Here is a 144,179-nt window from a genome sequence, read left to right as displayed (position 1 = left end):
GGATTTTTTGTGATAAAAAAAACAGCAATACTACTAACTATAGATAATAAAAGTTGGCACAATAAGCTCCAGTCTTCGTTTAGAGGTTTTTTTCTTCGAGTTTCCTGAAATGATTTTACTCAACCGCCAAATTATTACTTTCACCATTTGTTACTCATTTTCGGAGCAAAATATTGGCCAGAAATACATATAGGGGAAAGGGGTCCCGGTCAAAATCCCTTACGCCAAAATCCCGAAAGCCAAAATCCCGAACGCCAAAATCCCGAAAGCCAAAATCTCGAATTCTTAAAAGTGTCATAGCTAATCACACGATTGCATCCGCAGTAGCTGAAGGCAAAGGGAAATCTTCTGAGTCTTAGGAAATTATTCTAAACATTTTCCTCCATATAATTTCATCAATTTCAGGATTTTTAAAATTCGGGATTTTGGCTTTTTCGGGATTTTGGCATTCGGGATTTTGGCTTTCGGGATTTTGGCTGCCACCGAGGGGAAAGTACTCTCCCTTCGAATGTTCATGCCTTCGAATAATGTGAATTTATTTTAATTTTCCTAAGAGATTTACACAAAATTACCACATACTTATCAATATTTGATAAAAAGCTGACTAATATTTGATAAAAATGTGCAAAACTCTTAGAAAAAATAAAAGAAAATCCGCATTATTCGATGGCATGAACGTTCGCAGGCAGAGTACTTTCCCCTACTCTAAATTGGAATTTTAAAATATGAGTTATATTTCGGATTACAGTAAAGAATATGAATTTTTCCGGAGTCTGATAGACCTAGAAAAAGTTTTCTGAAACTCTATAGAAATTAAAAAGATAATAATCAAAAAACCCTAGTTTTGCAATCAGTCTTAATACGGATTTAAGATCTACAATTTTGCCATCATACATGGCTTAATTTCTTTTTTTATCAAGCAATATTTTAGCGGATAATTTTAACTTAGGATTGGGTATTAAGGACAAATCATCTATTCAATTTTGAAAAGATAATAATACTCCTTGTTACATTCAGGAAATGGGCTGCACCCCCATGTCTGAAGCTTATGATAAGGCCCATAAAGAAGCACTTTCCCTTCTATCCATTTAATAAAATCTTACAAATGACCAATAAGATATTTATTTTTTTAACAACATGTTACATTACTCCATGAACTTATTTAATTTTCGTTTACGATATTTTATAAATATGTTTCATTTTTTATCTCTCTTTTTGAAACACGTACTACTACTTTAATTTACACGTTTCGTCGGTTGCATCGACCATTATCTTATCTGCATTGCTTATGTATTAGGGGGAGGTGGGGCTACTTTGAGCTGTGAGGCAATATTATTATAAGATTTTTTTCACTTATTTCTAAATGAAGCTTAGGCCGTACAATTATTTTATTTAGATCCACCATTGTTTTGTCTATCCAAATTACATAATTTTAAAACCCTGTTTCATTTAGAAATATGAGAAAGAATCGTATAACAATGTAGTTGAAACAATGATTTACCGGAATATCGACTTTTCATTTATTGAAAACTCAAAAATAAATGGTGACGATTTACTTTTAATTTTAAACATTCAAGTATAAGAAATGAAATTTAATTTAAAATCTGAAGATTAATTAATTACTCAAGAAGAGAAATCTTGTTAAACCGATACTCTCATTTTATGGAAGGATAAGAAGGGATATTTTACATACGAAGTGATAAGAGTAGGGAGTGCAGATTTTGTCCGAGGTCTCTGACTATTTCCATCTGGGTGAATCCGTGGAAGAACTGAAGATTTCCTTTCTCCCCGTCAGCCGATCGAATCCCCGAAGTTGATGTCCACCAGTCGCTCGGTAACTCCCCCGACGATTCCCCCTTAGGGGCAGCTAGCCTCCCGCGACGGCGACGATTAGAATACCGGTGGGGCCCTTGGTGCGATTTCTCCATCCATTGACTCCAGGTCATCTTGGAAAGCCAATATTTAGCTTTGCGTACGGGCTGGATTCCTAATTCGTAGGATGGCTCCTCCAATAGTCCTAAATGGCTGGGATTTCCTCCAGGAAAGTCCATTATTTCGACGATAGGCCTTCCTCCACATGGAGGAGAACTTTTGACTCTCCACCACTCACTCTCACTGCTTTCTCCTCGGGGATCTGATGCAAACTGATCCGGTTGGGAAAAAGAGGACGGGAGGAAGGTGGATTGACACCACACATTCACAGAAATGGGATTTATTCCGATTTTCGCCGTAATTTAAATAATTTTTATAGCACCGAATTTGATTTAAAAAAGTGCACGTTATATAGTCCCACAGCTCAAAGTAGCCCCACATCCCCCTAGCTATTTTCTGGAAGAAACGACTTTTTTGTGTATCATCGTTTGCATGAAATGCAGATATAACAACGGTAGACGCAAACGACGTTTTATTAACAATAAAAACGGTTATAGAGTGTGAAAACCTTCCTGGCTGTTCGAGCTTCTAAAATATAAGTGCTACATCTCTAGTAAAACTTTATAAAACACTGACAACAAGGTTGAGGACTATGAATATAATTTTTAAATATTTTGGAAATACTTGCATTCAAATTCTTTAATACAAACAATCCCCTTGGGAATTTTTAAATTTTATATGGCACATACAAAATTTAGATTCGAGGTTTAGACAAAAAGCAAGAGTAATTTTATTCAAACTCAGAATTTTCCTTCCAATATGATTACCGCTGACTTATCATTGTTGACCAACTCACGAAATATATCCGCAGAAAGTTTATTTTAGTTTTGCACTGTTAGATGTACTTAAATAATAAAGGAACAATCATTTTAAATGTTTAATTAGATCTTTAAAATTTAAACCTAAGACCTAAATATGGAGACTTAAAAATGCTATTTTTTCTTCTTCCCAAAGAATTTATTTAAACGTAGAATGAAATAAATAGAATATTATATTAAAAAATTCATAATATATTTTTTTGTTGTGGAATTATGATATTCCAAGGCAAGCGAGTTCGGAAGGTATAGCATTTTCCTGCTAAAAAATTATTTAATCTTATTCAGACTAATAAAGCATACAACGTTTTTGGGAAAAACAAATCAAAATGTCCGGAATAGGTTTCTTATTTCAAATGGTTCTCAGACCGTTTTATTGAAAATTTTAGTTTTTTTTTACAATTATTATTGTAGTTTATAATTACGGGAAAATGATCTAGCATATTAAGTAATTTAAGTCTTTTGGGAATTCGACTGAACCTAGGTCTGAAGGCTGCTTTACCCTATGGTTATTAGTGTAACCTCGCTAGTAAAGCTTTCCGACTTTACTGCTCGAACTCCAAAGAGAAAGCAGTATATCGTAGATGCGGATGATTTTGCGCCTTTCCTGTTCGTAAGCTTTTCTTTAATTCTAATAATTAAAAATGGTCTTTACTGATCCGATCTTCTACGTCTAATCGATGAGAACTATTCTTAAATAATAGAATTAAAGAAAAGCTTACGAACAGTAGGGGGTCAAAGTCACCCACGGAAGATAAAGTAACCCGCATCAACGGTATATAATTCCCTAAGGAGTCATAGTTTGGTAGAATTTTGGAAATCAGAAGTTTCGAGTTTGTTGACGTCAAGCTGTTTGTTCGTCTGAGCGTCTGCCCGTCCGACCGTTTCCACGACTAAGGCCTAAACCCCCATAAGTCGACTCTGTGATGATTAACATGCCCCTTATTATCCCCTTATCTCTGCCCTTCCCTACCAGAACCATTTTTTTGGGATTGATCGAAAACGGGTTTTTAAGGTCAAAGTTTTAAAAACCTCTAGATTGCATATTTCTCAACCGATTGGTATCCTGTTTGGGCTCGTTGGAGAGGTCTTAGAATTCTTGACAAGCCTGAACCGTTTCCATAACTAATTGTTAGAGCAGAATCACATTGACAATATAATGCTCGCCGTAGCCTCACCGTATTTCGCTAATTCACGGATTTTTATTTTTATTGCAATTCTTATGCAAATTTTCCATTACCGTATTACCTTATCTCATACTCGGTAGTACTAGCTGAAAATAGTATCAGAAAATTGAAGAAATAAAACAAAAATACGATAAACCGTTAGTAAAAAAAACTGTAAGAGAAATTAATCATACAGTTTTTCTCGCTCATCGTTTATCGCATTTTCGTTTTATTTCTTCAATTTTCATTTATTATTTTCACCTAGTGCCACGGAATATGAGATAAGGTAATATGATAATCGAGAATTTGCGTAAGAATTGCAAAGAAAATGCGTAAATTAACGAAATACGGTGAACCTTTTACTGTCAATGTGATTCTGCCCTAATCGGAAATTCAATTATATTACTCTTTGGGTATTTTGGGACGTAGGATAACTTATTAGATAATTAAATACTAAAGGAATCATTGCTCTCATTCTTCAGTCCCAGGCAAATTTTTTGAAGTATTTTTCCTGTTATGAAATTATTAAAGTTAAACTTTAGAAGTCAGTTCTTCTACTACAACGGTCGTTATTTGAAAGATTTCCTGTTACTTATCACTATTACTAAATACGTATTCCTCCTAAACTGTTTTCAGAATTTTAGTTTTCAATACTAAATATAATTCATGAATGATAAAATAATTCAATTTGCTCCAAATTTTCTCATATTTTGTTTATTCTGTGATTTTCCCCTTCATTTGAGTAACTCTCATATATATTGGTTTTGAGAACAGCAAAAGGATCCAAAAAGAAATTTATGTTCAAATTCCGAAATAATCGTTTCAGCTGGAGGGTAAAAATATTCGCATTGATTAAACCGTTGAAAAAGAACTGGAAAGAACAACATTTTTTTTGTACCATTTCCCGTGTGGTATATTTTGACTTTGAAGTGAAAGTTGCGATACATGTGAGAAAAATGGGAAAATATGAGAAGAATTAATGCCACCGTTGATGGAGAAAGTGAATGGAATTCTATTTGAGAAATCTGAGCTGAACTTGAGGATGAGGGTGACCGTATTTCGGTGCTTAAAGTGACTGCTTGCGAAGTGCTGAGCAATTTTTCATGAATTCGTCGACTTCATCTCCATCACAATCAATCCAATTCTGTGATAATCGATCAATCATCGAACTGTGCTACAATTTTACCAAAGTCTTTAGTTTAAGCTTGTAAAGTCTCACTTTGAAAATCTTATTCACCTTTCTGTGTAATAATTTTCATCCCTGGAAATCTCATGAGACATTGTACCATCCCTAATTTTTGCTCATCGCACTAATTGATATTAATTTTCATCTCATCTCGGCAGACAGAGTATTTTAATAGAATTTCATAGCTAATTGAATGAAAAAGTTGTCATCAGATAGTTTGGAGGTTGGGGAACCAAATTTAATTATTCTCCGAAGCAAAAGTTCTCTCGAGACGTTAGAGTTCTGTACTCTATTTACCCTATTTCCCCAAATATGGGATTAATGAGATGAAATAAAAAAGATGGAAAAGTTGCTAAATCAGTTTTTGTGTTAGCTGCTAGGTGATAAATATAAAAGTCTGCATGTGACGGAATTTCTTAGCACTTCCTTCCTTTTCTGAGTGCCTCCAAGAATCACTGCGACATTTTTTTCTCACAGAGGTAATGGGAAATGGAAACGTTTATGAATGCACAGAAAACAAATAGTACAAATTGACTGGAAGATTGATGATCAATTTACTGATAAACTGCAGCTTTATGGAGAAATTTCTCTAAAATGTTTATAGAAATTCTTCAATAGAATTCAAAAATAACCCTTAGGACATCCCTTGGTTGTCTCAAAATTATTCGAAACAATTGATTGATTAGAATTATGTAAAAGAAATTTATGCAAAGACTCTTAAATCGATTATTCTTAGCCTTCATTTCATGACAGTTTGGGATAAATGCTTACAAATAAATTTTACAAGTTAAATATTCTTGATGATTAGCCTGAGTCTATTTAGGCTCTCTTAATTTCCTATGGGCTTTCTTGAACACTTTTCTTAAAACATCGAAAAGAAAAATGTTCATATTATGGGTTTAGCACATGAAACAACTAAATGGTCAAATGATCAGTAAAATAACTATTTTTATATTTAAAGTATAGGAAGTTATTTGCGAAACATTATTCCTGATTATTGATCTTTGGTTGTAGAAGAGAAAAAATTAAGGTCATGTTGCTCAGATCGAGTTATTTTAAGATCCTGAAAAACCCAAGCCCTTTTATTTTTTACTGGTTACCTTTAAACAGTGATAGTCCATCCGTCATGTTGTCGGAGCTGTGGTCAAATAGTTACAGATAGAGACTTCGGATTTTAGGGGACCCCTCCCACCTCTAAGTCGGTACACCGATCATTAATATGATAATTATTTCATCTCACTCCTCATCCTCCCCATCAAACCCTTGGTATTTTTCAAGGGTAACTCATTTCGGGAAACTCGAACCATCTGGCCAGGAAACTCACGGGGAACCCGGGGAACTCATAAAAATCCGAGGAACTCATAGGAAATCCGGGGAATCCATACACTTTTTGAGGGAACCCGGGGAACTTATATATTTTTTTGGGAACCCATATATTTTTCAGGGAAGCCGAAGAACCCGTACATTTTTGCAGGATTCTGGAGAACCTATAAATTTTTTTGAGGAACCGGGAACTCAAGCCACTCTAATTGTTTACGAATAGTTCCTTGGTATTTTTTTCACGTCGTGCAATTTTTTCAAATTTTAATATGTTTTTAGAAGTTGTTTAGGTGGACAGGGCATATCTTTCATATACGAAAATATCGTTAAATCATACACTGGTAAAAATAAAAGGATCAAATTGATCCAAATTTGATGCTTTTGCAAAGGATGGATCAAATTTCGAACTCTGACTGCACATTTGTCGTAATAGAACATGTCAATTTGATCCATCCTTTGCAAAAGGATCAATTTGATCCTTTTATTTTTACCAGTGTACCTAATCTCGGTTTTCACGGTCAAAGTTTATAAGAAAGCTCTTGAGAGCCGATATCTCGACTAAATACAGTCATGTTCCAGCTTTTTGTAAGGGTCTTGGAATTTCTGACGAGTCTAAACTGATTGCATTCGGTTATGGATTGGTAATGTACTGATTATGAACAAATGAATAAATTTTGACGGAAAATAAATTGTATTACTCATTAGCTATAGGGGAATGTAGGCAGGCTATGCACGTGTGAGCTTTCAAACGATGCGAATTTTCTCTTTATTTCCAAAGGGTTGGTTCCGCATTTCTTAGCCATAAGTTAAGTATTTATGAACCTTATCTTCATTGTAAAAATAGGCAGCCATAAGCCCTTCTTTCCTAGGTGCTAGGATCACAAATAGAAAATTGGCCCAAAATGGGTAATTTTGATGGCGCACATTTCATTTGATTTCTCATAGTTAAACTCATTTCTAAAAAAAAATCACTTACACAGTGGTTGAAGAGTATACTTGAGATGATATTTACGTAATAATTTTTTGCATCGAAAGGAAATTATTTTCACGGTGGCGGAAAATTCACAAGTACTACACTGTGTGTGGTTTCAAACACTGAATGTGTGAGCGTTCGCACATCCATCAGACAACTCCAGCTTGAAAATCATAACCTCACTAAAGCCTCATAAGACACAGTGAGACATTCGTGGTCATTTCCTCTTCGACAGGCGTATAGTCTCCTTCCCATCTCCATGAGACGACGGTTATTGACAGTGTGAACCATGTGAACATGTTCATAGTTGATTTTTCGATATTCATTTGGAAGAAAAAACAGTGCTCCAGAAAATGTGAAAAAAGGTGTTTTAAAGATCTTCTTTTTGTGCAGTGATAGTTTCCGCAGGTTCACGGTGGTACAGTATAACAATCGGAAAATAATTTTTAATTGTAGATAAAATTTATTTTGAGAAAAAAAGCAATGACGAACCCAAACCCCCATCGTGTGAACGAATCGCACAAATCGTCATATTTTTATATTTTCCTGTCCAGGAAAAACCAACAATTCTGTGATAGTGAACTAGGCATGCATAGAGACTTAAAAGATCAGAGAACTTTTTGGTATAGTGCAATTCACTACCCATTTTACAGTTTAGTCAGAAAAAAGTCCTGAATACGAAGCACGAAAAAATGTGCGAAGGCTGCCTACATTTCCCTATTTGACGATCTTTTGAGTGATAAGTCTGTTCAAATAGATTGTGATAAACGCTAGTTGACGCGAATGTACTTTTAAGGCATAGCACTTAAGTCACGAGTTCGATCCGTACGAGCATTTCCTAAAGCACGGAATGCCGTGCCACCCCTTTTATGATAGGGGTTTGGCCATTAATTGTAGTATATAGTTCTGTATTTATTTATTGGATTGTGAACTCTATTTAGTGGCAAAATAATTTTAGGTTACTAAAAATTGAAATGTTTTGAAATTGTGGAGAGTTTATAGGGGAAAGTGCTTATGCTATGCACACTCCCTAGCTTCATAATGACTAGATTTTAAAAATGTTTCTGAATAAATGTGGCTCCACAATATATTTAAAAAAAACAAGACACTTTTCCCTGGTTTTTAAAATATGGGTGCCATGAGTCACATTTATTAAAAAACATAAGAAAAATTTAGTCATTATGAAGCTTGGAATCGTGCAAAGCATGGGTACTTTCCCCTATGTTTCACTACTTATTAGCATCCCTGAACGGTTACCTTAGAGGTTCCTAATGTATAGAGAATCAGTCTCTACTCTAGGTACTTTATGGAAAGTTGGTGCAGTAACATTTTTTTGGACACTTCTAGTACTTTTGACTTATTTCTATTAGAGTGAATGTCATAATTCCTCCGGCTGACATCTAGAACAGTCAACTAGAGGGTGTTTTACTTTACAGAAATGGGATTCTTATGCCCTAGACACACTTACGTCTTAAGCCGAGAGACGACTTAGTGGAAAATGATGGAAATGAGGTCTAACCATGATTTCGAATATAATTACGCTAAGCCGTCTCTCGGCTAATCCTCAGGTCTGTCAAGGCCCTTACGAAGTAGTATAAAGTGCATTGATATTGGACTAGGTGAAATTCTCAGGGGATTAGAACTCACAGCATTTCATTATAAAACGAGAACTCTATCGCTTGGTCTGTTTTGGTATTCTTTCTAAAATGTCTGGTACGTAAAATGCCAGATAAATAATCATGATGAGTATCAAAGAGTTTCATAAATGAATTAATAAGACGTTATATAATTTTTTAATTGAGGAAATCATTCCAGATGAAAAGCATTATTTGCTAAATTAAATTATTTCTTCAAAGATGCAATGTGGCAAATATGCAATTTACTAATTCATTTGCAATGGTCCTGCAACGACTAATTCTGGTGATGAATCCGAAGAATTAATATTGAAGTAATGTCTTTGTTGTAATTGCATTCTGGAAAATTAATAACTTGATGATAGCTTTTAAGGGGCTCCGTACAACATTTCGAAAGTGCTTGTTAGGATAAAATAGTTGAATATAGAATGTATATGGGTCGCATATTTTAGCTGTCAATGGCATTTGAAAAGGTCAAGAATTGTGACTTTGTCATTAGCATCATTAATCCAGGTGAGAATGTGATCTCTTTTCTCTATGGTTTACCTGGTTTACGCTTCGTTTCATCGTTTTGAGAGAACTTTCTCAAGTAGAGAATACCTCTGTAATGACATCCCTCTGGGCAATTTGAGGATGTTCCTCTCTATACCTTTCGAAGAATTGCTGAAAATTACAAATCTCGCTAATTACAAATTTTGTAGAGGTGAAAATTTACCTCTTGGAGAGAATTTCAATTTTCCCCCATTTTCTCTTTTGGACAAAACTTCTCTAAATTGATGAATTTTTCATGGTGAAAATTGCAAAAGAGTCAGACAATTGAGCTTCAAGGGTGAAATAAAGGAAAATGTCTTACAGAGGGATATATATCTCTACAATTTAGGTCTTTTTCGAGAGAGAAAAAAAAGTATACTAGAAAACTTTAGCGATGGACGTTGGTGAATAATTCTTACCATTTTCAGCCAGTGAAATATAATCAAATTGGTTTGTGGATCAAATTAAAATGAAAATACACGCAAAAAACGGGTGGCAGAGTGAAAAATTGCAAATTATATTAGATGGAAAATGTTCTCCTTTCTTTCACTGGGATCTTCTACCATTTCCCCCAAATGGAGCTCCCTCGTCAAATGACTTTGTCGGAAAAATGTCTTCTCGAAAGGAATTTCCTTGAAGGAATTCCAATTCCAAAGAGTACGTAAATCTCAATTGAAGAACAATTCGTTATTATTTTCATTTCCTCTTTAGTTCATGAAGGAGAACGTCAAAAGTTCCATTGAAGGGAAAACTTTAGTGAAAGTGAGAAAATTTATGGGAAAGCGAAATTCCAAATCAATTGTTTTTTTTAGACTCATTATAAACTTTTGTAATTTATAAAGAAATACTTATATCAATGTTGAATCTATTTTTTTTTATTTTGTGACTTGACAAGTTCACGTTCTTTGGTTCTATAAGTGAAATCTCACCTTGTGTGATTGAAACCATACTTTGTACGTATACCTTTTGATGTTCAACAATAACGAATATTATATCCTTTAAGAAAACGGTTTTCGAGTTTTTTCGTGTGCGTTCGTCCGTTCGTCATACACGAATTTCTGGAAAGAGAGCGATTATTGATATCGACTTGGGGGTGTCGCCGTTTTCTAAAAAAACCTTATTCGTCTTAAAAAAATATTAAAACACTATAAATTTGGGTATTACATGTCTGCTTTTCACAAGCTTTGCTTTAATTCTGAGACTTAGGGACAGTGCAGTGACCATTAGGGTACTTAAGGATGGCCTACAGATTCTACATCTTCAAGGGGATAGAATTAAAGAGAAGCTTATGAAAACCAGGTGTGCAAAGTCGCCCGCATTTACGGTAGTTACCACTATTTCAACGATCCTCATTTGATCATAGATGATACAAATCGTGAGAGTAGCTATGACACTTTTAAGAATTCCGGATTTTGGCTTTCGGGATTTTGGCTTTCGGGATTTTGGCGTTCGGATTTTTGGCTTTCGGGATTTTGGCGTTCGGGATTTTGGGGTCCCGGTCAAAATTCCGAACGCCAAAATCCCGAAAGCCAAAATCCCGAATTCTTAAAAGTGTCATAGCTACTCTCACGATTGCATCCGCATTTGCTGAAGGCAAAGGGAAATCTTCTGTGTCTTAGGAAATTATTCTAAACATTTTCCTCCATAATTTCATCCCTTTCAGGATTTTGAAAATTCGGGATTTTGGCTTTCGGGATTTTGGCGTTCGGGATTTTGGGGTCCCGGTCAAAATTCCGAACGCCAAAATCCCGAAAGCCAAAATCCCGAATTCTTAAAAGTGTCATAGCTACTCTCACGATTGCATCCGCATTTGCTGAAGGCAAAGGGAAATCTTCTGTGTCTTAGGAAATTATTCTAAACATTTTCCTCCATAATTTCATCCCTTTCAGGATTTTGAAAATTCGGGATTTTGGCTTTCGGGATTTTGGCGTTCGGGATTTTGGGGTCCCGGTCAAAATTCCGAACGCCAAAATCCCGAAAGCCAAAATCCCGAATTCTTAAAAGTGTCATAGCTACTCTCACGATTGCATCCGCATTTGCTGAAGGCAAAGGGAAATCTTCTGTGTCTTAGGAAATTATTCTAAACATTTTCCTCCATAATTTCATCCCTTTCAGGATTTTGAAAATTCGGGATTTTGGCTTTCGGGATTTTGGCTTTCGGGATTTTGGCGTTCGGGATTTTGGCTTTCGAGATTTTGGCTTTCGGGATTTTGGCTTTCGGGATTTTGGCTTTCGGGATTTTGGCTGCCACCGAGCGTTAGCACATATAGAAAAGAGAGATAAGTCATTCTCGGATATTTCACCGATTCATTACTGATTTCAAGACCAGTTAAACTTTCACATTCGATAATTCAAGATGGAAATTGTTTTAGGTCATAGGTATGTTTGAACCAAATGTTCGCCTGGACCACCTCTAAAACATATCCAAAAATAAAAGAAATCGTAGGGAGCCGTTTTAGAAATAGACCAAAAAACATGGTTTTAATGCGGATGAAGAGCGGTGGGGTGAAAAAGAAAACAAAAAACATCTAGAGATATTTTCATTATTATTGAGGGTCACCGTAGACCGGAAGTTGATATCTCTCACCGTTTAAGCTTTAGGACGGTGACAAATTGAAAGAAAAAGTCGATTAAATAACTTCTCTCTCTTTGAGTTCGAGCAGTAAATTAGAAGAAATGTCTGTGAAATTAAAGACCTTTTAAGGGATCGTAAAAATACGTTTTTTAAAGACAGGGTTAGGAATGGGGGTAAAATGAAATAAATAATCTCAAGGAAATTACACGGGGATTCTTCGCTAACTTACAAATTTTTATCACTTATACCGTTTGCCATGTAAATCTTTAATCTTTAAGAAATTTTTAACACATAAAATCTTTGAATATGAAAAATATTGTCAGTAAACAAAAAAATTATCTGAACTCTTTCCGCACCTTAAGTCAGCAATCCAAATTTATTCAATCTTTTTCAAAGAATCAGTTCTTCAATAAGAGAAAAATACGATCTAAAAGTTCTTAATAATTTAATCAGCCTTCAAAAATTTTTAACGGTGCCGGGAAAATCACATAAAATATATCTAATTTGGATTCCTAAAGAGTTTTCAAATGAAAAATTAAATACTTGTTTAAGAAGATCTAACAAATAATGATCAAAAATGTCTGATCAAAATCCCGAAAGCCAAAATCCCGAATGCCAAAAATCCCGAATTCTTAAAAGTGACATAGCTACTCCCACGATTGCATACGTGCTTGAAATTTTCTGTGTCTTGGGAAATTATCCTAAACATTTTCCTCCGAATAATTTCATCCCTTTCAGGATTTTGGCTTTCGGGGATTTGGCTTTCGGGATTTAGGCCCTTTCGGGATTTTGGCGTTCGGGATTTTGGCTTTCGGGATTTTGGGTGCCTCCGGAATAAAAATACTTGAAAACTTTGATGAAATGAGGACAAACTCTGTTAAAGTTAAAATTTTAATAATAAAAACTTTTTTTGTTTAAATTCGCAGCTCAAAAAAAGTTTTCTCTTGGGTGACCAGACTCAAAAAAAAAAAAAACAAACCAAACAAAAACAAAAAAGTTATTTCGTTCCATAATCTCAAATATATGTTTTCTGTGGACAGAGGAAATAACTAATTTCAGATAGTGACATCGTTAAGCTTAAAATGAAATAATAATTCGCTATACATGCAATATAACCATTATAACTAAAAACGCAATTTAATTTTATTTTTGTTTAAATAAATTAATTAATACTATTATCTCTTTTTGAATTTTACCCATCTGAGCTATTTTAAGTTTTTCTGGACTTAATAAGGTAAAGTACCCTCACCCTCACTCGACCCGGTTCCTCGACTCAACCGGTGGGTCAATTTTTGAATGTTTGATGGTCAATTTCGTCGATTTCTATGAATTTATCACTGGTTCGTATTATTCATAGAATGATTGACCTATTAATATTAGATCATACGGAAAATATAAATAAATTGAATAAATAAATCTATCGGTCGAGACGAGGAACCGGTCGACCGAGGGGACTATACCTTATTCTTTTTTTTATATTCATGTATCGAAAATTCTTTGACTCAGAAATTACTACGAATTAATTTACTTTCTATGAAAAACCTAAGTTGAATTTCATCATGGTTTTTTTTTTCATTTCAGTATCAATAAAAACAGAACTTGATGAGCTCACACTTTGCTCTAGTTTAAATTACTAGGAAGAGTTCATAAAAATAACTCCGAAAACCCATAAAACCGTCTCATAAAGTGCGAATTGGAATGTGAGAAGCTCACAATTTAGTTCATTGTAAAAAAAGCATAGAAAACTTTTTTTTTCAATTTTGTAGCGATTCTCTGTTTAAAGCCCGTGGAAAGAGGATTAAACCTTCTTCATCCATTTTTTAACATAATTTTAATTTATGCATTTTTGATGACTCTTTTTTTGTTCTCTTTTACAATTTTCTTTCTGACACCCCTATCTAATCCTATACTTAGGCCCAGGGTTAATGAGACTCAAAAATAAACTTTTTTCCATTCATGGATGAAAGGGAAAAACATTCAAATGGAAATTGATGCAGCATGAACATAAATTAATTTTATTTTACTTAACTTGTGAACACTGTTCTTTACATAGACTTTTAATGGTTAAATGAAAAAAAAATACTCTGGAGCTATTTCATGAATGGAAAAGAAGGAAGCAAATTAATAAAAGTCCCACGAGAAAAGAAAACATCAACTTTAAATTGCTCCACCAAAACGTGATCGTCCTTTATTTCACACCCTCAATTGGCCAGCTCAAAAACGGGCGATAACTGGGACAGGGGGTTGATAAATATTGGTTTTTAGAACGTATTACATTGTACTGCAAGAAAATTTAGTAGTAGTACAAAAAATATATGTAATATTTAAGAATTTTAACATTATTTGTGAAAAATGTGGTTTATTTTAAAAATATTTCATCCATAGTAATTGTGTTTTTGAGTGACAAACCCCTTTGAAAAGGGCCACAAAGTCTTGTAATTAATTTTTTTGTTGAATACTTTTACCAACAAAAACTAAGCTGCAATTTTTCAGACTTTCTCTAAAGCACCCGCTTTACTCATTCAGACTTTTGAAGCACTAAAGGCACTAAAGGTCAACGAGATTGTTGAAGTACAACCGGGGAACAGGGGGATGTAGGACTCGTGTTGAGGCTCATAAAAGTCAAATACAAATATATTATACGGAAAAAATCGTTAAGAATTTATTACTGTTTCATAATCGAAAAAATATTGAATTTGAAATTATACTTTCGCTTGTTCAGCATTAAAGATTTTACTCGTATGATGCTTCGGTGAAAGTTACGCGATGGTTTGGGGAACATCAGACGAATTTGTAAGCTTTGATTTCTTGATTTTGTGGTTTCAACAAGCCCTAAAGGTGGAAGAAAAGCTTGAGTATTGATGTTAGTCCAATGAATGATAAAGTATAGAGAGCACGTGAATAGGGAGCTTTAGCAGGGAAATTCTCCCTTCAATGTATCTCATTTCGCTTTCATTTTCTATTTTGGGTTCGTCACATTTGGTTCTTATATGGAGATTTCTGAGGGTTAGACCATGTGCTCACTCTACGATCTCGATAGAAAGTCATTAATCCGTTTTGTCATATTTATCTACCCGTTCCATTCCTTGGAGCACCCATGCACAACGGGACCATGGGAGCAATCTAGACCCTCTCTGGACTAGGCATTGTGGTTTGCGATATCCAGTAACATTTCGTCACCTCTTTGATTCTCCGTCCCTCCTTTGACTCCAAACTCTGACCGAGATGATGGATTGAACTTGTGACATTTTATCAACTTGGAGCACCAAGAATACAATTTGCCACAACATTCGTCGTGCTGCTCTCGTGCTAAAGCTCCCTTGTGTACTCGTCCAACAAATTGGTAAATTTTTTCCCACCCTCTATATCCCACATCATGCTTCCCTTGGTTATTTCTCGAGATGCGTGCAGGGGATGTTGATTTTCTTAGACAGGAGCTGTCTCAATTCACTAATCTCAATCTTTGTCTGGTGAAAAACTTTTCCTCTGGACCTACACTACTTCTCTGACAGTTTTCTGCATTTTCTCTTTCTTTAAATATAGGTCAGTTCACTCGATTTTGTGATACCCATATAATACACCTATGTAATATTTCTTCTATCTGTCTTTTTTATTTCTTTTTGTTTCCATTTGCCAACATGAATTGAAAATATTTTTAAAATTTTATTAGTTACATTTTCAGATTTTGTGTTGGTGACGATATGGGAAGTTCAAACCCATCCAGGATTCGAAGATTTTTCAAATGAATCCATTCTTGCTCAAATCTGTTGAGCAGTACATTTTCTAAAACGATATTCGACATAGAAATTTCAAAAATCAATTTTCTGATTAATCAGACAGGACGGTCGAGACTAAAGCTGAGATTATAGAGAATCTCAGCTAAAAACAAATTTTAATTAAAAAAAAAATTGCTCCCACTATGTAGAAGCCTTAAGGCGAACTACTCGTTTGTGTACTTTTATAGCTAATACAAGATTTTCTAATCATGTCCTGTTATTCGGAGTATAAAATATTAAAAAAAAAACGTTTTGTCTTTGCTGTTTATTTCTCTCCAATTCCTTAAACTGCTTTGGTTTATTCATAAAAAAAAATTTATAATACTTAATACACCAAGGCATATAAACGAGAAACGGTTTGAATTTGAAATGTCAGCTTCAATAATTTAAAGACGAAGTGAACACCGGTGTCCCAAAAATAAAAATTAATTTTCCGTACTATTTAGAAAAAAACTTTCTATAGTCAAAAAATTGCTTTTGTGTTTGGGACACCGGTGTCCCACTCGTCCCTAAAATAATAATAATAATAATATATTTATTTCCTTCGTCAATCTCAAAAATGCGGCTTCCGACCGAACTCACAACCGGTCTCCCCAAGTAAACGGCAGAAACCTTGGTTCTCAGGCAGTATAAGCCAAAAATATATTGTATAGATATAATAATAGTATTAAAAATAATTCATATAACAATGCGTTCAATATCTATCTTATAAGGAGGGAAGGAAGAAGTGGCAGGGCAAATCGAGATCGATGGGCTAAGCAACAACAGGCTCACATAAGTGGCTCGTGTTGTCGTTGCTGAGTTCGGTACAAAATATTATGTCAAATGCTTAATTTTAGATTTTTATTTTTATATTTATTGCATTTTTATTTATTATCTGAAAAAAAAAAATGTCTTAAAGAAAAAGGTATTGGACTGCGCAAAGATAAGAAAAGAAAAGAGAAGAAAAAGGGAAGAAAAGAGGGGAGCTGCAAAAAGATAGTGATATTAGCTAATATAATATTTGATTTACTTTTTTTTAAGATAACCCAAGTCAAATATTCTGTTTTTTTATCCAAATGACCCTGATTAATTTTCTTTAGAAAGTTTTTAAAGGAGGTACCTTAATGTAGGGCGTATTAGGTGAGATTCTTAACAATCTCACCTACTATAATCCTAACAAAATTTCATGTCGTCCGATCGACCTCAAACTTGGCCAAAATGTGTTTCAGCACTTCCTGATCACGAATATATATGTGGCTATTTTACGTTCCCGGCCGGCCGGCCGGCTGGCCGGCCGCTCTTTGGAGCTTAATAGCTCCTAAACTAAAAAAGATATCGACTTGCGGTTTTCGGCAAAGGTTATATATCGGGTGAAAATTGCAACTTGGTGCATTGACCCCCCACCCCCACCCCTCCTTCCGCCATTTTGAAGACCCCCCTTTTTTTGTTTTCTCAATAGCTCAGCCCCTATGGCATAGAGCGGGCTCAAATTTTAGTATGTTATAGCTGGGCCTTAGGGCTTTCCATCAATACCAAACTTAAGGTCCCCCGACCTCCCTGACCCGAGCTATAAGGGTCCAAAAAAAATTTCTTAAAATGGCCATAACTCCGGTTCTAATTGTCAGAATTTAACAAGTGAGGGCTTTTTGGAAAGCTCTCGTGAAATGCCACTTCCCCTTCTAACATCGCAAGTTCATAAAACCACCGCTAGGGGCGCTATTATTAAAAAGAAAATTTTTAAATCTTATAAGTTAAATAACTAAAAAATTCCATTGTGCATCGGGCTGAAATTTTAGTATGTTGTAGCCGTTGATTATACCTATCAAACAAAAAAAACCTTAAGTCGATCCATAACCCCTGACCCGAGCTATAAGGGGTCAAAGTTCGAACATTGACCGGCCTCTATCTCCGGTTCTAACTAACATAGCGACCTAAATTTTACCATTTTGGTTTCGTCTCGATGAGCACTTTCAGATGGAAGTTCAAAAAGTCACCACAGGTGGCGCTGTGATAGCGTCAAAATTCATCGAAATTCAAAGTCACTTTTCTCAAAAACGGCATTGTGCAAGTTAATGAAATTTTAGTATGTTGTAGTCCAGTCTAGGACGTTTCCAAAATGGTGCGTATGCGCGCTGTGGTTAAAACAGAACCGGAGATATGAGGGGTCAAAGTTCACGAAATTCAAAAAATCATATCTCCGGTTCTATGTGACCGATTTTGATGAATGAGGGCTTAAACGAAAGATCTCACCAAATACTACAACTTTCTAAAATATTTGAACTTCGTTGGACCAACACCAAGGGCGCCACAGTCGAAAAACCAATTTCAATATCACATAACCTCAATTATCTCGACTGTCGCTGAACTGATTTTGATGATTACTTCAACATAATTGTAGAGGACATTTGTCTCTACATTTCGTCCATACATCATTTTCCGCTCAGACTACGCTATCACTCCGATTTTGCCGTTTAAGTGTGAAAAAATTGATTTTTCCCATAATAACGCTTTGAAATCACTCAGCTGCCAATTTGACTGCCTCTACTCCACCAAGACACTTAAAATAGGGTTTTAAATGAAGAGTCTCACAAAATACAACAATTCTTTGATATAGTTGAAGTTCAACAAATGACTACTTGGGGCACTCTGGATGAAAAAACGAGTTAAGAAACAAAAAACCTCGATTATCTTGGCTTCTGAGTAATCGATGAGATCATTTTCTATGGAAAAATTATAGAGAACATTCTGGTCTACATTTCACCCATATATCACTTTTGTGCCAGTTCATCCCAATCCTTGATATTTTGGTTTAAATACAAAATTTGTATAATTTCACGAATTTTATTCAAGATAACTGAATGGCGACTCACAATTTCAGTTCTAAATCGAATTTGCATGCACTCCGAGTTAGCTCACGTTAAGAATCTCACCTACATAAGCCGGTTAGGATTATCTGTCCCTTTTTCCATCAATTTGCTTAATTTCTGATAGGTAAATTTACGGTGAGGTTTTTATTCAACTTTTTCAGGACAAAATTGTCCACTGAAGAAGACACGATACTGTCTCGAAATCCTTGAACTTTGAGTGTTTTAATTTTAGATTAAACTACCTCGCACGGACACTCACCGGGAGGATAATATTGTCCTGAAATTGCAGAATCAATTTGCTTAAGTTTAATTAATTTAAAGTGTAATTTTTGGTATGCCCAGATCCAGGCTACTTAAAATTTGGTTTTGAGGATTGTTGATTGAATTTTTAGGTCAAAAACAAAAATTGAACTTTTAGGTATTTTTGAGAAGTCTAAAAAGGAGACAACTTACAAATCGCGCCTCATGGTAGAGTGGTAAAATTCTGGTACAATATTCGGTATCTAAAGTTAAAAGAAAATAATGACATCATGTTTGTGTTGTGTACTTTTTGATCGTCATTTCAACCCTACGACTAAACGATTAGAGTTTTTGTCGTATAATCTTTGGTAATCCTTCTCGAGAAATCCTCCAGAAGCCTTATTTCCTCTCGTTCAGTAATAATCTTCTTGATTTGAGAGCTCTCTTCGGTTGAGGTTTTATCTGTACCGATTCGAAGTTATATCAGAGAGTACCTGGGAGAGAACTTATCTAAAAAAAAAACCCTGGAAGTTCAAAAGTTTAAACAGTTTAAACCGATGAGTTACACAAGAATGAGCAAGTTCATCAAAAAGACATTTAATTTAATGAAATTCCAATGCTAACGTTCTGCCATCCTGAAATTCCACAAAACTACACAAAAATTCACTTTTTGCAGTAAACCTTTTCAAACTGTTTTTGACATTGTTGACGATTTTAGTGTCACAAAATTACCGAAATTCTAAATGACAGAAAAATCAGCATTAAAACGGTGAGTACATGAAATTGTACTTTCGATTTGGAGGGGCTTTTGTTTTTTAAAGATTATTACTGAACTGAACCTTTCAGAGTTAACAGTTCATTCGACGATTGTAACTGTGTTATCACACTTGCACATTAAAATTTTAATATGGTTCACATTAATTGTCGCTGGTGAGAGTCCAAATGTGTAATTTGTGTGTTTGAATCATTTTATATTTAAAATTTGATCTATTTGTTGATAAAAATTTGAAAAATAAATAATAAAATAAATTTGATATAAATTGATTTATAGCATTAATGCGAAAAATTAATGCGATTTTGTCTTTAATTTTTTAATGTGAAAATTATTTGTGCTTTAGGTAAATTTAAACTTATTTTTGCAGGCCAAGTCCACTTCTTTATCAATAAATAGAAAAACCCCAAATATTAAGTGACTCAAAGACACAAATAACATATTTGGACGCTCATAAGCGACAATTGATGTGAATCACATTAAAATTTTAATGTGCAAGTGTGATAACGCCGTAAGAGTTATATTAACTTGAAAGTTCTTGCAATTTTCAAGTATACTGCTGAACTGTTTAGGCTAAAATTTCTATGGATTAACCCTAGAAGGGATTCTGAGTTTTAATCTCCTATGTTTTATTAAGGGTTAAGTTTTAAGAGAATTTATTTAATAAAGAGGTTGGTGAAATCCATTAGATCTAATAAAATAAAATAAAATAAAATAAAATAATATATAATAAAATGTTTTAACTAAGAAATAACATTGTTTTGTTGTAGAAGGTTCAAAAATTTTGATTATTTTTGACATTAAAAAATACAAAATTTTGTTTTTTATACCGAACAATCTAGGGGAAAGTGCTTATGCTTTGCACGGTCCCAAGCTTCATAATAACTAAATTTTTCCTATGCTTCTAAATAAATGTGACTCTGCAATATATTTTAAAAATATGTCACTTTCATTTAGTTTTAAAAATAAATTTCACATTTATTGAAAAAAAAATTTAGTCATTATGAAACTTGGGACCGTCCAATGCGTGCACTGAGAAAAAAAGAGGGTGCGATTAACTTTTTTTCCCCATAACTTTAACACTTTTTAGGTGTAAAAATATATCAACATTTTTTAATGTTAATTTTACACCTTTTTAAGAGTAAAATTAACATGAAAAAGGGTAACTTTTACCCCTAATACACCTAAAAAGGGCAATATTTACACCGATTTTGGATCAATACTGCAGGGTAAAATTAACATTTCCGGAATGTTATTTTAACTTTTTCGGATTTCTCTCAGTCAGTGTGGGCACTTTCCTCTATAAGCTTTTTGTACAATCTTACTGCTTTACACATGTTTATTTTATGCCCATATATTTTATTACATGTGAGAATTGACGCTCTTATTAATTATACTACAAGATCCTCCAACTTAATAAAATTTGAATTGTTATTTTAATTCATTTTCGCGCACATGATAAATATTTGTTGCATAATTTGACGGAAAATGTTGCATATAGAAACCACAACAAATCGATCTTTGTCATCATTGTTCTGATTATAGTTTTATGTTGTGGGAAATTGAGTTTGTAAATTTGCATAAAATCCTTTTCAACATTTCCATACCGCACATGGGGGAGATGGATGCTTATTTGATTACGTCCCCGCTGGGATACCACATTTAGATGAACGTAGCAATTTCGCACATGTGATTTTTTCTTTAGAAACCGAAAATTAGATTTTGCCACATATGATTAATTTTTCAGCAAAATTTTCTCCTTTTTATGTGCAAGTAAAAATAACAATTACCTATATGGAAAATTCGTGGTGATGGAAAAACGAAAAACCCTCAGTTACAGGATTATTGTTTTGGTTGTTGGCGTAAAAAACTCACTTCACTCACCTGATAACAATGTTGTGCTTTTGTCTAAATGGACAACAGTGAAGCACGAAAGGTAGCTGGTGAGAAGGGATATGAGTTAATTACTTGGATATCTGCTCGTGAATAACAACCTAAAGGTATTCATTTCATGGGCAATTACAATCAAAATGAAATTCACCTTGTTTTCAATTTTGCATTGAAGGATTCTCTCCGTGATGGTTTATCCTTGCCAGAAACATCAATTATGTATGAGCATTTTTGTCTTGTCACAAAGACGAGATATTCTGTCTCCTAGACTCTTCTTCCGGAAACTATATATATATGTTACTATGAAAGCACAAATTTCTCATCAGACTGAAAGGTCGAGAAAGCAGAAGATTGTCAGAAAAAAAAAAAAACAATTTCTTTAACATCACTGTTCAACGTTTCTCTATCCCCATACTCTCATAAATGAATTCATATCAATAAAATTTTCGCAATGATAAAGAAGATGAATTTGTTAAAAAGAAAAAAAAATAATTCTAAATAATTTATTATCCTTATACCAAATACATTTTTTATATCTAATTCAGTAAATTATATTCGTTTTATTGGATCTATATAAATAATTCTTACATATTTCATTTACTACCAAAATATTAATTTACGACCAGAATATTTTCTCGGTATTTGTCATTTGGGAACAAAAACCAGATTGATATAAAAGCGAAGAAACAAAAAGATATGTAGATATCATAGTTACTCTTTTCAAAACCGTAGCTAAAAGATCTTTGAATGCTTGAATTCTTGACTTCGACGATACTCCAAGAAATTTTGTATCACATTAAATGTTTGGGGTGAGAAACATAAATTAATCTGCCCTAGACAGACTTACGATTTAACCCTTTAATGACGAGGCGCTTTTTACGGACTGAAAATAAAAAATAAAAATTAAACTGAGAAACATAACAAATGATAAGTCTTACATCTAACCTTGGAAAGTCCAACAGAATCTGATTCGGTGTATTTTGTGCTTCTATGAACGATAGGGACAAAAATAGCCCAAAAATTTAAATAATTTTTCTGACAATACCAATGAATAATATTTTTCGCTTTAATGAAAAGTGTTACGTATGAGTATTGTAGTTTTTATTTCCAAAAGGGTTTTGCTTAAAATAAATTGGAAATATAAAAAATAAATAAAATCAATTTATGAATTTGAGAATTTAAAAATTCGCCATTTTTGAGCTTAAATATTTACTACATAGCAAATAGCTAGAGACTTGCAAAAAATATTCTAGATTCCTTCAACCTTCTACTTTACAATTATGTACAGATATAAGAAAAAAAATAACTTTAGGTAGTCACGAAAAATTATTTTCTTTATGGGACACCGGTGTTCCAATCGTCCTTAAAGGGTTAAGCCGAGATACGGGCTTCAGACCTAAAGCTTAGCCATATACCTTGACTGCTCTAATTTCTTATCAATAACGGTTTTTTGGAAAATTTTATTTAGGATTGGATTACTAAGATAAGTAACCTTTTAGGTTCTCAAAAAGCAATAAAATTGCACGCTATTTAGGATTTTGAGACCTTCGGGAACTAGGCTAAACTTCTAGTCTGAAGACCGCTTTAGTGAGAAACTGATAGGAATATGTAATCTAATAGTTATTTTGATTTTAATTGCGTTAAGCTGTCTCTCGGCTTAAGTCGTAGGTGTGCCCAGCACATAACTCATGTCATAAAATTTTTCTTATATTAAGCTTCTTTTTCGCAATTGATTTGAACCTACTTAGCAATTATTTTAAAATGATCTTAAATAACGATCTTTAACGCTAAAGAAAATTATAAGGTTAAAGTGTCTTCAAGTCGACCGGTACCTCGATTTGACGGGTAGTCAATTTTTGAATGTTTTATGGTCAATTTGTATTAAATTCTCACTGATTCGTATTATTTAAGGATAATTGACCCATTAATGTTAGATCCTACGCTAAATATTATAGCAAATTAAAATAAATGGAATAAATAACTTTACCGGTCGAGTTGAGGAACTGGTCGACTTGAGGGCACTTTACCTTAGTTGTTTGTTTTTATTACTGACTCTTAACACAGAGAAATCTAGGATGGTTAAATTTACCATCCCCCATACAAAATTTTAATAGCCGGATAGTAGAAAAGTCATCCAGAAAACGAGATATTAGATTGGACACACAAAATTTGTAGAAAATACATGCTTATCTTTAGAATTCGCTTTAGAAAATCGCTTAAAAGGAGAAATTAAAGGCTTTAGTCGTATACGAATGAGGCATCAACTTGTGAGGATTAAGCCATACAGCTTAACTTATCTAATTTCTTATAGGGCAAGGTTTTTGTTAGGATTTATTTTATGAAGTACTCAAGGAAGTAGGCTAAACCTATAGTTTGATACCTGTTTAATACAGGCTTGAGACCTAAAGCTTAGCCATATGACTTAACTTGTTCATTTTTTTTATCAGTTAAGAATTTTTAAGAAAATATATCAAATAAAGATATTGAAAATTTAACAGAAAAGGCAAAGTATAAGACAAACCGGCCAAACATAATATAAACTTTAAAATAAGAAATCTTACCACAAACATTTAAAAAATACAATATTATAGAATACCTCTATTTGTTGCCGTTGTTCCTGATAAATTTTCTCTTTTCTGCTCTTTAACTCCAAAGACGACAGTTTACAGGGTAACGCAAATCATTTGATACCATAACAATTTAATTTAAAATATCTATACGAATTGAAACTAAAATCTGGACGTTCAATTTTTTTTATTCTGTTTTCTCAAAAACTTGTAAAAGATTTGTTACTATTTCCCTCTGCACTGAGAGAAATACGAAAAAGTTAAAATAACATTCCGAAAATGTTTATTTTACTAATTTTTAGTAATTTTTTAAATCTTAACTACTTTTTCCGATTTTAGAAAGATAGTTATTTGCCAATTTGTAGAAAATCCTATTGAAAAGTTATTTTTTTAATTTATTTTTCTTTAGCACCATTTCAAATAAATTTTAAATTCAAAAATGTATAAATTTAACAGAACATCGTGAAAATGTAGTTACCACTTTTGCAAACTTGAATATTTTTTTTACGAGATAATGAATAAAATCTCGCAAATACGCAAATGCAAAAAAATTAAATTAAAAATGCAGACAAACAAATGAATAAAGTTAAGGATAATGTAAAACTTTGTCAAACACTTCTTATAGATCTAAAATGATGGGATGAGAGACAAGACTGAATAAAATATCAGCAATATATCTATCGTCTATAAAATTTTGTCTTTACAAACTTTTCATCTTTACTTTGTTATTATTTATATTTTGTTTTAAACATTTCATCTTCGCCTTCGATATTTCGTCTTTGTCTTTTCGCCTTCAACATTTCATCTACAATATTTAGTTTTGAATATTTCGTATCCAATATTTTGTGTTCGATATTTCATCTTTAATATTTTATGTTCGTTTTTTCGTCTCTTCGTGGTCAGTATTTCTCTTTCGTCTTTTTATTTCCAGTATTTCGACTTCAATATTCCGACATAGTCTTTTCGTTTTCATTATTTCATTTTCGTCTTTTCGTCGTTAGTATTTCTTTTTCGGGTCTTTTTCGTCTTCGACATTTCGTCTTTGTCTTTTCGTTGCCAATATTCCATTTTCGTCTTTTTATCTTCAGTATTTCGACTTCGATATTCCGACTTTGTTTTTTCGTAATCAAATTTTGTTTTCGTCTTTTAGTCTTTCTCTTTTTTTTCATCTTTATAATTTCGTGTTTGTCTACGTATTTTCTTCTTCGTATTTTTGGCTTGAACAATTCGTATTCAATATGCAAGTTTGTCAATATATGATCTGATTTCAAAATTAAAGGCCTAGCTTTAATAGCTGTAGAACAAGAAATCTAAAACAAATTTCGGTCAAACATAAATATACAGATTATAACAAGTGATTTTGAAATATCTCAAAAGTGAAGGTAATTCAATAACTTTTTTGTATTCAAAACAGAAAATAGAGAGATCACCCAGCGAATCTCCGATTGTCTTTTATAAATTCAAGATTTTCTTTTCAGAAATCAGTTCGATAGGTTCAGTCTGTACCTATGCACACAATGCAATAAATCAAAAATGTTATGGGAAAAATGTTGTAGATAAATCATTTGCAAGCAAATAAAAATCAATTTTTTACATAATGTTCTCCGACTATTTGCAACAGACTTGTGATATTGTGAGAAAAAGCGCGCGGATAGAATTGTATGGAGAAATTTTAAGGGGATGAATAAATATCCTCAAGCGTGGGAAAATAGAATGTTTGAGAATTTACGCGACGAAGAATTTTATTGCAATTTCAGATTCTTGTATAAAAAAAAATATCCCACTGAAAGCTTCAGTCATACTCGTAAAAATCGGATCGTTTAAGGTGTTTCTGCCTTTTGCAATATTCTTGTTGGCGAACAGGATTATTTTCATTGAACAACATTTTTGAGAGTTGCATATTTGATAAAAAAGGGGGGCCAGAAGGTTGCTTATCGCGTGGTCTATACATCATAAAGATGGATGTAACTACGGATGGAGCTTTCGGATGCAGATTCCACTTGCCGCGAGGAATTGTGTATATGATACACCTCCTTCCATCCCGACATTTCATTGGTATTTTATGGGAAGCACGTGAGTATGGGGAGAAAGTTGGAATTTTCACGATTTTCCCGACTAACACATATCGCCCAGGAAATTCAAAATGTCCCATCGAGTAAATGTTTACTGAGGAAATTGTCTCCTCCACTAGTAATTTAAATGTTTATCACGCGATTTCTCACCACAAGATAAGATTGAGTTTCCTGCTTACGCGTTCACGTTAAATTCCATCTGGAGGAGGAAAAAGAAACATATATTTTATGCTAATGACACTCTCTGGCATCCTTGTTTGCTAAATAAACAAGCTTCCCCACCGGAAAAAAAGTCGAGGAAATTGTCAGAAGGGAAATCTTGTGCCCTCTTAAAATAATTATAATCTCAGTGCGGAGAATTGTGTTGTGGAAGACAAAGAGAAATTATTAATAGTGATAAAGAGAAAAATTCCGCCCACTTACACCAAGGATTTCAACATTTTAACCCGTCCTCGACGCGATGAAAGGGTCCTCGGGAGAAATATGAAAATCTCTTCTGTAATTTTATTTGCTTTCCAAATTTTCCATCTTCCATCCAACAAACCCATCCTCGCTCTCTCATACTCATCTCTCTTGTATCCCTAACCCAAATACATTATAGAGGCAAAAGTGAATCTAATTCCAGGTGAAGATGATAAAAAGGCGCCTCAATGATTACCATGCGTCGTATGACGTCAACTCTCACGGGGAAATTGAAATAACGCTCAAATGAAAATCAATGAGGCAAATTTTGTCGAAAAACCAATGTTTGGTATGCTAAAAGAAGATTTTGGAATGGACTCTTTCCCACATTGCTTGTAAATACGGATTCTTCCCACTTGTTTCCTGAAAAATTGATTAAGTTTTCGGAATACAGTTGTGGCAGATATGTCACGATAGACTTTAAAGGAAAGACACTCTGATATTCTAATAAAAGAATTCTGACGATATTTTAAGAAAAGTTTTATTTACCAAGGACAATTTGGATCAATTGCTATTTTAAACCTTGCTAAATAAAAATTCAACTTCTAAAGATTTTACATTAACAATCTAGCATGAAAATATTTTCAGTAGAAGTACTATAACTCAAAAGATTTCAAAGTTCTTTTTAGAGTGATAATCTACTACATTAACCCTCTAACAGGTAAGACCGCCTCCAGGCGGTCTTCAAAAAAATCACATTTACAGCGACAATAAAGGTTTTATTTATTTAAAAGTGCTATAGTGTCCTCGGTAAAAGTCTTATAAACATCTCTTGAAAGTTTGAACTCATTTTGACTCTTCATTTTGTTGCTATTCCCAGTTTTGTGTGACAGGTCAGAGAAAAAGCAACAAAAAATATTAGTGTAAAAAACTCATTTCCAATTTCCATAAAAATACCGATTTAAAGTTATCTGACTAAAATAAATTTATTTTTTACTGAAAGATATGTCATTCTACGTTATATATTTTATTTAAAAAATTTGAAAAAACTAAAAATGTGAATTTTAGAAGCAAAAAGAGTTTCAAACATTTTTTATATTTTCTCACCTAGCGCCTAAACTAAAAAAGATAATGAAGAATGGATGGTTTTTTCAACTTTATTGGATCATAATCAGCCTAGAAAACATTGTTTTAGAACTTTTTTCGCATATTAAAGGAAACACCGTTAGAGGGTTAACCCTTTAACGACGAGACAGTTTTCGGTGACCGAAAATTAGTAATAACAATGAAATCGATAAACAAAACTTGCAAAACGTCTTACATCTAACCTTCGAAAAGCAAACAGAGTCTGATTTGGCCTATTTTTTGTCTCTATGAACGATAGGGACAAAAATAGCCCAAAAATTTGAGTAATTTTTCTGACGATACTAATGACTGATAATTTTCACTCTAACGAAAAATATTATGGTTGAGTATTGTAGTTTCCTTTTCCAGAACGGTTTAGCTTGAAAAAAAACTGGAAGAATAAAAAATAATTAAAATTAATTTTCAATATCAGATAATATAAAAATTCGCCATTTTTTAGCTTAAAAATTTACTGTATAGCAAATAGGTGGAGACTTGCAAAAAATATCCTAGATTCCTTCAACATTATACTTTGCTATTACGTATAGGGGAAAGTCTTCTGCCTTCAAACGAAAAATGGAGTTCCAAATTTAAGATTTTTTTCTGAAGAATCCACAAAATGGATTTTATTTTCTACTACACCAAAAAATTCTCTTGTTCATTCGGCGTATATGATTACCTCATTTAGCACTTGCAAGTCCTCAGTTTTTCCTTCTAAGGAAATTAAAAAAAGTGATGTCGATTTGTATGAAGGCAGCTGGCATAGTCTGCCTTCAAACGCGAAGCAGCTGCCTTTAAATGTTTTTTTCACTGAGAATATTGAATCAATAAAACTAAATGGGCTATAAATGAATAGGTTGAAGCCTAACGCACTCACTAAATCATCACTGCAGTCAAAAGACATTAAACAATAACTTTTCTTCACATTTTTCTGAAGAACTGTTTTGCACTTGAAAATTTGGAAGAAAAAGCCATTGAAGTTGAAAATTGTCAACTTGAAACATCCCGGCCGGAGCAAGATAGTAGGTTATAAGTATTTGTATGACGTTCGTCAGAGAAAAGTAGGAGTTCGATTTCACATGTTTTGATGTATGGAAAGATAGGATTTAAAGGCACACGACATTAGCATTTAATAGCTGCTGCAGGGTGATATTTGCAAATTTTTGCCACCCACAAAAATTGTGTCATCTGAACCAAAATGTATTAACAGAAATATTAAGCCTGATTAACCTTCTATGTGTCACAATGGAAGATTTATTTGTAAAATGATTTTTACTATGGAAAATCACATGATTTGTGGAACATCAAAATTACAGTTTAGAGCTCATTTTCATTTTTTTTTTATCTAGCATCTAGGAAATAGGAGCTAGGCTCTCCATTTTTTGATGATTTGTGAGGATGATGGATATCTACCTAATAGTTAATAGAATATAATTTATGCTTTTGAGAACAACGAAAAAATCGCAACATTTGAAGGCTGCTGCATTTAAAGGCAGACGACTTTCCCCTAAACATAAGAAAAGAGTAACTTTAGTTAGTCAGGAAAAATTATTTTCTTTATGGGACACCGGCTCCAATCGTCCATAAAGGGTTAAGACTGAAAAAACAACTGGGTCAAAAGGACTAAAAAACAGCATGTTTTCTTTAAGGTTCTTTCAACATAATAAAAAACTATTTAATTCAAGTTCTTAGGCATATTACATAAAAGCCCAGCAATTAAATTATATTTTCTAGAAATTTTCATTTAAAAATTTTAAAAATTCCATCTCTGGGACCATTTTGAAGAAAACTTACTTGTCCTTAAACAAAGTTACTCAGAGCAGAATAATATGAAATAAAAAAAAAACTATTCCTGTTAGAAGATGAGTTAAACTAGTCCTTGGACGGAGGATTTCATGATTCCTTGATCACAACTTACTTTACAATACGAAACGTTGTGTTAAATACATCGAAAGTGGTTTTTTTAGTGCTCGAAATCAATCCGCTTTTTTTTTCAACATATCATCGCCTTGGAGCTTAAACGGTAAAAGATATTGGGATCTCCCGATCTTTGGCGACCCCCAATAAACAAATATTATTTCCAGACGTTCCCCTCACTCATCTCCAACCTTTACAAAACCATGTTTTTTTATTATTTTTATTTTTTGACAATTGGCCCAAGTTTTTTTTTTATGATTTTCGGATATTATTTTAGAGGTCAGGCGAAAATGTTGCCCAAACATACCTTTCAATCACTTTGGACTGCTCATTTTTTAAATTGCTCATTTGGTTAAATTTGAATTTTTTGGACAGGTATTGAGATTTTGAACCCGGGTGCATCGGTCTTCATAGGTAATGAACCGGTTAAGTACCGATTTTTAAATAATTTTACATCCCTTAGAATGAACATATTATAGGGGATATTTAATTTTTTTCGAATTTCCTGAAGACTTGAAAAATTTCTTAAATCAAAGACCATTCACTCTGGAGAGCTTATTTTTATAACCGATTTGTATAAATTTAGATTTTTTGGAAAGGTTTCAGGAAAGGATTCAGTTAGTTGGACTGAAGACTCTGGTTCCCTTTGGAGACTTTTCACTCTCGGATCACCCCCCACGAAAAGTGCGCAATAAAGAAAAATTACAATATTTTATTGTAATTTTTGTATTAATATGGAATTACAAACACTTTGTAAGAATTTCCGATACAAGCGACGAATTATTGAATAAGGACCGATATGTGATCATCAATTTACGTGGCGCAAGGCGTAACTCATTTCAAGATTTTATGGACAAGGATTCCTGGTTTCTTAAGTTTCGCAAAGCATTTTTTTTGGGGTTTCCCATGTTGAACGATGCAATTTTTCGGTATCTTGGCTTTCACGACGAAGCATTTCTAGGAAAATTGACAAGGATTTGTCAATATGATCTCTTAACGCGGTGTATGGTCCCCGCACATTGGTTCTTCGAATTGCCACCTTTTCTCTGCAATATTGAGATTAATTTATCGAATAAAACTGTAAAACTTGTTAAAAGTCTCAGCTAAACGATGATATTTCACCAAATTGTATAAACTTTAGCTTTATAAAAAAACGTTAAAAGTCATTTAAAAAACAGCAACTTATTATGAGACAACTAAATGGCTTTCCTGCAAAGTTGTAAAATTGAGTTAAAATAATGGAATTCAGCAATTATCATAACTTCCTCATTATTTTTATCAGCAAATCTTGTAACAACATAGAAACTTAGTAGTAGAGTGAGTAGTGTATCTCGAATTCGAATATTTTCAAAAAATAACGAATTTAAGCGAGATTAAATTGTACTTTTAGTCCAGTGCCCGTACTTTCTCATTAAACATATGATTCTCATTTTGTAAGATTATAATGTATGTGTAGGGTAAGTGTGCCAAATTCCGGCCAGCTTGCAATTTCGGCCACCTTTTTTGTTCCTCGAATTTCCATAAATTTTTAGTTTTTACATACTCTAGAGATTATACAATGCAAAAGAATAACAAAAAAATGTAGCTTCGACAAACGAGATGACGTGAAAAAGGCATTGCAAGAATTCCTGAAGGGCAAGGAACTATGAGAATGAAGGTGGCCGAAATAGGGCACCAAAGCTATGTCTACTTTTTTGTTCATTTTAAAATCTATTAAGAATGATTTTAGAGTAAATAAGGACGATAAACTGTCTACAAGGTTCTAAGCAATACTCCTTAAGTAGAAGGAATGAAAAAAATCAATTTCTATTAAAGATATTACAATTCAAACTTGAGACTTTGGCGCTTGCATGCAACTATGCCGAAATTTGGCACACTTACCCTAAATGTTCAGAAAAACAGATAAATATGATTCTTAAACACCCATAACACGAAGTTTATAATAATAACATCTTACATTAAAAAGTAAGGTCAATCCGGATTGACCTTACTGCTTTTCTCTCCTTTATTATCGTTACCTTAGTAAGGATATCATACCTTAGTAAGGATAGTAAGGAAATAGTAAGGATATTATTATTCTTACCTTGGTAAGTATAATAAAGGAAAGAAAAGTGTCTTTTCTCTCCTTTATTGTCTCTCCTTTATATTATTCTCTCCGTGTCTTTTTCATCGTTTACAATCCAAAGTGACTGAATTTCCCAATTAAAAATCTCACATTTAATCTTTTGAATTTGAACGTTCAGAATTTGATGATTCAGATTTAAGAGATGCTACTGTACAAGACTATACTATTTCTGTATTTTTCTGTATTGTATTACCAGTTTATGGGCTTCGGCTTTTAGCGATACTTTTAGATCATTACCCAAAACGCTCCACTAAAAATAGGCATTTAGTATAAGAACTATCTTAGCCTTTTTGTAGAGATTCACCTCAACAACTTCAACTGATGCTCTACTGAGCTGGGAGATGGACCACATCGATTCTCGACTTTATCTTACATCCTTCTCTTTATATGAAAGAATAAAATTGAGATATTTGTATCACAAGCAATTCTTATATCTCTCCTACAGATACCGAGTGGATTGTGGAAAATGGCGTGGGTGGAAGTGGTAGCTGATGTGCAGATGTGTGTGGATGTGGAGTGGAAAGTGTGCAAAAAAATAATCAAAAGGAGCAGCAGGAGGAAAAAGAGACGGCGAAAGCGGAAGAACCACGATTCCATAGTGTTTGATGTTGGAATTGGGAAGAAGAAGAGAGTCCAATGTGATTCTTATGTGCATCCACCGTGGACTGTGGTAAAAGATATCATAGGGAGAACCGAGTAATTTTGGTGAATGCTGTGGCAAGAAAAGCGCTCAGGAGGGGTGTTAGGAAAATAGTTCCCAAAGCCCTATATGAGTGTTTTGTGATTCATTTCCCGGGGTTAGAGAAAGAAGCACAGAAACACTATCAAATCTTTGGCGAGTAGCAAGTTCAATTTATCTGGTTCGTTTTTGGTTTTTTTTCTCTCTCGATATCTGCAGAAGATTTCTGGGTATTATTGTTCTCATATCACAAAATATGCTATATTATCTGTGCTTTCCACCAAAAACCTCTAAAACTCATTTCTGCGACTGATGGTAAATGTGGGGGGAAAGTTAATAATATAGAAAGCAATCAGGAGGAAAAGTCTGGTGAGTGTGCAAGAAGTAGGATAATATTGTTGTGGGCAAAAAAAAACGCGTGAGGAAATTGCCGAATTGTGGAATATGGGGAAGAGTGATTGTGAATGGGGGAGATTGCTTGGAAATCCCACTGCTGACACCATTGTCATCCTCATTGCTATGGCTATGCTGCATCCGATGCTGTCCGCAGCAGCTACTCAATTAGGTGTCAATTGGACACGAAGGCACGCTCTTTCAGAGGTCATCTCCACATCTGATGTTCACCAGATGCCACCGGAAGTTACTGTCAGTGGCATGACTTCTTCCCTCATTGACCAGACATTTGGCAATGCAATTAGTGGTGACATTTCCCTCGATGGCAATCAACAGACCAATGAAATTGACTATGGGGGCAAGCATAGAACCGAATTTGACTTATGGGATATCATTATGTTTAGAGAGAGAGCCAATAACAGTCAAATCAATGCAACCACCAACCGCGCCTTCATGTGCAAGCTCCATCTAAATGGTCGAATTGTCCTCTTCAGTCGCTCCTGTCTCCGTCGAGCAGATCTCTGTGATCCATTTACAATGCGAGACTGGATGTTGTTGCCCATTGCGGAATACATCATCTGTCCAAGTGAGGGTCGCTGGCTCAGGCGGAAAAGTGATGTTCAGCGTTTTCACAAGAGAGGTTCTTCAGCTTCCGGCAATACCCTTCCACAGAATTCTACAACCACATCATCAAGACGTCATGTGAATAGCGTCTTCGAAGAGGCTCGTTCAGGAAGAATGGGTAAAGCTCGCGATGGGAATACAATGTTGGCCGGTGATACGGGAAAAGTGTCGTTGTTGGGACTTTTTGAACTAAGCACGAGAACTGGAGCACGACCTGAGGGACACAGTGAGCTAGCGGCAGCACAAATGGCCATAAGGCATATAAATAAGAGGGGACTCCTTCCCGGGTACCAACTTGAGCTGCTGGCAAATGATACAAAGGTGAGTTGAACATTTTTGTTCCTTTCAAGTCATGTTACTCATATCACGTCTTTGATGACAGTAGAGTTGTTGCGAGAGAAACTTTGAAAAATTTAAGTTTAAAGATTTTTTTGCAACCATACCTATTCGTCGTTGGTTGAATCAAGTATTGCCGTATCTGCATTTTTTGTGTACCATAATTTTAAGTAAGAGATGTCTGTATGTCTCTTGCATCAAATGCAGATATGACAATGGGCCATGCAACCAACTTTAATTGATACTCTAAAATTGATTGACATTCTGTCAGATTGTATTTCGATTTGTCTTCAAAATTATTTGAACATTGCAAACATTCTGAGCATTATGCCCCAGACAGACTTACAGCTATAAATCTGTCTGGCTAATTAAGCCTACGGCTTAAGCCGAGAGACGGCCTAGGCTTAGACGAAACCTAATATAAACTTAGAGGAATTGGAATGTGATATGATCCCAAGCATTATTTTAAATTGTGTTGAGCTGTCTTAGCATTATTCCCCAGACAGACTTAAAGCCGTAAATCTGTCTGGCCTAGATAGACCTACGGCTTAAGCCGAGAGACGGCCTAGGCTTAGACGAAAAATAATATAATATAAACTTAGAGGGATTGGAATGCAGTATAATCCCAATCATTATTTGAATTATAATTACGTTAAGCCGTCTCTCAGCTTAAGCTATAAGTCTGTCTAACATTACCAGCTAGATTTTCTCCAAGAGAAAAGACTTTCGAAAATCGGTTTTGTAAACTAAAGACAAGATATTTTTATTTCTCGTTTCATCCGCATGATTGTTGAACTTACTCTCTCCCTCATTTTGGCTTATGGGTCAAAATATCACCTGATTTATCTTTAACTTATGATAAGAAGTTATTTAAAATTCGGCGATTTTTTAACTTACAATATTATGTCTGACGGAGCCAGCCAAAATCCCGAATGCCTAAATCCCGAACGCAAAAATCCCGAATGATTAAAATCATGTAGGGGGAAAGTGGGGCACCTTTGAAAGTGGATTATCTTTGAAATAGTGATTTTTCAACTATTTTTTAAATTAAGTTAAGCCTTATTGTCATATAATTTAGCTGCACAAATAAATTGAGAAGCTTATTTGCGTTATGATATAGCTCAGTTCCACTTAAACATACAAGAATAATCCCAATTTCAAAGGTGCCCCACTTTCAAAAGTGCCCCACTTCCCCCTAAGTTATAAAATATGGAGGATAATATTTAGCATAATTTCCCAAGATACAGAAAATTTTCCTTTGACACGTTTAAAAATTTGAGAATTTGATCCATTCGGGATTTTGGCTTTCGAGATTTTGACCGGGATCTATATCTGAAGACTATTTATTAAAAGATTATTAAAGAAATATAGGAAAAAATATGAGGAGTTCGAAACCAGAGTGTGTGTCAATCCTAAAAGCTTTCCTCTGCTGAATTTTATTAGTTATTCATATTTCGGTCATACATATTTTTTCATCTTTTTCTGATATTTAATATATTGTCAAAAAAAGGAAGATTTTAACGACTGTGGAAATTATGCCTATGTGAATCGGAATGCAATATTTTGACTGCATTCCGATCCACATTCACATTGTCAAAAAATATGGAATATTGAAATAAAAAGCATTATTTTTTCTAGGTGTATTGAATAGGGGAGACCGGGGAGGTTGGGGCACTTTTTCATGTTTTGACCTTGAGAAAGTATTCCAAAAAATCACGATAATGTCTTACAATTTCATGCGGTATATAGGATACTTATTGGTATTGACTTTATAAAAAGTACTCGATAGAACTTGGAAAACAGCTGAATTTTCTTGGAGAAGATAAAACATTTAACTTGACGCTTTGTGCCAAACCTCCCCGATTTGGGGGGAGTATGGGACGCAAAAGGGGATGTTTGGGACGCATTTTTTTCTCACATAATTTGCATTATTGGAGCATGTTAATTAATTTTAAATACTAGATTAAAACTAGATCAAAATAAACTAATGAGAGGTGGAGCTACTTTGAACAGTTGGGCTACATTCATATATACGATTTTTCGCATATTTCTGAAGGAAATTGGGCTTTATTGCAATGTAATTTAGATAGACAAACACTGAGAAAAAAAAGAGGGTGCGATTAACTTTTTTTTCCTCATAACTTTAACACTTTTTAGGTGTAAAAATATATTTTCATTTTTTAATGTTAATTTTACACCATTTTAACATGAAAAAGGGTAACTTTAACCCACAATACACCTTAAAAGGGTAATATTTAACCGATTTCGGATCAATACTGCAGGGTAAAATTAACATTTCCGAAATGTTATTTTCTGATTTCTCTCAGTGAAACAATACTTTGTCTAAATTAAGTTATGTAAGGCCTAGCTTCCTCTAGAAATTTACGAAAAAATCGTATTTCAGTGTAACCCCACTGCTCAAAGTAGCTCCACCTCCCCCTATGAATGACAGAATTTCCTTCATACATGTTATATATTATGACAGCAATAAATAGTTCATAGATGCTATCTTAATTCCAAATCTATCATTCGAAAGAATTAAAACTCAGTTTTGTGATTTTGGAGAAATTCATTTCTCTACTTCCACTTGAAATCTTCTTTTCTCTCACACCATCACAACTCAATTGCAACTGCCATTATGTTTCATCCGAAGTACATCATAGTTTATAGCTCCTACAGTTCTGCTATTAATTTATTTATTTCATCTTCAAATACTACTTAAGTCTGCTAAATGAACAGACTTCTAGAAAGCACTACATATACGAGGGTGAAAATTCAGTTGTAAGGACAACTTTCCAAATATTATTTTCATGAACTTTGCTTTTTTGCCACTCAAACGATTTACTGACAAAATACTCAAACAAGAAATGATAAGTATATAACTATGTGAACAAAGTTTTGGATGCTTGAAAAGGCATGAAGCAATATTACAGAACTTTATATAAAAAGAGTAATGTTCTTAAATGGTGCGTGAAGTATTGCTGAAGACCTACACAACATTTCTTGTTCTCAGTTCATCCTTTTCATTTTGACGTGCTAGTCGATCCGTGTCTCAAGTATATTGAATATTTTATTTATCATTTTCCCCATTCATGAATTAATAATGATTTTTTTTCAGAGAAATAATACTCGGGGAAATAAAAGAGAAATAAGTAACGAAATCGTGAAAATATCGGAAAATTCAATCAGTTTAGGTTGATTTAGTTCTTTATGTAATGCTTAGTAAAAAAGAGAAGGTCATAAGGTAGCAGAGGTTGGAGCAGCAGGAATGAATGGCTTTCGAAAACACAAAATTGTGAGATTGTATATAAAACCATTACAGAGGATCTAAATGAATTTAATCACCTTAAATGCACATAATTCATACACTTTTACCAAATAAATCATGAAAAAATCTTCAGCTGCCTGAAACTGCCTCATTCTACTCTATTTAGTCTTTTTCCCAGTCTATCACTTTATTATAATAATACGTATAAACAGGTATGTATATTTTACGAAGAGTTTGAATATTATTCTGAAAGAAGATAAAAAGTTGTTTGATGTAGTATAGTTCATGTACTTATTTAAATTAAAAAGTTATCCCTTTTATGATTGGCTTTGCGTGAACTCGTTTTTGTGCAAAAAAAACGTACGTTGCACATATTTCCATTCAAACTTTTTTGAAGATAGGACGGGGAGCTTTGATGCGAATATGTATATATCTTAATAAAATTTTAATAGGGATTTCAGATATTAATTTGAAATTTAATTTCGAGAGAGTTTTCAAAGTTTATAACTTGGACAGAAGATTGGCCGACTTCTTTAATAAACGTTTTTTTAATGGTTGTTTAGGGAAAACTGGGGCAGCACCACTTGTAGGGCGATTTCAGTGCACACCTATATTTTTTTTATTTAAAAATTAAGAAGACGACTACTATAAATATTTGTCGACAATAGAAATTGTTAACGTTGTGAACATAAATATTTAGTTTTAGCAACATTATAGGAACAATTTTCGTCAATAAAACCTTTTCTGGCGAAATTACAACATTTCCTCTAAATATTATAGGCAATAAAACATTTTTTACAAAAATTGAGATATATCTAGAGGAAAATAAGAATGACATTTTTTCAGATGGATCAGATTCTTTACAAGCGACCTCGAAGTGCACGCAACATGAGTCCATTCATCTCAAATTACTTAAAAATTCGATTGTGAGTTGAATTTTGGGGGTAAAGAATCGCATCGAGTAAAATCTTCTTGTCGGTCGAAATGGATAAAATTAGCTGGACGCGATTTTTTATCCCCTAAAATTCAAATCACTGTCGAATTTTCACACATTACGAGTTGCAAGCACCCAGAGTTGCAGGCATTTCGAGATCACCTGTAAAGAATCTCAGCTATCATAAGCTTATCTGGGCTTATCATTGGCCATTTTCTATTTTAAATAGTCTGAGTGGGGACGGCCAAGGAAAGAAAAACAAGTTCATTGAAATCAGTTAAAACATTAGAGGTAGAGTCTAGTCAATTTGGGTATAGTAAAGGTCAGGGTACAGTGGGTCGGAATAGAGACGGATAAGACCCATCGTTAGAAAGATCTCGATCTCAGATACAATATTATACTAAAATTTCATCTAAATTGCTTCAGAAACACCTAAAATACACTCCGGTTAGGACATTTTTGGTTATGGCTCTCGTTAGGGAACATCTAGGGAGGAATGCTACCGACTGTTGGAAAGGTGTCGATCTCAACATACTAAAATTTAAAGGAAAAGTATCGTCTTAATTTTCAGAAATTGATTTTTCGATTAATCGGACCTTTGATTAAATCGCATGCAGTTGAGGTGACAGAAAGGTTGTAGTACTCCAAGAGAGCTTTCCAAAATATCATAGCTTTTCAAATTGGTTTGCGGAATCTTTGTTTTTCCCAGATTGTCTTTGGAATCTTTGTCTTAGGTAATTTTTGTTTTTTGGAAACTTTCTCTTTGAAAATCTCGTCTTTCATATATTTTAAACAAGTATATTTTATTAAATAAAATAATAATCTTACAATGGTGTTTTTTGAAGCTTTTATTTTCATCCTTCAGGGCAAAGGGAAATTTTCTGTGTTTTGGCAAATTTTTAGTTTCGTCCTTTGGAACAAAGGGATATTTTCTGTGTTTTGGAAAGTTATCAGTATCGTCTGTCGGGGCGAAGGAAATTTTCTGTTTTTGGGAGGTTTCTAGTTTCGCCCTTTGAGGCAAAGGGAAATTCTCTGTGTTTTGGGAAGTTTTCAGTTTCGTCCTTTGGGGCAAATGGAAATTTTCTGAGAAAAGGGAAATTTTTGGAAAGTTATAAAATATACTTGTGCAAAATGTCTTACAGACAAAATTTACGAATATTGTACAAAATGTATGAAAGACAAGATTTCCAAAGATAAAGTTTCCAAAAAACAAAAATTACCGAAGACAAAGATTAAAAAGACAAACTGGGAAAAACAAAAGTGTAAAAACAAAATGGAAAAAAAATGAAGATTCCCGATCCCTTTCAAATTATAACAATTAGAACCCGCGATAAGACATTTTTAAAATTGGATTTTTGACTTTTTATAGCTCGAGTCAGGGGGGACGGGAGGCTTAATTTTTTTTTGAGTCAAGAGTTTTTATGAGCTAACATACTAAAATTTAAGATCGATCGATGCCATAGGGGCTGAGTTATTGAGAAAACAAAATTTGGGGGTGCTCCAAAATAGTGGAAGAAGGGGCGGGGTGGGTGATTTGACATCAACAACTTCTAGTCACCTGTTGACATTTAACCTTTGCCGAAAACCGCTTGTAGATATCTGTTTACGTTCTCTCTCCAGGAGCGTTAATACTTCGGACGGAACGGACAGGACGTCCAAGAAAATCCTCTTTTGGCGCATATGATATTCGTGATCTATAGGTATGAAAACGTGTACGTGTACATCCAAAATTTGGGCCCGATCTGACGAGGTCGTTAAAGAATTGTTAGAGGATTGTTAAAGAATCTCAGCTAATTGTACAACGACTTTTTACTTTCTATGAAAACTGGGTATTTTCCAACATCCTGTTCAGCAGCCTCGTTGTAGGGCCCGTATAAAAAATGAGCTATGCAGTTTTTTATTTAATTCATTATGTTCCTGGAAAATCAAATTACATACGTGTTTTTCAAAAATTTTGCAGATCTATCAGAGTGAAATTTAAGACAACTATTTAGCACATTTAGCATAAAAAGGGTAGTTTAAAATTTTTCATTTAGCCGAGACACATAACATTAAAGGTACAGTGAAACATTTATATCAAAGTAAATAGTTTTATTTTTTTTAATAATGTGGAAAAGTTTCAGATGAATACAGAAAAATTGTATTAAAAATATGAAAACCAAACAAAACTTGTAATAGAGGTTTTTTTTTTTAATTATTCGGTGTGTGTCTCTACTAATCATTTTCAATTTTTTATCGCATTATGTTTGAGTTTTGGCAATCTAATACAATGTTCTTTAAATTATTTTATAGCTTTAATGCCTCTTTAAAGTATCTATGTGCATACCTCAATCTATATATTTCTTGTTGGTCTTGTCTCTTGAAGGTATTGAAGCTTGAAACATTCAGCAAGTCATTTTCAGTTGTACTCTATTATACGAATATTGTTTTATTGATAATCCCAATTGTGTTACATTAGTAAAAGTTTTGATTGAGATGATTTACAACGCCGCTAAACTTTTTAAATATTGTATTAATGAAAGCTTATGAGTTGAATACCTAAAGAAAGTTTGAGAAACTTTCAAAGTTTTATATCTTCGAGCACTTTGCGAATTTTCTTTGACCATTGATTTCTCTTTTTTGCAAAGTGAACAACAGTGTCGACGTAGTGCAAACTGTAGCTTAATTTTTAATTAACTTTCATGCTGATTTTTAATATAGTTACATTGTACATAAAAAAAGTAGTTTATTTAACTTTGTAAATAACAATTTGACTTTGAGAGTGAAAAATAGAGCAAAATTGTAAATAGAGGCGGAACAGAAACTAATGTTTACTTTATTTAGTTGGGAAAACAAGTTAAAATGTTAAATAAATTCAGGAAAGCGAGCTAGTGCGAGTGTAAATTTTGTTCTTTTCAGTTGTTAAATTGCCGTTGTGAAAAAGGGAGTAGAATGACGGTGGGAAATTTTGTGGAGGTATACGGATTCTCATAGATTTACGCAGAATAAATAGGAGACACAGGAATAAGCTTCTGAAGGAATTGTTCATTCATGCTGAAAATTGTATTTAATTATAAATGAATTAGATAAGATCGAATTCCAACGTTAACTCTCTCAGCGGGAGTATTCAACAAGAAAATGTTGTATCAACACAAAACACTGCGAAATAATGTAGCACAATATAATTTTCTGAGAGGAAACAAGAGGAATGCTGTCTCCGAAAAAGTCTCGAAGAGAAAAGGAAATTACTGTGTGGAATTGCCGCGTGCCATTGTAAATAATATATTTTGCTGTAAAAGTCACATGGATTCTGGAAAATTTCGCGGAAAATCATTTATCTTGTCTTAACGAAAGTGACGTCAAAATGTTATAATTGAAGTAAAATTGTGAGTATTTTTGCTGAGCAATAAATAAAAGTTAAGATTTAATTTTATGGGTGAAATTGTGTGCTTTGGAAAGCTGGTAGATGAAGGTAAAAAAGTTTAGGAAGCTCCAGGCATGAAAGTTATAGATTTAACTTTTAAGGAAAAATTCAAACCAAGCATAGAGATGTGAGCTTTAGAGGCGACAGTCTTCAATCTTACACATAAGAAGTTTTTCATACAAGAAAATGTGGAAACTGCTCTCTTTTGTGAAGTTCGAGCAGGCAAAAGAACATGTATAGGGGGATGTGGGGCTGCTTTGAGTTTGAGGCTACGGAATTTTATTTTGGTCAAAATTCTGAACACTATAATTCCAAATGGGCCAAAATTCCGAAAACTAAAATCCCGAATTCTTAGTAAAAGTTTCGGGGATCTCAGTGGCGCAATAGGCAAGTGCAAGATCTTGAGCGGATGAGATCTCTGACTCGATTCTCAAAGTTGTGAGTTCGACTCCGGCCCGGTGCAAGCAATCGAATGTCAAGAAAAGACATTTTCACTGTGATATAACGTAATAAAAATGCACTACCTCTGCTCAAACTCTGGGAGTATGGAATAAACATCTATATCACGGGAAGGTGCTCCTGAGCGGTCTACACTTGGACTTAGCGGGTTCTTCCATCACGGAATACAACAGCAATGTAATGTAATTACATTGTAACAAGTATTTCGATACGATTAATAATAATAGTAAAAGTATCGCAGTTACTCCCATACGCTCTTGCTCGAGGCGAAGGCAAATTTTCTGTTTTTTGAGACATTGGCCTCAATGAGACCAAGATTACGATCAAGATCAAGAAAATTTTATGACTTTGGCATTTTAAAATCAAAAAATCACGATCATGTTTCGTTAAGTTTCGTAAAGTGTGGGTGATCTTGCTCTTGGTCCCATAATTGATGCAATTATTCCATGCCTATGTATAATTTCATCCATCTCAAATCTGAATTAATGCAGTGCATTATTATGAGAGAGTAGGATAAATGTCCTAATTCAAAACCATTTCCAGACGCTTTAACTTTGACAGAAGATTCAACACATTAAGTTCATATTTTTCTGAAGAGAATTACATAAATTTGCTCTTTGACTCTTCTAGAATGTTACTGTTTAGTGAAAATACTTTAGATATAATTTGAAAACTTCTTAAATACGAGAAAAATACTCGAGTATAAAATGCTTCTATTGGAAACCAATTAATCCAAGTGGAGACAAGGAAATTTTCTAATTGGAGACAAACAGTGTAAGTGAAACCGCGACGAAAGGCTTCCAAAACCTTTGTTGAGTTGCTCCTGAGTGCAGGATTTATTCGTATTTCTGGTCTTTTTTCCTTTCTCATCTAAAACAATAAGAAGATCTCTCCAAAAAATCATATTTCTGGGGTTTCCTATTGAAGCATTTGCAGACACTTTAGAAAAACCGTTTTCTTTTCATGAAATAGGTAATTATTTCATTTGAAAACTTTATGTACCGTTAACAATAAAGATTAGCACTTAATTTAACTAAAATTAGCCAGAAATATGATAAAAATGCTAAACAAAACGAATAAACAACAATCACCTCATTGTGTTTTTCATTGGAAAACATGGTCGAACGATGAAAAATTCGATGGTGAAAAGGTACACTGTTAATTTTTCTGAGAAATTAACAAATTAAAATTTGTGAATATAAATGGATTTTCGCTTTATTTGAAACAAAATTAACTAAATAATGAAACTGTAGAAAATATATAAATATAATAATTTAGTAGTGTATTTATCATGAAAACAATTATGTTTCCATTTAGAGTAGCGAAAAATTTCCAGTTGGAGCAGGTTTTGAATTAGCTTAATTTACCCTAAATGGTAAAAAGTAGCTCAAAATTTTTCAGAATTCATTTTATTTGGAGCAACGATACGGTATTAACGTGACGATCCGAGGAGCACTGCCAATCGCTGGTGGTCTTCCCTTATTTAGAAAATTTTACGTTTTGTTACATGATTCAAATAAGAAGTATTATATAAAGTTAATAAGAAGAACATACCTAATTGTAGCTATCTATATTATTTATATATGCATGTAGATAAAACTTTTTATTACTTGAGCCTCCTTCAGCCTCGTAGGCCCACACTTCTGATTAATCATTTTGTCTCCTAAACGGCGAATATGAACACCTTCTCGTTCTGAGTTTGCAATTAGATTAAGCGATAATATGATTAAATATGAGAAAAGGATATGGAATATTGGGTACATCATAGCTTTGGAATATGCGGTGCTGGAGAATATTCTTTATTGCATTAGTAATATCATACAGGCAATGCGGAGAATAAGTTTTATCGTAAATTTTCACAAAATACATTTCCACCAGACTTTTCCGAGAGCGCAATTTTTAGATATTGTCACATTGAAAAGTCTCACACTTTTCTTCCATTCATTACGAACATTGTCCAATTTCCTCAATTTTTTTTTCATCCACAACTGCAGCATTTTTATCACCTTCCCAAGCATCGTTTTTATGGAATTATTTGAGGTACACCGAAAATTGTTCCATTTGAATAAATTTTTAATTTAAATTTCCAACAATTTCCACAAATTTTATTTCACAAAAACGAGAAAATTGGAAAGGGTTTATGAGATAAAAAAAAAATAAATGATACAACTGCCCAAAATTCTCTTCACAATCCTACATTAGTTGCTATTGCGATAAAATGAAATTAATGCACAAAATAATATATCTAGTGGTGAGGCAGATATATTTTTATATCCACCGGAATTCATTTTAGACCATGTTTAAATGGACAAAAAGAGCGATCTAGGCTGAGGGGATTTTGCAATAAATGTGACCCATTAATTCGAGTCACAACTGCTCAACATTTATCAAATCAAATGTGAAAAAACGTGCCGTCAATTTAAAAAAAAGTCTCTACAAATATCATACATTATTTTTTCCTAAAGAATATACTTTTAAAAATATTTAATAAGAGGAGGTTCTTTTATAGATGGTTCTAGAGATTTTTGAATATTTCGCCATTCGTGAAAATCAATGAAAACTCGTTTATAATACAATATAAAGAATTTTCTTGTATTTTGACTTTTGACACAATCATGTGAGCATATTTTCTTATAAATTTAATAAAATGCATTGTTTTGGCACTATAAAAGAAAGAAACACAAAGCTTTGTGAAACTGAGATCAAGATTGTGATTTCTTTGAATTTGATAAATATATACAATCCAATTTAAAAAATGTATCAATTCAAAGCAATTTCAAAATATCTCTCGCAACACAAAAATCGATATTTAACGTAGGGTAAGTGTGCAAAATTCCGGCCAGCTTGCAATTCCGGCCACCTTTTTTGTTCCTTGAATTTCCATGAATTTTTAGTTTTTACATACTCTAGAGATTATACAATGCAAAATAATAACAAAAAATGTAGCTTCGACAAATGAGATGACGTGAAAAAGACATTGGAAGAATTCCCGAAGGGCAAGGAACTATGAGAATGAAGGTGGCCGAAATAGGGTACAAAAGCTATGTCTACATTTTTATTCATTTTAAAATGTATTAAAAAATGATTTTAAAGTAAATAAAGACGATAAACTTTCTACAGGGTTCTAAGCAACACTCCTTAAGTAGAAGGAATGAAAAAAATCAATTTCTATTAAAGATATTACATTTCAAACTTGAGACTTTGGCGCTTGCATGCAACTATGCCGAAATTTGGCACACTTACCCTATACTTTTCTTAATACTTTTCCTGTTTTTTTTTTCAATCACATTTCTTCATATAAATAGTGCAACCGTAATCTTCAATTTTTGTATAGATACTCTTTTGCATACTTTAAAAAGAATTTTTGTTGTCACTTATACAACCTTGTCACCATAGAAAATCTTGTAAATCTTGTCACCATAGAATAGAAGGCAATTAGAATTTGAAGTAATTTTTTATCAGTGGCATATTGACTGAGTTTTTCACAGGATCATTTTCTATTTTATTTATCTCTGCAATAATGGTATGCATTTGGAATAAAAACGTGTATATTTTTATTAAAAGATCTATAGGAATGAGTTGTTATTCTTTTAAGTAATTAGAAAACATCTCTATGAATTATTTGTTTTGTGAAGATGAATAAACCAGTTAAAATATTTTAAAGTGAAATAACTTTCTTGGAAAATACAAAGCAGTCTTGGTTGCTAATTTAGACATAGAGAATTAAAGATTAAAAATTTATCTCAGAATTAAGTAGGTTAATAAAAGTTCATCTTACTTTAATATTGATAAAGTTACAAATTACACATTTATGTTTCCGGCACATCTTTTAGATCAGGAAAATTTCATAAAGTCAAAATTCACATCCCTTTCTTTCTTAAAAGCTTTGCATATGTCCATTTCACTCTTTCGCACTCTTCTTCTTCTTTTGAACATTATAGCAAATTAAATATAGTTCAATCGAATTTTGAAACCGAAAAAGAAAGATAGACTTATGCAAATCTTTTTAAAGAGAGAAAGGGACGCGAATTTTGATTTTATGAAATTATACCGAGCTAAAATGGTGTGCCGAAGGCATTGCAGATGAAATAGCACAAAATGCTAATAACTTCTGACCTTTTCATCTCACTTCCATGCAAAAGTGAAAAAATTAAATTTATTAAATTAAAAAGATGTGCGATGTCTATAATACTTTGTTCTCCTTTCAGTGTGATCCGGGAGTTGGTGTCGATCGGTTTTTCCATGCTCTGTATACCCAACACTCAACTCGAATGGTGATGCTGCTTGGCTCTGCGTGCTCAGAAGTGACCGAAAGCCTAGCCAAGGTGGTGCCCTACTGGAACATAGTTCAGGTAAATTACTCTCATGAGATTTAAATTATGCGTGTGTACCAGGTAGTTGTAATCACTTAATCCCATCAACTCCAGAAGCGACGAAATTCGATTTTACCAACTCTTGGGTGAAAGATGAAATTAAATTGGATTCAAAAGTCAGAAGTTGCCAGTAGTGCCAAGCATTATTCCCATACTCAAGAGGAAGTTACCAAAGGAGATTCCCCAAATGCTCTAAATGTACTTGAGGTGAAACAATTTGAAATGGGATACATGGGATTTCATGGGATTTATGGTCTTGTTGTTATTGTTGACATACCAAATAAAACGATTAATTTAGTGTATCTGCTTCGTAATTAAGTAATAGCTTCAAATTCTCAATTTTTTAAAGAATGAAATTGATTAATTTGTATTCCAAATTAACCAAAATAATTGAGAATTTTGATATCTTACTAAAAAACTCCCAAGGAGCATGTATTGCCATAAATAAGAGATATCTGTTATCTGCAGCAAAATTATGGTTAATGTTTTACGTATTTTAGAGTATAATTGCACAAAATCCATATTCTTGGCGAATGAGTAAAATTTACATCCTAAATATAATATTTTTTAGTTTGGATATAATCACGTAATTCTGTGAGGTAGGGTAAAGGCTAATAATTTTGGACAGTCTGCTTATAAGCATCGATGTTCCAAGTTTGAAACGCGATATTTTTAATACTTAATAGAATTCATTATTCATCAAATATTGGAATAAAAAAACATAACTTTAATCAATTTATTTACAGTGTCCAATTTTATCTTCAAGGTGTCCAAATTTAGAAACTGGTCAAAATTATGTGCTCTTACCCTATAATGTGTCGATTATAACAAAAAAAAACATAAAAAGTATATAATACAAATATTATAATATTCTATTGAAGAAGTGTTATCTCTTTCGCCTCCACTAAAACTTGCTCATATATTTCCCTTTTTTAATAATGATCGGTATTGACCATCTTCAAGTGCTAGATTTGAAAAAAAGCTAACAGTAAAGAACCAAAGTCAACCATATGTAGGGGAATGTACTCTCCCTACGGTGTTCGACAGCTTAGAATAAGCCTCGACTAATTCGAAATTTTACAAAGTCTCTTTTTTAAATTTTCGGTAGTCCTTGAAATTCTGTAAATACTCTTAAAAACTCTATTAATTGTATAACATCTCAGCTTGAAATCACTTCCCAATTATTTGAAAGTTACTCGGATATTATTCTGGAGCAATCGATGTCTTCTGTAGTTACGAGTTAGAGTATTCCGTAAGTTTATGTGATTTAAAAACGAAATGTAAAGCCATTATCTCTCAAGTATCATATCCATTGTCATAAGAGGAGATGAAAAACATCTGAATTGTGCAGGCTATTTGCAAAATTACTTGGTTAATCCTTACTTGACCCAGTAAAATTTAATATTTAATTGAAAGCCCTTGCTGGACTTCCGTATGACTTGCAATCTTGGTTAAAATTCTGTAGTAGGAATTTTCAGTATAAAACTCTCACCAGCAATCACCCATCAAATTGAGTGGGGTCGATTAATGGCGAAAAGGAAATTAATTGGGAATAAATTGAACGCCTTTCTCTGCATAGTGTTGTATGTTGTATGGCATAATGAATTTTCCATGCAATGCCTGAGGTCTGCAAAGTGCATCAGCTCTTCACCTCTCATTCCTCGAGTTACCACAGATATGTCGGCAGAGTATCCTATGTAGTGGAACGGTATTTAATCATGGATGGGTCAAATTGAGGACTATGCTGAATTCTCACGTAACATCCATTGAGATGAAGTGTGTGTGTGTGCCTTGAAATTCAAGTGCAACTCATTTGTGTCGCACCAGCAGTAATTCTTTCAATCACAATTTACTTGAATGGTTATCGTTTTGCTTAAGTGGAATTAATTCACTATTTTTCCCCTCGAAAATTCTCAACGTCGTCTGCTCCTTATACTTTTCTTCTATTTATCTCTCAATTTCCTCCCACTCACGTAAGGCTCTGCTTTCGTAAAATACAAATGACATGATTGAGAAAGACGATCAATCGATTTGGAGGAAATTGCTCGTCGGTCATTGGAAGACACAGAACAAATACCTTCTTTGGGAATAGGAACTTCAATCCAAGGTCTCGACAAGATAATACAGTAATTTCTCTATAACTTGGTATATTTTCTCAGGTTTCATTCGGATCCACCTCACCTGCCCTCAGTGATCGGCGTGAATTTCCTCTGTTCTACCGAACTGTGGCACCAGATTCCTCCCACAATCCAGCAAGAATTGCCTTCATTCGACGATTCGGATGGGATACTGTGACAACTTTTTCACAGAATGAGGAAATACACTCATTGGCTGTGAATGATCTCGTCACAGAACTTGAGACGGCCAATATTTCTTGTGCTGCAACAATCACATTTGCGGAAACTGACTTCAAGGATCAACTTCGTATGTTGCGCGTGAGTAAAATTTTCCCATTACACTGACTTATTTCCACATTTTTCTTCCTCGACGGGCCAACTGAATTGAATCAGAGTTGAAAAATGTTGGTATTTGATATTATCTAGATCAAGGATATAGTTACATTGATCACAACATCTTTCCCTTAACCGCTAAAGTCTTACCGCTTATTAATGGATTAGGGTTAGATGGGGTAATTTGGAATCATGTCTAATTTGGAATATTAAGATTTCCTTACAGTTTTATATGACAAAAGGAGAAAACAACGAAGAAGTACTGTCGAACCTAAAGTCTTGTACTTCTTTATGGTTTTCTTTTTTCTTTGACCATCTCAAACAGTAAGAAAATCTCAAAATTCCAAAATAAATCGAATTCCGAATTACCCCATCTTACTCTAAGGGCCTTGACAGACATGAGGATTAGCCGAGAGACGGCTTAGCGTAATTGTATTAGAAATAACAGTTAAAGTGCATTTCCATCATTTTCCATTAAGTCGCCTCTCGGCTTAAGTCGTAAGTGTGTCTAGGGCCTAATGGTTCTTCATAGACTATATATTGCTCGAATTCAAGGGGGCGTGACATTTATTTTCGATACTATCGACTGTCAATTCTGAAAAAATTAAACAAAACCTGCATCTCCTGTATCTAATATAGTTATTTAGCAATAGTCACATTATTTTAAGAATGTCACAAGGAATGGATCAACAATGCGTAAAAAGTCGACATTCACTTAATCTAACAGATATACATTTATCGATTTCGATAGTGTCGAAAAGTTATCATATATACCGCTGCTTTCTTCCAATTTGTCATTTTTCATCAGCCGCTGCAACCTGATTTGTGGATACCTTTTTTGAAACTTTGCGGTAGTCACGATTGCTCGAAATATAAAGTTTCATAAGAAATCGAAAAATTAAATATTTTCTAGAAAATGAGTTAAACCACACTGTTTTACGGCATTATCACACTTGCACATTAAAATTTTAATGTGGTTCACATTAATTGTCGCTTGTGAGCATCCAAATATGTTATTTGTGTCTTTGAGTCACTTAATATTTGGGGTTTTTCCATTTATTGATAAAGAAGTGGACTTGGCCTGCAAAAATAAGTTTAAATTTACCTAAAGCATAAATATTTTTCACATTAAAAAATTAAAGAGAAAATCGCATTAATTTTTCGCATTAATGCTATAAATCAATTTATATCAAATATTACGGGCCAAGTCTACCTTTTTAACAACAACTTGATCAAGTTTTGAATATAAAATGATTCAAACACACAAATTACACATTTGGACTCTCACCAGCGACAATTAATGTGAATCATATCAAAATTTTAATGTGCGAGTGTGATAACACAGTTAGACTTACTTGAACGAAGGTTTAAAAAATTAAATTTAGATTTTCGTGAAAATTTTATTTAAAAAAAATCCAATTTTTGCATATTTTACAACACGTTTTTCCTTGTAAAATAGTTTATGGTCAAGACAACAAAACATCCTTCGTTAAATTACAAATTTAACTCATCTGATAACCGATAATATTTGTTTTCCCGAAAATCATGTTGCAATTTCCAATGGCTAATTTTTTTTTTAAATTAAAGAAAAAATTACGAAAAATATAGTTAAAATGTATGACTTCGTGACACGAACTTTGTCAAACAAAATCTAGCATATTTGAAAAAAAATATTGACTATTTTATGCATTTTGATTCGTATATCATATCAGTAAAATGTTTTCCTTAAGACATTAATTTTTCAAACCGTTTTTGATATTTTATTTGATAATAACTCACGAAATAATTCAATTTGCTTGAGTTCTCGAAATTATTTCTGAATTAAATTTTAATGCTGATGCTAAGTTACAAAATATACAATCTGGGAAGGGGTTTTTTCATCGTTTTGTCCTGGAGGTTGATCTCGACGCTAAGACGGCGATGGCCGCACTGGGGGTGGGTTAAAGAAAGAGATGAAATGAATTCTATTCTATTCTATAATTTGCACAATTAATGTCTAAGATGTTTCCATGTAAAATTAAACCCCTTTTTATCTGCTCTTCCCAAAATTTTCATAAAATTTTATTGCTTTCAAATTTTTTAAATTACTCTAATCTGATATTTTGCCGACCAATTTTATTTTGTTATTGCTTATTTTTGTACAGTGTCATTATTCTTCAATTGAATATTAAATTAATTAATTAATTCATTATTTTAAACTTTTTATAAACAATGATAACCTTTTATATTTTAACAAAAGATGTTACAAGTTAATCACTAATCAGTGCATACGTAATATACAATTGGCGTCAGATCCGTCAGATACGACAAATGCATATTCCGCTTTTTTTTTATTAAAATTGTCGAAATTCAGCATAATACAATGAATTTAGAATAATTCTTGTCACTCTGTTCAGGTATCAGATTACTTGTTTCAGGACTCAAGCCTTTGAATCTAAAAATTCACTGTATTCACTGAAAGCGATGATTTGTGCAAGTCTTTATAAATATGTTGGATTTTCTTTATGGAGAAAACATTTTTATTCAGTAAATCAGCAATTTTAGTCAGTAAAAAAATTCAAAGTCAGTCAATCGATTTTGGTAAGTGAAAGAAATTAATTTTGTTCAGTAAAACACAAAAAGGGTTCACAACTTCTCAATCTTCCCTTTGCCAATAATATTTCACCAATTTTTATTTTTACTGACTCTTTTTATCAAAATATAATATTATCCAATCTTCTGCACTCTTTTTTATATTTTGCTTCAGTTTTAGTTTTTAGCAGTAATCCATTTCTTGTTACTAAATAATATCACTGATATAAATTGTTATTCTTGGACAATTAAACAGAAATGTACAAAACATATTTTAGTTTAGAAATAGTATAACGCAGCGTAATAAAGACAATCTTTTCAGTTTATAAACTTTAAACTTTGCGTACCGACTATCTCGGATCATTATCTTTTAACTATGTCGTTTGAAGCTCTATTTGGCATAAGCCTCCAAAAGTTGTGATGGGGTTTTCTTGTTGCTTTTGAGACTTTATATGGTTCTTGGGGAGGTGTGTAAAGAGTGAAAATGCGAGTAACGAAAAAAAGTCGAAATGGTAAAGTGAGAGGAGCAAAATATAAATAATAATTGGATTGAATGGAAAACCGAAAAGACAAACAAAAACCATTAGACTTTTTTTTCGCCTTCAGGAGCTTTTCCTCGGCACTTCTTGCGGCGATTGGGAATTGGGAACGCAAAGAAGAGCTTCCGTGTAGCCAAGAGGGAGAGTCGGGGTGAGAAAGTATAATACCAAGTGCTATTACATTGAGGAGTAAGACAAAGTTTTATTTGCTGAGAGGGTGACAAGATAATGTTTGTGGTGTTTCAGCAATGTGGAAGTGAGCAAAATGATGGCAAAAAAAGACTCAATAATGAGGAGTAAATCAGACAAATTTGACCAAAGCTTCTTTAGAAAATTTGATACCATCAACTTTTCTTACAAAACTCCTCCTTCTAATTGTTATTAATACCATAGCTTAATTTTCTCCCAATAATTGGGCCATTTTCTAAGCACACATAACGAATTAACAGGATTTTCCTTTGGGATGAGAGAAAAAAATTGAGACAATATATACAGATGGTGACAGAATTTTTTCCAGACAATTCTCCTTCGTCACTTCAGCACGTTCTGCCTTGGTATCACATGGAAAATTTGGAAATTGAATGTGGGGTTAGGAGTGGAAAATTCATGACGCCTTGAATTTCTACAACCCCGCATTTTCACTTACAATAAAAATTTTTCTTCATGAATGAAGAGAAATATGGTGAAAAGGAGAAAAAAAACGTAAAACATGAAAAGGAATGGAAAATAAAGAGAAAAATATTTTTGGAAAGGATGTAAACCGAAAAGACGACAATGTAAAAGGGAAAATTCATCCTTTTAATATACAGTAACACATTTCATTGCTCGCATTCGAAGAGAAAGTTATATATTTTTCATCTTTTTTACTAGAATACATATTAAATTATATAATCTCTTCTAAATAAACTTTTATCGTATTAAATTAATGTAATAATGTCACGACTGTTTTGTAGTTTAAGAACAGGTCGATATCTGGAGAAAACAGCCAAGACAGAAACCAACACAAAGAAAATCGATAATGCAGATGGACTTGAGAAAAGTAAAGTGCTAGAAAAATATGTTTATTTTTCATTGGAATAGCACCATCAATCAGAATTTTTACACATGTAGGAGTAATACTGGCTTCAGACATGAAGCTTAGCCATATAGCTTAAATCCTCTAATTCTTTATAAGGCAAGATTTTTGAGGAAATTGTTGTTTTGGATTTGCTACTAAGGAAAAATTATCCATTAGATTTTAAAAAGCAACAAAATTCTTTGTTGTTTACATTTTTATTTCAGGAACTGGGCTAAAGCTCCAGTCTGAAGCCGCTATAACGATGTGTGCTGCTTGATCTGCTTAATTAACTCAATAGAGCCGTATGAAAATGTTTCATTTTGTTATTATATATTTGCTAAAAGTCGGACACTGGTGAAAGTCGGGCTATGAAACACAAATTCAGCACACAAAATGATCATATTAAGTTGAGCTCCCAAGAAGCATACTAGCTTCACTATAGAATCAAGAGTCTGATAAGACTTTTAGTGCACCTTAAAAAGGTTTATAATGAGAATTTAGTGTCTAAATTCGTGTATGTATAGAATTTCCATTCTATAAGACCTCTTAAAAATAAGAGACAAAAGACGGTTGGATTTTGAATATGCATGGAGGGAGAGAGAAGGAGGAAAAAGTGGTGAATAAGATCAGCTGGAAAGAAAGTAGGGGAATGAGGGGGAACTAGTCAGAGAATTACGTAAGACTTGATTTTGCAAAGAGACGTGAGGAGAAAAGTTATTAGTTTATTTAGTGAATTTTCTATAAAAATATTAAATTTAAAATACAGAAAAACGACAGTGACGTAGAGTTAAACTGTGTTCAGTCTAATAGTGGAGAAGTTGGTGTAAATAAATAATTGGTCAAGGTGATAATTGTGTTTCACTGCCTCAGTGGATTTTGAGAAGGGCATTTGGCGGTCATCGAGGAAACGTCTTCTGGAAAATCCAGCCGCCTACGTTCCGGATCACTGTTGAAGATATTTAATAAAGGAATATATATTTCCAGGTAAACTGGGCAGGAAGAAGAGGGTATTAAATATCACAGAATCCTATCACAGAGAAATTATTGTTTACCACAGGTACGTGAATATCACAAACGGTAGAAGGAAGCCCAAGAAACACACAGTCCCTGACAGATTTATAACACCACAATATATTTATAGGTAATTCTCCACAGTGTAAAATCTTTAAAAGCCTCTTAAAATCACGGAACTTTACTTTTAAGTCCCAGAGATGGAACTAAGAACGCTTTAAGCAGATTATAAGAATTTTGGTTCTGTAATGCCTTACTTGAAGAATTATACAAGATAATGTAAAAAAATGCTTTCTGGCCTCTTTTTGAATGACTGCCTTTGTAAATTTTGTCGTATCTCACTTTTCTAAAATCTTAAATACTTCAATGATTTATTGAAACTTATAAAATAAAAAAAAAACTCACTAAGTAATAAAATTTGTTATATAATTCTATGTTTAGATTTATTCAAGAAAATATAAATTTAAAAAGTTAAACCATGTTCGTGAAAATTTGATTTTAGGAGATTTTTAGAAGTTTTCCAGATAAAAATTTGATATTTACAGATTAATTATACCCATGCATTGCTTTTCTTGGATTTATAAGGTAAAATTTAAATATCGCCAATTTCGAAGAAGACTATTGTAAGTCTACTTACAGTACTATGAAAAAATTGTATCATTGGATGAAGAAACCTTAGATCTACATCCCCACAAAATTTTATATTGATTAAGATATTCCTGGAAAAATTGCAAGAAAAAAAACTGAAAATCAGCGTGCCCAATTATCAAGTTTTTTGCCCACAATTTTATTGTAAATAACTTAAAAGTAGCGTTACCCAGAAAATAAATATTCAATGCGTAAGTATGATACAATAGTTTCAAAAGCTGAAGGTATATTAATTCCAGTTAAATTAATAAAAATAAATTTCAACTGTCAAACTTTAAAATTTTCTCCTGTAAAGTTTACATTTTAGACTTACAATAGTCTTCTTTGTGGCCGACGATATATTTAGTAAGTAATTCGATGAAGTCTGATTGCCCAGGAAACCTATGATATGATGACTGAACGTGTCATCTTGTCTAGACACATCTCTGAAAACCATCTTGAAGTGACGTAGGGTTCACAAAAGTAACGGATTAGCCTAGTCGTCCTACTTTTACGCCCTAGACATACTTACGACTTAAGTCAGGAGACAGCTTAACAAAATTATAGTCGAAATAATGGTTTGACTAAATTCCCTTCAGTTTCCCATTAACTAAACCATTTCTCGGCTTAAGTAATAAGTGTGTCTAGGGCATTAGGCTTAAGCCGAGAGACAACTTAGTGGGATACTGATGGAAATGCAGGTTAATAATTATTTTGATTATAATTACGTTAAGGGGTTACATGGGTCTGTCTCTCAGGTCAAAAAATAGGCCTTTTTCTGATAATAATTAATTGTATCGAGAATACTTTAGAAATTCCAACTTTTGGGATATGAAAGAGTAACTTTAGAAAATTTTTTTTTTAGAAGATTGAAAAATTTTGAAAATTCGACCGTTGGTAGCATATTTTCGGAACCATTTCTCAAAAAAACAGACCTTGCGGTAGGCAGGATCTCTCCCAGTAGGTTCATCGGAAATCAAAAAACCAAATATACTCTATTAGAGGATTAGTTAGACCCATGGATGAACGAAAGATTTTTGAAAAAAAAAAACAAAATTTAGATTTTTGGCAAAAGTTTTTGTGAAAAAGTATCAATTTTACCCTATTTTTCAACACATCTCGTATTGTAAAAATGGTTCTGATTAAGGAAAGTGCAAATCCTTCGTTAAAACAGTAGATAATACTTCTTAAAACAAGTATGCAAAATTTCAGAAAGATCGGTTGAGTAGATTCGGAGTAATCTTGACTACCGCATTGTAAAACGCGCATTGATATGCGCGCGCGGGCGGAATTCATAACTAAAACTGCTCTACCTCCGAGAGTTTTATTCCGATTGACTTGAAATTTTCAGAAAATATTTTTCAAATGTTATACTATAAAATTAAAAATTAAAAAAAAGATTTTTTGACCTGAGAGACCCATCTAACCCCTTAAGCACTCTCGGTTTAAGCCATAGGCGTGTCTAGCACATTATGGTACCTTTATGTAACCTACACACAAGAGAAATTTATGTCCATATTTCGCATTATTGAATAAATGTTGAAAATTTTTCCTATATAGGCGTAGAAAAATTGCTTAAATATTTCAAATATTGACTAAAACCTGTAGTGATTAGCACCCATTAGGGACGGACAAAGAGGACAAACAAAACGGTTTAAGATGTGATTTGAAGTCTCGAAAAGCTTAGCCAACCTGTTTCAAAAATGCTAAAAAGCGAGAATTTTAATCGTAGTTGGAACAATTGAGGTCGATTTAATCATAATGCGAATGGTTTTGAATCAGAAGTTATAGGATTAGACTACAAAGATAAGAAAAAAAATTACATGTTATTTAAACTTACAACGGAATTCCTATTTATATTCCGGGTTATGATCTAATATATAATTAACCTATTAAATTTTAATATACCAATTGGCGTTCATTGGAATGGAATCAAATTAGCAAGTTCAAGCACTCAACGATGTCTTTTTCTTTTCACCGTTCCTCTGAAGGTACAAGGGGAATATTTTATGGCAGAGTTATTGCAAAAGATCTATATTTGAAATTGATGAAAATTGGCATATTTTTAGAAATATATGTGTGGACCTTAATCTCACACCCATTGCAATAAAATGCGAAAAAATATTAAAATGGGAGGTATTTTCGTTCCAATGGGTGTACTTGTTGTCCTGGACAATTGGATCAAAATTATCCCTTGCCAGACGGCCTAACAATTGACTTCACCATGCCTGACACTTTGCACCACTTATAAAGTGATATGGTGAAATCTTGCAGCAGAGTAGTATATTTGATTTTTTATACTATCGCTCCGGGGGAGATAAGCATTTGTGTCGGGCCTTACCGGAAAAAGGATGCCCCATAAAGTTGGCAGATGGAGAATGCGTCACGAGTCAGGAGAACCACGTAGCAGATGGCAAAAATCGTGTTTAGCATTCACATTGTTCTCCTTCTCCGTAAGAGTGAATTCTCTCACTTCCGATATGAGATTGAATGTATGTTGGAAAATTTCAAGTGATACATGATGATTTTTCTAAAAAAAAAAGGACATTGTTGAAGAGCCTGAGGATTGAAAATAAAACTCCATGGAATTAGGGTAGTTTTACAAATGATATTGTTAAGATCCAATTATCATAAAGTCAGGTAAATTTATTCAATTCTTGAAGGAGAATGTTTGTCTTTTCGAGACTCTTGTCTCACAAGTCTAAATGTCACGGGCATAATTTGCAAATCCGCACAGAATGATTGACATTGGCATACCCTCCAGTGTTTGTTGATTTGAACACAAAGCTCCCCACTCAAGTGCAGCCTTTTGTTCAAGATTCTGTCATTTCCGGGAGGATGTGGCACTTGTAACCATAATGTAGATGTTTCTTTAAGCACTAACACCAACAATTCATAAAGGGGGAGACATTACAACTTCTAAGACTAAGACATGCAGTAAATTTGTCACTTGAGAAGCCCTGTTTAATATATCATGATTGAAATTAAACCACTTTATTAATTCTGCTCCTCTCACCTGGACGTTCAAACTTAATGCAGAACGACTGCATTTTATTTCACCCCCTATACAATGTCAGGTCTCAGAGACGTGGCAGAATTACACGGGTAGGAAAATGTGGTCACAGAGTTTCCCGACTAAAATTTTCCAGCAGGAGTTTCACTGCAGCCGACAGGTGTACAGACGACGAACTAATTAGGAAATTGCAAGTATTAGGTTGATATATGATCGCACGACAAGAAAGTGCAACAACGTTCTGGATGGGAGATACATTATGTCAACATGAAAAATCCATTGGGGGTTCATTGAGGTATTTTTGGTGAAAGTGGCTTATGGCAACAGACTGGAAGAACTTTTTATTAACAACGTGATAAACTTACTGCACATATCGGTTGTCCAGGATGCAATGTGTACATTATTTCCTTCTTTAGAGGTTTTTAGCTGTTTCTATGTCAAATTTACTTCAAAATATATTTAAATAAAGAATCCTAAGAAATATGATTATATTTGGAAATTAGTTGTTCCAAACTCAAGCTAAAAGTGCTTTATGAGGTTACGCACTGAGAGAAATCCGAAAAAGTTAAAATAACATTCTAGAAATGTTAATTTTACCCTGCATTATTGATCCGAAATCGGTGTAAATATTACCCTTTTTAGGTGCATTAGGGGTTAAAGTTACCCTTTTTCATGCTAATTTTACACTTCTAAAGGTGTAAAATTAACATTAAAAATGTTCATATATTTTTACACCTAAAAAGTGTTAAAGTTCTGAGGAAAAAAAGTTAATCGCACCCTCTTTTTTTCTCAGTGCACTTATCTACTGTTCCATTCCATACTATTCTTCCTCAGAATAACAACTTTTCAGGACATCCATTTGAATTTGGTAAATTTCTATGCTACCCGTATAATTTTTTCTCGAAAAAGTTGAATATCTCATCATCCAGACGTCACGTCGGAGGAACACCAAATTTTCACTAATTGTAGATCTCCGTTCCAGGAACAACATATTACTCGAAATAATATACAGTGGGACCTCGATAGAGTTAACCCCCGATAGAGTCAATATCCAATAGAGTCAACAGATATTTTTTTATACTCTACTAGCCTATGATCACAATGTAAGAAATTTTAAGCCGTCCCAGCCATCCTTAATTTGGAAGTGAATGACAAAAACAAAAAAATAATAGAAACACGAATTACAAAAAGTGCAATGCACAAAATGTTAGATTTTTGAGTAAAACATATTAATTAAACGTTTTGTAAATTTATGCGAACTTTTTAAATAACTTGCTTCTTTTAAAAATGTAGATGAAAAACGATCATAAAAATTACCCTTCTAATGAAAACGTAGAAATTTAATTTAAGTTACATTTTTAATTTAAACGGTCAGTATATCAAAAGAAAATTTGGATCAAAAACAAATAAGCAACAGAAAATTAAAATTGGTCTGCAAAAACTATTAAAACTTCTTTGTTTTGTGCATTTAAGTTCTGAATGCTGAATGGTTAAACATAGTAAAACATAGAAACTTGGTCAAACATAGAAAATGAAGAAAATGAGAAAAATTGGATTCACTGCTCTTTTTATGAAGTTTAGAGACATGTTATGAAATAACGAAAAGAACTATCAGTTCTATTTTTATACACTAAAAGTTTAAAGGAAATTCTAGTTAATAACGTTAATTACATTAGAATTTTCTATCAAAATTTCTCATTTTATTTGTTTTTTTCGGACTCCATTTGAGTCAACAAATCAAATAGAGTCAACAGGCCTGGAAATTATTAATTGACTCTATGGAGGCCCCACTGTAATTCTAAGTCGACTTAGAATTGTATGGAATGGAGCCATTATTATAGATATTTTACTTCATGGTGAAAATGGGTTGCTCACAAGAAGTTAATGTTACTACTGTTGCGATTATGACCTCTACACATACATACTAGAAAAATGTATGTTTATATTGAAGCAAATTGCTTACGTCTGTGTAGGAAAAACCGTAAAATATGGACATAACTTTTCTAGTGTGTAGAAGCCATTAGCGTGGATAAAGAAATGAAACCGTAATCGGTCGTAGGAAGACCATTCAAAATATTTCACTTTTTTTTTTTTTTTGATCCCCCCCTTACCCTTGATATAGGTCTGAAGCCTATCGGCTTATTGTAAAAATATTTCCCGTCTGGCACAGGGTCGGAAGGACTTTGCGAAAAGACTTTAAATCACACTCAGCTAAGGCATTACTAACACCTTAGCGATAAGATTTAAATGGTAGGGCTTATAATTAAGGACTGGATTTTTTCAAAGGAAGTAATATGTTTTATTTAACCAATGTTACCGTTTGAACTCTTTAGAAAAGCAAAGCTATCGTGTAAAAAAATAGTTTCTTAAAAATATAAAAAAAAAAACAAGTAAAACATGCAATGCATGGTTTGTAATTTAATTAATGTTATCACTGCACTATTTATTAGAAAAACAATATTTTTTTGGTTCCAATAAATCCCATTACGAGGGCACAAGAATGTCCCTCACATATATTGGGTAAGGGATATTTTCGGAGGCTTCTTAAAATAAGGTTAATTCTAACTAACTTATAGCTTTAATCGAAAGCTGGATTTGAATTTTAATTATAACTGAATATTACACGGGTTCCGCAATGAAAATTTATGCTCAAATGCCATAATTTTACTATTCTAAGTGCAAGTATTATTAGATATTTAAATTATTAATATATTTATTTAATAATTTCAGTTAAAAACTGCCCTCCAAACTGTATGTCTAAAACTATGAGTTGAATCAATAGGTTATGTTCTAGGTCTAAAGAGACTATTAAGCTATCCGGATCCTTTTTCTAATTTTCAAAGTGTTGTCGAATTCTAATATACAGAATTTTGAACATTATCGTTGCTTTATTTTAACATTTCTTTTTAAAGATTATTTCCTTTCATGTATTTTCAAGACTTTCAAGTATTCAGCAGTTATTTAGAATAGATTAAACATCAAAAGCGCAGATTTTGAAATATTCGTATTTCAACCTCAAAATAATAGAAGAGAAGAAATGAATAAAACTTAACACAAAATCGAATACAAATTGTTTATCTATCTATGCGTTTTGAAATGTCATAAAGCATTTTTAAAGGTATTTTTTATTTCTTATTATTTTTTTATTAATTTTATTTATACCAATTTTCCCGATTAAAAAATGAGAAAAACATTATTGTTTAGAAAATTAGGAAATTAGTCAGTAAGAAAATCAAATTGATCAGCAAATAATTCAAAATGTTCAGTAAAAAAAAATCATTTCAGTCAGCAAAAACTAATTCCAATTTTAATAGTATAATACGTTAATAAGTAATATGAAATATTGGAAAGAATGAAGTCCTGTCCCTGATAAGGATAATTGTAGGAATAAAGATTGAGGATTGATGGGTGGCCGTCATCTAGAATAACAATAGTCAGAAATGTCGTACATCCTAGATAAGTTACAGGTATACTAGACTAGATGTTCACTTGATTCGAGTATTGTTAAAAAAAATTACAGATATACCTACATGACTATTATTGAATTTCGTCTTCAACAGATTGGTAAAAATAGTAAGTAAATTATTTTGTTATAAAAGTTGACAAAGGGAATATTAATTAATTAATTTTCAAATTTTACCTACAAAAATTTGCTAATTTACTTAACAATTTGATGATTTTCCTTACAAAATGTATCAATTTACTTATCAAAGTCACTAATTTGTTTACCTTAAATGTTTTACCTTTAAATTTCTAAAGTTTATACATTTTATAGTATTTATAGGGTAAGTGTGCCAAATTCCGGCCAGCTTGCAATTCCGGCCACCTTTTTTGTTCCTCGAATTTCCCTGAACTTTTAGATTTTAAGTACTCTAGAGATTATACAAAGCAAAAGAATAACAAAAAATGTAGCTTTGACAAACGAGATGACGTGAAATAGATATTGGAAGAATTCCCGAATGGCAAGGAACTATGAGAATGATGATGGCCGAAATAGGGCACCAAAGCTATGTCTATATTTTTATTCATTTTAAAATGTATTAAGAATGATTTTAGAGTAAATAAAGATGGTAAACTCTTACCAAGGTTCCAAGCAACACTCTTTCAGAAGAAAGAATAAAAAATCAATTTCTATTAAAGATATTACATTTCAAACTTGAGACTTTGGCGCTTGCATGCAACTATGCCGAAATTTGGCACACTTACCCTATGTTACATTAAAAATAAATTACTTCAAAATTTTAAAGCAGTTCAAGTACAATTAATTAAATTTATCATCTTTCTGGTTAAATTACATCCAATTCCTAAATACACTTTGTACACATTTTGCTTTTGCCATTTCTCAACATCACATAAACCACTCTGAATAATTCACCGTCGAAGGAACTCACAGAGAGAAAATTTATTAATCAGAGAAAATTAAGATGGAGATGGGAAATCGTCGTAAGAGTGGCAAAAACCGCTAAAACCGCGACTTATTGTGTGAATTGAGGCTTCGATGGGTTTACTTTTCAATGCAGAGGAAAAGTAGGTGCAAATCAAAAGATCCACAATCTCAGTTTCTAATATCATGATGAGAATTCTCAGGGATTCCAATGTGGTGAATGATTGTGGGCAAAATTACTGACTTTATCCATTCGTCAGGAATTCATTGAAATTTACATGGGATTGGGGAAGGTGCAAAAATTCCATCTGCTAGATTAAAATGATTCATTCCTTTTAAGAAATTCACGCAGAGTAAAAAAAAAGGAACCACCTTTTAGGCATTTTGCACCTAATGAGATTTACCGGAAGTCTCTTCAAGTGGAACAAATATTTACGGGAAGTGAATTAAACTCGACTTCCGACCGTGAAATAAACTGTGACTAAATGGGAACAATTGTATACAGCAATAATTTGCATTGTAAATTGAAATTAATCTCAAACTCTCTTAATCCTACAGTAATCTCCCTTTCTTCCTGTTTCCACTCAATTTTCCCTTGTTTATGTATCTTGCAGGATTTGGACACGAGAATCATCATTGGGAGCTTTTCCAACGAGTTGGCGCCAAAAATATTCTGTGAGGTGAGTCATTATGTTGTTCTAAAATTCAGCTAACTTTTGAAATTCTCTAAAGCTCTTAATGGATAAGATAGGACAATTCTACTGTGCCAAAAGTATACTACGACAAATACTTCTCACTGTAAAATAGTTTATTTTTACTTTAAAATTTCTACTTGTTCTTGGTTATGAGGGGACTGAAAGTTGCCAATTTTTTTATGCTTAGTCATATTACTCATTACTTCAATGCAATGGTCTTATAGAAAATTAATAACTAAACGTAATTATTATTTATCAAAAAAAGGGCGGAGCATTTTGTCATGCAATCATCTTCTTGAGAACTTGAAGGTTACTCGCTTAGTAGATTAAGAAATGTCTCTCACTTTGTCAGTATCACAATATCAGCAATCAAATAAACATGAAGTTTCTCTACGTTTTCTTACTTTTAATAATAAAAGAACATTCAGCTCTAGATTTTGAAGTTCATACCTTGCAAAATAAAACAATTCACATCAGTCAAGAAAAGGTGAGATAGACAAAAAACAGTTAAAATATTTCCTCAAAAATTGATAATTAATTCTTGCAATTCAGCTCGATTGGTATGAAGCAATTAGCACTTGTGAGGATAATGGATTGGAAATGGTTACTATTAAGTCAAAGGAGGAAGATAGAGCAATTCACCAAGTGATTAAGGATATGAATTCTGAAATCCTAATTGGTGGTTTTCGTTTCGATCGGGAAGATATTTGGCGATGGGATAACGATAGAACTGCTCTGGATTATACAAATTGGGATAGTGGTGAACCGAAACAAGAATCCAGTGATGAACCCAGAATCTACTGTATTTTCATGAAGCCCAGTGATGGCCATTGGAAATCCAAATGGTGCGCAGAGGAAGCTATTTTTATTTGCCAAAACAGTGATGAGAATTCTAAAGACTTAGAAATATGAATTATGTTTAATTAAACTCTGTTACAAGTAAAAATGAAACGATACAACTCAAAATCTGTAAAATATTTTAGTAAATTAATTTTTAATTTTTAAAATCGAAATACAGTGCAAGATATTTAAAATTGGAATGTCGTAATTTAAAATAATTATTTTAGAATCTGAAGATCTAAAAAAAAAACAATATTTTATGGGTGTATTGCTGTTATTACGGTTTTATCTCTCACCATCGTCCAAGTGTCTAAGAAATATTGACCAATTCGGAAAAGTCCGTCAAAAATTGGGAAACATGTAACCCTCTTTTTTCCTATCGAATGTCTTATTTCCTTAAAACAAAATCTTTAGGTTATATAGAAAAAGTTCAACAGACCTTTTCGTTTTTTGATCTGACCCTTACTGTAATTTTTCTTATCACGATTTTTAATATTAAAGTTTTATTCCTTTTTAATAATGCATTTCTCAACAAAAGTGCGTTAAGATTTAATTAATTTATATAAAGGTCTTAAAATTTCGAATTAAGTTAAACTGGTCTGAGGAAATCGGTAAAAATGGTATAAGGGAAAGGCTCATAATTTTGTCGAGTCTGCTTATAAGCATCGATGTTCCAAGTTTGAAGTGCGATATTTTCAATACTAATTTACTTTATTTGTTACTCTCTTTTCAGAAGGATTGTTTAGAAACTTGGCAAGCTATTTATTGTCTTATTTTTACTAAAATTAGTTTTAATACGTTTAAAAATGAATTGATATGTAAAGGTGAATTTGACTCTTATTTTGGACAACTTGGTTATTAATTTTTACAACTTGTCTGTAAATTTGGACAGCTAATCCGCTTCAACAGGATGCCCATTGTTCTTCATTTCATGAACCAATCTTACCCAGTCCTCTTCCTGGTCATGTAAGGGAAACGTGGAATGTCACAAGAAGCCCGGAAACTTTCCATATCATTATTTAAAGTGAGTTGACTTCGATACTCCAAGTACGTGCGGATTCGCTCATTCTCTGGCCTTTCCGGAAGCATTTCAAGGCATTTATCGCTACATCTCGTTCGTAGAGATGATGCTCCTTTGTTTCTCCAGGCATTTGTCCAACCTATTCATCACAAAAGCTAAAACTTCACGAAATTTTGTGAGAAAAACACCTGTCCAAAATAAGGAGTATCACCTCACTGCACTGGTGAATCTCACTTCAGGTCAAATGTACAAATCACTACTAACGTGAATTAACACAATATTCAATGAATATTCAATAATATCTCTCAAAAAAAGTAAGGAGAGATTGTTAGTACTTCACCACAGCTAAATAAGACTGAAGTAAACACGAAGTTCTGTCATATTTCTCGTAAGCAATTGCTTACACTGAATTTTTAACAAAGCAATTTTAACTAAAATCATATTCAAAATTTAACGTATTTAGTGTTAAAATCTTCCAAAAAGAACAAATTTTTAGATAGAATTCATTATTCATCAAATATTGGATTAAAAATCCATAATTTTAATCAATTTAATTTTAGTGTCCAATTTTATCCTCAAAATGTCCAAAATAAGAAACTGGACAAAATTATGAGCCTTTCGCCTAAGCTTTGTTGCATAAACAATTAAAAGTTGAATACCTAATCTTCTCTATCTTATACAGGCCAAAGAGATTCAAGCTGATCCTAAAGTAATGGGTTAGGTAAAGGAAATTTATGCAAAGGAACTCTAATCGATGATGCTAAGCCATCAGTGTATGATAGTTTGGAATAAATCTTTACTGCTAAATTTTAGATGTTAAACATTCTGGACCAGAGTTTAGGGTCCTTAAAGCATGTTGAATTTTGAAATTTTTATTTGGCTTATAGGGGTCCATGGTGCAATTGGTAAGAGCGTTCGGCTCTTGGACAACGTGAACCTTGGCTGGCGTCTGAATTGAAACATTATAAACTGACCAATGAACAAAATGGCTAGAATAGCCCAGTACATTCAAATAAATATAAATAAAAAATTAGCATATTTTGTCCCGGATTCCTCTATTATTTGAGTAGAGACAGTTCTTATGAGAATCGGAGATCAATTGATACAGAAATAGAATTGTTTTTTTACCGTATAAAATTTACAAATTAATATTTTGTCCCCGTGTAAATTCAAAAATTGCATTACAAATAAACAATTCTACCATGTTTTTGTTCGAGAATTAGTTTAATGCCCAACGCACAATAATTTTTGTTTGTAAACATGTTTTCAAAATTTCCTATGGGAGTAAGCGAGATAACAAGATCTAGTTTTCATTCGCTCTCATAGAAAAATCAAAATCATGTTTACAAAACAAAAGTTATTGTGCGCTATGCATAACTCGTCAGCTAATAGGAAATATTTGGTTTCTGGATGTCATATATATAAACCAATTCCGAGAAAACTTGTTGAGAAAGGTCTTCGAAAATTAAATCTCATAGGCTGAATTTTTAAATGAAAATTTTAGAAAATATAGTTTAAAAGTTCTACTTTTATTGCCTAAGAGCTTAAATTAAATAAATATTTATTGTGTTTACAAAAAAAAATAGAAAAATATACTGTTTTTTGTATATTTTGACCAACGTAACCCCTTAAGATACGTATTTAAATTTTTAATCAATAAAATGTTAAGACAAAAAGTATGTTAGAAAACAAATAATAATATTTTCAGAGCATTTAATATTCAGCACTATATATCTAAAAACCATTAGACACCCAGAGATCCCTTTATTAATTCTCTGTAATAAATATATTGTTAGTAAATTAACAAAAACATTTTATTGAGTAAATAAATTTAAAGTATTGAAAAATAATAATTCTTGCAAGGAAATTTAAATGATTATTTTTTAAAAAAAGAAACTTTTTTTTAGTAAATCATAAGGTCGAACGATATTCGAATTTTCCTTTTACACTTTTTAGTCTTGAACTGAGGATATTCTATACTACTCAAAAAATTATCATTTTTAATTGTCTCTTGATTTTTCTCGAAATCATTTTTGAAAAAAAATATTTTAAAATAAATAAAAATAGAGTATTTTTTTATAAATTCAGTCACAAAAATGTTCCATTTATAAAGTTAACTACTAGTGATACAAGTTGGACAGGGCTTTTTTTTCTTGATAAATTTAGTACTTCATTTTTATTTGTATATTTTTAATGCTTTAGTTTTATAATTTGGTTCCTTGTGCTTAAAAAAAAATTAGTACTGTATTTATCAAGAAAAAATCCCTGTCCAACTTGTACCGGCGAATTGTCCAACTTGTAACACTATGTCCAAATTGTATCACTTTACCCTATGTGTTCTTCTTAATTTCTTATTTTTTATTATTTCTTAAAAAGTTTGGCTAAATACGAGTAATTTGATATACAAACGGTTTCAAAGTGTTTGTTTGAAATTTGTGAGTCTCACTCCGTTTTATTTCTAGAATGTTACTTGTATTAGTATTTCATATTAAACAATATTAAACTTATTTGTAATTAGAGCACAAATAAAGTGAAATGTAAAACCATTGGAAATAATGATTTATAAATTCAAAACTATCGCAAAGTCTTTAAATATACAGAAGTGGATGTATCCTATTTAGATTAGAGTTTACTGAAAACCAACCTTGTTTGTTCTTCACATGAATAATCATATAAGTTTTGTTGTCTTTAAAAAGTTTAGGATAGAACTTTATACAGTATGAAACACAACAGAATCGTTTACACTCTAAACTGGTACATCATCTGTGAAATTATTACAAAATCTTTGTACTTTGAAACTTTCTCTTACACACACAATTTCCCTTTAATCCTAATTTCCGTAACTTAATGGGAAAATTTTAAGCAACAAAATTTCATTACATAAACTCTTGAAGAATTTTCCCTTTAGTCTTTTCATCTCTTATAATGGCAATACGCGAAAGTGCATGGGTTTTTGTCACTTATAAGGAAAATCCCTTTTCCCACGAGAGCATAATCTTATGGAAGAAATATTGGTGGAATATTGGAGCGTGAGAATCTCTAAATCCTCCCATACTCATATTTCTGGAACTCCTCGGCAATAAAACAAATACAGAGATTTCTTGTGGGTGGGCTTGGATGAGGTGCTTTTAGGAGCGGATAAAATATTCGATTACGAAACACGTTAACTACCCATACACACCTTTTCCATGCAAGAAGATTCCTGGATTCTAACATGAGATAAACTCAAGAGATTTTCCAAATAAATTTCTTATTTTTTGCCAAGACACATACGCATCATTATAAAATATTCAATTCCATTAACTCGGTGTTGGTTTATCTCATTGATATATAGACAAAGACTTTTCCTACACATTTCTTCAGACAAATTATAAGGGCCCCACAGGCGGAGAGACAGAGGTATCCTGTACTCTAGTGTAACTTTTTTTTAATGATCTTTGCTAAGAGCCCAGAACTTTCGAGTAAATTCCACCAATCATAGTTTTCACCACGTCATTTTCAGGATGATATTTAATTGAAGTTGAAATTTTAAAGGGTCTTGTAGAGCGTGCAGCCTATTCGACACATGTCAACCCTCGTCGACGGCTGCAACCCACCAATCCCAATTCCTTATTCCTTTAACACGCCCAACCCCTACCATCCCAAGGCGGGTGCTGAAGGTTGCTATATGGTGCTCTTGTTGCTTATGGCAATTAACATCAGTACTTCAGTGAGTGAGCATCAGTCGCCGTGGACAGTCACTCTCAGGAAGTTGAAATAAGGGTGGCAAACCTCAGTTCCCCATTTTCCCTCTATAAGTTTGTATTGTATTTAGGTGAGCCCCATCTGGGCTAACAAATTCAGAAGTGGGATCCCCAATCCCCAAAAGTGGATCGCGAAAAGAACAGTTGAATTAATTGTTACAGTTGTTGTGTTGAGACTTTAATTAATCTTGCATTGTGGTCGTGTGATGTGTAAAGTCCAGTGATACAACGAGAACACAGAAGATAAGATGGAGCATTCCTGTCGAGGAAAGTCTGCAGATGACTGGGGAGTCCATGCGGGATCACTAAGCCAACGCGGAGGAGACATCGTATTGTGGAGCCAGGAGATTCTGAAGCCTTCAGATAAGAGCGGGGAATTCTTCAAGAAAGTAATTGTGAGGATGGAAGTCTTAGTACAGAGAGATCATCGGAGAAAGATTTTCAGATAAGTCCATTCCAATTAAATTTCTAGTAAAAGTTATTTATATTGAGCAATCGTAGCTACAGATATAATGAGTGCCAATTTCATAGAAGTAGATATAATATCAATCAAATATTTGACGTGTTATCATCAAAGGAAAAGTGAGGGATGATTTGCTGGGAAATTTGTGCAAACGATAACTAAAAAAAAAAAATAAATATCATCTTGAATGTGTTTTAAATTTACTATGGATCTAAATCTAAATCATGACCACAAATGAAAAGTTCGTTAGTGATAATTTCGGATACAAGTCCTCCATAACTTCATTATTTAGTTGCATCTGTGTTATAGTCTTCAAAATCACTATTAGTCCCATTTTGATAGATAATTGTTTTCACGTCCCATGACCACTTCTTTACGGAAACATATAGTGAATCAAATTTAATAGAAAAGGTATAAATCTACATTTGAAACAACTATTTTAATAGATCTAACGCGAGTTTTTCATGATTTACCAAGAATAACGCTTAGTGCGCAACTTAGTAAATTAATGATCGAGATCAGAAGATGTTAGCAAAATAACTTAGAAGTCTGTAGGGCCGTATGCAAGGAAATGATTTCGTAGGATTACGTAGGTTAAATTAAAATATTAATTGAGCAAAACTACTCTTCGAAACATTAGCAAATAATCTTTTCATAGCGATACTTAACACCCGGTCGATGACGAATAAATATCGGAAGATTTAAGAGGTCAATGAAAAGCAAAAATTTCATCTAGCAATAAGATTATAACATTTCGGATGAGACATAGAATAATTGCAAATGGAACTTAGAAGCTGTGTCGATGAATGATCTGTGAGATTGATGTGTGATAGAGGGCCCTCGAAAGTGTGTGTGAATGAGATTTTCCATTGCAGTTGTAAATTGAATCAAAATTGGGAATTTGGAAGAATTCGTAAAAACTTTATCTTAGGAGAAATCATAATTTCAGTTGTATAAGCAACATAAGTTGAAGAGTAGGACACATTTGAAATTGAAGACGAACCACAATTATATATTTCAGAGGTTTATATTGATATCCATAAGTGATAAGACGTTTGATATTACATACGTATCTTCAGAAAGTTCACGCGATCAAGGATCAATATCACATATGCTTAACGAACATTAATGCGGTCACGGAATTGAAGGACATATTAAAATATTAAAAATTGGAATTCATAATGATAATGTTGAAATATAAGAAGAAAGGAAAGAAAATGATAAAGATGAGTAATCCATTTTCGAAAGTATGGGAATAACCCAAAATAAATGCTGGTAGAGAAGGGTACAAACTTAGGTATACGATAGGGGCTATAAAATATTGAAATATTTTTGCAGACAAAGAGACCCGACACGTTGGCAAACTTAATGTTATATTGAAAGGATGCGTTAGAGGAAATGGTCTAAATGAGTTTTTCAATTGCTTAGACCCAAAAAGAAATGCGTCTGGGTTAAGGGGCGAAAAACAACACCTCATTCAGGGATCATAAAATAAATGCAAAAGGATCGATAAGCAAATTAGGGAAACCCGAACATATTGCAGGGACTCATTAGTTCAAAACCTCTCAAGAGAATTTGGGATTTTTTCAAATAGACATGTCGGCAGCATTGCAATTATTACAGAAAGGTTTTTTTTTTCAATTTTACAATATGCACCACTCATTAGGTGGGTCTTGGGATTTCCGAGATGGTCAGATACTCGGGTTGAAAACTTATCCCTTGCAATAAAACCCTCATAAATAGATATGCGTAATGTTTTTAGAATGTACACAGCTGCATACCATATTTTTCACAAATTGTTCAATATGCATCGGATGTTGGACAAAACGAAGGATCTTCGAAAGAACATTATGTCGTGACGCCATGCCGAGGGAAACTTGAAAACTTTCCCAACTACATGCTCTTGGATCTGATCTTAATCAAAAAGGAATATTTTGGAATAAAAGGGGTAACTCAAACTTTAAGGAAGCGGATTTTAGATGACAGATATATGATAGATAAATAATACGGGTAATTCACGGTTATATAAGTCGAATTCAGTAACAATTAGATAATATTTTGAAAAAGTCTTAAGATTAGTATAGTCTCTTTAGAATTCTTAATACATACAGGAATACAGGGCTACGTAACATAAAGACACTAAATCGCGTGTAGATCTAGATTGAATACGATAGGGAATATCATGAAACGTAACCATATCGACGTTTATTTTAGAAAACATTTGCGGAATAGTAATTTACTTCAGTTGTGCAACACTCGCGCAGAAAATATAGTAGTTTATTTATTGGGACAGGCTTTGTCGAACCATCCACATCAACAGAAGATCGTAATTCGTTCAGGCGATATATGGAGATACTACAGATGGACTGATCGTATTTTGGAAGTGACTCCTTAGAGACTGATAGATGATTATTGCGAGAGAAGGAATTATCTAATGGGGAATAATAGGAACACGCTGTCATTCGGAACATTAATGGCCTCTACACACTATAATAAATGGTCGTCGATTTTTGCCATATGGAAATATTTTTGTTGACACCAGGGAAAACTGTCAAAATTTCTTCAATAATGAAAAACCTAGATATAACTTCTTTAATGTGTGGATGTCATAACAGTCACTGAGTTGAATTCTTCGTTTGAATTCTTTAAATCATCATTTGTTTATATGGAATAGTGAAATCACATGAAAACGAAGTGAGTCCTGGATTTTACATGAAGAGAGAGAAAGAGGTGATCAAGTAGAGAACATGTATGATCTTCCATGAAGCTGGAGCAAATATGCGTAACCTATTTGTAAGACCGTCGGGTTATCCTTACCGTGTTATGCAAGATAATAAAGTAACTAGAAATTCTTTTCCGGCAAATATGCGTATGTCAATTGTACAGAAATGGTTTATCCAGGATAATTTAGGTTTCGAGAGATATAATATGTGATAGATGCGGATGGGTTAAATGTTAAAGAAATCCGAAAATTTTGGGAGTTATCTAAGAATATCTCAATATGACGTGTAAGCAATCTAGCATCAAAGCATCTATTGCGGCATCTGAGGATTCATTAAATTAGACAGATCTTGAAGGAAAAGAAGGTTATTTTTGATGGTCGGTTTTAAAATAGTCAAAGGACTTTCACAGTATCTCGGGGATATCGAATAAAACAGTTAATGTAAAGAGAATCCCGACGTCTATCGCATGTTGTAATTCACTAGAATTTAGTAAATGGAAAGTAAAGTCTAGTTCAAAATAAACGCGTTAATTCAAGATTCGGTGTTAAGAATTTCAAATCTGTGAATCAGTGATATTGTATTACACTTTATGCGATCAATATTTTTAGTATTCAGAAATCAAATCATATTAAAGGTACACATACATATTTTTAGGATCACGGGATAATGAGGGAAAAACCTTTTTCATCTGTCGAAAGTGCACAGGTAGAAAGTAGGACAACATATTCATTTAGGTTGACGGTTGAAATATTCAAAACTTTGAGTTGAAAGTAGTATCGTATGGATTCGCAAATAGATGGCGTTGTGTATGAAATAAACAAATCTTATGGAATCTAATAGGAGTATGAAGAAACAGTATGCTGTGTGTAAGGGTTTCACACATACGCTGAGGTTTTAAGGAAGATGTTGTACGAAGTGATAACAGTCGTTACTATAACAAGAGATAGATGACATTATACGGACAGGAGCGTAATTATGAAAATTTTTAGACAACGTCGTATTGTGAATATAAACATAGCACAAACAAGATCATAATCGAGTTAGACATGAACCAAACACAACAATGTATAAGTTCGGAAGTCTAAAGCCAACTAGCTTTCGTTTTGTAAGCGTGCTTTTGATGCTTCAATGAGAACGAGTGAGATCTAGATACGGTTATCTCTCTCACTCTCATAGGAGATTTTGAAGGCATGTTTACGGGACAAGGGTTGTTGTGCTCTGGACATAAGGGAAACGGCATCAAGAAAACAATGGAATCTTCAACAGTATTTACGAAAAAAAAAATTAGTAAATGGGACTCTTACAAGATTTGACTGTCATGTATGAAAGGAGCAAACGAATATAATGAAACATATTTCGTGAAACACCCAGAAAGAAGAAACGGGAAGACAGGAATAGAGAAAGGGTGGACTCAACGGGTTTTATCCAAGCAAGTAGAATTGATCGGAAGAAGATTTGGTATTGAGACAGAAATTAAAGATGATGGAAAGTACTCTCTCGTAGAGTTCGAGCATTTGAAAATCTCAAGTTGAAACATATTTCACACCACGATAGATACCAAAATTACGCGAGGCTCAGGACTCTGAATCAAGACGACTCTTGTTGGAACTACATGACTACTAATACTAAATTAAAATTATAACATCACGTATAGTATTTTGTTACACAAGACTGCGAAGGGATTATAAATCTCAACTTATTAATGACAGGCTATTTAATGTTATAAGTAGGAAACGGTATTCAGGGGTATATTCGAAGAATAGGAGCGATACGTTATAAACTCTAAAGCACACGGTCGGTAAAAGATTCGCATGACGAAAACGGTAATGATGGGATAGTGGTATGATCAAATTCCTAGGTCCAGAGGTAAGATCCAATTACAACAAAGCAGACAGAATCTGGCCAGGTGTATGATGCATACAATCACTACATCCCAAAGTTAGGGAACAGGGAACGAAAGCGCCGAACGCACCGAGTTAGTTCCTGAAGGAGGAAAAGAAGACTTTTGAAGAAGAAGAAAACCAACAGGATCAGTATTCGACAGAGAGCACATTCTACAATACAGCGAACTTCTACTACACGGATGACATCTAATTCGAATGCAAGACAACAGAAATATAACCAGTAGGACCGTTAAAGGATCCCTATCAGAGAAATGAACTACAACAGAAAAAATTAAATGGAAGAGTCGACAACACTAAACACTGAAGATATCAAATTAACACGCGACAGAAGTTTCACGGAGTAGAAAGGCACGGAGCAGATCTAGCATTCTGGATGCTGAAGATAATAGCGGACAAAGAATTTGTGATTAGAAATCACTGAAGTTGTCCACTTCAAAGACGTATTGTTCCCAATAGGTCACACTATTGGCAGGCTTCTACATGGATATTTCTGGTTGGATCAAGGGAAATTCAGTCAGTATAGCAACGAGGAATTTGATATCAGAGGAATGATTAAGGTCGAAAGAAAAGCATGATGTATATGGATAAGGAAATCTCATGGTTATATGGAAAACCGGTACCGGTCAAACGAACTTCTGCAGAGGAAATGTGGCCCATTTGAAGTACAGAGTAGAGTCATAGACGATGGGATTCGTCACTGCAGTCTGGCAAGGCGTCAGAAGAATGCAGAGGACAGGTCTCGGGTGGAGACAGGATGTCCGTGTGTGGAATTACCTAGGAGAAAATGCGCAGTGTGTAAGAGGCTAGCCTAACCTACGCGGAATGTAGGTCTTTGACCAATGATGTGCGGAAGTGTCCACTCCCAATACAGTGATTGGCTCCAACAGGTGCTGTGGGTTTTTGGCTCTTCACGGGCATTTTAGGCGATCTCCATATCTCTAGGATGTCCACGTCAAAGAATGTGATTTGCCCAAACAGTTACTCTGTTGGCTCGCGCTTCTCACGGGCACTTTCTCAATCATTGAGTCCGGGGAGTGTCACCCCTACAAATGAAGTGAGTAGCTATAACACGTTCCCATGTTGTAGCTTCTCGCGGGGCCTCCATGTCTGGTTAGTGAAAGACCAGGTCACAGCGCCTAGTGAGTTGAAAGGACTGTGAGATTAAGCTTGCTTAATCATTCGATCCATGGTGATAAATGGATTCGAGCGCTCTATGTAACACGGAATTTACAGGTTAATTCACCATCCTGGTGGGCATACTAGATTCCTAGGTGTTGTGGTGCTATGGGCTAAAGGAGCAGGTTGGTAGACTACGGTCCTGGCCTGGGGCTCCTACTATTCACCACGCTGCCAAGGGACGGCAGCTTTGTCAGGATTGGCCGAATTGTAGAGCGTGCAGCCTATTCGACACATGTCAACCCTCGTCGACGGCTGCAACCCACCAATCCCAATTCCTTATTCCTTTAACACGCCCAACCCCTACCATCCCAAGGCGGGTGCTGAAGGTTGCTATATGGTGCTCTTGTTGCTTATGGCAATTAACATCAGTACTTCAGTGAGTGAGCATCAGTCGCCGTGGACAGTCACTCTCAGGAAGTTGAAATAAGGGTGGCAAACCTCAGTTCCCCATTTTCCCTCTATAAGTTTGTATTGTATTTAGGTGAGCCCCATCTGGGCTTACAGTCTTAAAGTTCCAGACGATTGAATTTCGTTAAAAATGATCAGTAAAATTCGAATTTTAAAGTGTAGATAATGAAACGTAATTTACATTTTTTGACTTATAAAATTACGAAATATTCTTGAAAAGAAATTAAGAAACAGATGTTGGCAACTATAAAATGGGCTTAAGTTTTCTGATCTTTCGTTGCTCAAAAAATAGGCAATTTATAAAACACAGACTTTCAAGCTCTTCCATAAAAATTAAACCACGCCCACTGCCACACTTTTTGACGAAGAAGATTACTAAGATTATTGACGAAGAACACTTCTAGGTTTATTTTAGCCAAGCTTACATAAATCTTTTGCAATATTCGGTCTGAAGAAAAACTTGAAATGATATACCCCTCATTCGTCGATCACGCTCACCTTAAGGCCAGGCCCAGGGGCATGACGTTTCCTACGTCTCCCATATGTTTCTAGTGTGCCGAAAAAACTTTTGAGTTTATTAGCTGTTTTCTGTCATTGTAGTATGAATTAGCAAGAAATACAAATACAAAATAAAAGCCAATTTAATAGCGAAGAGGCAACCGAAAACCCCAAATTGGCAACCTACGTAGTTTTGGAGATATCTAGTGAAATATGTACGAAAACAGAAATAATTTACACTAAAACTGGTCGCATTTTTCAGAGCTAATGTCACACCCCTGGCCAGGCCTCTTGTTAATAATATCTAAGGTTCAAAACTCAAATTTTCATGTCCTCGCATTGAGTAAAAATAGTTTGAAACACTTTTCAATATCAAAAACGAAATTGCTTGAAACAGAAGAGATTTGTAAAATGGCGATTAGAACTCGGAAAAAAATATCTCGTAAACAATCTCGTAAAAAATTGTAAAATAAGTCAATTTTATACGGAAAAGTAACAAAAGATAAAAAGCTTTGGAATTGTCTATAAAACTGAACAGGTCTCAATCGGTTCTGAATCGGTAATGAACCTGTTTATAACCAATAAGTAATTTATTTCAAAATTCAATTATATCTTTCCTGATGTATATTTTGGACACTGTTTTGAGTGATTTACAAATCTGATAAAAAATCTCTGATAAAAATCTCTTGTAAAAGTATTGTAAAATCTCGTTGCCCCATTAGAAAAGTAACGAGATGTTTGGCTATCTCTGTCGCCATAGGGATTTTTGGAAAATCTTTCCATTTTCAACAGGATATCTTGTTAAAACCGAACCCACTAAAATTAATTAATAAAATTCTTGTAAAAGTTTTCTCAAAATCTGGTTAGTGAATAAAAATAAGAATACTAGTAAAACTTTTACAAGATTTTGTATATTATTAGTAAAAAATATGCAGTATCCGGTATCAACAAGATATCTTGTTGAAAATGAAAAGATTTTCCAAAAATCCCTATGGCGGCAGGGATAGCTAAACATCTCGTTACTTTTCTATATGGGGCAACGAGATTTTACAAAACTTTTACGAGCGATTTTTATCAGAGAAGCGATTTGTAAATCACTCAAAACAGTATCCAAAATATACCTAAGGAAAGATATAATTAAATTTCAAATAAATTAGTTATAGGTTATAAACCGGTTCATTAGGCAATTCCAAAGTTTTTTATCTTTTGACCTTAAAAAACCGTTATTAAGAATGATTCAATGGAACTTTTGTACATGGGCGAAAGTTCGCCTGGGTAGTCTCTAAAACATATCCAAAAATGAAAAAAATCACATGACGCGTTTTCGATCAATCCCAAAAGACATGGTTTTGGAGTGGAAGGGCTAGGGTGGTGGGGGGGGGGGAATGAAGGGCATTTTAACGATCCTCCGATTTTTTTTAATTAGATTTCAGAGAACAAGATCTGTAGAAATTCATAGATACTATAGGGATGCTTGTCCACTGACTGTTTAGAAATAAAAATCAGTGTTCGGTGCTACCCAATGTTCGGTGGTGCCCCAGTTTCCCCTATAGTATTAGGTGAGATTCTTAACAATCTCACCTACTATAATCCTAACAAAATTTCATGTCCTCCGATCGCGCTCAAACTTGGCCAAAATGTGTTTCGCCACTTCCTGATCACGAATATATGGGGGGCTAAGTTACGTTCCCGGCCGGCCGGCCGGCCGGCCGCTCTTTGGAGCTTAATAGCTCCTAAACTAAAAAAGATATCGACTTGCGGTTTTCGGCAAAGGTTAAATATCGTATGAAAATTGCAACATGGTGCATTGACCCCCCACCCCCCACCCCTCCTTCCGCCATTTTGAAGACCCCCCTTTTTTTGTTTTCTCAATAGCTCCGCCCCTGTGGCATCGAGCGGGCTCAAATTTTAGTATGTTATAGCTGGGCCTTAGAGCTTTCCATCAATACCAAACCTAAGGTCCCCCGACCCCCCTGACCCGAGCTATAAGGGTCCAAAAAAATTTTCTTAAAATGGCCATAACTCCGGTTCTAATTGTCAGAATTTAAAAAATGAGGGCTTTTTGGAAAGCTCTCATGAAATGCCACTTCCCCTTCTAACATCGCAAGTTCATAAAACCACCGCTAGGGGCGCTATTATTAAAAAGAAAATTTTTAAATCTTAAAAGTTAAATAACTCAAAAATTCCTTATGCGATCGGGCTGAAATTTTAGTATGTTGTAGCCGTTGATTATACCTATCAAACAAAAAAAACCTTAAGTCGATCCATAACCCCTGACCCGAGCTATAAGGGGTCAAAGTTCGAACATTGACCGGCCTCTATCTCCGGTTCTAATTAACATAGCGGCCTAAATTTTACCTTTTTGGTTTCGTCTCGATGAGCACTTTCAGATGGAAGTTCAAAAAGTCACCACAGGTGGCGCTGTGATAGCGTCAAAATTCATCGAAATTCAAAGTCACTTTTCTCAAAAACGGCATTGTGCAAGTTAATGAAATTTTAGTATGTTGTAGTCCAGTCTAGGACGTTTCCAAAATGGTGCGTATGTGCGCTGTGGTTTCAATAGAACCGGAGATATGAGGGGTCAAAGTTCACGAAATTCAAAAAATCATATCTCCGGTTCTATGTGACCGATTTTGATGAATGAGGGCTTAAACGAAAGATCTCACCAAATGCTACAACTTTCTAAAATATTTGAACTTCGTGGGACCAACACCAGGGGCGCCACAGTCAAAAAACGAATTTCAATATCACATAACCTCAATTATCTCGACTGTCGCTTAACCGATTTTGATGATTACTTCGACATAATTGTAGAGCACATTTGTCTCTACATTTCGTCCATACATCATTTTCCACTCAGACTATGCTATCACTCCGATTTTTCCGTTTAAGTGTGAAAAAATTGATTTTTCCAATAATAACGCTTTGAAATCACTCAGATGCCAATTTGACTGCCTCTACTCCACAAAGACACTTAAAATAGGGGTTTAAATGGAAAGTCCCGCAAAATACAACAATTCTTTGATATAGTTGAAGTTCAACAAATGACTACTTGGGGCACTCTGGATGAAAAAACGAGTTAAGAAACAAAAAACCTCGCTTATCTTGGCTTCTGAGTAATTGATGAGATCATGTTCTATAGGAAAATTATAGAGTACATTCTGGTCTACATTTCACCCATATAACACTTTTCTGTCAGTTCATCCAAATGCTTGATATTTTGGTTGAAATACAAAATTTGTATAATTTCACGAATTTGATTCAAGATAACTGAATGGCGTCTCCCAACTTCAGCTCCAAATCGAATTTGCATGCACTCCGAGTTAGCTCACGTTAAGAATCTCACCTACATAAGCCGGTTAGGATTATCTGTCTATTTCTTCTTTCAACCACTAACTATAATATTCAAAATTATTATAATTTAATCTACATTGAAGCCATACTTGTAGAACAATGATAATAAAATCTTCAAATGTGTGGATCTTACGTTAATCTTAAATTTCATCAAATAGGATTAAAAAAATGAAAAGATTACAAAGTTTTAAATAAGTATTGCTGCAAGATAGTTTCAGAAAAATTGTCTTATCTGTAAAAGTAGAAAAAAGTTGTAGAGCAGACTCATAGTGCTGATATAGTATATAAGATTTCTTTAATTTATCTTTCATGTTAGCTAAAACTTTGAAGCTTGAAGGATGTTTGAGCAAACGAAGACTAATAGTCGTATCAACATTGATGACTTATAAAGTTTAGTGTTTTAACTGATTTATCATAAACAACTGCTGAGGAATCTATACACAAAGTTAAACACTTTAAACAAACACCTTCGGAAGTTTATTGCTTTTAAAATATCTTTAAGTAGTTTAGGTTTTCAACTTAAACCAAAATTTATAACAAATGCTTAAGCATTTTCCATTAATTAAATGGAACAAGTATGACTGCAGCTTTCACCTTTAGGAACAACAATTCCCTAAAACAAACATAATTTACCTTTTATTTCCATGTAAAACACAATTTCTCAACTCTTGAAGTAACTTATGACGAAATCTCGAGACACTTTGTGTTTTCTCAGGAGTCTTTAGTATTGAATTTATATGTTGTTTTTCGAGTTCTTGTTTTGTACCTTGAAATTTTCTCTAACACTACAAAATACACCATAAAGCAAATATATCCAATATAGGGTATTGATGGGAAAATTGTGTGAGTGAATAAATAAAAATCTTGTTGAATTACGAGGACGTGAAGGAGTCCGTGGAGACTTGCTGTTTCCAAGAAATTTTTTGGAAAAGTTTCTCGATTTGGTGTCTCTGAAGAAGGGATGAAGGATAGAAGGATGGTGATTGAGAATGGTATACTTTTGTCCCTCAGGCATATCGTCTGGGAATGTACGGAGCGGATTATGCATGGATTCTCCATGAGACGCTGGGTCCTCCCTGGTGGCTTCAATCGCCAACCGTTGAATGCCAGCAGAAGCACCTGGAAGCTGCTGTCGAGAGTCTTATCATCGTGTCCAGTCACAATAGCATCGTGGGAAATTCCGTGAGCTTCAGTGGTTTGGTAAATTGATATTTTATTTATTTCGAAATTCAGCACAATTCCACGAAGAATTTACAAAGTTCCATCGTGGAAATATTTTAAAGTTTTATGAAATAATAATTTGGGGAATTTTAATCGTGCAGCTTGGAATTTAACTAAAAAGCATGAAATAATATCTGAAAAAATCGTATTAAAAAATCAATATGGATCGCTTAGCACTTTATATGATCTGATATCTAGGTTCAATTGAAAAATATATTTCTTGAAGTATATTTTTTTAAATTAATTTTTAACTTCATGATTTTGATGTTTAGTGACAGAATGATGTTAGGAACCACTTCTAGAAGCTAAACGATTAGAAATGAAGCCTGCTAAATTCTAGGGACTCCCTCAAAAGGTTGAACCTGGAAGAAAAAATTTCCATCTAATGGTGTCTACAAACTAAAGAAATTTATGTCCATATTCAAGAAAATTGACAACACTTGTGTATGGCCTGTACACACTAAAGACATTTTGAATTTGAATTGAATTGAATTTTATTATCATCTCTGTTTTTCCCACCCCCCATGCGGCCATCGCCGTCTTAGTGTCGATTCCAACCTCCGGGATGAAAACGATGGAAAATCCCTTCATTGGTTGTATATTTCGGGACCGTACATATGCACGTAGGTCACTTATATGGGAAGATGGGTATGCTCACAGAGAGAGGTTTGAAAAACCTAGCCAATAAGGCTGTTTGGTTTTCTATCTGACTAAAATAAAATAAATAACTAAGTATATAAAGTTTTCACTTAATGATGTGGGTTGGCAAGTTCAAAAACACTCATAAACTTCACTAAACATACGTGGAGCTTAGGATCCTCACGACCTCCTCAGTGCACGCCGAATAGAGCCACGATCTGACTATCTCCATGGACAGCGCCGGAAACTTCAATGTCAAGTTGTTTATAATAGTTGGGGCTGAGAAATTGATGGACCTCGAGAATCCCGTAGTTCTCGGCCTGGGCACTACGCAGACACCATTTACGTCCATATTGAAGTGAATTTCTTACGTTTGAGCAGGAAAAAATCTTCAAAATGGACATAAATTTCTCTAGTGTGTTATTAATCTTACAAAAATTATTTTTTGAGACAAGATTAGATTTTATTTCGAAACGGGTCTCGTTCAAAATCCTGAAAGCCAAAATCCCGAAAGCCAAAATCCCGAACGCCAAAATCCCGAAAGCCCAAATCCCGAATGGGCCAAAATCCGAAAGCCAAAATCCCAAATACTTAAAAGTGTCATAGCTCCTCCCATGATTGCACTCGCGCTTTCTGGAGGCAAAGGGAAGTCTTCTGTGTCTTGGAAAATTATTCTAAACATTTTCCCCCATATAATAATTTCATCCCTTTCAGGATTTTGAACATTCGGGATTTTGGCTTTCGGGATTTCGGCTGTCACCGATTCGAAACATTAAGGATAATTTCGAAACAGATATTAATGGTTAAAAAGCCATAATTTGATGAACTAGACGAGACAAAAGACAGGATCTTTTAATTCTTTAAAAAAATCGCTAAAAGAATATTTAAGATCTATCATTTCAAAACATCAGTATAATCTTTTTGATCGGCGATAAGCGCTTGAAGTAATAAAATTTTTCTCACGTTGATTAATTACTAACAGCATCATTTTCTTAATTTAAGAATGAGGATAATTATTCAATGATTTTATTCTTTAGTTTCCAAGAAAAAAGTGATAATTGTTTAGGTTTTCATAGAAATAGTAGTTTGATTCATTTAAAAGTTTCAAGGGATCGAATTGGAATGAAAGCTCTAATGAAACTTTAAAAGTACAAGAGCATAAACAAATTTGACACACATGGTTCACTTAGGCTGTCAATTTGGCGATCATGGTGACTGATTGGCGACGATCTGCCGATCTGCCAGTCACAGTTCACTCGCTAAACCTATCCTATGAAAAAATTCCTTTCAGAAATCTGAAAACCAAAAATGATTACATTAAAATTATTCAAATTAATTTGTTTTTACAAGATTTGTCGAAAGGTTTTCATCTTTTAAATATGATAAACCATAAGGCGAAGTGGGGCACCTTCGAAATTAGGATTTTTCATCTATTCTTAAATAAAATTGAAATTATCGTGATATAATTTAGCTGTATAAACAAATTGAGAAGCTGAATTACATTACGATAAGTTTCAGTTCCACTTAAACATAGGAGAAAAATCCCAATTTCAAAAGTGTCCCACTTGCAAAGGTGCACCACTTCCCCATATTTTGTAAAATTTTGACTGGGGCGCTTACATTACAGCTTAAGTTAAGTTTATGTAAAACTCTGTTAACTCTTTAAGCTGTGGACACCGGTGTTCCAAAAACAAAAACAATTTCTTTTGACCAATATAATTTTGAATATTCAGAAAAAGAAGTATTTCGTAGATGACTTATATATCCGTTCTTAAAGTGTTAAAAATATTATGATCTTTATAGTTACAAGAAATAGTTTTGAAAAGTATTTATAAAGGGCAAGCTGTAGCCCACATGTTTTTTTCAAAACCATCTAATGCTTTGATTAAAGCCCACCTGGGCATAAAAAAAATCATATTTTAATAAATCTAATAAATATCTAAAATCTCATTAGATTGTATTTATAGAGTTTCCGGTCAAAATCCTGAAAGCTAAATTCCAAAAGCCAAAATCCGGAACGACAAAATCTCGAATTGATAAAAGATGTTATAGTTACAAACACGAATACGTCGGCGTTTACTGGAGGCAAAGAAAAATTTTCTGTGTTTTGGAAAATTATCTATGCACTATTTTTCGTATTTGTCTTCCTTTCAGTGTATTTTGACCATTCGGAACTTTGACTTTCGGGATTTGTGGTTCTTTTGGGCTTTTAGCATTCTGAATTTTGGCTGCCAGTGATGTATAAGATACAGATATGAATCTCAAGAAATAGTTTTTTGGAAGAATTTTAATTCGTCTTCAAAATTTTTCAAAAACATGGATCTAAAATGAGATTTTATTGCAATTCTCTTGACTATTAAGATAAATTACATTGCACGTAGCAACATGTTGTTTGCAAAAGAGGCTGTAATTGTTGTATATGTATTTTTAAAGGTTCCCCAAGGTTTTCCTCAAAACCTGTTGTTCACGCACGAACGTGAAGTTGAAAAGCGTTATAAAGCATTCCTTTAATTTATTGTTTCATATAATTCAAATTTCCATATAGTAACAGTTTGATGTGGACTAATTCGAAATGATCATCTATTCCTAAAGCTTTTATGAGAAAAGAATGTTGTTGAAAGGTTTCTTGAGATATAAAAAACCGTACCGTTCGTTCTTCGCCCTTCTTTTACTCTTACCAGCAGCGAAGAAAGATTGTGCGCGTTTAACTTGCAACTATTGTTAATTTTATTGTAATTTAGTTAATAATAAATGAATTAGTTAAGTGAAGATCAAGTGTTTATGATCTAATACGTGGTGGATAGAACATCAATCCTCAACAGCAGCTTCTAGAGACGGGAAATAAATCCATTTTGTGGAAGTGAGGTTAAGAGACCCTTCCGGACAGCTTCAGAAGAGTTGCAGCGGGTTGATAGCTCATTAAGAACTGTCTACATAATCTCTTCACACCTAAAGGGACACATCAAAACATAAAAGGGAAAATTTTTGATCCTCTCTCGCCAGATTTATGATTTTCCCACATTTTCCCTTTCATAGGTTTGTACAACATCGTACATTTTTGATCCTCTCTCGCCAGATTTATGATTTTCCCACATTTTCCCTTTCATAGGTTTGTACAACATCGTACATTTTTGATCCTCTCTCGCCAGATTTATGATTTTCCCACATTTTCCCTTTCATAGGTTTGTACAACATCGTACATTTTTGGTCCTTCTCCCTCTTCATCCGGAGAGGGGAATCAGCGCAATTTGGGTCAACTTGAGTCTCCGAGAAGTCTGTGATCCATCCAATCTACGGTGTCTGTAGCGGTATCTCCAACGGGACTTTATCAATTCCCAAATGCCTTTGTCTCGCTGCACAATGATGACTGCAAAACGAGATGCCATACTTTCAGCAATGAAGAGAGTTGAGGACTACGTGTATGACATCACTGAAGATGACCTCTCTCTCCTTGACTATGGCGCACTCCAATCCCAGCTGGTCTTAGTCGAATCTTTACGAGCCAATTACCAACTACTACAAGAGCAGATCATTGCCTTCCAGACCACCGAGATGAAGAAGGAAATTGAAGTCTCGAGCAAAACCGCCTTCCATAATCGATGTTTTGTGCTTATCGATTCCATTGAAGAAATCATGGGGTACCTGCCAGCATCGTCCATTGACTTGAAGACATCCGAGACACAAACTAATGTCCACAGCCTCATCCAAGAGCTAAAGCAGCAAGGCAACGAGCAGCTACGTCAGAGCCAACTACAATTTCAGCGGCTCATGTCAGCGCTCTCAATCACCGCAAGTAGCTCTAATATTGTAACTGATCTCGCTGTCAATTCAAATAAGCTCCTTCAGAGCACAAGCCAAACTTTTAATGTCAGTTCCTCCACCCCACTCGCTAACCAGCGCTTAACCCATAACAATTCTGAGTCTCCTGTGCCAATTTCTGCCATTACCTCTACTGACTGCGAAGCATCCTTTATTCAGTACGCGTTGCATTGTTCAGATTCAGACCCTGGGACCCAAGGGGGGAGAGAATGTGACAAAGACTCCACACCAGCGGAATTAGAGAATTTCCCACCATGCCTCAATGCCTCAAGTTTTACCACCACGATATTGGATTCTTCACTAATCAATCCCATTGCACAATCTTCAATTTATCAACAATCCAATGAGCTATCAAACTATAGAGAAGCCTCTGCACCATCAAATAGCGAATGGTGCTTCAAATTGTCTCATCCTTTGCATAGATGCCATGAATTTCCTTTACCATATGCAAGTGAGGGACTTGAATCCTCGGAAGAATTGTGTTCATGTCAAAATAGCCTACCACCTAATCTCTCAGATAGCTACACTGTACCACAGTGTAGACAATGCCAGGCGCGACATGACAGCCTATGCCACTCCATGCTCTTGGAAGAACCTACTGTCAGTTATTTGATGCCTTCTTCGCTTGCCAATTGCACGGTTTCTAATCAACTACCTCCAGTATTTGAACATCCGCCTACTACTCATTCTCGATGTCCTTCCGTAACTCTGCCTGCCTCATCCACTCATTCTGATTGCCTTCTACTGTATACTGCCTCTTTAGCAACAGATCTTGTGGACTTTTTTACTGGAAGCCGAGAAAGAGACCTCTTTTGCGAGATGACAAGCCTGGACCATGATGTCAGCGATGATATTGCCAAATTGCCGGCTCCTCCTTCATTACTGACTCCTGCATCTTTAGCCCAATCATCATTGGTTTCTGACAATCCGCTAGCCTCATGGATTCTGCGTTCTCCGGTGGTCTCCAACTTGCCTTATACCCTTGCTAGTCACAGTATCCAATCTAATCATTTCCACGTGACAGCCTGGGTGAATTTTCTCACAGGGAGCTCCGATATTATTCCACTGAGAGCTATGCTGGACTGCGACATTGAAAATAATTTTTTCATTGTCATCCCGAGTCAGAAATCTCTTCCTCTGAACTATAAGCCGTTCATTTTGGGCAAGGAAATCTACTTCCAACCAATCTGGTCCTCCATATTGGACCAATGCACCGTGCCTGAACAATTAAGTGCGTTTCCGGATAGGACAACGTATGAAGATTCAATGCATGCCTTCTCTGATGTCAAGACGTTGCCATTCTATTACGACATTCAGAGACTCCGCAATCCATCATTATGTGAGATTGCCAGCCAGAAAAACCATCCATCAGGAAGATATAACTCCAAATTTATGCTATCAATCGATCACGAGGTCATCTGTGGGCACATAACTACAGGAAAACACACTTCTCTGCTTCTACATGTTTTCCTAAAATCCCACGTCCCATCTGTCGATAAATCTGCCTTCCATTTTCGAGAGAGTGTGGACATGCCTACAATTTCTAAGTTTTTTCTCCACCCGAATTTATCCGGAGATGTTAACCGGACAGTTTTTGGAGAATTCGTTATACTGAAAAGAATTATTCCGTTGCAAAACGCAACTCGTTCACCATTTCATAAATCGTTGCTTGGAGCAATCGCAATCAAACATCCTTGGGAATATACATTCAAGTTAACTATGAAATGCTCTTCTCATATATTCAATTCAAAGTCAGCCATTGCTGCTTCATATTACATTATGCTCAAGGACGTTATCCATAATCCCATGGACAAGACAATTAGCTTAATCGACCACAGAGCAATTACAATTGGAAATCTCAGAAGAGGAATTGGAACTCCTTCTCAGTTCACGGAGAGCTGTTATGATCCAGGACCCTCGTTGGACTCGAGGACTTCTATGAAAGTCTCGAATGATCCGTGTGACGTTATTGAGAATCTTAACCATCAGAAAACCTTCAATATTTTGGTGCATCGTTGGGTTTTCTATTGTTGGATTTCTATCATTGGATCATTGACCATCGCCCATTGCATTGGATTTCAACGTTCCCATATCTTTTTCGGTGCATCACGGATATAAGGAAGTCACCATAGAATTTGTCACAATCCCCAAATTCTCTCTCGGATCCCAGCGTATCTGGACCATTTCCATGGCCATTAATTGAACCCCTAGAATCTCTTGTTAAATCAGTAAAAAAAAAAGGGGTCTCAATCTTTGGCTTCTCTCCTCTACGCTAATTATATTTGAACACACATTTCCGATAAGATTCCTGGCAATGTTTATTCCTAATGCTGGTCATCCGGGGAGATTAGCTCAACCTCTGCAAAATAGGAAGCTCGATTCTCCTTTTAATGATAGGACAAACGAATGTAGAATAATTCAATTTTCCAGCCATTACCAAGTACAGTCCATTTTTTTCCAATTTCATAATAAATAGCTAAAATCTTCTGAACTCATAAACCAATTAAGGTTTTCGAGTTCAGACCGGGGAGCATGTTCACGCACGAACGTGAAGTTGAAAAGCGTTATAAAGCATTCCTTTAATTTATTGTTTCATATAATTCAAATTTCCATATAGTAACAGTTTGATGTGGACTAATTCGAAATGATCATCTATTCCTAAAGCTTTTATGAGAAAAGAATGTTGTTGAAAGGTTTCTTGAGATATAAAAAACCGTACCGTTCGTTCTTCGCCCTTCTTTTACTCTTACCAGCAGCGAAGAAAGATTGTGCGCGTTTAACTTGCAACTATTGTTAATTTTATTGTAATTTAGTTAATAATAAATGAATTAGTTAAGTGAAGATCAAGTGTTTATGATCTAATACGTGGTGGATAGAACATCAATCCTCAACAGCAGCTTCTAGAGACGGGAAATAAATCCATTTTGTGGAAGTGAGGTTAAGAGACCCTTCCGGACAGCTTCAGAAGAGTTGCAGCGGGTTGATAGCTCATTAAGAACTGTCTACATAATCTCTTCACACCTAAAGGGACACATCAAAACATAAAAGGGAAAATTTTTGATCCTCTCTCGCCAGATTTATGATTTTCCCACATTTTCCCTTTCATAGGTTTGTACAACATCGTACATTTTTGATCCTCTCTCGCCAGATTTATGATTTTCCCACATTTTCCCTTTCATAGGTTTGTACAACATCGTACACCTGTTTACATAATAAAAGCTAATCGAAAAACATTTTTCTCACTTTATCCCAACATCTTTTTCCCAATAGACCAACAGGATGTTCATGGAAGAACTGCTGGCGCTTAAAGTACCGGAACCAACGTCACGGTATGCTCCTCAGACGTACGATGCAGTTTGGGCGATTGCCTTGGCGCTTCGTGGTGCTGAAGAACGTTGGAGAAATGAATCTATTCAGTCCAAGCTGGATGGCTTTGACTACACCAGATACGACATGGCCACAGAGTTCCTCAATCAATTCAGTCGACTACAATTCCTTGGAGTTTCTGTGAGTTTCCCACTGACTTATTGTAGATCTGGGCGGGGGGTGAAATTTCCAATTTCATATATATTGCAGAATTAATCTCTTACAAAGTTGTGAATTTGCCATTTCCAAATATATTCTCAACAGGAAATATTTCTCCTTTTCTGGAGAAAGACTTTCTCCAGACTAACAATTCCATTGAGAAACATTTTCCATGAATCTCTAGGATTTTTTCCATTCACTATCTAGTTCAATTCATCAGACAGAGTGTCTTAATTTTCTTATCATTCTAATGCAATTTTATTACTTCTCGTTGAATAAGAAAGCATTTTATTATGTGATAAGTTTTACCCTAAAAAGTTTCTAGTATCAGATTAATCTAAAAGCTGTAAAATAATACTTAGGATATTAGTTTTATTACCCTTTAGCACTGAGTTAAGTTTCTTATAATGCTTGCAAAGTCATAAAAATTAGCAAATCTCATTAATTCTAAACAAATTTTACGATTTTTACTGCTCGAACTCAGAGAGAGAGAGAGAGCAGTTAATCGTCTTTTTTCAAGTTGCCACCGTTCTGGAGCTTAAACGATAAGAGATATCGACTTCCAGTCTTCGATGACCTCCAATAAAAAAAACAATATCTCAAGTTTTTTAATGATTTTAAATTTTTGAACAACTTATGATAGTGATACTGTAATAGCACTCCTGAGACTTCCTGTAGCATATCCTTAAGTTACATATTATAGTGAATTCTAAAAGCGTAATGCAGATTTTTTGTTTTATGTTCCATATTCGGGTTTACTCTTGTTTTCCTCAAAGATTGAGTCTAATACCATAAATCTACATTTACACCTATAATTTATACAAAAACAATTTTTCTCATTTTTGTGCTGAAAGGAATAATATTTTCGGTTTCAGTAAAATAATTTATTATCCATAAAGTTATTAAGTAATGGTCTTTGAATAGCCGACAGTTTTTTTAATTTCGCGAATTTAGTATACCAACAGACAGACTATTAGTCACATCTGCATGCCAAATAAATTTTAAAGTTGTAACTTTTCTAACTTTTAATTTATTTTAACTGAGTTATCTCAAAAAATTATTTTAATCTTGTTTAGCTTAATTTTGTGTTTTTCTAAGAATTTACTTTTCGATATTTCATTCACTTAATACCATTTCCAATGATTTTTTTGTAACATCCAAATGTGGTTAATTCGAATGTAATCATAGTACTTTATTTATAAAACTTTCAAAATTTTTAATTTTACTTTTCGTTTTTCTTGTGTTTGTATAAATATTGTTTTTTGAATGTTTGTACATATTATCATAAAAAATAATCTAAGAATTTGCAGTGTGCAGTCAAATAATTTTTGATTTTTTTAAAGTTTATTTAAATAAATTTATTTATACCTTCAACTTAATATTATTTTTTAAATATTGTTATTGAAGCATTAATTTACAAATTACATTTTTATTAAGATTTTTCTTGTCAAAAATATTCTAAATTTTATTCATTTTACTTTAGTCACAGAACCGATTAGTCTTACAAGTTGGTACTTTTAGTTATAAATTTAAGCCTTCTTTTGGAGATAATTTAACATTGAACGAATAGAAGAAAAGGATCTGGCTTTGAATGTGCAAGCCTTTGAATACTTCAATTTTTCTATTATTTCCCCAGGCAAGAATTCTATTTTAATAATCTAACTTAATAAAAAATAGTTAATAGTATAGGTTCTTATTATGGTTTATAGAATAGAATTTTCGCTTTTAAAAATAAGAGAAAAATTCAAATATTCAAAAGCTGATGAATTCAATGTCAGGCTACATTTCCCAACATTTCCCTATGCTAATTCATACAGTTTTTTTTTTAAATTGGTTGCTATCAGAAATCGGTGTGTAGAAAAGAGAGAAATTAATATTCTGTAACTTAATCGAGAAATACACGGTGTAAACGAGCTTTTGATAAAGGGGTTAGGTTTGTCAAAAATGACAGAAAACAGCAAATTTTTATTTCTTTTTTCAACATAATAAAAAAAATTATCTATAATTCAAGCTCTGAAGCATAAGCACAACATTTAAAAAATATTTTTCTAAAATTTTCATTAAAATATTTTAAAAATTCAGCAACTTGTGCCTTGATTTTCGGATACCTTTTTGAAAAAATATAGGTACTTTTCGCTGGACAATATTTCTCGGAATTGTTTTATCTGAAATTCAAAAACCAAACATTTCCTGCTAACTGATGAGTTAATCTTATTCTTGAACAAAAAATTGAAGAAAAACTGAAATTTGAATTTTTGGGATAATTTCATACAGAAAAATATAATTTTTGACGGATTTTGCACCACGTTTCCTCTTAAAGAACAAATTGTGATCAATCCAACATAAAATCTTTCCTTCAAGGACTAGAAAATATTTGGCTTTTGGATTTCAGATCAACCAATTCCGAGAAATCTTGCCCAACGAAAAGTATGTTTTTTTATTCAAAAAAAAATGCAAGAATCAGGTCTTAATGGTTGAAGTTTATAATTTTTAAATGAGTATTATTGGAAAATATAGTTTGAGTGTTGTAGTTTTATATGCATAAGTGTTTGAATTAAATAATTTTTTTTTGAATATGCTGAAATAATAAAAAAAAATTTATAAATTATAATATTCTTGACCTACGTAACCCCTTAAGCCATCTACACACAGGAGTAATTTAAAAAAAAATGCTTTTTTAAAGAAAATTTTCTCTATCATTATAAGCAGATACGTCAAATATTTTTTAAAAGGGCATTTTTTATGAAAATTGCTTCTAGTGTGTAGACGCCATTAAGGTGATGAGTCAGTTACAACAATTTCTGATCTAAGGGATATTCTTTCTTTGAGTTTGAGAAAAAATAATACTGAATTAAGAGAAATAAAATGTAATTTGTAAAAATCTAGTTAAATTCTTTTTTAATGAATTGCATTCATCTCTATTAAACTTACAGCAAACATTTTATTAAAGGCTTTTATACAAGCATATTTTGAAATTCTGATTATAACCTTCATCTTCAGATTTATATGAATAGTTACAAACTTTCGAGTAGTCAGCAGGGTAATGTAGGGGGATGTTGGCATGGTTCGCACAGAGTGAACCTTCAAACAACGCAAATTTTCTCTTTGTTTGCAAAGAGCTAGTTCGTCATTTCTTAGCCATAAAATACACTCAGAAAAATAATCGAGTAAAACTTACTCGAATCGATATTGAATTGACTCTTTTTCGTTGTGATTTTCGATTAACTATATTTTAGAGTTGATTTTACTTCTATTTAGGTGTAATATTCGGAAGAATTGTTTTAACTTTTTTTTCTAAAATTCACATGACAAAAAAAAGTAAAGAACTCTTTTTAAGACTGAAAATAACTCGTTTTAAGAGTTAAAATAACTTGTTCCAACGGTTAAAAAAAATCTTTTTTGGAGTTAAAATAACTCTTTCAAATTACAAAATGGATAGATTTTGCAATTTTGTGTTTTTTTATTTATTTTATCATTTTCTTTATTATTATTTTCTTGATCTCAAGTTCCCTTTATGCCGAGTGAAATATCACGTATGATGCACGCACATGTCTTCCTGAAACACTGTTAAGCATATTTTTAGTTAGGGGAATGTACGCATGATTCGCACAGAGTGAACCTTCAAACGATGTGAATTTCCTCTTTGTTTGCATAGAGCTGACCTACAATTTCTCATTTCGTTTCATGAGCTTAATAATGATCTATCTTATGACTAAGAAATGACGAACTAGCTCTTTGCAAACAAAGAGAAAAATTGCGTTGTTTCAAGGTTTACTCTATAGAATCCCCTCTAGGTTTACCCCTCTAGGTTTACCTTATAGATTACTCTCTAACATTCCCCTAATGTTCCATATGAACTTTGTCACACGAAAATCTTCTTGACTGAAGTATATTCTTAAAACGAAAACACTTAAGCATATACTTCAGTCGAGCTGAACTTTTACATCGAAAAAGAGTAATAATTACATCGATATCTGACGAATTAATTCAACTCGCACGAAGAGTTGTTTCAACTTTTATTTACTACATTTTACAACGAAAAAGAGCAACAATCACATCGATAGTCGTAGAGTTAATGCAACTCTACCATAGATTTTTTTAACTTTTTAGTTTTTTTTCTTAGTGTAGATAATTATTAAGCTCATGAGACGAGATGAGAAATGGTAAGTCAGCTCTTTGCAAACAAATAGAAAATTCGCATCGTTTGAAGGTTCACTCTGTGCGAACCATGCCTACATTCCCCTAAAGTTTTTTTTGAGAAGAAATTTAATAAGATAACGCACAACAAAAGAGGATGTTTTAAAAGCGTAAAAGGCGCAAACCACATCCTTATGGATAAATTTGGTCAATTCAGCAAAAGAACAGAAGAAAAAATTCCGTCCTCTGTAATCTGAGGAAATCTTCTGCACTTAAAAAAAAGAGAATGAAAATCGATTGAAATATCGTGTTTCAAAGAAAAGCACAATTTAACTTCTATCCCTCTTGCCTCCAGTAGAATAAGAGATAGGGAAGTTGTGGATAAATTGTGTTTATTGAATTTTTTTTTTTAAACATTTCTTCTGTGTCCTCTTTCCAGGGTCCAGTGTCGTTTAGTGGAGCTGATAGGGTGGGTACTTCCGCCTTTTACCAAATCCAACGTGGAAAGCTCAATCCGGTGGCCCTCTACTACCCTGGAGAGCAACATTTGGACTTCAAGTGTCCGGAATGTATGACAGTACAATGGCAGAGTGGGCAAGTGCCAATTGCCAAGCGAGTATTTAAGCTGCGAATTGCAACTATTGCTCCCGTGGCATTTTACACTATGACCTCATTGGCATCCGTTGGTGTAACACTAGCACTGGCTTTTCTCGCCTTCAATCTCCACTTCCGCAAGCTCAAGTGAGTTTCATTGTTTGCTAAATTGCACTACCTTTTTAAAACTGTTTTCAGACGAATTGGGGGAGGGTTTTTTTTTCTCCGGGAAACTCTGCAATTACTCGTTCAATTACCGTGCTATTTTCAGGTTGAAATATTTTGTAGAGAAAAACAGTAGAAATGAAATAGCAATAATTATGCATTTTTGTGCCAGTTAAAACATAAACTGAAAATTAAATTGAAATTTAATTTATTTTAATTACAAACTAATTAAATGAATACAAATAGATTTATTGTACATACACACATATACATTAAGCGCCCTTTTATATATTTCGGCAGATATGGGGAATATAATTTCCGAATACGTTGAACATAAAAATAATTTAAATTCTCTAGTTCATCAAGGAATGAACTAAAATAAGCAGTAAAAAATTATTTGTGCAGCAAAAAGAAAACATATTTGAGCAGCAGGGGAAAGCTTTAAGACTACGCATAGGGGAGACTGGGGCAAAACTTGTCAAAACACATATTTAATTCTTTCACGAGCTTTGAGAAAACTTAAACATTTTATAATGAGCATATTCTTATAAGAAATGTATAACTCTACAACATTGCAGAAGAGTATTTTCCTCTATCTCGAAAGAAATGTGATTTTCGAATCATTTTCTAAAAGTCGATTTTGCAGAGATTCTCAAAATTGCTATATAAATTGACATATTTTTATAGGAAATTTATTCCTCTACAACTTTGTCAAAGATAATTTTTCTCTATCTTAACGAGAAATGTGCTTAACCCATTGCTTACCATGGTATTATACATCATACGCAAATTGAGTGATTTTAGATGATTTATTTCTGGGCAACTTTTATCCGAATTGCTGTCGGGAATGGATATTTGAGTAATTTTAGTTCTTCAATTACTTGGGAAAAATGGTGCGACAGAGATGAAAATACGTTTTGTTATTGTTTTCTTGCTTCGCGGAGGGTCATGCAAAATTTTTGCTCAAAATTGCGGACGGAAAATTCGACATCCCGTCGAATTTGTTAAAATTGGCCTTCAACCTCTTTCCTGATTTGAATTCTAGTTACCAATTTGTTTTATTGGATAGTTACTCTATCTAAATCAGTAGAGTTTGTAATGAATTAAAACACAGAATTTAAATTCAGCGACCGTTAAGACGTGTTTTTGACAGGGCCTCCCCGCGCCCCTATAATAGATAAAAAATTTTTCTTTTCAAAAAATTCATCTATTAATCTGTAGAAAACTAATCCCAAAATATGAACATTCTATTTCAAGTATTTCTGGTACATTGACTGAATGGGTTAAATTGAGCTAATCAGTATTGACATTTTCTGTAAACCAAATATTCCAAAAATAGGGCTCAAAATTTCCCAACAAAATTCGATACCTGATGAAGAGGACATTCATCCTCGAAACGTCGTAAAGAATAAAATTGCGAAAGTCAAGAAAGGTCTAGTGTTTCCGTCAATTCTTGCTACACCCCATCGGACCGAAATTCTTCACGCTCAAAATTTCATTATTTTTTATTTTACATAATCCTTCCTCGAATCTCTTGAAACTTTGTAGGGGGAAGTGGGGCACCTTTGAAATGAGAATGAAGTTCCGACTTTGGACTTTTTTGCTGCCTTATAGACATAGTGAATGAAATCAATTATATCACAAATAAAGTCTCTTACTAATTGTGATTCATAACATATTTATTTTTTGGGCGTAAAAACTTCTGATATATCCTAAAATGGAAAATTAAAATATCACGACATTCTTTTCAAATGTACCCCATGTGGGGTAACTTTGAAATGGTTCAGGGTACATTTGTAAGACATTTTTTGTGTGTTATTTTATAAGTAAAATTGATTTTGAGCAGTCTTACAGTTAGAACATAGTCTAATAAACTTAAAAATCCGTTTGAGCAATGAAAGAAATTTTTAAATCATGTTTTGTGTGTAAAATATGCAGGTAAACATCAATTTTTGCGGTGTGTTACGTATGGTAACCCTAATGCATCTGAAACTCTGTCAAAAAAAATGAAACAAGGAAATGATGTGTTTTGAGGAACTGTCAGTCAATGCTTCCAATAAGTACAGAGTGGTCAGGAAAGTGAACATATTTTAGGAACAGCTTTCCATAAAGCTATTAAAGAAGGAGCTACTACCATCTTCACAGTCTTTACAGTTGATTAGAACAAGACAAAGGATTTATTAAGTAAATTAAACGAAATTCATCACTGACACATAACTTTCTGTATATGTCTGCTTGTCTACTGAAAAGTAAGGTTATTTGAAAATAAGTCTTGCCAGAAGTGCTTCAAAGTTACCCCATTTTAAATTTCAATGTTGCCCCAAAAGATATTTCTGAAAAATTACTGCTAAATTATAATAATAAGCTATTCTGGGTCTAATTTTTTGTAGTAATCTATTATGCATATTAACCCTAGCAGTGCTTTTTTGGTAGGAATTATTATTGTGAAGAAAATTACCTAAAACTTCGAGAGCAAAATTACAGTTTGAGACTGTTTTGCAAATTGCTTCTAATATCTTAAAATTTAAAAAAGAGGATCATTAATTTAACACTAATTGTAGAACTAAAGTCATTTTATCATACATAGCGTTCAAATTCTTAAAAATAAGCGAGAAAAAAATGATTTCAAAGTTACCCCATTTCAAAGGTGCCCCACTTCCCCCTAAGTTTAAGAAGGTTCATGAAGGTTATCTATAATTCTATAATAAAAATTTCAAGCCTCAGTCTCTTTTATTTTATAAAATAGTGAATTTTGAAATTTTTGTTTTGAAAAATTTTGCCCCAGTCTCCCCTACACTGTGGCTTCGAACATTTCATATTTTTACCATATATTTATTTAATGAATGACCTAATTTTTCAGGAAAAGTGTGACTTAAGACAAGTTGTTAAAATATATTGCCTTATTTTGCAAGTTTTTTTTTTTCAAAGGAATATAAGGTAAAATTGGAACTGTTTGAAGCCAAAGAGCGTGAGAAACTTTTGAAGTCTTGTAATTGGCTTTTGCAATTAGTTTTATAATCAATTTTTATTGCAATTAAATAAGAAAAGAGGTTTGCCAGATTTCTTCTGAAATGAAAGGACATTTTAATAAAGTCCTACCACGGAATTTTGTATTAATGTTTGGAATTCTTTGTCAAAGAAATTCATTTTTCAAATTGAATTTTATACAGAAGCCTTAAGAATTTTATTTTCAAAATTCATTTGCAAATATAAGTTCCACTACAGCAAACCTTCATAAATATTCTCACAATACTTACTTTTTAGGGAGAAGAAGTGGGGCACAAGACTTGATTTTCACCTTTAGGTTGTGCTTTGCTTTTTGTGAGTAAAATAACTCTAGGATATTTGTTAATCCTATTTTATGGTGAAGAAATAAAGAGAGGGTTTTCTTAAATAGTCTTTTAACTCCCGCATAAATTCATGAGAGTGCTTTCTAAAATCCATCATGAAAGTATTAAAAAGTCATGAATTTTGTCCTAAAGTACAGTTTTATCCTTTTCTTTTTTGGCAGAGCAATAAAACTGTCGAGTCCCAAATTGAGCAACATAACAGCTGTGGGATGTATTTTGGTCTACATGGCAGTAATTCTTCTTGGGCTCGACTACTCAACACTTCCGGCCACGGAAGTGGCTTTTTCCACTGTTTGTACAGTAAGTATATCTTTCCTTTTTGCCATGATTCCACCATCAAATTGGCCCATCTTCTCTCCATCACATAATGCCAATTTGGCAGCAAAATAAAATGCTAACAATGATAAATTATATTGTCTCGTTAGATGCTCGATATTTAATGGTGTACTTGTTGAAGAATAAAATTACATAATACGATTTGAAGATATCTTCCCTAGAAGATGTTCTTTGGCAATTTCTTGGTATAATTTGCAATGTTCTTGCTTAGTTCATTGTAAGACTAAAATACATTAAAAATTAATGATGCTGCTTCGAGTCACCTTTTGCAGATACAATGACGACAAATAAAATTAAACTGAGATTCATTTACATAAATGTTTCAGCATTTTTATAATAACTTTACCAACTTGAGTCCAATTCACCATTTTATTCGGAATTTCTCCAGAGAACAATTCAATGACGCTAATTTTCTCATTTTGCCAACATTAATGTACGATTTCTTCTATTGAAGAGATTTGATGCTCAAGAAGCGCAAAATGAATTTACTCAACCATTTCTAAAGTGCCATTTTAATGTCATAAATCCACTTTGATAATTTACTCTACACAAAGAGATATTCATTTCATAAATCTCGAGGATTTTTCCCCATCTGCTTGAATGGGAAGAAAATTTACTTTTTTTATCTTCTCCAAGTATTTCTAGTTCTTTCAATCGTCTTCTCATACCCTGTTTCCACCAAAAGACGAAACGCAAAAATGAATGAAAAGTAAGTTGGTTGGGGAAGGATGATAAAATTTTAAAATTTATCTCAAGTGCAATGCCAAGAGAGAATTATAAAGTAAGTACTAATTTGTGGTGCACTTTGAGGCCAATTTAATGAAGTCGAATTCAGAAGAAAATTTAATTTTGACTATAATGCAGTTTGTTGCGAGAATTCTCAATGTTGTTATGCCAGGACATCTTTCTCTTTGAGAGCATTCGAATGTAAAAAATTGTCTAAAGAGCTAATGGAAAAGCTTTTGCAAGTTTTATGTAAATTCAAAAAATACCCAAGTAACAAATTCTAACCACATTTTCCGTATTTAGTAAAAATTAGGTAACTCAGTATCAGATGCTTGTCACTGACTTTGAAAAAAAATGATAAATTTTGTATTAGAAGTAATAGCAAAATTTCTTATCAAATTTAAAATTTTACTGCTCGAACTCAAAGAGAGAGCAGTTATATAATTCATTTTTTTTTTAATTTATGACACGACTAGACGCCAAATGATAAGAGATATCGAAAGCCGGTCTTCGACGTCCCCCTCATAAGTCAACATTATCTAGGACAATTTTCCCCCAACTTTCCCCTCCAAAACCATGTTTTTTGGTTTATTTCGAAAACTGTTCCTACGATTTCTTTCATTTTCGAATATTGTTTGGAAGTGGTCAAAGCGAATATTTGGTCCTTGGATACCCATGTTCGAAAACCATTTCGATATCGGATTTTCGAAGATCAAAATTTAACCACTTTTGAGGACCTTGTTTGAACCGATTTGTTTAAATTTGGATTTTTATAAAAGATCTTGAAATTTCCAACTTGACTGCATCGGACTTAATCGTTCATAAATCGGTGTAGTACCCGTAAATGATTTACCTTTCTCGGATTTACTTTTTTTATTTATTCGAAAACGTGTTACGCCTGAAATAGTGGGTGTTTTTGAATAGATTTTTGATCGCCAAGGGTACTCTGTGGGTCAAGTGGTAGAGCACTCGCTCTATAATGCAAGTGTCCCGGGTTCGAATCCCCTTTAGGTCACCAGGAATTTTTCTGGAGTTAAAGGTATTCGGATTGCATCCAGTGAGCTTGATTGCACTTAATTACACGGGGCATGGGACTGACAACCCCATCCCTGTATGAGGAAAAATATTAATGGATGTCCCGAATTCCCCTTGCGGGAAGGCCTAGTTCCTCTATGGAACGTTGTGCTACCATTATTATTATTATTAATGTAAGCCCAAGAGTATTTGTGTTTTTGCTTTTGAGATAACTAAAAATATAACAAAAATAGGGTAAGTGTGCCAAATTTCGGCATAGTTGCATGCAAGCGCCAAAGTCTCATGTTTGAAATGTAATATATTTAATAGAAATTGATTTTTTTAATTCCTTCTACTTAAGGAGTGTTCCTTAGAACCTTGTAGACAGTCTATTGTCTTTATTTACTCTAAAATCATTCTTAATACATTTTAAAATGAATAAAAATGTAGACATAGCTTTGGTGCCCTATTTCGGCCACCTTCATTCTCATAGTTCCTTGGCCTTCGAGAATTCTTCAAATGTCTTTTTCACGTCATCTCGTTTGTCGAAGCTACATTTTTTGTTATTCTTTTGCATTGTATAATCTCTGGAGTATGTAAAAACTAAAAATTCATGAAAATTCGAGGAACAAAAAAGGTGGCCGGAATTGCAAGCTGGCCGGAATTTGGCACACTTACCCTATATGGCTAAAATTCTTGAAAAAAATATCTTTCTAAAACTGACAAAATTTATCCGACAATGGGATAAAATTATTAAAATGGGATAATATTTATACAACAAGGTAATGAAAATTTATATCAAAATGAGATATAATTTATACCACGATAAGATACGATTTATACCACAATTGCATGACAGTGATACCATAAAGAGATAAAATTGAAACTGTAATGTGATAAAATACATACTACACTGGAATGAAACTTTTACCATAATGAGACAAAATTTATGCCAAAAAGGGGTAGGGGAAACTGGGGCACCACCAAACACGGGGTACCACCAAACACTGCGATTTTTTAATCGGATATTGGATATCAGAGGATAAGACTGATAGGAATTTATAGGCACTATAGGGATGCTTGTCCACTAAAGGAATGGTCGAGATAGTCCAAATAGTTTAGAAATAAAAATTAGTGCTTGGTGGTGCCCCAGTTTCCCCTAATATTTATAGCACAATGACATAAAACTTCTAGTACATGCAATAACAATTTGTATCACAATGGTATAAAATTTATACCAAAGAAGGATAATATTTATAGCACAATAATTGGATAACATTTATAGCACTTTAACATAATTAAATGTCATTAAACATTTGATGATATAAGATATTTGGGTTTAATTTCGTCTGATCGTATAGTTTTTAAAAGCATACGAAACTTTAATGACTTCCGTGATTGGACTGAAATATTTTAAAAAAATCAATTTTTAATTAAATGCAAATAATAGCTCCATCACAGATGGTGCAAATGTTATTATGAGTATGAGATTTCTTTTTGACATGCAAATTTTAATTTCAAAACTGCAACTCGCAGACTTTCTTTCATGCATCACTTAGTGCCTTTTGATAAAAAATTAACGTTGCTATACTTTGCCTCTTGGGTATATTTTAATTGGACTCAATGAGCATTTGCAGACATTCATTATAAAGTTTCTTGGTCAAACCTAACTAGACTAAAAAAAAATTGTCAGCATAGTTCTGAAAGAAATATAGAACAGTTTAATCCACTGCGCACTGGGGTATTTTATTTCATCAACAAATTGTTTATTTGAATGATTAAAAGACAATGATTTTTAACGGGTAATTTTCACCCTACTTGTTGATAATAAATGGAAACGTTTTACTATCTATCAACAACCAGTTTTTCAATAAAGTCACCAATAAAGTAAACAACTCAATTGCCAGATATTCAAGAGCGAAGATTTCGTGACTATTACATAAAACAAATTTACGAGTTTTTGTGCATAAATCTGTTCATTTTAATTTCTAAGTAAATTTTAAATGGGAAGAATAGTCCATCTACATGTTATAAATTTTTAGGTCACAAGGAAACTAAAATCTAACTTTAGATTTTAGATGGAAGATAATGCTTGGGAATGGTTAAATTTTTTAACATGTAACTTGAATGCTACCTAGATAGGCAATATACAAATATATACGGATACAAAGGATATGTGAGGCATTACATGAATGCTTCTTATGCTGCCAGAGGAAAGCTTGGGAGATTTTCCCAAGGGAAGAGTTTTCTCCTCTTGAATTGTCACAGCCAAGAAAATCATTTATTGTCCTCCAAGGACATGAATTCAGAAACTCATTTAGGTGCAGTAAATTATTTATTGAGCCCCTCATTCCATTCATAAAGTTTACCAGGTAATTCATCTCTGTCTCTAACTCGGAATAGGTCGTATTTGGACTCACAGTGAAAAAAAAAAACGCATTGCACGCAAGGGTGATACTGTCACAAAATCCCATCAAAAGCACCCATAAAAGCACCACATAAATGTTGATTAGAGGATCTTCCCACGCTCATCCTTAACCATTTTCTCTGTTGTGTTGGCAGCGTGATGTCTCTCAAATTCCCACAAAATATGTTTGGAATGTTGTCGAAAAGTGGCTGCCAGGAGCTTGTAGGTTATTGGGGTTGACTATCAGCAAAACCACATGTGGAGAATTTACTATAGGCCCAGGCTGGGAATAAATGTCGTAATCTGGCACCTGTTTGTGGTCATAAATCTAATGAAAAGCCTCAAGCTCTGCCAAATAATGAAATCATCTGACAAATTTACACGCAACAGTTTACCACTGTTACCTTCCATCTCGTTCAAAAATCTTAAATTGGTAGATAATGTGCCAGGTAAATCAAATCAGTATAACCATGCTTTAAAACCTGAATTTATTTTGAAATTTATAATAAAAACATTAGGGTAAGTGTACCAAATTTCGACATAGTTGCATGCAAGCGTCAAAGTCTCAAGTTTGAAATGTAATATCTTTAATAGGAATTGATTTTTTTTTCATTCCTTCTACTTAAGGAGTGTTGCTTAGAACCTTGTAGAAAGTTTATCGTCTTTATTTACTTTAAAATCATTCTTGATACATTATAAAATGAATAAAAATGTAGATATAGCTTTGGTGCCCTATTTCGGCCACCTTCATTCTCATAGTTCCTTGCCCTTCGGGAATTCTTCCAATGTTTTTTTCACGTCATCTCGTTTGTCGAAGCCACATGTTTGGTTATTCTTTTGCATTGTATAATCCCTAGAGTATGTAAAATCTAAAAATTCATGGAAATTCGAGGAACAAAAAGGTGGCCGGAATTGCAAGCTGGCCGGAATTTGGCACACTTTCCTTTCATTTTGGGATGTGTTTTAGAGGTAATCAAGGCGGACATTTCATCCTTTAGGTGTAAATAATCCCCAAAAAATCCTTTCTACAGTTTTCATTATTACTATTTTAGTTATTCTATAGCATCCTAAAACTGAATACAAGTGAATCAAATTTTGTCCAAATCTGTCGGAAAATCTAATCTCCAAACCAAGTAAACGCTCAAAAATATAGCACATAATTAAGAAAATTCGTGCACTTAGATAGTAACAATTGAACGTTTAAGTCTACGTAAATATTAGAAATATTCCCAAAAGGTCAATTTGACCGGGCTCGGTAGGTTTAGTGTTAAATAAATATAATTGAAGTTTGACTTCAATTATTAGTAAAAAATAATAAAATTCCATGTTCAAAACAAATTTATTGTTGTCGTACGATAACGCTTCCAGATCTCGTAATAACTTTTAGAGTGATTGATTGAAGTGCTTAATGCAATTGGTTTAAATCGCATGGAAAGTCAAACGATTATTTTGTGAAAAATTTAAATATTTTCTCAAACATCTTTAAAAAATAAAATAGAGTATTCATCAATTTGGCATTGTTGTTACTAATGAGTTGCAATTGCTTGATAATTAATTAAATTAAATAATCTTTTTCAATGATTCTGAGCGAAACGGGCGTAATGATTCTTACACTTCTTACATAAAAAAAACTCAATATATTCTCATTTACGCATTCTATCAAGATAGTTAAGGGGTTGCGTGGGTCCAGAAAACTATAATAAATAAAATATTTGCTCAGCTTTTCTCAGTAAATTAAAAAGAAAATTTAATTTTAGATCTCAGGCATATAAAAGTACAACATTAACATAACTATTATTTTCTATATTTTTTATTTAAAAATTTGAAAAATTTACTCATTGAAACCTGATTTTTGGAGATTTTTTTGAAAATAAAAACATACTTTTCTGTGAAGAAGTTTTCTCGGAATTGGTGTATATAAAGTTTAAAAATCAAATATTTCCTATTAGCCGATAAATTAAACTAATCCTTGAACGAAGGATTTTATGTTTACTTGATGAAAACTTGTTCTATGTTCTACAAGACGAAATGTAGTGTAAAACTCGTCAAAACTGGTATTTTTGTGCATGAAATTTTCTTGAAAATTCAAATTTAATTTTTTGAAAAAAAAAAAACTTCGTTCAAAGACTAGTTTAACTCAACAGGTAACAGGAAATATTTTGTTTCTGGTTAGCAGATGAACCAATTCCGAGATGTCTTGTCCACCGAATAGTATGTTTTTTTTTATAAAAATGTCTCCAAAAATCAAGTCCCACAGGATAAATTTTTAAATGAAAATTTCTGGAAATATAGTTTGAATATTGTAACTAACCGTTAGGGCTCTATGCAGAAGGACAGACGGACAAACAACGTGACATCATTTCTCAGAATTCATCTGAAACGCTAAGACCGTCTTCAGACTAGAGGTTTAGCCCAGTTTCCGAAAGCCTCAAAATCCTAAACAGCAACCAATTTAATTTGTGCTTTTGATTCAAAGAGAATAATTCCCCTTAATAATCCATTTCTAAGTCAAAATTTTCTAAAAATTTAAGACTGATAAATATCTAGAGAAGTTAAGTCTTGTGGTTAAGCCTTAGGTCTGAAACCCGTATAAGATAAAGTTGTGAAACGTTGTCTCCGGGGGGTGAAAGCTGGAAATTTTTATGGGAACAATGCTCCCCTATAGACGTTCTAAAACCAAGTTTTGAATGAGACTAAAACTGATCGGAAGAAAAGGAAAAAAACGCTCTTACATAATGTCCACATATGGGAAGTTATCAAAGATTCTTTGTAGATTATCTTTAACCAAGCATAAGGATATGTACTACTGTAATATTCTAAAACATAAATCAATTAAATACTTTACCAATCCATTTCCAGTTAAGAACAGATGTAGTCTGATGATAAAATTTTAAACCTAATTTTAAAACCTTTTATGCTCACTGGAAGTAATTTGAATACCTTTAATGCCAGAGATTCCAGAGAAAATCTTGATGACCTAAAAGGGACTGAAACTCGAAACCCTTATATCATAGAGCAAACACTCTGCCAATGGACTCATTGAGTGGCCAATTTTAAAGAAAGAAAATTGCTATGGTTATTATTGGTTCGATTTTACATCACGAATATTATAATATCGTACAAATATTAAAATGTATATCTTTAAAAAAAAAAACGAAAACTGATACTGATGAATATTAAATGCATTTAAATTTCACAAAAATTACACAAAAAAACGCTTTAAAATATTTCGTTCATGATAAATTGAAACAATATGTACATACAATAAAGTTCTACCACGATTTTCTGACACATGTGAATAGCAGAGGAAAAATTCATTTAGAGATTTATTATTATTTTACTTTAAAAACTATTTATCAAAACCAAATAATATCGCACACGTGTTACAGGATTTCTACAATATCTAAACAGCTACCTCATCAATCTCTTTAAAATGTCTTGGTTATGGGACAGAGGAAGAATGTAGTGCTTCCCCTTTTATGCCAATTACAAAATCACTTATTGGAAAATGGAGAGACGTGAGTCTCAGGAAATTGATATACCCTTAACGCCCAGGATCACAACTTTTGCTGAAAAATTGTGAAAGTCCCATCTCTGATTTCACAATTTATGAAAGACATATTGATGGACAGCTCAGATGGACCTAAATGATGAACAGGAAAATTGCTTTTCCTGCCGGTATAATGGTTTCAAATTCCTGTCCCATACAGAAAAGCTCGATTTAATTATGTATTTATTAAAGTGGTCAAGTTTGTTCTTGGACAAATTGTGACTGAGGAAATAATAATTTGTGTTAGGCATGAAGAAAGTTGGGAAAACAACAATTAACTAGCTTATGTTTGTGTTGAAGTTTAAATTATGCCTAGTATCCAATTATGTGGGAGGATTCATATAGACCATTTGATTCATTCCCCATTTCTATTTGCTCAACATTGTTTCTCTTACATTAATTTCCATCTCACCCTCATGCAATAGAGTTTGGTAGGATCTGGGGTTTTAAGGTGAAATTGCACAAAACTAGTAGGAAATTGAGTAAATTTACTGCCTCGGTTGAAGCCAAACTTCATCCGTAGATGATGACTTGTATGAATAAGTAATGAGAGTATTTCATAGATTTGCATTTCACTAGAAATTTCCTTTCGAAAGCTCCTCGTTTTCCATCAAAATCCCCAATTTTGAGTGGGTTTGGTGACACTAAAATTCAACTAAAATTGCGTTTCATCAGTGAATTGATTTTGCAAGTGCTTAGAGGGAGGGGGTTGTGTGGGTGGGACAAGGCGGTGCAAATTGGCGCATTCCTCCTCATTATATTGCTTTTTGTTCTTCTTCCTCTGATTAAGGGTTTCTCATTGATTGGCTTTTTTTCCTCCAAACCTCTCCAGCAAACACAAGAACGCACTTAAGGCTTGATTTCCTATCCTCAGTTTTTTCTTAGGAATATCTTAACCAAGGATTTATTGGACGGAAACTGCATGAAAAGTCCTGATAGTTCACAGTCATTGTGATTCAAAATTTAGTAACAGTCTACATTTAGCACTAACAGAAATTGTTGTACATAATTAGGGGAGACCGAGGCAGAATTAAGCGGTCTTCATGGGTTTAGCCCTGTTCCCGTAGGTCTCAATATCCTAAATAGCGTGCAATTTAATTGCTTTTTGAGAGCTTAATAGGTTATTGTCTTTAATAATCTAATCCTAAGTTAAATTTTCCCAAAAACATGATTGATAAGAAATTAAAGCAGTTAAACCACTTCGCTAAGTCTCAGGTCTGAAGCCCGTATTACCCATCAAGTTTTTTTTTCTTTGGCTGTAATTTGTGAAAAACATGTTTGAATCAGACTTAGGGGAATGCATGGTTCGTACACAGTGAACCTACAAATGATTCATATTTTCTCTTTGGTTGCAAAGAGCTAAGTCGTCATTTCTTAGCGATAAGATAGATAATTTATTAACTCCATGAGACGAGATTCCCTCTTAGCATTTTAGCTCTCTTTGTAAACTAGCTCTCTTTGCAATCAAACAGCAAATTCCCATCATTTGAAGGTTCACTGTGTGGTGTGTGGCATTAATTACTCTGTATAAGTAGTTTGCTCAATATTCTTTCTAAGAAAAACTAAGATACCCCACTGTCTAATTCTTCCCCTGACTAATTCTGCCCGTGTTTTCCCCATTATTACAATAAATCCATTAATAATGTATTCACTGCAAGAGTTTGGTAAACTAAATAAAATACGTCTTAATTTCTTGATAATTCCACTACACAGAAAAAAATATTTTGTAAAAATGTTCGTAAATATTTGCGAATTCTTATGGGGGAGTTACAAAATGTACAAAATGCTCGTGAATCGTATACCCCACAAACAAGTTCGTAAAAGTTTGTACTTTTTCACAAACATTGTTCGTAACTTGATCATTTGACGAACATTTTTTGTACTTTTACAAACATTTGTTCGTAAATGTTCGTAAACACACAAAAAATGTTCGTAAAATTTTGTCATTTGTTCGTAAATGTTCGTAAAATGTACGAAAGGAAAACAAACATTTTCGAACAAATGACAAAATTTTACGAACATTTTTTGCGTGTTTACGAACATTTACGAACAAATGTTTGTAAAAGTACAAAAAATGCTCGTCAAGTGATCATGTTACGAACAATGTTTGTGAAAAAAGTACAAACTTTTACGAACATGTTTGTGGGTTATACGATCCACGAGCATTTATTAACTTCCCCATGGGAATTCACAAACATTTACGAACATTTTTACAGAATATTTTTTTCTGCGTAGGTCTATTACTTGTTCGATTCTCGAAATGTTTATAATATCAATATTGCTAAGCTCATACAGCCGCAATTTGAATTTTCAAAAGCATATCGGTCATGCTATATAATTGGAGCTTTCTGTTTGCATAAAGTCGTTGATGTCCGAAAAATTTAAATATAATTACGAAGTTTTGTACTATGATTCTCTTAATGTTATAAGAGTTTGTAAATCACAGAAAGAGATATCAAAAAATTTGCTTAAAAAGTTCAAAGGACTTAAGCATGGCTCAGAAATATTATAAGTCGTATATTGGTTTGATTTTCCTCACAACAAAATAAAAACTGACATATAAGGACATTGACATTTGAGATCCTTCGAAATTCAAATAAGAGGTAGGATCGAAAGATCACCTGTTCGACAGGGAACCCCTATTCTTTCCGTACAGAAGTAGATCTTGAAAAATTCGAAAATCTATTTGAAGATCCAAAAAAGAGACTTTCTTACTTCTTAATACTTTCGCACGGTGGCGGAAGTTACATCCTGTTCGAATTTCGAAGTGCTCAAGTGTCAAAATATGTTGGTCTTCACATTGTTGTGAGGAAAAAAATAAAACAACGACGTTTACTGTTCTTGCCCCAGTATTTAATCACTCCATAATCACTGAGTAACTCTCTTTTGCCAGCTTTTTAGTGTGATATTTGATAAATTTTCCTCACCTTGTTCGAAAATTTAGTATGAAAATTCGAAATTGAATTTGAATTCTTCGAACTTCAACAACCTTTTCTGCAAATAGAGTTCCATTTACCTTTCATCTAAGACACTATTGGAGAATCAAAATCTACTTCTGTTTGAGCCCATTGACATTTTTGCAAAAATGTTGAAATTTATTTAATACATTCACTAAAATCTAAGCAATATAACGTTTTGTTTTAATTAATCTGCGTTTTTCGATAAGGTTAAGTGATCGAATTTCGCATTCTAAATGGTATAGAGGTCAATAGGTGTTCCTTTTACCCTACTAAAACAACTACGTGGACAAAAAGAAGTAAAAATACCTTCTACCCCACCAAATTATTACTTTTCGATTTAGGTCAGCGTTTGTTTTTTTAATTTTAACGGTGCCATCAGAGGAAATATACATATTTTCGACAGTATTTCTGCATAGGGAATCTGAGAAATCCCCATAATTTCGGACAAATATTGTTTGTTTAAGAATAAAATATAAAAATGACAAGAAAGGTAATATCTTCCACTTAATAAACAATAATAAGTTGAGAGCAGAAATACTATTGTAAAAATGTTGTAGATGCTTTTTGGAACATTTGTTAAAAATTCTGTCAAATTTTGACTCAACTTCGCACATTATACGAAAATTTATTTTTCGTAGAATTTTTACAGAAAATATGGATATTTCGTCAAAAATCTGCAAGAAATTTTGACAATATAGTTCGAAAATTCAGTTCGAAAGTTCTTAAACGAAATTTAAATTTTCGAACATCAACAACATTTTGTGAAAATAGAAAACCATTTATCTTTATCGCCAAAACACTTTTAGAGAATCAAACTTCAGCCCTGAACACCCAGCTTTTCCTTGATTTTTAGCTATTCATCTCCAGATGAGATCTTTGTAGTCGAGTAAAAATTTCAAGACCTTTTAAATAAAATCAATTTTTGTGAAATCCGTTCAGAAAAATACATGAATAGTTAAATTTTAAGTAAAAATTCGAACTGATATACTTTTAGATGTTCCATTAGTTTCTTATCTGGTATCTGTCATGGCTAACCCTGTCCTAATGTTGTAGGGGAGAATGGGACTGTTATAAACAGCTGAAAGTAATTTTAAAATGCATTTATCAAACGATTATGAACTAATGTGCAAGTTAACTAATTCCAGATAGTATCGATCCCAAATTTTTATATTTTCAAAGTTGTCCATGACTGAACTGCTCCACCCTTCTCTACGTAATTTTCTACAATACATCTATTCTTAAATTTGGTTTCACAATATATTAATTAATTAGATTTAAAAGAAAAGTCTTATTAGTGGCAATAAAATTGTTAAGTTAAGCTTATCAACTTCATCATGAGACAATTACAGAAATTGCTCTAAAGATTTGCCTGTCAGCCACAAATACCTTATCTTTCCTGTAAATTGGAATAAAATGGAACTTGGAACTCTGAAACTATCAACGTTGATCTTGACATTTTTATAGTTGGGTTTCCTTAGCTGTGATTCTCAGAAGACAAAAAGGAAAAATAAATTGTGAGATGAGAAGAAGCGCACTTTTGGCAAATTGAAGAACAAATAAGACTAAGGGCGATTGCTCACTAAAGCGCTATTTATTTTCAGGCACGGGTTTATCTACTATCTGCGGGATTCTCCTTGGCTTTTGGCTCAATGTTCGCTAAAACGTACCGAGTTCATCGTATCTTTACAAGAAGTGGTGGGAGTGTGTGCAAGGATAAAATGCTCCAAGATACACAGTTAATCTCCTTAGTCTGTGCCCTCTTGCTACTAGACGGACTGGTGGTGACATTGTGGATTGTGACGGATCCCATGGAGCGCCACTTGAATAATCTAAGTCTTGAGATTAGTTCAATTGACCGGAGTGTAGTGTACCAGCCACAGGTGAGTGAAAAAAGAGGAACATCATATTTACTTTTCTTTTTCATCATTCTCCAGACTATAAAATAAAATTCAATCTTCTTCCCTATCTTGATAAATTGCTCCATTCAGCTCCATATATTTTCTCATTCCTTACTTTTGTGACTCTTCTTGAACACCAACAGTTTACCCTCCAGACAAACATTCATTGCCGTCAAAAACGACGGAGATAAACGAAAAGAGCAAGGGATAATGATTATGGAATTATTTGTGCACTGCAGTAATGAGAGTTTATTTTGTTGAAAAAGTTCACAAATAGCGAAGTAGCTAAGCAATAGCTTAGAATTATATTAAATAATGAAATACCCCTATAATTCTTTGTTACGCATTTACTTCCCTCTCATTCATGTTTAATTTAGAAAACTTCGTACAGAACTTCTCTGTACAAAAAATCGCTAAGATCCATTCCTGTCCATAATTTCTGTTAACGACATAAAGTCATAATTAGTTATAGCGCAAAGCGTCCCAGCTTTGCGGAAATCTTGAACTCATAACTTAGACGCTATACCTCAAAAGTACTTTCGCATCATTTACCGTTTACCGGTTCATAACAGATTTATTGCACAGATTGAATCATTGAAAACATCATCCAAAATAGTTTAGGAGTGATATAATATAATTGATTTTGGGATAAAAATTAGTTATCGGCTATGAACCGGTTCATTATTGGTTTCCCAATCGATTGCAACCGATACACTTTTATCGGAAATTCTAAGGCCTTTCCAACAAGCCCAAACACGATATCATTTGGTTAAGAAATACGCTCTCTTAGAGCATTTTTAACCTTAGAAACCGTTATTAGAAATAATTCAATTTCAATTTCAATTCAATTTATTTTCTCACTATGCTTGATTGCGGCTGCCGACCGACTTCATTACCGATCTCATCAGGTAAACGGCAGAAATCACTGAATCACTGATCGTATATGCCAAATTTTGTACATGTTATAACAGTTTTACAATTCCAATTATTTAAATAAATTATAAAATGTGAATGGCAGTTGTTGCGTGGTATTAGGAACAAGCATTTAATGGGTTTGTCGTATAACGACGAATTTTCCAACTGAATAGTCTCAAAAACAATGAAAAAAATTAAAAAAAATCGTACAATGCGTTTTCAAACGTTTTAAAAAATATGGTTTTGTACGGGAAGAAGAGGGGTGGAAGGGAAATGAGAGGCGTGTTAATGGTCTCAGGGTCGACGTATGGGGCGTCCCCCGACGACGGTCCCACGTTTGTCTCTAACCGTTTGGCTTCTTGACATGGTAGCGTCCGGATCCGGAAGGACGATCAGACGGACATTGAACAGCTCTAAACTTCAGATTCCCCAAATTCTTCTAAATTCTAAAATACGACCTTTTAAGGGGTAAGGAGTCGAAAAAACACTCAAAATCGAGGAATTATTTATACATCTCTCTCTGTACAGTTCGAGCAATAAAATTCCTCAGATTTGCGGATATTTTGAAGTCGTGACTAATATGGGCTTCAGACCTAAGGCCGGTTTCAGACCTAAGGCTAAGGTTTATGGTTCATAGCCTCGCTAACATGGCTCTGCGGATGACTGAGAATGAACCAGAAACCTTTTCAGACCTAAATTGAGACTTAGTGCTTAGATTCTGACATCATTGGAATCTGGCAGGCAGTTAAATGGCATTTTACGAAAACATAAACAAAGTGCGTTTTCGAACTTATACATATACAATATACATACACCAAATTATTTTTCTTTTGAGTATGGTGGAGAAATTTAATTTTGAAGTACTACGTGAACTGTAATATGGGCTTTAGATCTAAGGCTTAGCCATAAGGCCTAACTTCTCTAATTTCTTATTAGTCTAAAATATTTGAAAAATTTTGACTTAGAAATGGGTTATTAAGGGGAATTAATATTTGAATCAGAAGAACAAATTTGAATTGGTTGCTATTTAGGATTTTCAGACCTTCGGAAACTATGCTAAACCTCTAGTCTGAAGACGGTCTAAGAGTGCATTATCATCGATAAGCCACTAACAAAGCACTAAACCTTCGTTTCAAGGAAAAATTAGCTAAATCTCCAAATTTTTGGGCCTAGCCACAAACCGATTTTTCAGACTATGACTTAAATGCTGATACGGGCTTCAGACCTAAGGCTTAGCCATGTGGCTTAACTTCTCTAATTTCTTATCAATCAAGATTTTTTAGAAAATTATTACTTAAGATTGGATAACATGGGCAAGTGATCATTCAAATAAAGAAACAATAAAATTGGTTGCTATTTTTAATTTCCAGACCATCGGAAACTAGGCTAAACCTTAGGTCTGAATCCGGCCTAAGTCTCAACAGCCATAAACCTCTAGTCTGAAGCCAGTATAAGGCTCGTCTATATGGTTCAACTACTATAATTACTCAATAAACAAGATTTTTGAAAAATATTACCTATAATTTGTGTATTCACTGAGAAAAAAAAACGGGGATGCGATTAATTTTATTTCCTTATAATTTTACCACTTTGTAGGTGTAAAAATATATCAACATTTTTTAATGTTAATTTTACACCTTTTTAAAGGTAAAATTAACACGAAAAAGGGTGACTTTAACCCCTAATACCTAAAAAGCATAATATTTACACCGATTTCGGATCAATACTGCAGGGTAAAATATTTCCGGAATGTTATTTTAACTTTTTCTGATTTCTCTCATTGTCAGTGTAGGTAAATAATCCAAAAGCTTATATGAAAAATCACTGTAATTCCTTGTATTGTGGAAATTAGAAATTTTTGGGAATTACGACTGAACCTCTAGAATGAATACCGCTTTATTGCAGAATGGAGCAGTTTAAGCAGTTAAAGTCCCTAACACTCCTTTACTTACTTAGTAGTTCATCAATAGCTTTTGGATATTTGATAATTTGGATATTTGAGCTCATTTTCCACATATTAATTTATTGTCACAAAATTTTATATCTATTAAAATTATACATACCTAAAAACTACTTCAGTTTCTTTATTTCTTGCTTATGTCAGTTACTAATTCAAGTCTTCATTTTCATTACTAAAATAAATCATTTAATTTTTCTCGCTGAATTTTCTTTTCACGTTACCTCACTTTTTCTCAATAGGGGGAGGTGGGGCTATTTTGAGCTGTGGGGTTATATTGTTATACGATTTTTTCGAATATTTCTAATGGAAACTGGGTTTTAACATGATGTAATTTGAATACACAAAGTAATTGTGGATCTAAATAAAATAATTGTAAGGTCCAGCTTCATTTAGTAATAGGCGGAAAAGTCGTATAACAATTTAGTCCCACAGCTCAAAGTAGCCTCACCTCCCCCTAACAAGAAAAATGTTCAGGAAGTTTTGACTATGCTCCCTTTTAAAACTTTATAAGCTCTTCACCCTGTGATCTTGAATAAAAAATGAAAGCCTATATTTCAATTTAAGTTAAAAAAAAAAAGTTAGATAGATAGGGTACATAAGAGATGAGTGAAATGTCCAAATAATTTGGGATTAATTAATTACGCCATACCAGTCCATTTTCTGCGAGATATATTTCCCCTCCCGCGTGGCACCTTAGTGACCATCCTGGTGTGTCTTTGGCTTAATGTTTAATGAGGGTAAATTAACTTTTTCCGCGGTCAGCGAGAAATTTCCTCTCGAGAGATTGCTTATTCCCTCGGAAATTCCAACATTGTTTACCTTGCTAACCAATTTGCATTACACCGTAAATTTTCCACAAACAATCACATGATTTGTAGTTTGGGTTGAGGGATGCTGTTGAGGATGGGATCATACTAAGTCGATATTGTATCAATTATCATTCCCTGTACGTGTACAATCAATCTCATTGATTTCCTCTAGGTGGAAGTTTGTCGGTCACAGCACAGCAGCAGTTGGCTCGGAGCCCTGTATGCATATAAGGGTCTTCTCCTCGTTGTGGGTGTCTACATGGCATGGGAAACTCGCCATGTGAAGATTCCAGCTTTGAATGATTCCCAGTACATAGGAGTTTCCGTATACTCTGTCGTTATCACGAGCGCAATTGTGGTGGTACTGGCAAATCTCATATCTGAACGTGTTACGCTGGCATTTATCACAATTGCCGCTCTTATTCTAACGTCTACTACGGCCACTTTATGTCTCCTATTTCTTCCTAAACTCTATGATATTTGGAGTCATGGTGACGACGTAGCGGACCCAATTGGACGAAGTATGGGCCTCAAAATGGAGTTCAATACACGACGTTTTGTTATGGACGACAGGCGTGAATTGCAATATCGGGTTGAAGTACAGAATCGAGTCTATCGCAAGGAAGTGGCAGCTCTTGATGCTGAGATTCAGAAGTTGGAGAGATTGCTAGAATCCGCATCGTCTGTCACGTCTTCTAACATGTCTCTAGGTCGGCACATGAAAACAGAACTTAGTGTTGTCAACGAAGGTACTCCACCTAAACCTAGGACGCCTAGCATTGGGGGAGGACTCCCACTACTCCTGTTGTCTGTTCTTCCGCCAGTTATACCACGAGCAAGCTGGCCCTCAGCAGATCACATGCAGGTAGGAAAATTTTCAGAAAATCGAATAGGGTAGAGTGGGGCATTTTCACACACGTGAAGATTTTTAAAGAATCATTTATCAAATGCTTGAGAACTAGGGTAAAATTTTCAAAGACGGACACTTTACAAGTATTTGTGTACTAAAGCTGACTTACATAGTCAATCTCTCAGTATGTCCGATTTTTAGGACTGTGTGATTTTAGGCAAATTACGTTATTTAAGGCAACTAAATCTAGCTACTTTTATTGACTATTTTACTACACAAATTTTTTTTTTTTGTAAAATTATTCATAAACCTTTGTAAATTTCCCTTGGGAATTTATGAATCGTATAACCCACTAAATAATTCGTAAATGTTTGTCACTTGCAAGGTTGGGCGAATTTTTTACATAGTAAAAAAAACTTTAACATGTGCTACATTTTTAACATGTAAAGTTAAAATGTAAAAAATTTAAAATTGATTGATACTTATCAAATATCAAGTTCAATTTTTCTTACTTTTTACTCAATCAAAGATTTCTCTGTAATCAGTAAAATATTTTGAGGTTTTTTTTGCCGTAAAGCTTGTCGTCGAAAATGCATGGTGAAATTTACAGGCAACCCAAGTTCAAATTTACCTCAACCCGGTTGAACAAACCATATAAATGACGCATAATTTTTTAACCTACATGCTCAGGGAGTGTTCCAGTTGTTCTGTGGTTTCCATTAGTCATCAATATTCGGAAAATCATTCAAATTATTATTTCCTTCTTTCTTCTTAATATTTTTTTTAAATTGCTATATACCTTGTCCAAGACATCCTATCCCAGAAAACAATGTTCATGAAGAGAATCAGTCTCTTCTTGCTAACACTGATTCTGTAGTAATAAATGTTTACAAAAATATTTTTTAAATGTTCTACAAACCATCGTGTTTTCTTATTAAACTGAAAGTAACCTATTAACCCATTCAGTCAATGTACCAGAAATACTTGAGATAGAATATTCGTATTTTGGGATTAGTTTCCTACAGATTAGTAGATGAATTTTTTGAAAAGAAATTTTTTTTATCTCATATGGGGGCGCGGGGAGCCTCTGTCAAACACACGTCTTAACGGTCACTCAATTTAAATTCTGTGCATTAATTCATTACAAACTCTATTACTTTGTTTAGAGTGACTATCCAAGAGCACCAATTGGTAACTAGAATTCAAATCAGGAAAGAGGATGAAGGCCAATTTTAACAAATTCGACGAGATGTCGTATTTTCCGTCCGCCATTTTGAGCAAAAATTTTGCATGACCTTTCGCGAAGCAAGAAAATAATAACAGAATGTATTTTCATCTCTGTCGGACTATTTTTCTCAAGTAATTCAAGAACTAATGTTACTAAAAATCCATTCCCGACAGCAATTCGGATAAAAATTGCTCAGAAATAAATCATCAAAAATCACTCAATTTGCGTATGATGTATAATACAATGGTAAGGAATGGGTTAAACAAAAATTCATACAAAAATAACGATATTGTATCGATTTTTAACAAAATCTGAACAGAACCCGAATAAAACGATCAAAATTACTAAACGTTCAGAAGCTGTGACGATTTTATATTCAATTTTAAACGTCTTGTGCTGAAGCTGTGCGCTTTTTATTTGTAATTTGTCCATTTCGTGTTGAAGCTATGAGTGTATTACACATAAGTGGAATCATATTTAGCTTAAGTTGTGCCGGATTTGAACATAATATTAACCGTTTTATACTGAACCAGTGCCGGTTCTGTGACAATCTTTTTTAACTTATGTTGTGTGGATTTTATGCACAATTATGATCGTTTTTACACAAGATTAATTTACTTCATACTTTACGAAGTGTGTGTTCACCCCTTAAGAACATAAAATCCTTAATTTTTCCTGCACTTCTGGAGTTTTTATTGGCTATTTTGATACACTTTTTAATGGTGATAAGAAATATAGAAAATATAGTTATCACTGTATTGCATTTGCATAGCATTTGAATTCATACCAAATAGCAGATTCTTTTACGTATCATTATATCAAAGTCTCTTAAAAATAATCTATATAATTACTATAAAAAATTATTAAAAAGTATTTTCTTAGATTTTAAAAATTGATTGATCAAGTCATATCATTTTCCTATTTACGAATAGTGAAAAAAATCATATTTTTATTTCTCATTACTTTACATGTTTACTAATAATATTAATTTTAATTCTATTTTTCGTTAACGATCAAAAAATTCAGCATGTTGAGGATTTAATATAGAAAACATTCTGAAATATCTGTCTGCGAAAGAAGGACGAATTTTGAAAACATGTTTATAAATCAAGAGTTATTGTGCGTTGACCATTATTTCCAACTCACAATAACTTTTGTTTTGTAAACAGGTTTTTGACATTAGGTCTAGTTATCTTGCTCACTCTCATATAGGAAATTTTGAAAACATATTTACAAACAAAAGTTATTGTGCGTTGGGCATTACATTTTATTATTATTATCCGTTTCTAATTGTAAAACCCTTCAAACATTTAAAAGGTAATACAAAAACTAACATAAATTTAAAAAAAAATAAAATACGCGATATCAGTAAAGAATATTATTGTTGGACAAGAAATTTGAGAAAACAGTATCTGTTTCATTGAAAAAGCTAAGTCAAATTAATTAGAAACTCAATTTTAGTAAAATTAAGCCCTTTCAGTGGCAGTACACATTCAAATCAAAACCAATGTATCCTCCATCCTATCAGCTAATTAATTAGTTATTGATTTTCACTTTTAATTTCAACAATTTGCAATTTCCCAATTGTTTGGAATTATTGCTACTCTTCAATTTAATTTGTGGTTAATAAGTTGCTTTTTCTCTGTGTTGTTTTGCAAACAAGACCGGATAATTACACTGCAATATTTCAAAAAGAAACAAATCAGATTTATTACAGTTGAGTGAGCAGATATTGATATATTAATTTCACTGATTAAAAGATTTTCATTAAAATACAGCGATAAGTCCAATAATGTTGTGGTGTTAAATAAACAAAAAGATCACTTAATCCGGATAAAATTAACTATATTGTATTCATTGACAATGAATGAAAGACCATTATTTTGCAAATTAATGCACTAATTTTGAGTGTGATAAATTATACTCACTAAGCAGTGGCAATATTAGTTAATAAAATTCAATGAACAATTAATTAAATTTCACATGAATTCGTAAGTTGTACAAATAAATCGTTATTATATTTTTAACCTTTTCAGTATCAGACCAAAACAATATATTCATTCACATTTTTACGACTTTAATATACTCAGTATTTTAATTAAATTTATTATCAATACAGTAAGTTCATGATTCCCTTTTAATAATTAATTATTTGACAATAAGCGTTTATTCAAAATGTTTATTTAAAAAAATTACACATTTGTTTGTTTAAAAACAACGCATAATTTTTTTTATCGAACAAACTGATATTTTTTGTCCACCAGGCTTGATTGAATAATAATTTATGTAAATGAGCAATAAAATAAACCAGTTCAGTACCCAAAAAGCATTTGCCCTTAGGTTCTTTTACAATTCCCCTTGCAATTAAAACAAATTATTTACACTGAAATTGGTAAAATACATGTTAAATTTTGTACAACTTTCCGGCTGTAGTAAGACAAAATGTTTATAATTGGCCAAATAATCATTTATTTTAGCTTGATAATTAATGTCAGATGGGAAAATTATTTGTTTGAGAGCATTCGTTGTAATCCTTGGTCAATTTGTATTCATAAATTTCATTTTTAAGAGGAATATGGGTAAATTGATCTCCCCTAATCGTATTCATATTGGGTTTTATTAAAAATAGTAGCAAAACTCTTTGGGATCGAGCTGAATTCTTCTGTCCAAATATACTTGTTCTAGGGTAAGTGCTCATAATTTTGGACAGTTTCTAAATTTGGACACTTTGAGGGTAAAATTGGACTCTAAAAATAAATTGATTAAAATGATGGATTTTTATTCCAATATTTGATGAAAAATGAATTCTATCTAAATATTTGTTCTTTTTGGAAGATTTTGACGCTAAATACGTTAAATTTTGAATATGATTTGAGTTGAAATTGCTTTGTTGAAAATTCAGTGTGAGCAATTGCTTACGAGAAATATGACAGAACTTCGTGGCTTACTTCAGTCTTATTTAGTTTTGGTGAAGTACTAACAAAGTTTGTTCGCTGTTTTTGAGTGATATTATTGAATATTCATTGAATATTGTATTGATTCACGTTACTGATGATTTGTACATTTGACCTGAAGTGAGATTTGCCTTGTGAATTATATTTTTCGTGTGAAAAATGGGAAATTTTTTAAGATATTCACCAGTGAGGTGATGATTCTTATTTTGGACAGGTGTTTTTCTCACGAAATTTCGTGAAGTTTTAGCTTTTGTGATGACTAGGTTGGACAAATGCCTGGAGAAACAAAGGAGCATCATCTCTACGAAAGAGATGTAGTGAGAAAAGCCTTCAAAGGCTTCCGGAAAGGTCACCAAATGAGTAAATGCGCACGTACTTGGAGTATCGAAGTCAACTCACTTTAATGAATGATATGGAAAGTTTCCGGGCTTCTTGTGACATTCTACGTTTCTCTTACATGAACAGGAAGAGGACTTGGTAAGATTGGTTCATCAAATGAAGAACAATGGGCATCCTCTTGAGGCGGATTAGCTGTCCAAATTTACAGCCAAGTTGGACAAATTAATAAACAAGTTGTCCAAAATAAGAGTCAAAGTCACCTCTACTTATCAATTCATTTTTAAACGTATTAAAACTAATTTTAATAAAAATATGTCGATAAATAGCTTGCTAAGTTTCTAAACAACCCTTCTGAAAAGAGAGTAACAAGAAATGTCAATTATTATAGAAAATATCGCACTTTAAACTTGGAACTTCGATGCTTATAAGCAGACTGTCCAAAATTATAAGCACTTCCCCTACACGGAGTTTCTTTTTCTGGGTGAAATCGCTATCCAATCGATAACCAATTCAAATGGTAACATCCAAATTCTCATGGTTACGGCCGCTCCGGCACAGCTTTCAGATCAGGAAAATTTCATGAAGTCAAAATTCACATCCACTTCTTTCTTTAAACGTTTGCATAAATCTATCCTATTCTTTCTAACTCTTCTTCTTCTTTTGAACATCATACCAAATTAAATTTAGTTCAGTCTAATTTTCAGTCCAAGAAAGTGGAATAGACTAAGGAAACCTTAAAAAAGGCCATTTTTGACGAAAATTGCTTCTTATATGTAGACACCATAAGAAAAGAGGGTAACTTACGGGCTTCAGACCTAAGACTTATAGCCATATGGCTCAACTTCTCTTATTTCTTATCAATTAAGATTTTTTTTAGGAAAATTTAGGATTGAATATTATGAATAAATTATCTGGTTAATTCTGAAAAATCAATAAAATTGGTTACTATTTTGAAATTTGAGACTTTTGGGAACAACGCTAAACCTCAGGTCTGAAGCCGGCATTAGATTCTAGATTCTATACCTCAAGAGTACTGTCACACAATTTACCGACAATCGGTTCTCAACCGATCTGAACCGATTCATAAATCACTCAAAAGATTCCCCAAAATAGTTTAAGAGTAATAGAATATTGATTTTCGAATATAAATTACCGATCGGCTCATAACCGATTAGTACCATCTTAGACTTGTCACAAAATCCAAGACCTTTCCAATGAGCCTAAATATGATACTAATCGGTAGCCTTTATTATAGCCTTTTAACCCTTTATGGACGAATGGAACACCGGTGTCCCATAAAGAAAATAATTTTTCCTGACTACCTAAAGTTATTTTTTTTTCTTATGTCTGTACATAATTGTAAAGTAGAAGGTTCAAGGAATCTAGAATATTTTTTGCAAGTCTCTAGCTATTTGCTATGTAGTAAATATTTAAGCTCAAAAATGGCGAATTTTTAAATTCTCAAATTCATAATTGATTTTATTTATTTTTTATACTTCCAATTTTTTTTAAAGCAAAACCCTTTTGACAATAAAAACTACAATACTCATACGTAATATTTTTCATTAAAGCGAAAAATATTATTCATTGGTATTGTCAGAAAAATTACTTAAATTTTTGGGCTATTTTCGTCCCTATCGTTCATAGAGGCGCAAAGTACACCGAATTAGACTCTGTTGCATTTTCCAAGTTAGATGTAAAACTTATCATTGATTATGTTTCCCAGTTTAATTTTTATTCTTGATTTTCAGTCCGTAAAAAGTGTCTCGTCGTTTAAGGGTTAAACTTCTGACTTTTAAAAGCCGTTATTAGGATAGATTCAAGATTTTGAGGCGGAGTGTATACAATTTCCAACATTTTATCAATATATTTAATACAAATCGAACTCGATAAATAAAATTGATGATTAAATTGGATTCTTAACAAGAATGTAATTGAATTTGTTCACCGATTTTGTATTTTTTATTGACCAAAGGGACTATTTATTATATTTTATGCCTCTGTTAAGTCTAAATCGCTCTGTATAAGTCTTATTGTGAATTTCAGGCTCCAATGCGTCGATCTGTTACATTTAGCTCCCAGCCTCAGTTGGATGAGCCCTGTGGTAGTACCACAATTCGCCTGCCCGCAATTGACCTCCTCAATTTACGGTTGACTCATCAGCAAGCCACAGCAGAACGTTCTGGCTTGCTGAATCGCATCCGGGGACTTTTTCTCAGTTCTCGTCCACCGAGTCGCAAAACTTCGACAATCTCAATTAGTGGTCAAGCTGGCGGAAGTGGAGCTGGTGGTGGAATAGCAGCTGCTCTAAAAGCTCACATGGGCCTCTTGAGTGGCTTAGTGCCATCAACTGGTGGTACATCTTCATGCCAGGCTCTCAATACAGCAGGTAGTGGATTCAAAGCAATGAGACGGACATCATTGGCTCGAAGTGGAGGATCCTTGCATACTTCACATGGGGATATGGGAGAGCCATCGTATATGAGACCACGACATCGTAAATTTACCCCACCGGCATTTATTATAAGTGGATCAGTGCCACTCGACAATCAGACACCACCTCCAGAGTTGGAGGAGATTAATGGGACAGAGCCACGAGTGAATTTCCAACTTCCTGGCGGACGACGACCCTCAATTGTGCACCAAACGTCACAGCCGACGTTGAGAGAACGTGTTAAAGGTTCTCCAAGGTTTCCCCATCGAATTATCCCAACTGCTAGTTTGAGTGCGCTGCAAGAGTCTAATGGTGAGTTTACAGTAATAGTAACGCCCCCTTGAATATTAAGTCACGCCCCTTAAGGAGTTGCCCTCATGAGAAATTTTAATTCAAGGGTTTACTTTTGAATAATTTGTGTTTGAGGTCTTTTTGTGCAAATTGAAGATACTACTGTGGAAGGATTAGTCAATCTAGATATTTTTCAGGAGCACCGGTTTAGTACTAAAACGTAACTGTAATATGTATGGAGGTTCTTTCTTTGCTCCCTTTTGGATGAAGGAAACTAACCAAACCATAAAAATATAGGGTGGAGTAACCACTTATCACCACTCTTAGGAAAAAGCGATATTAACTGTATTATAACTTTTGATCCCTTATAATCAGATAACTCAAATTTGATATCAAATTTGATTTCCATAGATATACTGGCTCTAGATTCGTCAAAACAAAAGTCCAACAATTTAACGCGGGAGTACCTAAAACACTGATTTTATTAACAATGCAAAAATAACCACTTCGTCGCCACTTTTTACCACTTTTCGCCAGTTCTGTAACGACTTCTCGCCACCCACTTGGAAAGGTTAAACTCGATTATTTTGAGCAATATTATGCAAAGAATACATTTGGCATTTCTTTTTCTTTATGAACACTTTATTATTAAGGTAAAGTGCCCTCGAGTCGACCGGTTCCTCGACTCGACCGGATGTCAATATTTGAATGTTTTATGGTGAATTTCTATAAAATTGTCACTGATTCGTATTTATTTATGGAATAATTGACCTAATAATGTTATTAATAACTCTACTGGTCGAATTGAGGAACCGGTTGACTTAGGGCACTTTACCTTACTCACATTTAAATTATTTTTCTTCACTTTTATTTGAAAATTCAAATTATTAGACTATTGCAGAAAGTAAACAAAGCAGATTTGACAACTGAGGATCTATGAAGTGAAGTTAGCGTCGCCTATTGAAAAACTATAGCGACAGGTGACAAATCAATTTAAAAATATTACCACTTTGCGCCATGGATCATTTTTACATAAAAATAATACAAAATGAAACATTAGCTAACTAAATACAAATTTTATGTATCCGCTGAATAGAATTAAATGTTCAATAGGTAAATTATTTATTCAAAATCGTAAATTTTGTTCGATATAAGATTCTTGACACTTACTATATTTGGTAAGCAATATTGGATTCGATGCACTTGCTTAAAATATTCCTCTAAAAAATGGTCAAACAATAAAATTCAAAAGAGGAAATTAGTGTTTTTCAACTCCATAAGTCACAGCAGTTGAAATAATGTATTTCACGGCTAATTTCTTTCACAAATAATGGAAAAATTGCGGTTTCAGTATAAGTAGCGAAAAGTAGGGAACTGGCGGCAAAAGTCTTTTTGGTCAGTAAAAAATCAAATTCGGTCAGTAAAAAATAAAATATGGTCAGTAAAAAAACAAATATGGTCAGTAAAAAACTTTTTAAAAAATCAGTTAAAAAATTAAATTTGGTCGGTGCAAAGTCGAATTTCTTCAGTAAAAAATTATATATGGACAGTAAAAAACTTTTTTAAAAAATCGAAAAAAAATAAATTTGGTCAGTAAAAAATAAAATTTGGTCGGCAAAATGTCAAATTTGATCAGTAGAAAATCAAATTTGGTCAGTAAAAAATAAAATCTGGTCAGTGTAAAATAAAAATTTGGTCAGTCAAAAATCAAATTCGGTCGGAGAAAAGCCAAATTTGGTCGGTAAAAAGTCAAATTTGGTCAGTAATTTTTTTTTAAATCAGTAAAATTTAAAATTTAATCAGTGAAAAATTAAATATGATCAGTGAATAATAATTTAGTAAAAAAATAACTAAAAGGAAATCAATAAAAGTTGAAACTTTGCATATCCGGGTAAAAAGTATTGCACATTTCGTATTGCGGAAACTTCGTATTTTAGTACATTTCGTGTTTTACCATTTCGTATTTCATATTTCATCTTTCCTAAATTTTGTACAAAAATTAAACAGGTGCTACTGATAACTTTCCAAAGCACAGAAAATTTCCCTTTGCCTCATCAACAGGTGCTACTGATATCTTCCCAAAACACAGAAAATTTCCCTTTGCCTCAACAGGCGATACAGATAGGGTAAGTGTGCCAAATTTCGGCATAGTTGCATGCAAGCGTCAAAGTCTCAAGTTTGAAATGTAATATTTTAAATACAAATTGATTTTTTTTATTCTTTCTTCTGAAAGAGTGTTGCTTGGAACCTTGTAAAGAGTTTACCGTCTTTATTTACTCTAAAATCATTCTTAATACATTTAAAAATTAATAAAAATATAGACATAACTTTCGTACCCTATTTCGGCCACCTTCATTCTCATAGTTCCTTGCCCTTCGGGAATTCTTCCAATATCTTTTTCACGTCATCTCGTTTGTCATAGCTACATTTTTTGTTATTCATTTGCATTGTATAATCTCTAGAATACGTAAAATCTAAAAGTTCATGGAAATTCGAGGAATAAAAAAAGTGGCCGAAATTGCAAGCTGGCCGGAATTAGGCACACTTACCCTAACTTTTCAATTTTTTAAGCACAGAAAATTTGATTTTTTACTGACCAGGTTCTTTATTTTTTACTGACCATTTTTTATATTTTCCGTATCAAATTTCATTTTTTACTGATTAATTTTGATTTTGCACTGACCAAATTTGATTTTTTTACTGACAAATTTGACTTTTTACCGACCAAATTTGACTTTTCTCCGACCGAATTTAATTTTTTTATTGACCAAATTTTATTTTATACTGACCAAATTTTATTTTTTACTGACAAATTTGACTTTTTACCGACCAAGTTTGACTTTTCTCCGACCGAATTCAATTTTTTTATTGACCAAATTTTATTTTATACTGACCAAATTTTATTTTTTATTGACCAAATTTAACTTTTTACCGACCAAGTTTGACTTTTCTTCGACCGAATTTGATTTTTTACTGACTAAATTTTTTTTATACTGACTAAATTTTATTTTTTTACTGATCAAATTTGATTTTTTACTGACCAAAATATACGCTGTTAAAACTAGATTTTTTACTGACGAGATTCTTTATTTTTTTACTGACCAAATTTAATTTTTTAATGACCAAAATGTTGCAGCCATGATCATTGGATCGATAATTTATTCGTGTAACTCTAAAAATCGAAAAAATACCGAAGGCTATTATTTTTTAGGGCGGGGCTTATTTAATATATCTGATCATCTAATGTAATCTACGTATGTAATATATTTTAATGATAAGTAATATTGAATCCTTCATTTTAACTACAGTTTATTGCAAATTTTCTCTAAATAAATAGACCAAATAGACATACCACTTTTAGTGCAATAAGTGCAAATGTGGTAAGGTATAAAAAAGACATTTATTTATTAAAGACTATTATATTCACAGAGCTCCAGTAAATGCAATTTACAGCTCAAGATACTCTCAAAGTAAGAATTTTCACTTTGCAGAGTGCATCTGAACGTTTTTTTTTTTTTAAATTCAGTTTGTAAACAGCATTTCCTTTGTATACCTCTGAAATCTCCTTATGGTCTTTTCAAAAGAGCTTTCGAGCACTTTTTCTCCTCTTCTTCATCTACTCTCCATCTAATTTGGTCCATGTGCATGAATAATTTAAAGTTTTAATACCTTCCAAGCATCGAAGAACTTGCTTCTCTGAAACCGCTGTAAACTGTATATTCACTGTTGAAACTTTAAAAAAAAAAGTTCCTTTGCCTTTTGTGACAGGTTGAAATTAGCAAATAATTACTATGGGTGTTTCACCTATAAATTGAGGTTAAATGAATAAAAAGTGGAAGTTTCCTGAGAAGTTGAGATGAACTATTTTTCTTTCCTCTTGAGATGTTTTCATTACAATGATGGGAAAGAAACACGATTTATCCAAGAATCGAGAATCACGGTAATTGAGTGGAGAACAAACATGATTTGACCTATATTGAGGAGCTCTCAATGGAATAGATTTTCTCATAAGAGATTCCAAAATGAAAGGAATTGACTTTGCTTGACTTTCCCATTTGTACTTTGGGTTTCTCGACAATGATATCCATCAAAGATATTGCAATTTACTTCAAAATTGCAACGGATTGAAAATTTAATTTCGAAATAAAACCAGAAAACTGACTGCAAAATAAACGTTTAAATATTGATTGACTACTTCTTCTCTTTACTAATTGCTGAAACCAATAGAATATATTGTTTATTTACTGACCACATATAATATTGTATTTGTTCAGCAGGTTAGACAGTTGTAAATTTAAAAAATAATGTTCCTTAATTAATTAATTTAAATGCTATCAAATTTCCCCAATTTGTGATAGCTCTGCAATTTGGCAAGCAATTTACGAGCATGGCTAAAAGAAATAAAATGTTGTCAGTAAAAACAACAAAACGATAAAAATTTTGTTTTTCAGATCATAAAAAAACAATTATCACACAAAAATTTGGTTAGTAAATAAGCAAAAAATAATGTTGATTAGCATAAACAAATGAAATATTTAATATCATAAAATATTTTGGCCTCGAAGCGCTCTCTGATTGGCTGAATTTTTAAATGCTCTGAAGGCATTAAACTCCAGCCAATAAGAGAACGTGAGTCGACAAAAAAATAGTAGTATTAAATATTTAATTAAAATGTGAGTCATGCTTCAAAATTGTTCATTGTAAATGTTAGCAAAAAATCGAAGATTGCAAAAGAACATAGAAGTAAAGGACAAATTATTTGTTTTACTATGGAATAATTTTGATTTCAGAATCAAAATTATGCTATACCAATGAAAAATGAACATGTTTTGTTTAGCATTTTACTGTTCTCAAGTGCTTCTACATTATCGACTTTTCTTTATTTTGGTTCGTGTTTTGACTGATTCTCTCATTCTCGGTCGTGTTCTAAAACCACTAAATAGTAGTGACAAAAACCAATACAAAGAAAAGTTGAGATTATAAAAGCGCTTGAGAACAGAGAAGTGGCAAAAAAATATTTGGGCCTATCCATCTCAAGACGACCATAGGGGTACCCTTCATGGTCTCAGATGTTTTGAATTTTACATATGTTAAAATACACGATAAAATAATATACCCCTATTTTTTTTAGCCCAAAAAATATTCCTGGCCGGAGATACATGGCGCCAAAGATGGCGTCTCGCGCTTCATTCGTTAATTGAGATTTTTAGCAAATATTTCAAAATACTCTATCTCGCGAACGGTTTGAGATTTCTTCTTACTCTTTTTTTATTTAAAAGATAATTTTATACTCTTTAAAACGATATACTCGTTTTCGTATTATCTGCTCAAGTTTTTTTTTTCTAACGGTATTTTGAATTTTTTTGAAAAAAATTAAAAATTAATTTTTCTCAAAAACCCCATTCTCAAAAATTTTCATTTTTTTACTGTTGATCAGTAACATTGAGTACTACATTCCCTGAAAAGGCGAGCTTCCACTTTTGCGCTTATTTTTTTTTTAATATTCAAAATTTCATAACATTTTCAAAAAAGAAAAAATATCAGTTAAACTCAAAATTTTGAGTACAATTTTTCAGGAAATACAGTACTCCACATCCACAATACTTATAAAACAGTTGAAAAATCAAAATTTTTCGGACTCGCGTTTTTGAAAAAAAGAAATTATTTTTTGATTTTGTACCCAATGTTACTGCGATCAACAGTGACAAAATGAAAATTTTTGAGAATGGGGTTTTTGAGAAAAATTAATTTTTAAATTTTTTCAAAAAACATTCAAAAGATCGTTACAACAAAAACTTGAACAGATAATACGAAAACGAGTATATCGTTTTAAAGAGTATAAAATTATCTTTCAACACTGAGATAAATCCGAAAAAGTTAAAATTGTAGTGAAACACATATTTATATTATAAAATAAGAATAATTGGGGCGATCGTAGAAATAAAAGTAGGATCGCCCCTCCAAAAGTTGGTTGTTCTGGCTTGGCGCTCGCCAAGAGCGCATGTAAATTAAAAAGTAATAAAGTGGATTTGTTACAAAATAACATTCCTGAAATGTTAATTTTACCCTGCAGTATTGATCCAAAGTCGGTGTAAATATTACCCTTTTTAGGTGTATTGGGGGTTAAAGTTACCGTTTTCATGTTAATTTTACCCTTAATAAGGTGTAAAATTAACATTAAAAAATGTTGACATATTTTTACACCTAAAAATGTTAAAGTTATGAGGAAAAAAAGTTAATCGCACCCCCATTTTTTTCTCAGCGAAATAAAAAAAGAGTAAGAAGAATTCTTAACCCGTTCGCGAGATAGAGCATTTTGAAATATTTGCTAAAAATCTCAATTGACGAATGAAGCGCCAGAGGCCATCTTTGGCGCCATGTATCTCCGGCCAGGAATTTTTTTTGGGCAAAAAAAAAATAGGAATATAATATTTTATCGTGTATTTTAACATATGTAAAATTAAAAAAAACATCTGAGACCATGAACCCGCGATTTGCGATTTTTTCGGTCGTCTTGAGATGGATTGGCCATTTTCAGTTTTATTGAAAAAGCACCATTATATGTACAAATCGATAATCTAAAGACCATTAAGTTAAATGATTTTTCTTGTGATTGAGAGGAATTTTTAAAATTATTATATTTTTTTCAATTAAAATATTGCTATTTTTCGCTTATTTTTTTGAATAACAAACTTTTTCATTTATTGGTCAAATGTAAATAAAATACTGATCACAAACGTCGTAACAGATATCAATTAAATTTCTAGAGCTTTTCTTTATTTTGTTTTTTTTTTTTTTTGGTTTGTTGAAAGCCATTATTTTACAATACAAAACGTGGTGTAACAATTTTTCACAGAGATGTTTACCATATCCAATATGCATAACTTTCTGTATCAGCCTATTGAATGGTGAACATCTCTGTGAAAAATTGTGAAAAAGTCCAAGTGAAGTGCAACCTGATAAAGAGGACATTCATCCTTGAAAAGTCGTGATGAATTGAAGAGTAAAAATCAAGAGGGGTCTATTTTTCCGTCTACTATCTACTACATCCCATAAGACCGAAAATTCATTCTTAAAATCTTATTTTACTGATCCTAAACATATTTTATGGATTTATTTTAAAAGTTTTGTAAAAAAAACAAATTTAATCTGATTTAATTAAGGATAGGCCAAATTTACGCTTTAATATTTTATAAATTTTTAAGTATTAAATTAGGAAAAAGCCTTTAAATAAAGTATAATAGGGATTCTCCGATTAAAATCTTTAATTTAAAATTTAAAATATTCGATTGAAGAATCACAATGCCTTTAAGTTATTCAGGGTTGACCGAAGTATATCCCAAGGTTTAGCTTAACAATGAAGTGGGACAATTGAAAGAAGAATAGTTTTATCTTTAGGATAATAGTTGGAAGGCCTTTAAGGATTTTTGAGCAAAAGTATCGTTCTATCTCTTCTGCAGGAGGAAACTTGGCCGATTCAACCCATCACCAAGCTAAGTGGAAATCGATGGAGGAGTCAACATTCAATTACACCTCCAGCAACAATCACGCCAACATTCGTCCTTTTACCTTCCTGATGTCAGCCCAAGGTACATCTGGAGTGGACGAGAGTGGAATGGGGGATGCAGATAATTGCCATCAGCGAGATCCCGTGGAGGAGGAAGAAGTGGCTGCAATTTAATCATCTGCCATGATTTTCTTGCCAATTCACTCTGCATATTGGCATTTCTTCCTCAAGGCGGACAAACTGGAAGGTGGTGACACTCTCAATTAGCTGTAAGTGTGTTCAAAATTTACAATACAATTATCATGTTTCCCAAAGGGAGAGGTAACATTTTCACACTGGTAGGATGTACAAAAAGGAAAACCAGTGCTCCGCAACAAACCTCTCTGACTCTCAATGAACACTGTCATTAGATTAAATTAATAATTGTGATCTTCTCATCCTCCATACCCCTAAAGAACATCAAGATACTGTCTTTTGAGAACCATTCCCTATTTCAGACACCCAGACATTGTGAGAAATAATTATTAACTTAGTGATTAAGTGTGATGAATGTCTACTGTATGTTTCTCACCTCAATCAATTTAAAGAGAGAGATATTAACTACAATTATTCATTTTCATTTTGTTTCACTTTCACTCTCAGCTTTCAGTCTGTCATGGTGAAAACTTTCTAGCGAAAATTGGGGTTTAATATATATTTTAGGTATTCTTATACATAAATCTTTCCAACACCTTAAGATTTTCCACAACTGATTTATTCAGAGGGAAGGTAACTTATGCTAATGGTGATTTTTACTCCGGGAAACTTCTTTTAGGATTTTCTTGAAAAATTTTTTATATGATTAATATAGTGCTCTACCACTTGACCTATTGAGTGCCCTTCTAAGAAAAGTCCAATATCGAGTTTTTAGTGAAAAAAATAATTCCATTGACCGAGTTGAGCAAGTGGCCGACTACAGGGCCTTTACCTTAAGTGATAAAAGAAAAAAATTGAAAAATGGGTAATGAAACATTATTTAAATACAATGAAATATTTATTTCAAAAATAAATTTTGTTCCACAGCGTTCTCTAGGTCGGATCTTGCAATCAATCAAAGCTCTAGCCAATGAAAGAACACGATGACTCTAAAATATTTTGGAAGATTAAAACATATACAATTTATTTTTAATAAAGAGAAATAAGATTAGGGGAGACTGGGGCAAAAAGTCACAAATCGAAAATTTCAAAATTCAATATATTCCAAGATAAAAAAAGATAGCGGTTAAAATTTTTTTAGATAGATAGCCTCCATATACCTTCTTCAATGTCGTAAGTTTCTTATATTCGAACAAGGAATTTAGGAAGTTAAAAATATTGAAATTTTTAATTCTGTTTTTGAAATATTTCCCTTACAGCAGATATCAGTTTTTAACTACTTTATTTTCCAAAATTGATGCACTGATGAATATTTTCAAAATGATTTTCAGTCTTTGTATACGAAGCCGCTATCCGTTTTAGCATTTTTCAAAGATCTTTTTCTTCAGAAATCCCTTTATTAAACTTGGGGTAAAAAGTAACAAAAATTGAAGCAACCCGTCAAATAATTTCGTCAAATATCTTTAAGATTTCTGCAGAAAATATCTACACCTCTGCCGAAAATCTGCCGAGAAATCTGTAGATATTCCTACGAATTTTATTTGGGCTTGGGATAAAATTCGTCAGAAAGTTTTTGCAGATTTTCTGAAGAATTCTGGATCATACTCTGACGAAAATATTTTGCTGATTTTCTGCAGATTTTTTCTACATTCCAGACTTTTAAGGCAGCTATGTCTTAAAAGATGGAATATTTTTCATTGAATTTTGTTTGCAAATGGTGGAATTTTGTTAGCAAAATTTAATAAAGTGTTTTTTAGTGATGTCACAGTGTTTGTATAAAATAAAGAAATCTGCGAAGCCGTGTTATAAGTAGAGAATAGTAAAGTAAAAACTTTAAGCAGAGTGTTGATCTAAATTTCGTGTTTTTGTATCATTCCATTGGCGATTTTTAAGAAATTAGCATTCTTGCTCGCATCTTTTTAGTTGTCTAAAATGTTTAATCGGTAATTCTTGTTAAGCAGAACATACCATTTTCTTTATAATTTTTACAGTTTCTCAAAAATCAACAATATTTTTGTGAAGTAATGGACACTATGCAGATTTTCTAGGCAGAAATTCTGCCGAAAATCTGTAGATTTTCCAGGCAGAAATTCTGCCGAAAATCTACAGATTTTCTCTGAATATACTGGAATATACTGTTACAATTGAAGAAACCTCCGAGTAAAATCGGCAGGTAGAGCAATGATTTGACAGGAATATCTTATTTTTCATGGCGAAAAGAAACGTCAATGCCATGTGTCGCCGCTTGTTGTTGTGGACAGTCATGGTCTAAAAAAGATCTAAAAAAAAAGGAAGAAGATCTAAAAAAAAATACACAAAGTCCAATGTATATACTTTGAAGGATAAAAATTCTTCCGGGTTTTACTGAATCTAAGATTAATAGTTTAAAAAGAACACAAAAAACACTTCTTTCCATTATTTTTTTTATTTGTTTTTATTCTACACTTAAGTGACATTTGTTCGACAACTCTTCGGCAGAAATATCAAATTATCTCATCCATTTCGCCATTTTAGCCTTTTCAGAATGGTTGAATAGAATTTTATTGCCAAATATAGATTTGGAAAATAATTAGAAAAGTGCATTTCTCGTTCAGATAGAGAAAACACCTTTCTAAAAAGGTGTAGAGAAATAAATCTCCTATGAAAATATGTCATCCAAATAATTTTTTTTAAATTTACGTAATAAAGCGAATGAAAATGTTATAATTTTACCCCATGCCTGTTACTATTTGCCTCAGCATTTCTGAGAATGATTAAAAATTACCTTTTAGAAAACGGCACGATAAATGTATTTCCTTACAAAATAAAGAAAAATGACTTTCACAAAGTTGTAGAGCGGTAAATTTCCTCTAAAATTACTCTAATTAGAAATTTCCGGGGCGTTCGGGTAGCTTGTGAAAAAGTAAAGCATCCGTTTTGTGACTTTTTGCCCCAGTCTTCCTTGTCCATAAATTACTTAGTGTAGTAAATTTATTTTTTCGGCAAAATAATTTTAATTATTGTATTTATAGAAACGAAAAATAAAAAAAAGTAATAAACATTTAAGTTATGTGAAACTTCAGATGGTGTGTGTTTTTTTAATGTCATTCATATTTTTGTGCATTATTATAAGAATTTTATGTCCATATTTGACAGTTTTGCCTAGACAAGCGTAAGCTGTTTGCATTAATATGGACATAAATTGCTCTAGTATGTAGAGGCCATTAAAGAAATCGATTCAAAGGAATTCCGTGTTGAAACTGAAAATTGCACCGGAAGGTGTTAAATAAAATCATTCAAATAAATCCCTTAGAATATTACTTATATTCCTTTCAAAGTAACTTTTATACAGTGGAAATGTGGGAAGAAGGAAACACTATAGGAATATGTAACGAATTGACTGCATCACTAAAAAAAACACTACATTTTTGTTATTCAAAACTTGATGAAATCCAGATTTATTTTTAATGCATTACTAAAAAAATTACAAAAATCGAATACATGCAATATTTTTTGCATATCTTTTGTACACTTTGTGAATTATTAATATATATTTTTTTATTGTATTTCGATATCCCACCGAAATAGCAAATTTATTGCACCATGTATTATGTCATCAACATTATTTTCTTTCCTCAAATATTTGTCCTATGAGTAACCATGAGGAATGAAAGCTGGTGAAAGTGAGAGAGTGTGCGTTCACAAATTCAGAAAACTCAATTTTCATTGCAAATAAATTGTCCCAGGACTTTCACCTGCCTTGAAATAATTGCTGGGATGGTAATTTTAGCAATGGAGAGGATGGTATGAAACAATGCTGGATATAACCATGAATAGGCAGAATGTGTTTAGAGAGGGGCATGAGCCCTTTTTGTGGGTGGAAGATTGAAGGAAAAATGACAAATTACCAATTATCCCAAACAATGAGACGACCCTGCTGAATGTTGAGAAAATGCGCGAAAAGTTACCATGCAATTAATTTTTTTTTTATCTGGTATGATGGAACCTAATGACTCATACAGGTTATTATTAATATTAATTAACAAAAGAGATACTGTAATCAAATACTATCATTTATCTCTTCAATTCTTTGTAAAACTTTCTACTGAGCCCAAGAAAAATTGTGCAAAAAAAAACTTGTAACTGTAACATTTAAATCTTATGACATTGTAGATTTTAGAATAAAAATTTTTTTTGTAATTGAAATATAAGGAGCGTGGATAATTCTTGCAATATCTTTCCCTAATTAATTTTTTTGGTGAGAGAAATTAACTGGAAGTTAACGTCTTGTAATATATTTGAGAAATTTTGTGAGAGGATTATATAGAGTCCTCCTGGACCATAATATTGCAATGATCAACTAAATCAAATGTTTCAGTATTAACTTTCAAATGAGATTAAGCAATATTTTTGAAGAAAAAAAAATGAATAATTGTACGTTATTGTTTTGTAATTTTACCCTCTACATTTGTTTTCCATTGTAAATCAAATTATGTGATTTAAAAAAAAACTAACAAGTCTATTGTAACGTATTTTACTGGAAAGAAAAGATGGGTAAATACATTGTAACATTAAAAAATAAGCAGAAAATAAAACAATATAAATGGTGAATAGAACAAAATCTAATTAATATTTTATGTTCCAATGAATTTATCATTTATCGCTTCGAGTTTTTTAAAGTATAATCACTATTTTTACAGCTTATAAAAACTATAAGTGTTTTTTTTATTGTTTTTATATTTGTCCAGCTATCATTTTTTCTGTTTTTTTTTTTATTTCCTCATTTTCATTTCTATTGGAATGAATCCAATTTCGAAACAATTTCACACTAATATTCAATTCCCATTTGTTTTTATTCTATTATTTTGCAGAATTGAAAGAAAATGCATTGCATCGTGTTAAAAAAGTGACAAGCTTATTGTAGCACAATTGAAATATCAATGGAGGCGCCTGGTTATTACCAGTCGTCTCCACTGCTGCTGTATCACTTAACCCAGAAAATTACAATACACAGCAAACTTTTGCGATGGAAAACCCATCGAATATTGTATGAAAATGCGAAAATTTTGTCATAAGTGAGGATATCATGCAAAATGAAATTTTCATGAAGGCACATGACATCATTTTCTAATGCAGTCAAATGCCCCCAAAAGTATTTACAGTTGCGATGTTTTGAATTTAAAACAGTTCAAAGTTAGTTTTATGTTGAAAATTTCATTTTAATCACTATAATTTTCTTTTAATGACACTCCTTGGTATCGCACAGCTTTCACCAAGACTATTTTCATGTGACTTATCTTTCGAAAAGTCTTCAATATTTTGTGACATACCCCAAAAACCACTACATAACGAAATAATGCAAAGTTTTGCAAAAAGTTTCGTGAAGAAATTAAATTTAACAAAATCTAGAATTTTAATGGATTTCAGTGAGTATATGCGGCAATGAAAATTTTGCTTTGGACAGAGCTGAAAGAAGGTAAGTAATTATAGATGAGATTAGAATAATTACAGATTAATTTACTGATCTGTCATATTACCTGCTGCATTGATAAGCTTTAATTCTGCTATATCTCTGATAAAAAATTAAATGACGACGACAATTCATAATAGTCGCTAGGGAAAATGCTCATAATTTTGGACGGCTTCTAATTTTGAACTCTTTGAGGGTAAAATTGGACACTAAAAATAAAAAAATTAAAATGTTGAAATTTTCTTCCAATATTTGATTGAATATTTTAACGATTTTAACACTAAATTCGTTAAATTTCGAATATAATTTGAGTTAAAATTGCTTTCTTGAAACTTCAGTGTGAGCAATTGCTTACGAGAAATATGACAGAACTTCGTGTTTACTTCAGTCGCTGTGGTGAAGTATAACAATTTTTCCACGCTTTTTTTTTTGAGTGATATTGTTAAATATCCATTGAATATTCTGTTGATTCACGTTAATAGTGCGAATTGTACATTTGACCTGAAGTGAGATTTGCCTTGTGAATTACGTTTTTCCGTGTGAAAAATGGGTAATGTTCTAAGAGATTCACCAGTGAGGTGATACTTCTTATTTTGGACAGGTGTTTTTTCACGAAATTTTGTGAAGTTTTAGCTCTTGTGATGACTATGTTGTATAAATGCATGGAGAAGCAAAGAAGCATCATCTCTACGAACGAGATGTAGTAAGAAAAGCCTTAAAAGGCTTCCGAAAAGGCCAGAGAATGCGCAAATCCGCGCGTATTTGGTGTACCGAAGTCAACCTACTTTATTGAATGATGTGGAAAGTTTTCGGAGTCCTTGTGACATTCTACGATTCCTTCTCATAAACACGAAGAAGATTTGGTAAAACAGGTTTGTGAAATGGAGGATAATGAGTATCCTATTGAGGCGGATTAGTTGTCCAAAATTACAAGTAAAGTGTCCAAAATTGCAAGCAAGGTGTCCAAAAATGGAGTCAAATTCGCCTCTACATATCAATTCATTTTTAAATGTATTAAGACTAGTTTTAGTAAAAGAAGGACGATAAATAGCTTGCCAAGTTTCTAAACAATCCTTCTGAAAAGAGACTAACAAAAGAAATCAATTAGTATTGAAAATATCGCACTTCAAACTTAAAACATCGATGCTTACAAGCAAACTGTCCAAAATTATGAGCCTTTACCTTACTTCTTAGCCAATTTTCTAGTTCAAAACTGTTTTTGATTTGCGAATGAATTTAATCATTTATAAACTGTTATACACCCAAAAAATATGCAGGAAGAAAATTCACGAATAGCTCTATTTCATAAGTTCGAGCATTCCGTAAGGCTGGAACGCTTTGACATCTCTTTTCTGAAACATCTTATTAAGTTTCTAAACAACTCTTCTGAAAAGAGAATTACAAAAAATAATTCAATTAATATTGAAAATGTCGCACTTCAAATGCTAATAAGCACATTGTCCAAAATTATGAGCACTTCCCCTAATGTTCGTTCAAATATGTTATTTTGGGCTTTCAGTGATATCAAATCTTAAACTTTATTTTATTCAGAAACAGAAGCCGAACTTGGCTCACCGTTTAAACAGTCTTAAATAGCACAAAAAAATCAGTTTCAAGCATCAAATTAATAAAGATGAATAATTGTGTTGAATAATTGTGCCCCCATAAATTAATAATTCTCTCGAAAGATTTTCCATTTTTTCTCTCTCTTCTCTTTTTCTAATCCGAAACTTTATTTTAGTGCTCGAACTCCACAGAGACAGCAATATTTAAATGCCCCTCGAATTTGAGTCATATACATACTTCGACACCTTACCCTCAAAAGGGGTCGTATTTCGGTAGAATTTTGGAAATCTGAAATTTCGATTTTTTTGGGTTACGCTGTCGGTGCTGTGTTTTGATGCCAGTTGTAGAGGCCAAACGGTTAGAGATAGCGACTTGGAACCTTCAGGGTACCCCCATAAGTCGTTTCAAAACCATGTTATTTGGGATTGCTAGAAAATACATCATGATATTATTTTCATTTTGGGATATGTTTTAGAGGTTGTTCAGGCGAGTATTTTGTCTTTATTCTAAAATCCTGTTGATCATTTCTAATATCGGTTTTTCAAGATCAAAGGTTAAAAAGGTTCTAAAAAGCTATTTATCAACCGAATAGAATCATGTTTAGGCTCGTTGTTTCTAGTCTTGGAATTTCCGATAAAACTGAATCAGTTCCAATCGGTTTCGCAAAGCCTGAGACGATTTGCCACTCCTTTTTTGATTTTTGTCTGTTATATTTATACTTAAAATTGATTAAAGGGATCTTATTCATCATCAGATATGTTTTAGAAATAGTTCCGATGAACATTTCACGAATATACACCTGAATCTCGGAAATTTACCATTTTGGGTAATTCCTGATCAAAAATAAATAAGCATACACAGAAAAAAATATTTTGTAAAAATGTTCGTAAACGTTTGTGAATTCTTATGGGGGAGTTACGAAATTCTCTTGAATCGTATAACCCACAAACAAGTTCGTAAAAGTTTGTACTTTTTTCACAAACATTGTTCGTGACATGATCACTTGACGAGCATTTTTGTACTTTGTTCGTAATTTTTTGTTTGCCTGACGAACATTTTATGAACATTTACGAACAAATGACAAGATTTTACGAACATTTTTTGTGTGTTCACGAACATTTACGAACAATTGTTTGTAAAAGTACAAAAAATGCTCGTCAAGTGATCATGTTACGAACAATGTTTGTGAAAAAAGTACAAACTTTTACGAACTTGTTTGTGGGTTATACGATTTACGAGCATTTCGCAAGTCCTCCATAGGAATTCACAAATATTTACGAACATTTTTACAAAATATTTCTTTCTGTGTAGAGAGCTTATCTCTCAACCGATTTGGTCAAATTTGAATTTTTAACACATTTTACTTAATTTTCAATTTTAATTTGGTTTTCGACCTCTTATTAAGTAGTGAACCTACAAGTATACAAAAAGTATGCAAATGGTGCAAATGAGTGACATACTATTTCTCATGAATGAGCACGAAAAGCTGGGGCGTTTTGACATCTCTTTTTTAATAAATATTGTCTACGACATGTGCACGTCATTATTAAACTTTTTTCAAACTCTCTAATCCCCAATCTATTCTCAAATTGGCTAAAGCTTTGGCCAAGCATAGAATTCGATGAAAATAAAATAATTCAAGGATCAAATACTCAATGACATGTAAATTTATGCACCACTGACCAAAAGTGTTTTGCCTTCAAAAATTTATAAGCTGTATTAAGTATATTTTAATACTATTTGACAATTAAAAGTATGTGACATATTTACAGATGAATTTAATTAAATACATATATGGATATCGTAAATTCTATCAATTAATTTCGTATGTACATTTACAAAACTTTTAAAATGTTTATATTAAATCTGTTAAATTAAATTCTAGGGCTTACTGGGGCAGTAGTAAACTGGGGTAGTTGTAAACACTGTGATTTTTTTCATTAATTTTAAGACTCCAGAGGATAAAACCCATAAGCATTCATAGATACCATGGGGATGTATGTCCACAGAAGAATTGGTCAATATAATCCTAATACTTTAAAAATAAAAACCATTTTTCCTGAAAATGTTGATATTTCGATTATTTTGGTCATTTGGATTTCCACCTGGAAATTAAAAACTGTGTAAAATAATCGAAATGTAGCAATATCAGTTCTTTCCTACGTCTTTTAGGATTATATTTATGCATTTACTAGAGAAATTGAGATTCTCATTATTTCAAAAGAATTAATAATTGGTCAGAAAACAGCATTTGGGGTAGATGTAAACAGGCAATTTGAATTTCACAAAATGAGTGGGTAAATGAGTGGGAAATTGACCTTAAGTAATTAAAATAATCGAAAGTGGTACAAAGTTAATTTCAAGGGTGGAAAAAGGGTGTTTACATCCTCCCCAGAAAATGTTTACTTCTACCCCTGGTATTTTGTGAAAAGAGAAAAATGCACGGTGACACAAATTTTATTTTTATGGAAAACTCAATTGTTTTCCAGCATCCGCATTACCTTCGATGTATTGCCTATACCCAAGGGTAAAACATGAGCTAAGAAAGATTTTCCAAAAAATTACGGTGTCCTTGGAAAATCACCTGAAATTCGCATCTATCGAAAATGTTTACATGTGCCCCAGTCTCCCCTATAGAGCAGAAAAACGTGTTGCACTTTAATATTATATCGTACATTGCGTGCGAATATCTGCATAATTTCAACGAACAGATCGACAAAAACAAATTTTAATATTTTAGGTTCTAAATAGAATATTAATTGCTTGTTTGATAACAAGATTATCCTCATTACAAATTTTATTGAATTGATTTGTCAAGCAATAAACTCTACGATGTGGTCTCATCTGATAAACCAAGTCCTAAAATGTGGTGTACCATCATCAATTGATCCCTCATCTGACAACTTTGCAGATTTCCACTCTGTTAGAATGGGAATTGCAACTTGGTGAGATTTTATCACTGAACATGAAATATAAAATGAGCAGGACTTGGGATAAATTTGAGTTGGGCAGATAGGATTATGATAAAATGTTGGAGAATTTAACATAACTCTCGGGTTTTCTAATTGACAACAGATGAGAAATTCTGTTGTAGGAAAATTCCATAGTTGAGGAACTTCATATTGCCCATCCCAATGCTATTTTCCATAATAAACTTTTGGGTTAAGAAGAGACTCCTTTTCACTGAATATGCCACACATCATGAGTGATTTCCTGTGATGTTCGGAAAATGTGAGAAGGACAGCCCCATTTATTGGCTCAGCCATATCCTCAACATCAAAGGAAATCTATGACAGTGAGAAACAGAGGGAATAATTTCAATATCAAAGTTAACAACTCTCGAGTTGGATTAATAGTGATATAAGAACACTTGGGTCTCAATGCGTCCCCATAAATTGAATCCTGAATATTTGTTCAAAATTGAATCCTGCCACATAAATCAGTTGCATTGGAATCCTACAAACCGAGAAATTAAATTCAATTAACTTTAATAAATAGGGGATTTATGGCAGCACTTCACATTACATATAATGGCATTTAAATTGCAATTTGTTGCATGAATGGTAAATGTAATATTTTATTGAAGCAAATCGAAGTTCAATCTGTTCACAGTGAAACTTCACATTAAACATTCCTACAACTGAAATTAAAATATTTAAAAAATAGATTTTAATGGCTCCGGCACACCTTTTAGATCAGGAAAATTTCATGAAGTCGAAATTCGAAATCCTTTCTTTCTCACATGTTTTGCATATGGCTATCTCATTCTTTCGCATACCAAATTCGATTGAGCTAAATTGAATTTGGAGTGATGTTTAAGAGAAGAAGAAGAGTGCGTAAGAATGAGATAGACATATGCAAAACACGTGAGAAAGAAATGGATCCGAAATTCGACTTCATGAAATTTTCTTGATCTAAAAGGTGTGCCCGAGCCATAATCATCTAAAACTAAATCTTTTACATAGAATATCATTCGATTCAGTTTCATAGGAAACTTAGTAGAAGAAAATTTACTTCAATTTTTTGTGATTTAATTTTATATGTTCAGAAAAAAACGTATTGGAACTTTTATTTTTTTTGTCTATCTATAAAATTAGCACGTCCATTATTCACGCTATCGCTCTTGGATTTCCCACTTAAATCGAATTTAAATTTCGTCTATAAAAGCAGCTCTTTTATCTGTTGTAATTGTCCTTCGTGAATACAAAAGCAGACAAATCAGGAATAGTTTTACCATCTGGATATTCAGGAACAGAAAAAGTAAGGAATAATTTTCAATCTCAATTTTAACTTGTCTGTTTTTTTTTCAATAGGATACTGAAAAAGAAGAATAATAGCACCTGAAATTCACTCTATTCTCTTTTTCTGTTTTCTCATCTTTACTTTTGCTCCTTGTTACCTTTAATAACGAATGACAATGAAAGTAATCTTCAACTTTAAACTTGCATTCCTGGATGTTCTTTCCCGGAAAAAAATATTCAGTAAATAGCGTATTGCTTTAAATTTAAAATATTATTTATTCAATGATCGGAAAAATTCTTTTTTTATTAATGTTTGTTAATTTAATTTATTATGCAAGACTTCCAAGATGGTTTAACTTATGTAAATTACAATGAAACTATAATAAATTACTGGGTAAATTTACCATAACTTTTAATAAAATAATAAATTTTATAATAAGTCATAATTCCTTTAAAATTCTTTCAAAAAAGAGAATATCATTTGCTATAGGTAAATAATCAAATTTGGTAAGAACACAAATCAATTTTTATGTAATAAATTAATTTTGGTCAGTAAAGAAAATTAAACTGATTGCTAACTTCTTAATTTTCCCTTTGCCAATATTATTTCATTGCTTATTAATTTTATTTTTACTTACCATTTTTATCAAAATACTCCCCAAAATTCTGAAGACTAGAAATATACAGTCAAAATCTTAAAAATGATTTAAGAATATTGAATTAAGCTAGAAGAATATTTAATAAATAATAAATATAAAAAAATTGATCAAAAATAAAAATTAAAAAAAATATCACAATTTAATGTCTCTTTGAAAGCTGAATTATATGAAAAAATATTATATTTTATCTGTGTTGATAACACAAGAAGCACTTTCAACTCCGTGAGGCCCCTATGAAGAATGGTAAGTAAAATGGGGGAGTATTAAAGGTTTAAAGAACTGAAAAATTCAAAAAGCATACTTCACTTTAATATTCTAAACTTTAATATTTTAGCCAATTAAAAAGGGGTGGCAAAGCGTCAAAGGCTTTGCGGGATGCTCGAACTCGTAACTTATAGTTGACGTACCTCAAAATTCTACCGGTTCTCAATCAATTTGGACCGATTCATAGATCATTCAAAAAATCCTCTAAAATAGTTTTAATAGTAATATAATTTAATTTTTTACAAAATTTAGTTACCAATTCATTGCCCGTACACAACCGATTCAAACCAATTTATACATTATTCATAATATTGCCCAAAGTACACCTTAGTTGTAATGTATTTGAATTTCGTACAAAAATTAGTTATCGGTTTCAATTCGGTTCATTACAGGTTGAGAACCGATTAAAACAGGTTCAGTTTTACCAGAAATTCCAAGACCTTTCCAACGAGCTATAACATAACCCCATTCGATTGATAAATGCGCTGTCTAGTGCCTTTTTAACATTTGATCTTAAAAAATATTATTTGGAATGACTCAATGGTATTAGGTGAAATCCCTAACAATCTCACCTACAATAATCCTACCAAAATTTCATGTCTTCCGATCAGGCCCAAACATTGATAAAATTCATTTCACTATTTTCTGATCACGAATAGATGGGTGTCTAAGTAGAGTAAAGTGATACAAGTTGGACATAGTGTTACAAGTTGGACAGGGTTTTTTTCTTGATAAACACTGTATTATTTATTTTTAAGCACTAGGAACCAAATTATAAAACTAAAGCATTAAAAATATACAAACAAAAATGAAATACTAAATTTACCAAGAAAAAAGCCCTGTCCAACTTGTACCACTTTACCCTAAATTTCCCAGTCATCCGGTCGGCTGTTCTTTGAATCTTAATAGCTCCTGAACTAAGAAATATATTGACTTGCGGTTTTCGGAAGAGGTTATAGATCGGATGAAAAGTGCAAGTTGGAGCATTGATCCCCCACCCTCACCCCTGCGTCCACCATTTTGAAGGCCACTCTTTTTATTTTCTCAATAGCTCCGCCCCTATGGCATAGATCCACTTTAGTATGTTATATCTGGGTTTTAAAGCTCTCGATGAGTAAACGTCCTCTGACTTCCCAATCCCTGACCCGAGCTTGAAAGGGCTAAAAAAATTTAAAAAATGGCCATTAGGGTAAATTAAGGTAATTCAAAACCTGCTCCAAATGGAAATTTTTCACTACTCCAAATGGAAACGTCATTGTTTTCATGATAAACACAATACCAAATTATTATATTTATATATTTTCTATATCACAGTTTCATTATTTAATTAATTTTGCTCCAAATAAAGCGAAAATCCATTCATTTTCACAAATTTAAATTTGTTAATTTCTCAGAAAAATTAAAAGTGTAGCTTTTCACCATTGAATTTTTCAGAAAAACTATGAATTTAATGTGTTGAATCTTGTGTCAAAGTTAAAGCATCTGGAAATGGTTTTGAATTAGGACATTTACCCTACTCTGGTTCTAATTATCAGAATTTTTAAAAAAAATAGGCGTTCAATAACGTTTTATTTACCTTAGTCATACCTTGTCAGTTAAAGCATTACACATTTAGTTGACCGACATTACCGGATGTACAGGTTTTAGCAACTGGTCATTTTCAGAATCAAGAATATAGAAAACACATTCTATGATAATACACTGAGAAAAAAAGAGGCTACGATTAACTTTTTTTCGTCACAACTTTAACACTTTTCGGGTGTAAAAATAAATCAATATTTTTTAATGTTAATTTTACACCTTTTGAGGGTAAAATCAACATGAAAAAAGGGTAACTTTAACCCATAATACACCTAAAAAGGGTAATATTTACACCGATTTCGGATCAATACTGCAAGGTGAAATTAACATTTCCGGAATGTTATTTTGACTTTTTCGGATTTCTTCCAGTGTATGAGTCAATCAATGGTTGGCTGAACTACAGCATTACAATAAACGTATTACAATAGAATTTATTACAATAATGTTCAGTGGAGTATTACAATAGAATGAATTAAAGCTAACTGCCACCTACTAGTACTCTCTTGAGAATACGATTTAATTTTTCCCATATGAAAATAAAATCGGACGAAGAAAAAGACATTTATACGATTACTAACATAAATATTATAGTTTTCTCCTGCATAGTACCATTTACTGAAAGCGTATGCATATCTGAAATTGTCCAAGCTTCAGGTTTCTGCAGCGAAATGCAAATGCAATAATGAGAAACCCTTTGGCTATTTCAAAATATGAACATATCCCATTTTGGTTTTATGTGCTTTTCCCAATATTAAAGCTCACAATGCAATCAGATGATTGGGGCCACGTACAGTGTTAGTATCCATCTGAAAAATCCATGAAATTCAACCTCTATTTTTGCCTTACAATTTTCATTTCATCAATTTTCAACCCTATTTTTCCCCACATCCGCATATTATACTTTTTTTCCTGTTCCCTACACATTTACTCTTGAAAAAAAAAAAGAATTGCAGTAAAATTGTGAAAATTCCTCCCACATGGCACGAAGTTCGTGGTGAATTTTCGCGGGATGATTGCCACAATAGAGATGGTGGAGCAATTGTGAAATAAGGTGAGAACGTAAATGATGCAGGATGGTGTGAGATGAAAGCCACAAAATTCTCATGCACTTTGCCGAGTGCTTTTGCGCGCGTCCCAGAGGAAGGTTCAATGGGGAAAATCAGGTTAAGTGTCGTGTAAAATTATAATCCTCATGTCACCCCACATTTTCTGCCCCAGACACATGTACAAGATTTTAAGCACAGGGTTGAAGTTTCTCAGAGCAACTGATATGACAATAATATTCTCAAGTACAATAAATTCATTTTATTAGAGAACTGAATTATTATGGTTATAATTGCTCTTTGAAATAACCACGAAGTTTCTCTAAATTTTGTGATATGGTAACCTTTTCATATTCATCATCAGTCATAGAAATTTTAACAACAAACTGATCTCTCAAACCTTTAAGAGGTTTCAAAATTTCAAGGAAAGGAAAAGAAGTGATGCGTTGCGAAACTATTCAAACAAAACTAATTTCCTCTTTCTCAAGAGAGGAACTTTGCTCTTTCTGAAAACGTATCAGCAGTTAAAAAATACTTTTCCTGGAAACTTTACAAGTTATCATCACTCAGTTGAAGAAATTCGAAATACAGTGGAACCTCGATAGAGTCAACCCCCGATAGAGGCAATCTCCAATAGAATCAACAGCTATTTTTTTACTCTACGGACTTCGATAGAGTCAACTTGGATCCAAATTGACTCCGATAGAATCAACTTTTCCATTATTATTGAACTAATAATCTTGTAGGAGAAAGTGGTCTGCCTTTGAATGCGGCAGCCTTTGAATATTGTAATTTTT

The 144,179-nt window shown here is 33.0% G+C and overlaps 2 protein-coding genes across 2 annotated transcripts; both read left to right on the top strand.

Annotated features, from left to right (window-relative positions):
* Positions 1–32,579: 32,579 nt before the first annotated feature.
* LOC129807029 (gamma-aminobutyric acid type B receptor subunit 2) lies at positions 32,580–129,341 on the top strand. Its single transcript, XM_055855977.1, has 12 exons — positions 32,580–33,884; positions 46,172–46,315; positions 48,496–48,771; positions 62,603–62,668; positions 79,828–80,016; positions 87,766–88,002; positions 92,597–92,898; positions 96,428–96,566; positions 108,861–109,139; positions 113,014–113,706; positions 120,259–120,958; positions 128,398–129,341. The coding sequence occupies exons 1-12, from the start codon at positions 32,991–32,993 to the stop codon at positions 128,616–128,618; spliced, it is 4,140 nt and encodes a 1,379-aa protein (XP_055711952.1). The 5' UTR covers positions 32,580–32,990; the 3' UTR covers positions 128,619–129,341.
* On the top strand, positions 62,995–63,759 carry LOC129807100 (collectin-43-like). Its single transcript, XM_055856141.1, has 2 exons — positions 62,995–63,170; positions 63,236–63,759. Exons 1-2 carry the CDS (start codon positions 63,063–63,065, stop codon positions 63,593–63,595), a joined length of 468 nt encoding a protein of 155 aa, XP_055712116.1. The 5' UTR covers positions 62,995–63,062; the 3' UTR covers positions 63,596–63,759.
* Positions 129,342–144,179: the final 14,838 nt, after the last annotated feature.

The sequence above is a fragment of the Phlebotomus papatasi genome, chromosome 3, assembly GCF_024763615.1.
Source record: "Phlebotomus papatasi isolate M1 chromosome 3, Ppap_2.1, whole genome shotgun sequence".
Lineage (NCBI taxonomy): Eukaryota > Metazoa > Arthropoda > Insecta > Diptera > Psychodidae > Phlebotomus > Phlebotomus papatasi.
The sequence above is the reverse complement of the archived record's forward strand: the minus strand, read 5'-3'. Positions and strand labels throughout refer to the sequence as shown.

Coding starts and splice junctions, on each gene's coding strand:
- LOC129807100 (XM_055856141.1), top strand. CDS start 63,063: ATGAAGTTTCTCTACGTTTTCTTACTTTTAATAATAAAAGAACATTCA. Junction 63,171..63,235: donor TTCACATCAGTCAAGAAAAG/GTGAGATAGACA, acceptor CTTGCAATTCAG/CTCGATTGGTATGAAGCAAT.
- LOC129807029 (XM_055855977.1), top strand. CDS start 32,991: ATGGGGAAGAGTGATTGTGAATGGGGGAGATTGCTTGGAAATCCCACT. Junction 46,316..48,495: donor CCTACTGGAACATAGTTCAG/GTAAATTACTCT, acceptor ATATTTTCTCAG/GTTTCATTCGGATCCACCTC. Junction 92,899..96,427: donor CTCCACTTCCGCAAGCTCAA/GTGAGTTTCATT, acceptor CTTTTTTGGCAG/AGCAATAAAACTGTCGAGTC.